The sequence below is a fragment of the Caretta caretta genome, chromosome 5 (genome assembly GCF_965140235.1).
Source record: "Caretta caretta isolate rCarCar2 chromosome 5, rCarCar1.hap1, whole genome shotgun sequence".
Lineage (NCBI taxonomy): Eukaryota > Metazoa > Chordata > Testudines > Cheloniidae > Caretta > Caretta caretta.
The window spans coordinates 63,370,856-63,515,034 of record NC_134210.1 but is presented as its reverse complement, the minus strand read 5'-3'; the positions used below and the strand labels follow the sequence as shown (position 1 = coordinate 63,515,034).

At 40.5% G+C, this 144,179-nt stretch overlaps 2 long non-coding RNA genes across 3 annotated transcripts in view; one reads left to right on the top strand and one right to left on the bottom strand.

Moving 5' to 3' along the window:
* LOC142072147 (uncharacterized) overlaps positions 1-9,017 on the bottom strand; it is a 15,945-nt gene extending 6,928 nt beyond the window's left edge. The window contains exons 1-2 of the long non-coding RNA XR_012668479.1: positions 8,954-9,017; positions 3,421-3,940 (exon numbers count right to left, since the gene is read on the bottom strand). This is a non-coding gene — a long non-coding RNA (uncharacterized LOC142072147). The remainder of the gene's footprint in view (positions 1-3,420; positions 3,941-8,953) is intronic.
* Positions 9,018-44,566: 35,549 nt separating this feature from the next.
* Positions 44,567-131,893, top strand: LOC142072011 (uncharacterized). 2 transcript variants are annotated; one of them, XR_012668294.1, is made up of 4 exons: positions 44,567-44,773; positions 45,624-45,750; positions 114,799-114,903; positions 131,296-131,893. It is a non-coding gene; the product is annotated as an uncharacterized LOC142072011 (long non-coding RNA). The 2 variants fall into 2 exon arrangements; XR_012668295.1 differs by lacking the exon at positions 45,624-45,750.
* The last annotated feature ends 12,286 nt before the right edge of the window (positions 131,894-144,179 follow it).

The window sequence follows — 144,179 nt, the reverse complement described above, 5'->3', positions numbered from 1 at the left end:
GACACTCACACTGGAGGTTCAATGTTCCCTGCTCTAGAGCAGGGATGCAAACTTGGGTCTTCCACGTGCCAGGTGAGTGCTCTAACCACTAGACTAAAAGTTATAAGGAGGGGCACCATCTCTTCCTCCTCTTCTGTGAATGTAGCCCTTCATTTCCTTTGCTTTTTTTAACAAAAATTCTTCAATTCACCAAACATTCCAGACACTTCCAGTTTCAGTTCAGCCCAAACTGATTCCCCCCTCACCCCCAATTTTTGGAAGTGCCAGAGAACCAAAAAATCAGTTAATTACCATATCATGCCACTTCTCTCTCAAAATGTTCTCTCTCTCAGGAGTGAGCCTAGACACAGACTCCGTTGCAAGAGTGAGCGACTTTTAATTACAGATGTTACCTTCATATATTTCCCATTTTGTACATGGTGATCTACATCTTACCACATGAACTTACTTTACTGCTGGGCTGCACAAAATGGGCAAGTCATCATCTTCATAAAAGAGGAAAACCATATAACCGCAATACAATATGACAGGAAATAGGAACCCATATATATATCAGTCCTAATCAGATTCCACCATGGAAAGAAATACTTCTTCTACAGGCTACTAAGGTGCTCTGAGGGCTTCAGTAGCCTCTAAAGGTGATGCATTCCCCATGGTCCTGATCCAAAGCCCATTGATTTCATGGAAGGACTCCATTGACTTCAATGGCATTTGTATAAACTCCAAGTAAAGGTTCCAGTTCCTTCACTAGTCTTCCAAAGCTCCTTTACAACTTCTTCTCCTCCATCCTCATACTCTTTGTATTGAGGCACAGGGATTCTTCATGGAGCACAGCTGCATGGCACACAGAATATATGGTCCCTATGCATGGATTCCCAGCACCCCATCCCTTACTATAATGTTACTACCCTGGCTCCCCCTAGACTTTATATGGCCATATGGCAGAAGGCAAGATCTGCCCATTGTGCCTGACATGCTCTGCTGATTTGCAAAGAGGTAGGAATATATATTCCTATTTTGAAGTTTATAATCTAAACAAGACCAATACAATGCAGCAATTACTGATCAGGTGTTAGAATGGTAAGAGAGAGTGCTAGGGCAGACTAGTGAAGGAAAGCAAAATGAGAGAGATGAGTTTTCAGGAGGGATTTAAAGGATGTATAAGGCTATGCATAAACATATATGTTATGCAGATATTTTAATCCATACGATTTGCACACAAAAAAACCTACCACAACTAAGACACCAATTATGTACTGGAGTTTATAATGAACCTATCTCTATGAATCTATGCATTGTATGATTTACAGCAATAAAATAAAAAAAATCTAAAATATTTACATGCTCTGCTGACTGTGCAGAAATAGCTAACTAACAAATACTCATTGTCACAGCAGTTCACTTTCCTGCTGACATCACAATGACAGCTGTAGAGACAAGGAAGTAAACAACACAAAATCATGTTGGCTTTTGCTACAGATGAAGAGTAAATGTATCTATGATTGCTGGATGGAAAAGAACAACATAGTAGAGAAACTGCCCCTCCCCCAGCCACAGCTTCTAAATAAGTATTTACAAATAATGGAATACATAAAAGTCATTCGTAGATAATAGGAGAATCATATAATCACTAGTTACCTTCACTAGCACATACAGATATTTGCTGATCCAAGAGTCCTCGGTCCTCATTATTTCTTTATTAGCACTCGAGCCCCACCATACAAACACTTATGCACATCAATAACTTTACACTCATAGTTCCATTGGCTTCAAATTTCCGAAGTGTTAGTGGGAGAAGGGCTTTGGTTATTATGAAAAAACATATTTATCCAAGTTTGACATATTGTATTCAGTTTCATATTTTTCCCAAACAACAAAAGGGAGAGTTCACTTCCCCTAATAGATCATAGCATCATGCATTAACAGAAGCAAACTGAAAATAACAGGTCAGCATTTCAGGGCACAACATTTAAGCATTATCTGTATCCAGCAGAATAGAAGCAAGTTTCCTTCGACAAATACATTAGTAATTGTAGAAAGGAGAAATGAAAAAGTGTGACATGATATTAATTTTCAGCAGCCAACTCACTTAAAAAGATACTTTCCCAGAGAAATCCTGAAAAGCTTAACCTTGAACCCCACTGAGGATGGGTATAATAATGTAGTTCAGTGCATAAAACAAATCAAGCTAAATGGTTCTTCTGTCTTGGAGAGGTATTCTACAAGGTCACTGAAATGCATTGAGAATGCCTTGGAATTCTACACAGCAATGCGTTGGGACTACACAGTAGTACCGCGAACAGCCACCAAGGCAGAGTTTATGCTTTCCTTTCAGGCATATTTCCTAACTTTATGCAAAGGGAAAATTAAAATGTGTCACATGTAAACTAGGGAACACACATTTTAAAAATAAAGTTCCCCGCACAAATCTGTTAAAGAAAAAGAACTCATGCATTTCATGACAAATTTATTCAGCAGTTCAATCCCTGATTTTTGCGGTTATAAAACCCTAGTGTTTATTAAAGGGCCCCAGGTTAATGAAGGAAAGGAAGAATTTACGGTGAGATCTGATACTTCTGTCCAACTGAGAGTCACTGCAGAGGAATGTAGGTATGTAATGCATTTTGTCATGAGTGATGCATGTTATCCATGATATGAGTGTCATGTGTGCAGAATAATCATCATGCTTCTTCCCTCTTGTTTAAGAGACAGTCTTCTGAGAAAAAAACTTAATTGCCATGTAATGCTCAAATGCACCAATTTATTATTTTGATGGTGCTGTGAAGGATAAATGTTATAAATAAGAGGCCTGGTTCTTCTTTTTACACCAGTTTTATGCCAACATGACTTCAAAATGGTGCAGAAGCAGAATCAAAGTATGAAAATGTGTGTGTGGTGGGGGGAAGTCAGCATTTGTGTGTGTGAGATATATATATAAATAACCTCTTAAGCGGCAAGGCCTTGTAAAACACACATACAATATAAAACCTTACTGTATATTTAAATAACAAACATCTAGATGTTGAGACTCATGTGTGGGTTTAGCCATATGTGTGAATCCTAAATGTACAACAGCAAAGATGTGAGTTAAATCAAAACTCCACCTTTAACTAACCACCTGGTGCCTGGTTTTATAATAGCACCCCTGGTCCCTAAGGCCCAATCCAGCAATCTGATACACACTGGTGGTGTGACAGATTTCTGTTACCAATCTGCCTGAGGCGTCAGGTGATCAGGCTGAGGCCACAGGATTGTTTGGGGAGGAGATGATGGAGCACACAAAGTAACTGAGTTTTAAAGCTTTATTGATAAAATAAAAAAATAACAGCAGAGAGAGTGCTGGGGATTCCTTTCCCCACATCACTCAAAGGAAGGAAGAAAGCGTTAGTGCCTCAAGCCCTAACCCACTTTCATACTCACCCTTACACTACCCAAGGCTGGCCAAGCCTGGGTGTAATGAAAGAAGAAGAGGGGGTGGGGTGGACGGGAGTTCTTGTCCCATGCACGGGTCATCCAGGGTCTGCTGTTGATCTCCAATTTGCCTCAGCTCCCGGGAGGGTTTTAAGTCCCTGGGGTCTCTTGGGAGCATCTTCTTCGGGGATCTTTGTTCCCCAGGCTCTGTGTATCAGTTCCCCGTGGCTTCCTCAGCTTTCCCAAAACACACCAGCTTTAGAGATGCAAGACTTTGTTTTCCCCCTCGTTGGCCTTCGCTGTCTCCTAGTTTTTGCAATCTCTGCAGTCCTGCCCGGCTTCTTTCTTTTTTCTCACGGATAGCTGGGGTTGGGTGAGATACGGACGCAGCAGCAGGCTACTTGGCTGCAGAGAGTTTGTTCCAGCGCAGTGACCTTGGACTGGTGCCAGCGTCTTATCTTTAGGCTGAGCTGAACTGTTGAGTTAACCCATTCTCTTCTCTCCTCCTCCCTCTTCGGCCTTCTACAACCTGCAAAGGAACCTTTCACTTACACTCACACCTTTAACCCTTCCCAGAATACTCTGCAATGCCTGTGACAGTGTTAGCAACATACAATGCTGATCTATCTCCCCAGGGGACCCCCTGAGGGAGGGGGCCATTGGGTTGTGACAGTGGGCTCTTATGCCATCATGGAGTCCTACTGAAATCAACATGGCTCAGCTTGAACAGAACAGATTGCCGAACAAGGGCAATGCATTGTATTTGCCTGTTGTTATTAATATTGTGGTTGCACCCAAAAGCTCCAAATCACATGCAAAGCTTTCAGTAGTCTCATGAGTTCAATGGGATTATTCACATGTGTAAATGGATGCAGGATTGGGGCCAAAAGCATCAGGAAGCACCAATTCTCTATATTCATCTAAAAAAAAATCAATGTAAAAAATGTACCCCTATAGTTTTTCTTATTCCATAAACAAACACGAAATCTTTTATTAGCACTATGCTTTTTCTATCTTTATTTTATTTAAATCATATATTCAGGCATATGTGGACAGCACCTATCACACTGGGGAAACAATCATATACAACCATAGTAATGATAATCCACCTTGTTTTGAGATCTGTTCACTATCTGAGGCCACGTGCAAGTTTACGATGTATGACTGTCATTTTTCATGCTCTTCTGAGTTTTTCAGACTCTTAACAGCATTTAAATGCTTTTTGAGTCATTTAAATTCAGTTAGGGCTATATTTAAACACACTAAAAAAGCCTTTAAAGGGACCTGACAAAAAAATCCCCACAACATAGGACTTATCATTTTTTATCAGGTATATACAGGTACCTTCCCTAAATACATATTTAGATGATTTTTCAAACTGCATTATTTACCTGATTGGAAGGACATCTTTTGAGGAATCGGACAACCGGCCAAATGTGCTACTCCTTTATACCACTAAAACTAAATGAGTTATGCTGGTCTAAAACTGGTGTAACGGCATGGTGAATCAGGCCTAGTATATGCTGATTCATTTAATATTTGTATGTGTTTTATTTTGCCAAGTTTCAGACTAAACTGAACTCTTATTGCTAAGCTATTAGCAGAAAAACAAGCTTTTGAAACCTCCAGTAGATCCTTCACTAAAGCAGCTCTAACAGCTGCTGCTATAATTCCTTGAGATGAGCTCACAAGGAAGCTGACCTCATTAAATAACAAGTACCGTAAATAGTGGGTCAGTTGTGCCTGTCTCAAATCAACTATATCTGTTCAGGGAGAAAACACGCTAGGCTAGATCCTGTGTTGTATTTCTTGGGAGGCTCAGCACAGAGCGTACAGCTCGACAGAGGCACCCACCTTTGCACCTCGTGGATTTTGAGCTACTGTAGGGGCCAGCATCATCCCTCAAGATTGCTCTAATTTAAGCAGCTCTAATTTACGCAGCCATAAATCCAGACTATCTATTAGGCTGCTCTTGCAGCAGTGAATCCTTGCAATGCTAAGCAATACAAGCACATCCCTTCCTAAACTTGGCCATGTCCCATACGCTTACATTGGCCCTGTGCTGCTTCTGACTTATTGCCACTCCTCATAGCCCCTATATGCTGCCCATGAAGAATATAGGGGTAGCATGGGGGCCAAAATCTGGTCCATAGAAACCAATTCTGATCTCACAGTGGTTTTATAGCAACATAGCTCTATTCACTTGAATAGAATTTCTCCTAATTTACATCAAAGTAAGTAAGAGAAGAATGATACATATTATACTTATGTAACTGTCATCATAGGAACATAAGAATGGCCATACTGGGTCAGACTAAAGGTCCATCAAGCCCAGTATCAAGAGTTGTTGTTGTTACCTTTGTGACAAAGAAGACACTGACAACTGTATTACATCTTGTGAGTGTGAACGAGCTAAAACGGCCAATGCATGAGTGGCGGTCCTTTCCGCTTTGAATATATAGCTCGACGCCTGATTACAGTCAGAGCCTGCTGAATATGCTGCTGTTTATGATTCAGCCTCTGTACCTCAAGATCCATATGGTGATTCTTCTTAAATAGAATAACCCCCTTGACTGCTACTTGTAGGTGTGATTTCTCTCTCAGTGATGCCTCCTAGCTGTCAACATCAATGCTGCACTGCTTCAAGTTATGCTTCAGTGTGTCCTTAAAGCATCCTTCTGGCTGCCTCGTGTGTGAACTTTCAGTTCAGGTACAGCAGCTGCTTTGGCATTCTGGTGTCATCAAGAGCTAAACATAGTTAGAAATTTATTTCTAAAAATATAAGTGGCTGGCCCAGTGGTTGAGTGGCAGTGCAATATACTCGCTAGCTGGGGGTTCTGAGTTCCGATTCTGATTTTAGTTCCTTTCTGTTCAGGTAATTAGGGGATAGGAATCATGAGTCTAGGGAATAGGGACAGCTTTGCATCACTCTATAGAGACCACCTGTAGCTACAAGAGTGTGGCACAAATCTCTCTGGAGAGAGCTAATCCAGTCCATCTCAATGCACAAACGGTCACAGTGACCAGATTCTTAGAAGGTGGAGGAGAGTCAAAGGAAATAATGACATCCAGGAGCACCTTCACACAGCTACTAAAAATGGAATTCAATGTGTGACAAACATTTTTTGTGAAAAACTGTGATATTAAAGAAGTCCTTCTGTTCACAAATGGTTCCCAACATAGTTCACATAGGGTATGTCTACACTGCAATTAGACACCTGTGGCTGGTCCATGTCAGCTGATTCAGGCTTGAGGGCTTGGGCTAAGGATCTGTTTAATTGCTGTGTATGGGACCCTTGCAGGGTCCTAGAGCCTGGGCTCCAACCCAAGCCTGAACAGCTGCACTGCAATTAAACAGCCCCTTAGCCCAGGTCCTGTGAGCCCAAGTCATCTGGCATGAGCAAGCTATGGGTTTTTAACTGCAGATTAGACATATCCACAGAGGCATCTCAGACCATGCTTTAAAAATCAGACCCGGCTCCCAGCCTCCTGTCGATATTTCCACTCTTCATCTCTCTTGCTCGTTCCTCTCCTAGAGGCTCTTCTCACAGGATACCATTTCCCTTTGCCATTTTATAAGGGATACAAAAAAACCTTCCCTTCTTCTCAGAACTTCCATATAAATCTCAGAAATGCAGCATCTCCAAGACCACTGCTAGATGGAATTTTGGGTGAATTAAGTTTGATGAAAACTGAAAAAGAACCCTTAACCCCCATAACAGACAAATAGATCTTCCAGGTTTCACATAAATGTTGCACAAACATTCTCCCTTCCTTTTTCCCCCTACCCCCATACAAAGTCACAGAAATATGATCATATAATGAAGTTAGCAGAATATTATTAATTAGATTTGTTTGTATTAAACATTTATGTTAAAATAAACCACATATTTGCAAGGAACTTTAGTTCTACACAGAGTTTTAAAACACAATCCTTTTAGGAAGGATTTTTAATGCATGTAAAAAATAAAGAATTTCGGCCAATTACTTTGGTCTTTAAATATGAACCTAAAAAAGGAAAAATATATTCATATCCTAAAAGCCAAGGAGCCGGCCATCTTTTTAAAGTAGGCAAAATGTCACCTTGCTGAGTGTGGGTACAGGTTGAGAGGGAATAATTTTAGCTCTTTGGCTTTGATTACTCTCACAATATCTCCTAATAGGGTGTCTGACAAACAGCTTCCTGATAAAGCCTCCATATTAAAGCATGCATGAGCATGACAAGGGAAGCACTCTTTATATGGCTTTACAACAAGATGCCGAAGCAAATTGCTGTTGGTAATGCATGCACACACACACAAGGCTGAAACAGAGAAATTGAAAAAAGACTGAAAAGAATCTCCATACAGACAAACCCCACAAATTATGCTGTCTTTCCTGAAATTTTCTGAGAGTAGCTGGGGGAGTGAGAGAAGGGGTTCGAGGGTGGCTAAGAATGCAGTGAAACACTGTAATACTCTTCCAGTCTCAAGTACAAAAAATTAAATGTAGGATTTTTGTCTATTTCTCTTCTCTTTTGTATTGCTTTTTTTAACCTACTCAGATACAGTATGATCTTTAAATACAATTTTAAAAATAAACCCACTATATAATCTCTGAAGTCTTTTGTGTTTGCTTTCCATAATCATATACCTACGTCTGTGCTGTTTTGGATCATTTTTGTGCCTCAAGGACTGTACAATCCCAACTGGAATTCTGCTGTGTTACCACTGAAAGGGTTTGACCGTATCATCATAGAGGTACAGGTTGCACATATATAGGCACAATGTAAAAAGCAATGAGCAGGACAGGGACCAAGAGGAACTCAGTGCAGAATTAATGAAAGCTTTGCAATGTGGTCACCAAGTTACTCCTGGCAAATAGCTAGCATAAGGCCTATGTGGAAGAGTAGCTAAGTTCCCTTTTTACCAGGCTGGGGGCTGCACTTATGGCCATTTGTCCTCCATAGTTCCAGTCTCTGCCCATTTCCCAACCCTCTTATATACTCCTGAGATAAAGTAATGGGGAGGACATGCAAAGAATATGAGACTTACTTCTACTCAGTGTGGAGAACAATACATAGCACTAATCCTTTGTTCACACAAACTTTTCCTTCACTAACTCTTACATTGGAACTAGAGTTGGTCAAAAACTTTTCACAAAAAACATTTTTTAACAGAATTTGGTTTTTCAGCAAGATGCACATATTTTGAAACAAAAATATGTTAATTTTCATCAAAAAATTCTGATTTTTGTTAGAAAATTGAAAATCTGCTAACACCAGCCATTTTTAGTTTAGAGGCAGAGGCGGTGCTGTATGGGCTCTTTGGGGAGGGCAGGTTGTTTATTTTTAAGTCTGAAAAGTTTTGGTTAAGCCATTAGCAAAAATAATTTTCACCAACATTTTTCACAGAAAAAATATTGTTTCCAGACAGTTCTTTCTGAAACAGAACAGCCTTGTGAATTCTACTGTGCTTGTTGCAGTGTGCTAGGGATGGGGAGAAGCACTACTAGAAGATCTAGTCTGGTTGCTAGGCTATTGTGCAGATCTTCTGGGTCTCACCATCCCAAAATAGGTGTGTCAAGGCCACAACAGAGTACTGCTTCTCCTGTTCTTCCTGTAGGTCTGTAACAGAGCACAGCGAGACGACATATTTGAACAGGTGTTGAATTTACCAGACTCAGACAAGAACACTTCTACCTCAAAAAGCTTTTGCCAAAGAATGAAAACTACAGGAGTTCCTTCCTAATACTTCCACTGCAAAGCCATCATCTAGTTTTCCCATATGTTTTTTTCTGCTAGTACACACATTTTTGCTTCTACATCCTCTGCTGATTTTCTTTTCATAAACGCTGTGGCTACAAATAGAATTTACTGCAATCCATGGGAAAGCATTTGTCTCACAAAGGAAACATTCATTAATGCAGATAGTCACAAGTACTCCAGTCTCTTGTAAGAGTCAGAAGAAATGACACTGAATCCTGCAAAGACACCTTTGAGAAGATGGGTCCTATCATTACTTCTTGAGCTACTGTAAGAATGATAACATCCACATTCAACTTGAGAGATTTTCAGAAACTGGTGGGGAGTGGGTTCATCATATAAAGAGATAGTATTTTGGTTCAGGCCCTTGTCTGGAAATCAGAAAGCTATGCAGCAGATTTCTTATGTGACCGTAGGTAAGTCACTTAACCTCTGTCACACCATTTTTCTATTTGTAAAAGGAATTTAACAATATTGCTTCTGCAAAGGGATTTTGAGAATGTGCCATCTATTCCACCATAAGAAAAGAAAAACATAATGGGATAAGAAAACTTACCATCTTGCTGGGAAGAAATAGCAAACACACATCTCTTACAAAATGGCCACTTTAGAGCTGCAGCAGCTTCTCTCTGCCAAATTTAAAGGGAAAGTCACCAGAAAGGCATGCTGGGAGAAAAAAAATCAATTAAATGCCTTGTGTGTGAAGCTTATTAGTTCCTCCAAATTTAAAGGTATCAGTGGGTCAAATATTGGCTCTAAGGCCCAGATCCTCAAAGATATTTAGGTACCTAACTCTCATTGAAATCAATGAAAGGTAGTTGCTTAAATACCTTTAAGGATCTGGCCCTACATGCTTTGATTATGAGTTGTCTGAGGAGGGAGGGAAAGCTCTTTAAATACACAGAATTAATTGTTCACAGTAGTGGAAAAATACAGATTTCAAAGAACAAGGCTTTTGAATGTTTGTAAGGAAAAGAAATTAAACATTTGATTTACAGATCAAGTAAAAGAATGAAGTTTTAATGTGTTAGTAACAATTTAAATATGCAAGTCACAATCATAATGAAATTGGAAATATTTAATGTATTTAATACAGTTTAATGGAAAGTAAACTATTTCTTCAAAATACCATTTAAAGTTGAACAGTTTTAACAAATGAGAGGAAATTCAATTATTTGTCTCAAAATTTGTCAGATACTAAGTAGATACCTTACCCATAGTTCCAAGTATCATTCCCACAGGAACCCTAAGCATATCCCCAAGTACCATACCCATATGAACTGTAACCCTAGCTCCATGTACCCTATCCATAGGAACCCTAGTCCTAGCTCAAAGTACCCAGCCCATAAGAACCCTAATCCTAGGTCAGGGGGCCCTACACATAGGAACCCGACTATAGCTCCAAGTACGCTACCCATAGGAACACTAATCTAGGGTAGAGTAAGCTACCCATAGGAAACCCTAACCCTAGGTCCAACTACCCTAACCACCGGAACCCTAACCCTAGTTCCAAGTACCCTACCTACAGGAACCCTATGGTGGGGAACCCTAACCCGGAACACTAAATGTAGCTCCTGGTACCCTACTCATCGGAACCCTAACCCTAGCTCCTAGTCCTCTAATCATAGGAACCCACATTTTAGGGCTAGGAGCCCTAGCCTTAGGAATGCAAACTCTGTCTCCAAGTACCCTACCCAAGTACACATAGAAACCTGAATCCTGGGGCATGGAGCCTTACCCATAGGAACCCTAACTGTTCTCCAAGTACCCTATCCATAGGAACCCTAACCCTAGTTTCAAGAGCCATGCCCATAGGAATCCTAACTTTTTGCAATTAAATATTAAATAAAATTGTTAAATGCATCAGTTATTAATGTAAAACTATTCAAACAAGTAGTTTTTAGATTATTGCATTTTATAGCTAATGTAGTAGATTTCAAGAGTTTCATAATTTATTATTATTATTTGCATCATCTCATCACACAGCATTATTCTTTTCAAAATTCAAAGCCCATGAATAATCTTTACTACTCAGAATACTGGAGAAAGAACTTGTGCTTACTTTGATATAGAATCCTATTTTAAAATACCATCCTTTAGATGTCCTCCCCTTCTACCATGTGCATGCACACAGTCATATACTGCTATCACCAAAATGAACGTAGGAGCCTATAGTAAATTGATGCACCCCTCTACTTATTCAAATAGCTTCATATGCATTATGGATTTCATATGGGTCCCTGATTTGTCCCAGTATATATAATTTTACTCTAGAACTTCTAGATCAGAAAGCTCATTTCATATTAGTGCAATTTCTTCTCTTGATTACTGATTCTTGGGAGTCACTTTGTCTATGTGTATATGTGGTTGATTTTGTGATTAAAGTACAGAGCGGGCAGTCTGCAGATATGGTTTCTACTCCCAGCTCTTTTACTGGCTTTTTGTGGGTTTTTGCCGGTGGGTGGGTAAGTCTCTTAATTTCTCCATGCCTAACTTTTCCTAGCTACAAAAATCAAGTTATTCATATTCACCTACCCCCAGGGGCACTGATGGTGTTGCAAGGCTTAATACATTAGCAATATCAATAGCTGTGTGGTTAATAATATCAGTGTGCTATGTGGTGATAGATATTGAACCAAAAGAAGGACAGAAGAATTAGGAGCAGAGTATGAAAAACAGCATTCTTCGGAATTCATTGCTTCCTCCCCTCTTTCTGGCAGAGTCCCTGCACCTCCCTGTATTTCCACATATCCAGTACGATCTGCTTAGTTATAGCCATCCAAAAGAATGTTCCAGCTATTTTAGTTGAGCAACTATCTCATACTGAAGTAAAAAACCAGGAGGCAACCTTGTCCTAGAAGATTTAATTGGCACCATCCACACATTGTAAGGACATTTACAGACATCTGGCCAAATCAATGGAGGAATAAAACCTCAACTCAAAGATTCTGAAGAGAGTAGAAAACATAGTGGAAGAAATTATTCTTGGACATGCTAGCTAAATCTGACTCACAACTCACTCTGACCTTGTTCAGACCCCTTTTTTGTTCATTTTTCCTTGAACATTCATGCAACCAGTATTTGCTTGCACAAATGTTTGGCTAAATATTTTTATTAATTCATATACAGGCACTCATGCACGTAGAAATCTATTCATGTGTGGACAAGCATATTCACACAAGAAGTACTTGACCTGCCACCTTGTAGGCAGAATAGAGTCACAATTAATTAGTTGGAAAGTGACAAAGAGAAGAAAAATCTGCTGGTCAGCCAATAAATGTGCCATATAGCTATCTCTCTTAGTCAGGAAGGAACACAGCTATTTTAAAATCTATAGTCTGTGTATGTAGACAGATATACTGTATATATATTCTTGTTTAAAGGACAGGAAAAGATTTTCATGTCCTCTAGCATTTCCTAGTTAGATTTCTGTAATGTATTCTGCATGCCATTAGGTTAAACAGAGACCATTCAGAAACAGACGCTAGTGCAGAATGCACCCATCTAGTTAACAGTGTGCCACACAGATATCACATGACACCAGTTGCCATATTCTCCATTGGGTGGTGATAAATTTCTAAGTGAAGTGCAAGATGTTGATTTTAACCCATAAAGCCTTAGTGAGTCAGACATGCTCACATGAGAAACTGCCTCTTTCTCCATGCCACGTTACCTCGGTTGTAATCAGTGTCAGCTCTTGAACTCAGTTTAAATTGCTAATCTTCTGGGTCTGCTGCAAGGTCCACATGGAAAAAGCATGCATAGACCCACATGGGAAAAGCCTCTGTAATTGAATCCTGGTCAAGAAAATATGTGGCTGGAAAGGAAGGCCTTGCAACATTCTCAGAAGTTCAACAAAGCAGAGGTATCTCCTCTGTAGTGGAGAAGGTAATTCACTTTCCATTCTCAGTAGCGACTGTGACACACTGGAGGGGCAACATGGGAAAACTTACATTACTGCTGCCCTTACTGTTCCTGCCTAGTGGGTAAATAAAGGGATTTGGTTTCTGACCTGGAACCACTGACAAGTACTAAATTTGCACCCACTGATTGATGTTATATAACTCATCCCTAAAAATCTGTCCAGTAACTAACTAGTTAGCAATCCTACACTACATCTGATTCAGCCCTATCTGATACAAATAAGGAAAGATTCCATCCCTGGGTCTACATAGTTCTATCATGAACGCATAGGCAAGCCTTCCTTTAGAGTTGCACCAATCAAACAAGTTTGTAGGCTCTTCAATTCACTTTTACAAATGTACAGAAAGCTGAGATATTTCCATATGACTAATCCACATGGTAACCTACTTCTGATGGTTTGCAGCCCCACCCGATTTGTCCCATAAGATCTACTTTTGTGTCACTCACTAAAGTGGTAAATAATTTGTTTAATATCAATATATAGTGAATCTGATATTATTATTGGAGAATCAACAATGTATTATAGGACCTTATTTACTGAAATATTGAGATCCTGTAAGTGTGTGAGACAAAAAGATCAATCACGGCTTCTGTTATCTAGGTTGGAAACCATACGAAATGAAGTCAATAGTTAGAGTTTAAAGTGAAAATCAATATGTGGATTCTAAACATCAGCTTTATTTCTTCAGTATAATTATCTGCATTGAATTAAATGATAAAAAAATGTGTTGGATGCCCTATTTTAAACGTGATATCTCATTCATTCTGAAAAAAAATATGACAAGTAGGTCCACCTTCCACTACTATTTTTTTAAAATAGGGATTCATATTATTCCTTTTAGATAATGTTTTTCTAGAATTACTGTGCCTATAATACAATACAAAGATCAGTTGTTATCACATTGCTCCAGAACCACTCAGCATTTCTAGTTGTTTTTCTTCATTGCTTTACTTTCCTTCATGATCTTAGTTATTATGGGCCTGATCTGGAGCCCACATTATGATGAAGCAAGGAGCTTATAAGCATTTTACATTTCCAGTTCCATGAAAGTCTCACTACTCCTGGCCACAGCTAACCCATTGCACAATGGACTGGTGGAAGGGATTTGAACTTCCTCTCATAGAGTGAGGGGAAGAGCTGCTGAGGACAGAACTTGTGCTAATCAACCTTAAGAAATCCTCCATGGATCCAAATCTCTCTTTATCCTTTTCTGTGCTGCAGATGTCACTCCTCCCTTATACTGCACTAGCCATCACTCTACTGTCATGGCAGTAGAGAGAGGACAAAGGGAATGGAACTGAATCTCCAGCCCATTAAGTCTCCCCAGGTGTTAATCAGCCAAATAGGATCCCATGAATCACATGGAGTCAGGGAGGCACTAAACATATTCTGGTCCACCAGTCCACTGAGAGATGAGTAATTCTTTCTACCCATGCCAGGCTTGGAACTGAGGCATTATGTGGCTGACCCAAAGGGTGGGTGGGTTGTTGTATTCTTAGTATTAATGTAAGCCTACATGTCTATGGAATTTGACTTGTTCTGCATCATGGATGTGTTTGGCTGTACATAAATTTCACAGATGAAAAATTCTTTTCAGGTTTATGTAAAAAGATGTGGGTTCATGTATACAATGAAGTGTGTTAAATGTGACTTCATGAGAGTTAACATACTTCACTGTGGATTATCGATGTGTTCACCATGAAAACTTAAAGGCAAATAAATGCATCATGTACAATGTTATGAGAGAGGGCAATGTTCTTCATACTGTTCAATAGACCACATTGGAATGAGCACTAGCAAAAAGTAATTTTCACCAAAATATCATGAAAATTAAACCAAGCATTACAAAAAAAAAAAAAGACAACATGAAGAAAAAGCCCAGAGTTCAGCCATACTTCAGAGATAGATACTTGTTCTGCCATGAGTGCAGGGGACTGGACTAGATGACCTCTCAAGATCCCTTCCAGTTCTGTGATACTATGATTCTATGATAATGTACTGTGGCAGCAGTTCTGGTGCTTTGACAGGCCAGCATTTTCAAACCAACATTCCTACACCTAGCCACCTAAATCCATAGAGCCTGGATCTCTCCTTTACATCAGTGAGACCTGAGGGTAGTGAGCATCTCTGAAAATCAGGCCATTTCTTTACATGCCTAAATATGTACTTGGGTGCCTAAATTTAGGTACCAAATATGTACATTGTGAATTTCCTGTTGAATATTAATTTTCACTAGAATTTTGGACCCCAAAATGTACTTAGATCCAAAAAGTTCAGATAAGCATTCAAAATCTGGAGGAACCAGACCTCGAAGCTTCTTGAAGTTCACTTTTCACTAGTACAAATGTAGTAATATAATAAATTATGCTAAATAGAGCAGCTGAAACCCTGTGCAGCGGCAGTCAAAAAAGCAAACGGGATGTTAGGAATCATTAAAAAAGGGATAGAGAATAAGATGGAGAATATCTTATTGCCCTTATATAAATCCATGGTATGCCCACATCTTGAATACCGCACACAGATGTGGTCCCCTCATCTCAAAAAAGATATACTGGCATTAGAAAAGGTTCAGAAAAGGGCAACTAAAATGATTAGGGGTTTGGAACGGGTCCCATATGAGGAGAGATTAAAGAGGCTAGGACTTTTCAGCTTGGAAAAGAGGAGACTAAGGGGGGATATGATGGAGGTATATAAAATCATGAGTGGTGTGGAGAAAGTGAATAAGGAAACGTTATTTACTTGTTCCGATAATATAAGAACTAGGAGCCACCAAATGAAATCAATGGGTAGCAGGTTTAAAACAAATAAAAGGAAGTTCTTCACTCAGCTTACAGTCAACCTGTGGAATTCCTTGCCTGAGGAGGTTGTGAAGGCTAAGCCTATAACACAGTTTAAAAGAGAACTGGATAAATTCATAGAGGTTAAGTCCATTAATGGCTATTAGCCAGGATGGGTAAGGAATGGCGTCCCTAGCCTCTGTTTGTCAGAGGGTGGAGATGGATGGCAGGAGAGAGATCACTTGATCATTGCCTGTTGGGTTCACTCTCTCTGGGGCACCTGGCGTTGGCTGCTGTTGGTAGACAGGATGCTGGGCTGGATGGACCTTTGGTCTGACCCAGTATGGCCATTCTTATGTTATTATGAGCTATCGCTGTACAAGAGAAGTCATTGGGGTTATTCTTTATGGTTTGTGGTGTGGGAATAACAGGACAAATTATTTTATTTGATCCTCCATTTGCAATTATTTTTAGTAATTTTACAACAGTAGAGATGAGAGTTTTGCCATCACACAGTTTTGATGGAATTTTGGTGTAAGATAAATTAACGCAGTAGGAAGTATAGAATGAGAATGTAAGTTATTTATCTTTCCTTCTGAGTGAGCATGAGAACCTGATAATTTAGGGTTATCAAAGAGAAAGAGAAGACGAGAGACAAAGAGAGAACAGCACAGAGACTGCAAATGCACCTGCCAATATATATATATAGGTAAAATATGAGTGTGACATCATGGTTTTTAATTAGAGGTCAGAGTTAATGGCAAGGCCCTAAAACATGAAATGAAATTAAAGGAAATTTAGACACAACAGATCCACATTTTAAGTAAAGATTAATTTGGCATCAGCGGCACTGCCTCATCACCACGTTAGATCTGTTTTTACAGCAAGCAGAATTGATGTCAGAATTGAAAATATGAACTAAACTCTTTAACAGCTGAGTAAGATAGGATCTGAGCTGGGCTCCTCCAATGCATGATTCATGGAGACAGGAATGTAATTGGTAAAAACAAAACAAACAACAAAATAGCCTACATGAGATACATACACATGGCTCTACTGGATTTAAATTCTATTATGTATGAACATTAACCCTTTCACTACTGGTCTTGGGAGCAGTTTTCAACAAATTATTTATTTCAAATAAACACCTGAGAACTTATCACAGTGTTGCAGTTGGAAGTTATTTCCAAGCTACTGACATGACATAATTACTGTGACTATAATGAGTAGAATGATCAATCTTCATCAGTTTTCCCAGGAATCTTCATGTTTTTTCCTTATTTCGTTATTTTAGTCAATATGGCCCCAATCCAGTGCTGTAGACCTGGTAGTTCAAAATGTTGTTTAAATTGGGGGTTTCATATTTCATAAGGACTGCTTAGTTTAAATAAGGGCAAAGTCAGAACAAGAGCACTAAGGATCAAATCCTGAAAACACTTAGGCATATGAGTTGTCCCATTACTTCAGTGGGACATAAATGGATTGTAAAGTTAAACATATGCAAAAAGGTTTGCAGGATTAGAGTCTCAGGCTATGCAAACAGGCCAATATTCACATATTGTGGGTAACATTTAAATAAATAATTAAAAATGAAATTGTCCAGGAGTAAAATTTCATCCAAGAGCTTTTTGCCCAACAGAAGACCTAAGTTTGATTTCGGCACACAGGGGGAGGCTTTCAGGAAGTTGGTTTCAACACCCTAGTTCTTAGCTGCTTGGCTGTGGCATAAAATTAAAGCTGCAGGGAAGCTGCTTCCACATATGTCACTAAAGGAAAATCACTCAGGGACCCTACAACAGTGGAGAATTGGGCATGTTGGAGCTTCTTTCCCCTATTTACCCACTCTTCCCCTCTTCCACCACTGTACCCCAACTGTTGATACCCCCTCCTCTTCTCCTTATATACTGGAGTGGTGAGGGAAGGAGCTGGCATAAGCTTAAGCAGCACAAAGTGAACTTGGTGGATCAGAGAATCCAGTCCTTATACCCAGGCCTAGGAGGCCTTGTCCTGTATGCTTAACAGGCCAAGACCTTCCCAAAATTAGAAATGAATTCCAAGGAAGAACAGTGTTAATGACTGATGGTAGAAATTTTGGGGCGATGATTGGTGAAGCAACACATCAGGACCTGAGGACCTTCCCACATCACTAGGATACTTTAGAATTTTGATTTCCATTCATCTCATAATCATATTTTATTTGTGTTTGTATCTGAATGTGAATTGAACTTAATTTTCTCTCTTCACCTCCTCCAGGAATTTAAGGAACAATCTTCCAAAACTGGGTTCACAAGTGACACTCATAAATATTAACTAGTTCATGAGCTCAGTCTACATAAGAATATTATGTTATGTGCATCAGGTGAACCTGGGGCTCATTTCTTAAGAGGTGGAAAGACAAATGCACTAATTCACGGCATCACCTAATCCCCTCTCATCCTGAATTGTTTTTCAAAACAAAACAAAAGAACTTCTCAGAAGCCATAGTTCCCAAACTCCTCCACTACTACTGTTAAATCACACTTAAGAACTCTACAAAGCAGATGTTATTCACAGCAGCATTAGGCAATATTAAAAGTAAATACTTATCTGTGATAAACATGTTTCCCTAGGTAATGGCCAATGCAATATGTCTCCTTTTTCAGAGCCAGCAACATTTATGCTCTGTGTTGATGACAATCTTTGCTTCTGCTTCAAAACCAAATGGCTGGCAACTTAAAAGTGAGAGAAAATGAAAAAATAGCCACCTGTGGAGAAAGGAAATGGTTTTGTTTTATGTCTGAGGCCAGTACAGTAGTGTAAAACAGTTTTTTTATTGAGCTGCTTAGAAGGCCATAAAGTGACACTCCAAATAAAAGTTAAATTACATATACAGAAACAATTAAATTGAAGTTACATTTCTAAATTAGTCTGATAGGAAGGCATAGCAGTTTGCCATCTGGATGCCCTCCAGTCTCAGCATCAGAGAGCATTCCCCTGTACCTCCTTACCAATACATGCTATTAGATGAAAATTTAAGTTCATGCAGCATTAAGAATGTGCATTGAAACACCTGACAATCAGGAAACACCACAATTAACGTTGAAAGGGCAGCATTAACTTTGCCCCTTGTAAGTATGCAATACAATACAGTCTAATATTGGTTACATACTATTTTTCATATAATACTTTTTTTCTACAAGTATAGGTTGCATCTTGTACTTAATTCACTCTTGAATACTAACATTAATTTAATTGCCTTAATGATATATATTATTATATGGTATATATTATTTATAAAAGTTTATGTCAATAAAGATTCTTCTCTCTGAAATATGTATTGTAATATTCTTTCACCATCAAATGTCTACACATTCAATAATGTTTGTCTTCCTTTGGAGACAAATATACATCTGCACAATAAATTATTACTATGGTATCCCAAACAGAAGAATGTATATTTTTAGGATTTCTTGTTTGAGTATGTATCTAATATATACTTAATTTGCATTTTCCATGTGATCTATCCTCAAACTATCTTAATAAAGTTCACATATTACTGTCTCTGAAGCTTGGATATAATTTCCTTGACATATCAAGTGTTACACAATATTTAAGTTATAGAAGATATTGGCTGATACATTGAGAGGTAGGAAACGATGGTGTAATCAGACTATATTGATATTACGGAGTGTATTAAGGGGCCGTAGAAGAAGCTTTCATGTCTCAGGCCCTGTTAGAGTCTTACGAATCTGCACATTCTGCTGCACACCATGTCACTAACCATTTCAAACCAATATTAGTCAAACCTTCAATTGGAAATAGTGTCACAAATATGGGCCCTTTTCAAGGCTGGCACTGATGGTCATCTCTGCAAACAGTGAAGGACTCACAGGAGTCAAACAGGATATCCTCACCAGGATTTGCACCAACTATAAATGTCATATGCTCTGTCTCCAGGAGACACACAGAGGGCCAAATAACAATAGGCCGTGGATTCCTGGGATGAGATTAGCAATCGAAAGGCAGCATGAGAAATATGGTAGCGCTATCTTTGTGAAACTAGAGCTCACTGTCAGCACATCTATGACAGAGCAAATGACATTGAAGTCTTGTCCATTAACAAGCTTCAAGAAGAGAGGTGACAGAAATGGAAAGAACTGATTGAAGGAACAGACATGATCCATACTAGTAGGAAAGCATGTTTGACCTTTCACAAGTTGAATAATGACCCATACGCTCTGACTTTCTAATGTACCAGGGAGTGCTCCCCTGCGGCTCCGCCCGAGGCCCTTCTCCCTCTCCACCCCTTCCCCCAAGGCCTCACTCCTTCCCTGCCTCTTCCTTCCCCCATTCCACCCCCACCCCACCTCTTCCCACCCCACACCCCACCCTCACTACTCTCTCCTGTGCCTCCTGCACGCCACAGAAGAAGCTGACCTGCAGTGGGCAGGAGGCACTGGGAGGGAGGGGGAGGTGCTCATCAGTGGGACCGACAGCTGGTGGGAAGTGCTGGGGTGAGGGAGGAGGAGGAGGTGCTGATAGGAGGGGTTGCCAGTGGGTGCTCAGCACCCACAATGTTTTTTTCCATGAGTGCTCCAGCCCTGGAACCCCCACAGAGTCAGCGCTTATGTAATGACCCAAAGAAAGTAGAGCAACACCACAATATCACAGCCAACCAGGTGGCACTCCAGCTTCTGCTCAACAGGAAAGCTCTGAACAAGCAGCCTAAAATACTACTTAGATGGCAACTGATCTGGAAAAAAATCATTTCAGCATGCCATACACAATAGATGAAGTCAATGCCAGAATAAGTCACTTGACATTCTGCAAAGCAGCTGGACTTAACGACATATGCATGGAGCAAATAAAGCACTTTGGTCTTGCAACCAAGTTATGGGTATTATGCCTTTTTAACAATTGTTCATCAACCCTTAGCATAGCTATGGCGACAACCCTGTGTAATAACTCTACAGAAGCCAGGGAAGGATGCCTCTGACCCAAAGAACTTCAGGCCAATATCATTCCTACGTCACCTTTATAAACTTTACGAACATCTCATTCTCAATCACGTCTCACCTGATATTGAACAGCATCTAATACTGGAGCAAGCCAGATTTAGACCAGAAAAGTCCCTCATTGGCCAAATACTAAATATCCCCTGCATATAGAAGATGGATTCAAGAGTGGGATGATAACAGGCACTGTGTTCATAGACCTATCAGTGCATACAATACAGTCAGCCACCAAAACCTTCTTGCCAAAGTCTACGATATGATGCATGACTACCCCCTAGTGCAGCTCATCCAATCACTTCTGGAGAACAGATATTTTTACATAGAACTGTGCAAGAAATGGAGCCACTGGAGATGACAATGAAAGGACCTCTCATAGGGCAGTGTGCTAGCACCAATCCTCTTCAACATATATACCAATGACCAGCTCATACAGAGCAATATGAGGAGCTTCATATACACTGATGATCTACGCATCATGTCACAGGAGAAGGACTTTACCATTATCAAGAACAGACTGACATGGGCATTGAGCAACCTCTCAGCTTATTACAGTAAGAACCAGCTTTGTGCCAACCCCATCAAGACACAGGTGACAGCCTTTCACCTACGCCATCTAAAAGCCAAGCAGAAAATAAATGGAATCCCATGAGCTAATCACCTGAACCCTGTCTACCTGGATGTGACTTTGGGCCAAACACTTTTTCAAAGCAGATGTGGAGAAGACGAAAGGGAAAGTTAGCGCCAGCAACAACATCCTATGAAAGTTGGTCACCTCAAAGTGGGGAGCTAATCCAACTACTTTTCAAACCTATTGCTATTGCTGTGTGCTACTCTACAGCAGAGTATGCATGTCCAATGATTTGTCTATGTTAAGAAACTAGACCCCATAAATGTTCTAAATGTCAGTTGTCGTGGAACAACAGGATGTCTAAAGCCAACACTAAAAGATAGCGTGCACTTACTGGCTGGCACCGCACCATCTTATACCAGAGGAAGGCAGCAAGCCAAAGAGGAAGATCATGGCAGATGGAAGACCCAAAGCGTCCATTATATGGTCACAGAGAAATAATCAAATGCTTTAAATCGCATACAGAAAAAGATGACTATTCATTTATCTTGTTTCGCTGAATCAGCAGTAAGACTTTTACAGTATTGATGAAGTTCTTGAGATACTTATTTTGGAGGTCATCCAAGTGGAAATAGGTTTCAAAATTAGTACTGACAAACCTACCAACTGCTATTTGATTTCAACATGCTAAGTTTGCAAGCCTATTTCTAAGGCAATTGTAAGATTTCTCTGTTGTACCTTATGGACTCTTCATTACCCATTCTTTGGCAGATTAGAGTGGCATGTCCTTTATCTCTGGGAGAATTGTTTCTTTGTGTATTCCCAAAGTAAAATCCTGGACCCATCAATGTTAACAGCAACATTCTCTTTGACTTCAACAGGTTAGGATTTTATCCTCCGTATTATTTTAAATACTGCAGCTGCTTCCCAGAACAGGTAGACAGACATGTGCAATCTTTTCTTGAGCTAGCATGCTAAAAATAGCATTGTAGCCAGGGTAGCACAGATGATGGCTTGAGATAGCCACCTAAGTTCAAACCCACCTACCTCCCTGAGGAAGTATTCAGGCAGCTAGCCCAAGCCACCTCTCATGCTACCCCATGTCCCTCCCAGGTTGCTATTTTTAGTGAGAGCTAACCCATGTCTATCTACACATGCTGGGAAGCATGATCCCAGCTGCAGTGTAGACATGCTCATAGACTCATTTGCCTCTTTTTTTAATGTTCCATGATTGCCTTTTATTGTACTTCACCTTGATAGCACTTTACTCCTATCTTCCCACTCGAGGAACCATACAGGAAGCAGCACATCATCATTAATGTATTTTCAGCTCAGTCTCTTTACAATGGATGCTGTAAACACAATAAGACTCTGGCTGATGTATGAAGCATATATTTGTATTACATTGGCGTGCTGCAAACTGCTGAAATGACTCAGCAGAAAAAAACCCCACAGTTGCAATCTGCACGGTCTCTTCCCCAAGAGGTAGGGTTTACAATGAGAAATAAAATAAGTTAACATATATCGAGATTAAACAGAAAAGTTCAAACAAATCCAGATTTCATCTTTAACCCAGTGGTAGAATTCTACTTTCTTTCATTGTCTTCCCAACAACTTCTTTTATAGCCCTTTCTCTGGGGAAGATTAATTGAAGTCAACCCCTTGTTCACGAGGGGCTAGCTAATGTCATTACACTCTGTCAAAGAGTCTACAGAATCTTCTTTCTCTGTTTCATTCTCTCCAAAAAACAAGGAAGAACAATGATAAAAAATGTTACATTTGTCCTTTTCATGCTGTATGTATTATGTTCACATTATACTATGCTTAAGCCCCAATAAAACTTTTAAGTAAGAATTAGAAATGGGTGAACCTGCATAGATTAAAAAAAACAATCCTTATCACTGACCAGAACTCATGCCCAACCCAACCTCAAGATTTAGAATAATTTAGTAAACCTTGTCTTCTATATGTTTCTCCACTAACTGGTTCTGGTACCAAAATTCCAAAAGGAATTTGTAATGTATTTCCAACCAGATCAGAAGCACAAAGTACTGAAAAACACATGAGATTTCCACATCAGTTTTGCAGAATCAAGCAATTTGGATAAAAATGGGGGTCAACTTCTGAGTCATTACTCAATCTTTACTGGGTCCTTCATCAGGAAAATACCCATTGATATTCACCCACTAATGGTAAAAATATCTGCACTAAGGATATACCATGCCAGTTTAGCGATTAGAATTTGCTGAATTGTGTTTCACACAATAGATATGTGTTGTACTCCAAAAGAACTCCTTGGGTTTGGCAGAATGGAAATGATGTTATGTATCATGCAGTCAGCAAGTTGCACACTATGCAATCCATTGCAAGCTGTTTGCTAATGTAAGTCTTTTGTCACATTGCTGAAATGCTGACTTTGAGCAAGACTGGGCTCAATGCCATTTAGTTCTACTTTAACTACATCTTCATAAAAACTGCCTCTCTTCCCTAGAAACAAAAGCCTTTGCTAATGTGCAACTGAGGTCTGGAAACCCATCACAGAAATTTAGTTCCTACTAATGTGACCTGACTAGTGACACTAATCATTGAAGTCTTACTGGTGAAATGTTAGTCACTGATGCACAGCCTTTAAACAACTAGGGCATCATCTTGGGACATTATTCTGAGTACTCACCAGTTCTCAAATATTTTCAAGGACTGACCACTCTGAATGTTTTTCCTAGAGCTCTTTTACTGAAAGTCTGTTCTTAAATGATAATTTTGGGTTGCCCCTCCTATTCTCACCATCAGGACACACTTGCTAAAGCTGTCACAGGCATATACAGTAAAAAGCAACACAAACGCCTATATTTAATTATGTGTATATATCCTTGGTTTCTCCAGTATGCCATTTTAGAAAGAGAGAGGGTGAATCTATGTGTTCCAAAAGTTCTGAGCAACTGAAATGATAAGTTTATGTTGTAGCAACCGGGCAAGGTACTAACAAACTTCAACAGGACTTTATTTTTAAAGTGGAAACCTCTTTACCAAGCTGCTGCTGCACCCTCGGTAGCTCTCACGCAGCCTCCTCAACTCCTCCCCCGTTGCTGTTTCCTGTCCTTTCAGACTCCCAACAGCTAGTGCTCCCAGTTCTAATAATTACAAGCAGCATCTAAACACCACAGATTATAACAAAAGTGCCTTTGCAAACTTTTGTGTTTGCTAGAATGAACAAGACAGTAACATGTGACCTAAAATAGTTTTACCTCATTGACTAGCTGGCAAGAGCTTAAACAGGAGCATGTGTTATCTTACTATGGGCTAAGTCATGACTAGTGGTACATGCCCACTCAGTGGAATAAGGGAATGTAAAGTGCTCCCTTACGCAATTGTGCTGACTACCTGCACTGTGATCACTGTTCAGGGGAAAACAGCCTCTGCAGGGCATCTATCCTTCCCTTCCCGCACATGTGGGCAGGCAGGAGGGGTCTTGACTGTATGCTTCCCACCTCCACACAGCATGCCAGCAAGTGCAGCTGAGCTGCATGGAGAGGAAAGTAAACTACACTGTGTAACAGACTGATAGCAGCTTACTTCCCTCCAGAACAAAGGAGAACCAGAGGCTGAATTATGACTCTCTCAGTTTGGTCCCTAGTGTGCCCATTACTTAGAGCCTGTGGTAACTCCACAATGTAGCCTTAAATATGCTATGTCATTGTGGACCCATTTTCTGAGCTGGACTCTGTGCACCTCCCATTTCAGTTACCCTCTCACTGCCTTCCTTCATGTTATTGCTTTATGTATATTTCCTAGCATGGGGCCAAGCCCAGCGACTGCTCCTTCCAAACTGCAAGGCACTCCAAAGGAGGCAGGGAACAGAAAAGTTATCTGGCTCAGCAAAGGAGAGAATAGCCTCCAGCATCTTAAACGATAGAGATAGTAAGTCTGCTTCACTGTGTGGAAGGGAGCACCGTAAAGGACTGTGCTACTTGAGGTGCAATCCCTCCTAGAGCTCTCCTGGGGGAAGTATGTCTCTGTACCATCTCTCACTCAAAACTGTGTCTTAATGGGACAACTGAGAGCATGGAGCCTTCACTGTTGCCCTGCAGCTTGTCTGATCATTTACACCCAGGTAAAGAGAGTGCAAATTGCTACCAAATCAGAATGGTGACATTTTGCACTGCTCCTCATGACTATTCAGGGTGCAGGACAACAGTGAATTTGGCCTATGGTACCCAAATCAATTTTCCATTAAGCTATATTGCACTTCAGTTATAAACAAACATTAATAGCAATGCACCAATGTCATTGGATAACATGAGGATCCTTTCTCCCTGCTACCACGGTGCTTTCAAAGCCTCTCCAATCTGCTTTCTTAAAATTGAAGCAAGTACCAGATTTGCACAATATAAACCAAAGTCATTTGGCATCAATCTCATTGCATGCATGTACCTAAGAGCAGAATTTGAACCCATACTCCAAATTTAGTCGCAAAATTGCTTATTATCATGCCAAAATGACTTAGTGATATATATGCCAGTCTCCTCTGCACACATCCCAAGATATTGTTTGCCATTTTTACTACTGCCAAACATTATCCAGATGGTTTTAGTGATAACAATCCGCCTAACAATCTCCCATGATGATCCCCAATTGCAAATGTGAGAAATGTGCTGGCCATCTCGTTGATCAAATTACTGAATTAGCTCACTTAACATAACATTCGTTCATACCCAAAATCTATGTAGACACGAAACAAGTTAATTCTAATTGCCAAATTAGATAGCACATCCAAACAAAGAGGGAAAATAAAAATAAAGAATAACATTGAGTTTGTTGGCACATTTAAAATGCACGTACAAAGTATGGCAAGTTATATTTCCTGATTTGATGAGAGTTGTCTATCAGTCTTCTTGTACTATCTGAGGGGTGGCGGTTGTGTGTGTGTGTGTGTGTGTGTGAAGGACAGAGTCAATGTTTCCTTTAGTGAAGAACATTTAGCTGTGTTTTTGGCAGTTACCAGGCATGCTTTTAGTTCATCTGACAGAGAATCCTTCAGGAGGATGATCTTATCCTTCTCCCCTTCATTTTCATCTCAGCACACAACACATTTATTGTGGATAACCACATTCTTTTCTTCAAAGCATAAATGTGCAAAAGTATCCTCCTCCTTAACCCCACAGTTCTGCAATAGATTTGTACTCTATGCTTGAGATATAATCACAATTCTGTTGTTGAACTGCAGCTCTCTCCTGAACATCATGATGTGATTCATTTGTTGAGCTCCTCCAAGTTCAAGTTGCTCCGAGCAGACGTTATTGCTGGCAATGGCAAAAAGTCAGACAAGTACACACTACCATTGCTCATTTAATTAGTCAAAATAAATTATCTTCAAATTAAAAGTGTTTTTTTTTTAATGCTACATTTCTGGTTAGCTGTTGTGATTAAATGTTGAGGCCACGGTTTAGGATTTTAATTCCTGCTTAAAACCATTTAAAAGATTGTTTTCAAACATATTAAAGGGGAATTAATTTAATTTAAGCCAATATTTGTGGGGTAAGTTAGATATTATTTCAGAAAAACACTGCACACAGAGATAGAGTGTTGAGAATACATTACTGAATTGTAGGGAACTGGAGTATTTGCAAGTGTTTCATTTCCAGCTGGACAAATTGCTATGCATACTGTCTCCTTGCACATACACTGTCCTTCCACATATGGTGGGGGAATCTCAGAAATCCCAGTACCCATTAGCTCTTCTTCCCCGCAGCTATCATGAGGCTAAGGCTACACTACATAGCTTACAGCAGCACAGCTGTATCAAAGGCTGGGTAAGGCTTTGCATCCTTGTGAGCATCTGCTGAATTCTCACTCTACTGACTATTGTTATAGGCATCTGCGTGATACAGTATTTCCTTTGAAAATCTGACTAATGTAGCATTTTGATATATGAATCCCAGTTTGAGACTGGACTCAAGTACTCATTCACAAGACTGTTAGGGGGAGGTTTTACAGTGTACCAAACAGAGGAGACAATCCAAAGCGACACCTGGTAAAAGTCTAGGTAGATATTAAAAACAAAACAGAGACGATATTCAAATTTAGTTTCAGTATGACGGCATGTAAGAAAGACAAAACTTAAGGCCAGAAAAACTTGCAGCAGGTGGGAAGCTTTGCTTCCAAGGTATTCCTAAGAGGACTATTAGCAAACAAAAAGTAATTTGAAAGGTTTTTCCTCTAAATCCATGCTATTAGGCATTTCTAAAAAAGCTGTATAGTTCTACATAAGTGATCTATATTCCAGTTCTTCAACATGCCATGGGTGGAGGCAGTGAACTTCCTTGGAGGTTTGATTAGGTTGGTACAAGTTCAGGAATCTGAAATCTATGTGCATGCTAGTAAAAAGAGATGCTATAGTCCCTCAGAGAACAAATGCTAGACCCTCAGAAAGTGTTGGTCAGGATTCCAGTTCACTGCTGATCAATGCATAGCACAACTGACTTCTGGGTTCTTTTAAGTCCCTGGTGTGAACTATAACTAGAAAAGCTGAAGGAAAAAAATTAAGGCTACAGTTATTTTGTTAAACAAAATGAGAAGAACGAAATGCCTGAGTTGCATGGAACTAGAGAATATTGAATTATGAATTATTTTTGTCTAGAGGATTTCTGAAGTTCTTTCATAGTGGATAAAAATGTTATGCTACTGATGCAGAAGTACTTTTTAACTGGCATTCTGTTCCCTCAGCTTGACAGTTATAAACTGGCACCTTCTGCCCACTTCATCCCTGTGCCTTCTACACAGACTCTAATCAATCGAAAATGCTTCTTTATTGTTGGACAAATGGTCTAACTGTCATGCTACATTTCACAAATTGCAATATTATATCCACGTTAGTGCATGTTAGTTTTAATTATGCTTTTGTAAATATTTATTTCTTTATAGGAATTTCTACAGTACTCAACACTGCAGTATAGTTACACTACAGATACATTTCCAAGATTATTTTTCAAAGATTGTAAGGCCCCAATAGCATAATCTAAAACATACACTGGCTCTACTTTCACAAACATGTGAAGATTCACTGTGAGTAACGGCAGTGTTTTATAATGTCCAGAGTTGGTAAGGTCAGCTCCCAGGTCTACACTACACTCTGCTAAGGGAGACCCTCTTGGAGGTCCTTATGGATTGAAAATCACTGAGGGTGGAGATAATGTAGAAGAAGAAAATGGCCACAACTTCATCTTCAGCCGGGTTGCAGCCTGCAAAGCAAGCATCAGAAAGAGGCATCACCAGGGCAGCTGGGCAATGTGTTGATTAAGCAAAGCAGATCATTGAGAAGGCTCTGCTGTCAGGGCTTCTATGGAGCTCCAAGTATAATTTACGGCACAATGTCCTCAAGGGAGGGCAGGTGGCAACACTGCCTTTCTTCCTTTGGGGTGAATTGCCTGCCCCCCCAGGTACAAAGGTCAGGGCTGGTGAAGGGAACTCAGTATGTTTAGTTCAAAGGTTACTCCCTTACACACTATCCCTTTATTTTCCTTCGTGTAAGGAAGTCATTGGCTTTTACAGGGTCCTGGAGATTATTGCTAAGAGCGTAATTTAAAACAGTTCAAAATATGAAAAGTCTTGGACTAGTCAAAGAAAAAGGGCCTACATTATATACATTCACATTAATTTTTATTGACAAAAATGGAATATCAGATTGTTTTCTTTGATGTACCAACTTAAATCAGCTGATGGTTGTCATGATGGCATTTCTCATCACAACCACTGGATTGAGACTGGTGGAATGGAGGACAGAATCTCATCACCAGTATGCTCAACCTGAGCAAATGGAAGGGAGATGGGGAAAAGCCTGTCATTCTTAATTCCCACCACAGGCTGGGGCTTCTAGATGCTCTGAGATTAAATTCAAGCAGTTTCTTGGCATCTGTTAGCATTTTATTAGAACACCAGCCCTGACTCTAGGCTCTGCTGTGACTCACGTATGTCACTTCTGGCAGTGTACAGGACCATAACGTTGGTGAAACATGCCACTTGGGAATCTGCTGACCCTCTGCAGACCCTAGTGTAGGGCTGTGCCAGGGCATAGCTTGGAGAGGGAGAAGGCATGGTTAGAGAATGCTGTAGATAGTCTAGGCCAGGGGCGGGCAAACTTTTTGGCCTGAGGGCCATATCAGGTTTCCAAAATTGTATGGAGGGTCGGTTAGGGGAGGCTGTGTCTCCCCAAACAGCCAGGTGTGGCCCAGCCCCCGCCTCCTATCCGACCCCCCCCCCAACTTCTTGCCCCCTGATGGCTCCCCCGGGACTCCTGCCCCATCCACCTCCCCCTGCTCCCTAACCACCCCTGGACCCTCCACCCCTGACTGCCCCCTGCTGCCCCATTTAACCCCCCCCTTCATTCCTGGCTGCCCTCCCCAGGACCTCTGCCCCATCCAACCCCCCTGTTCCCCGCCCTCTCTCTGCCCCAACCCCTGACCACACCCCCAAACTCCCCTGCCCTCTATCCAACCCCCCCTGCCCCCTCACCGCGCTGCCAGGAGCACGGGTGGCTGGTGGCGCTACAGCCGCGCCGCCCAGAGCACCGGCTCAGGCCATGGCTCTGCAACGGCGCTGCCCGGCCGCCCAGAGCGTTGCCCCAGCGACGCAGGGCGCTGAGGCTGCGGGGGAGGGGGAACAGCAGGGGAGGGGCCGAGGACTATCCTCCCAGGCCAGGAGCTCAGGGGCCGGGCAGGAGGGTCCCGAAGGCTGTAGTTTGCCCACCTCTGGTCTAGGCTATTGCAAAGGACAATAGAGAGCAGTTGCAGTAGAATGTAAATTACAGCAGCCCTTGGGACTTCTCTGTTCCCTAGCTAGCCCCAGAATCCAGGGGTGCAAAGGTGGCCTCCTCCCCCTGCCCGCTATTCTGCACAGAGTTTAGCTTAGTCGGAACAGAGAATCAGGGCCACACTATTTTAAACTAGAAAAGTAGCTGGGATGGGGGTGGTGGAAACCCAATTCAAATGAAATGGCTGAAATGCCCTTGTACTGACTCTGCCTGTAATGGTGGGAAGTAGCAGTAAATTGTGCTTTTAGTATATTGCTCTCTCCTATGGAGTGTTTTTCTAAGGGAATTATGTGTAGAAAAGCTCAAAGTATTTTCTGTCCTCAAAAAGATAAACCCCAAGAAGGTCATAGCCTTTTAAAGAGATTTGCTGCAGTGAAAGACACTTCTGGATTGGAATGAACTCAGATTGTCTTTCCAATATATTAAAAACCCATTTACCAAAGAAATCTCTTTCTTTTCAGACAGATTGGTAAACTCCTATTAATAACATTACAGTATGTCTACGTAAATGTAAATCTTAGTAAATTATAGTGCAATAGCTGCATCTGAATGACCAGTGTTCAGAATCACAGAACACACTTTTTCCACCTTCTCTTTTTTTGTTACCTGTTTGTGCTTGGGAAAGTTGCTGGATTTCCTGCCCCGAACACTGAACCCCTTTGCTTATCCAGCAAAACAGGTAATATACAACATGGACTGATGCTGGAGTCTCACATAGCAGCAACCACAAGTAATGCTTCCTACCATCTCCTGCTGGCTAGCAGACTCCATCTCATCCTAGAAAAAGAATACCCCGACCCCAGTTATTCACGCCTTCATTACTTCATGGCTGGACTACAGCATTGTGATATACCTGGGCATGAAACCTTCAGCATTTAAGAAACTCTAGCTAGTGCAGAATGCTGCAGCATCTCTCCTCAGCAGTTAGGATACTATGAGCATATCAAACCTGTACTCCGCTCTCAATAGTGGTGTCCCATAGAATATCAAATCAAGGTCTCAGTCACTATCTTCAAAGCACTCCATTCCATGGCCTGAGCCCCAAGATATCTAACAGACCATCTATGTTCGACTGGTCTGCCCCTCTGGCACAATGGAACCCTCAACAATAAGAGTAAGGCTCGTCGATGCAGGAGATGGGACTTTCTCGGGACTTGGTCTGAGACAATGAAATGAACTTCTCCAGGAACTAACAACAGTCACAATACTTACCACTTTCCAATGCGCACATATTCCTTTGACCTTGCCTTCTCTAACAACCGCAACAAAACCACACCAAAAACCCTAGCAAAGAAGACACTCTACTGTACGTTTCTCCCTCTGGGAGAGGTTGAGAGAATAAACAACACATGACATATGTGTAATCATCTTGGTTAATGCACTACTGGAAGGTGCTCAGATTCTACACTGATGAGCGTGGTATAAAAACCTACATAGTACAGAATATGCAGCAGAGGTGCAAGCTTCCTCATGCTGCCCTACCAAATCACCTAAAGCTTTACACATAATCATTTTAGAAAATTAACCAAGGTACACACTGCACCCTCTTTACAAATCCATTGTTTATGAAGAGCTTTTTCCAAAGAAAATATAGGACAATTGGTGCTTGGATTCCAAAAATGTCAAATCCAATGAACCGACCTCATAGTCACAGATTCTAAAGCCAGAAGGGTCTCTGTGATCATCTAGTCTGAGATCATCCCGTATAACACAGGCCATAGAAGCTCCCCAAAATATTTCCTAGAGCATTTCTTTCAGTCATTCAGGGAGAATCCACCATGACCCATGGTCAATTGTTCCAATGGTTAATTATGCCTTATTTCTGGTCTGAATTTGTCTACCTTCAACTTCCAGCCATTGGATTGTGTTATACCTTTCTCTACTAGACTGAAGAGCACATTATTAAGCATTTGTTCCACTTATCCACTTATAAACTGTAACCAATTAAGCTAAATAGATTGAGCTCCTTAAGTCTATCACCATAACGCCTGTTTTCTATTCCTTTTATCATCCTTGTGGCTCTTCTCTGAACCCTCTCCAATTTATCAACATCTTTCTTTAATTGTGAACACCAGAACTGCACACAGTATTCCAGCAGCAGTCACACTAGTGCCATACAGAGGTAAAATAACATCTCTACTCCTACTCAAAATTCCCCTGTTTTTGCATCCAAGGATCTCATTAACCCTTTTTGCCACAGCATTGAACTGTCAGCTCATGTTCAGCTGATTATCTACTACAACCCCCAAATCTTTTTCAGAGTCCCTGTTTCCCAGGATAGAGTCACCCATCCTATAAGTATGGCCTACATTCTTTGTTCCTAGATGTATACATTTACATTTAGTCATATTACAGAGGCTCTCCAGAACGTTCATAACTGCCTTCCAATGCTGTCACCATATTAAAGATGAAAACGCCCTATTCTAGAAGTCAGGCCAGATCATATTAAGAGGACTTTCTCTATTTAAAACCAATTTCACAGGCAGTTAGCCCATTATACTCTTTGGGCCATACTATGCCAGATAGACAGAGGCCTACATTAGAGGTGATGCAAACCCTTTGGTCTTAAGGAGATCTTATGAAATGATTTGTGCTTGAAAAGTTTAAGCATGTAAAAGCAATGTGCACGCTTCACCATCCCTTTGCAGTTGGCCAGCTCCATGGGCCAATCCTTCCTTCATCACATTTATGGCGCTGAGGACAAATGGTAGGAGCAGTCCCCACACTCCCCAGCAGAGACTGGCATTGTGCCTGGTTCTTTTGTGCATCCATGCTAGGGCCAGGCACAGTATAGCCCATTTTGAAGCAAACTACTTTGGATATGTGTACACTTTGCGATGTGGGGTGTGGTTACTAGCTCGAGAAGACATATTCACATGAGCTCTCATTAAGCTAGCATGCTAAAACTAGAAGGCAGCTGTGGCAGAGCAAGTGACAGGAGGAGTTAGCCACCCTGAGTACAAGCCCATCAGAGAGCCTACAGATGTACTCTGGGTGGCAAGCTCCACTGGTCACACTGACACAGCTACCTTCTGTTTTTAACAAGCTAGCATGATGACAGCTAGCATGGATACATCTCCCCAAACTGGGAATCACACCCCCAGTTCCAAGTATAGACAGACCCCTAGAGTGTAAGCTCCTTGGGACAGGGTATCTTCATTATATGTTTGTACAGCACCTAGCCCAATGAGATCTTGGTCTATGATTGGAATCCCTAGGTGCTCCTGTGATACAAATAGCAGTGTTATTGAATGAGGAGAACAGTGTTTTAAGAGTACAAATTATACTTACATATTATATACACTTACAAATTACACATGCATAAATATATAAATGTATAATAAAAACTTGAATTTTACCTGAAAGAATTTATAGGCATTCCAGTGCTATCTCCTCTAGATGAATCTCTCTTAAGTATGCAAATACTGATTATCAATATTATATATTATGCAAATTATCCAGAGAATAATTTCTCTGCTCTAATAAAAGGCAAAGGCTCACAGAGCTCTTCCTTTGACCAGTGTGCAACAGCTGGCTGTTGGCTGAAACAGTACTTCAACCCCGGCAGCACCTCAAGCAGTTCATAAATCATTGCCTGACATGAGGCCTCTGTGGCAGCTAATAGGAAGAGCCATTTTTCAAGGAAAGCTGCAAGAGAGATAAGTGTACTCGAGTGGCTAATGGGCCTCAATTTGTAGTGTGCTGTGAGGCACAGAGATGAGATCTGCAAATCACACCCTTTCTTCCTTGACACAAACTCTACTTTGGTAATAAAATCTGCCCTACGATTAGCCAAGTGATGTAGACCTTATGGGAACCGAGTGTATGTGTACACGGGTTCAGAGAGGAGGAAGAGGAGGAGTGTCGGGTTTGTTTTTGTTTATCTGAGCTGGTTTGCTGCTCGTTTTCATGCACCTCTAGTTGCACTGACCGAGCATGATCTGTCATGTCAAACATAATTTAGCAAGGCCACACAAATTATAATTACAGGTTATGTCCTTATCTTGGAAGAATTATGCCATTGAGAAAGAAGCGAAACTGCCTGCATTCCAAATGTGGCCTATCAAGTAGGCAATATGACACAAAGACACAGAAGTCCTTGATCATATGGTATTTAGGTGCTTCAATTTATAGAAGGAAGAATAAAGATATGAGCCTTTTTCTTTCATCTCTATTGACTTTCTTGCTTTTGTGTAAGGCATGGCAGGTGGACAGTAAACACCCCTAAGCTGGATTTCTGTTTATTGGGTTCTGCTTAACTGAGGCAAGGGATACATTTGAGGGTAAAAAAAAGATAAGGTTCTTTATTTAAATAGAGCTAGTTTTTAACAAAAAAACCTCACAGGTAAATGGAGTGGCTTGGTCATCTATTCCTTTTCTCTTTTTGTGGCTTGGGAGTAAATAGTTTGCAAAGAACACCCACGTATAGCCCCACCAATCACGGTGAGTGGATTCTTTCTTGGGTTCCTTACTGGGTTGAGAGGATACTGCATTAAAATTAACTGTCCTGAAGCCTCAATGCTTGTCATCAAGCCACAGAAATGTCTTGTACTTTCTCCTTGACTTTTGATTACCCTTTTTCTCCTCCTTTATAGTTTAGATACCACATTCCAATGGACAGAAAAGTTAGCCACAAGGCCGGAGCTAGAGGGAAACTAATGAAATCCTAGTGAAACTTGGAATTCCCTGCTCCTTCCTCCTGTCTTTTAGTTAAGCCAAGGAAGAAGTATGCTCAGAGGGAAGAAAGGTAAGATACATGATATTTGAGGTCTTTGCTAGAATCTGAATTAACCCAAACCAAATAACTTGCAAACATTAAAAAAAAACAACTAATGCCACAGAAGTCCTTTTTACAATAGTGCTACTTATTGGCAATTGCCTGCCAAGAAAGTAACTCATTGAATACTAACTATGGGGAAAGAATGGGAGCAGCCAGAAGTAGCTAAATAAGGCAGCAGTCAGTAGCAGTCACAAATCATAAAGCACAAAGAGAAGACCACATTCATTAGCTAACTTTTAGTTCTATTATTGCTTTTGGAAGGGGATCTTCCATAGCTGATAAGCACCTAGGTAAAAGCTCAGTGCTCGGAAGCCAGCACAGTCCATAAACATTACTTATAAACAATGCAGTACATTAATTTTTTCTGCTTCCTTTTGTGTTTTCAATACATTTTTTCCAGTCTTATTATTTTATGTTCCTTTAGGGAGAAGATTTTCTATGCGCTATGTTGCTACCTCCCCCGCTCCATGCATCTTCCTACTAGTGTTGCCTGTCTGACAGCCAATAGTGAAATTAGCCAACATTATGAACCAGCAATTACCAAGCACTTCTCAAGCCTGGCAGGGGCTGTCAGAGTGCCTTCCTGCTTTTGACAGAGATTTTTAATTAATCTGAGCAGTGTGGATGGCTTGAGTGGGAACACTTCCTGGATTTACTGAATCACATAGAAGAGGACTGACTATCAGATTTCCTTTTGCTGTTTGCAAACTGGTGACCTCTCTAATTTGCAGACAAACTGAAGCGCTTACATGATAAAATAATGTGGCATATCCCTACTTGTTATAAATATCTACTCATGGACTGATTGTGTGTCATGAGGCTGGAAGATGTAAAAGCTCCCTCTTGGCCCTATTCGAAGCACCTTTTATGTTCCTGTCATTAATTTATTTTAATTATGACTGCTCACAGTTTTTCCAGCTAAAGTGTTTTTCTACAGAAAGACGAAACATTTTTTCTCCTTCTGCAGAGGTGCTTGGGAGTCACAGCCCTTATCTAGCTCCCCCTGCTGAACACTCACAGGTTTCTGTGTTTGGGTCTCACATGCTTTTAAGCTTTCCTGAGTTTGACAAGAGTCCAGGTACTTCCTCTGGATTTCTGGGCACACTCTTTGGACACAGATTTTCTCCCTAGCACCCTCTTCTGAGCTGAGGCCCCAGAGTCCAACTTTCTAGGCCCTCAGACTAATGCTAGCTCCCCAGTAGCTTTCCAATTTTGTGGGCCCTCTGGTTTCCAGTTCACCTCTTCAGGGACATGTGAGAGTTGAAGCAAAGACTCACTTTCCTTGCCACTGTTGAGCATTCTTTGGGATCTGACCAGAGTCTTCTAGCGCATCCAGGATGCCCTTGTCCTGCACATGGCTTTTCCAGCAGCCAGCTGCCTTCAGCCTTGGCTGGTTTAACAGTCAAAAAGGTCCCTTCTGCTACAAAAGCAAGCCCCTTTGTTCCTTTCTCCTGCCCCAAACTTATCTTTGTTTCTCTGAGTCCCTCTGAGTTTTTAAATGGTTTCTTTGTTTCACCTTCTGCTGAAATTCCACTGCTGTGAACCCTTGCTCTCTGCACAGAAGTTGGAGAAAACTGATTCAATCTAGGATGCAGTTACTCCTTTGGTCTGCCCAGGCAAGATCTATTCAGCTACTGATAATCTTTAAGGACTGACCTGTTCTTAGGCAGACATGCCAGCACATACTCATCTCCTCAGGTCAAGAAGTGTGTGTCAAGAATACAGTACAGACAATAAGGGTTTAAACACAGTGAGTTCATAATTTCAAACAGAACACAAATTGTAAGTAGACAGATTCCCTAAATCATCATAGGGAATCATGAGGAATCTGAACTACAACGTTTATGACCCACTATAGCAGCATTTCCAAATCAGGGATTTTTCCATTTGTTTTTTGGCCAGAAATTTTTGGTATTTAAATTTGTGTTCAAAAATCAAAATTTCCTATCAACCACTACCACCATTTTTGACCAGCTCTAATTTTACTAATATAAACTCTGGACAGTGCAATGCCGACTTATGCTGGTGCCCTTAGGATCAGGCAGACCAGCTACTCAGGGTCATGGTTTCAACTACTTTATTGAAGAGGAGATGAGCGTTAGCCAAGCTCCTTAATGAACAGACTTCTATGTTTCGGCCCAGCATTCTGAACCCTATCACCCTATAACTTTCACATATAGCAACATAACAAAAGAATAAAAAAAGATTCACATTCTGTCTTCTACTTTTCTTTGAAATGAAGGCTACTACAGAGATGATTTTATTTAGCACATAGCTGAATTTTATAGTGTTTGGGATATGCATTATATTTTAGTTCAAGAGCCAAATTGTATCCAAGTGGAATTGAATGGATTCTTGACGATTTAGTTCTTCGTGTGCAAACAAAAGGCAAACTCTTTTCAATTAACAGTTTATTCTACAAACAGGCTTAGATTTTTATGAATGTGTTAATTATTCAAAATTATGTTATGGATTTTTTTAAATGAGAGCAAGTGTCAGCCTCAGAGACTATTCAGTCTATTTCTTTGATTATTTGCTATTCATAAGCTACAGTTTTCACTATGTGACTGATCGCTTAAGTCACATGAGGTTGTTTCTGTTCCCTAATTGACCACTGAAAGTTTTATAAGCAGAACAAAGGTGGTTGTGGCGCATACATTCACGTGGCTACATTTGCACAAGTATGCATTGTGTTAATGCATACATGAATATTTGTGAAAGTTTCGCTTTCCAAGAACATTCCTTAAAACAAAAAGTCAAAGAAGAGTGAATTACAGGCAATTCAAACACATTTTAGCAAACATATGGGTTTAATTCAACTGAACGTTTGTGAATACTCTATATAGTACCTACCCAACTCTAATCAGTAATATGTATCACTATTCCTGTGAGCTACGAGGAGACTGAAATTAATGAGAAGGCCACCATGTCTTTAGTCCATAAATAAGGTCATTTTTATCAGAGACTAAAAGTATCAGGAATGAAAAGAAGTTCTTAAAAATAAGAGCCAGCTTCCTGTCCCACTGGATACAATCAGATCAGGTAGAAGATTTCCCAGAGATCTGGGGGTACATTGTGTGGGGCATGTCTATTTAAGTTTAGTTATACTAAATGCAAGCTGTTCACAACTGTTTTCTTTGTTGCCGTGTTGTTTTGGGTTTGTTTGGTTTTTTTTGCTGCGCATCATCATTGTTAATGGCCACATGTTTGCAGGGAAGAGACTCCATATTTTTCCTATTGTTCATATTCCTATGACAGCTGCTATGAGGGAGGCACAACATATGAATAACATCCGAAAAACTGAGTCTGTTGCCAACTTTTTCTTTTTTTCAGTTGCTTCCTCTCTCTGATTTCAAAAAAGACTACACACACCCCTTTTTTAAGCCCACTCTCTCCAAAAGAGGCTTTAAGTTCCTCTGTGATGCTTTCTGAGGCAGAGAGAGAAGTCCATAAAATGTGCTGAAACTTTTCAGACTGGTGCAGATAGTGCAGCTTTCATTGGACCAAATAATTCTACCTCATGTTGTTCCATTCATCAAAACTAACATATGCTTTTTATATAATGTATTGTCTTAAATAATGCAATACATATGGGTAAGGCTAACATTAGTAAAATATCAGGTGCCAGAACTGGCTAAAGGTGAGGGAGGGGGTCCATCTCTAACAGTGCCACAAATATGTTTCCATTGGGGACTGTAAGAACATGGGAACGCTAAAATATCACCAAATAAAATAAAAACACTTTCTTTAATAGTAAAAAGAATTATATACATTCTGGGTGTAATTTGTCTCTTTGAAGACAGACAGCAAAAAGTCACTTCATTCCTTGGGTCAGGGTGAATTTCATATTGTATGAAGACCATGCCTGTGAGTTGTTAAGGTCAGATGTTCCCGTCAGGACAGACAGGACTGGTTAGTGTTGAAAAGACCTAAGTAAGCTTGCCTTGTGTCTCTAAAAAAAGGATTAGCAATGGCAAACATACTGGTGTGCCCAGCTGGTACGCAGTTGTTTGATTTTATGTTTGCAGGTTTTTTTTAGAATAGGCCAGATTTTTATTTGGTGGCCGTGGGAGATAGCCATTGTTTTGGTACAGAGAGAACAAGATAAAGGCAGTGGGAGCACTGTTTGCTAGCACTCATTTTTTCTCTCTCCCTCCTGACCCAGGTTTTAAGGCTGCACAGTTCTGTGCCTTACACTGCAATATCCCAAAGAGACCAGTCTATGTAAAGGTCAGTCAGTGCCTGTGCTTTGCTTTCTCTCCAAGGGCTATGAACAAAGTAATGCCAGCAGTTACAAGTTACCATGCAGCTCTTTCTAAGCAAGCACATTTTTCTTAAGGCAAAAGTGTTACAGAGAAAAACAATAGTTCTTATATGCATGCTAAAAGCTTACCAGAAGTCACCCATCAGTCTTATGGGTCCCTTGTAGGCCAAGTCTTTCCAACACTTCTGTAGGGCACAATCATACATACAATCACTGGCCAAAGTGAATAAACTTAATATAATATGTTCCCACAAAGATACTGCATGTGGTTACAGTATCTGTCACAGCAACTACCTCACCAGAACTGAAGATTACAAATCCCATGAGGCACCACAGTAGCATTTTCAAATTGAAATATTTTGGTTTTCAGATGAATTATTTCAGTGTCTGATTTTTCAATGAAAATCAAACTTGTCGATGAAAAATGTTGACAAAAATTTTCATTTTCACTGAAATTTTCTACAGAAAATAAGTACATTTTCCAACCAGCTTTAATAATAACACTCTTGCAGACTCAAGCTCTGCAAAGTAAAGATATTGTTTGTATTACTAATACTGCAGTTTTCTAATGACCCAACCAATCATGTTTTTCCTACAAACATCTGGCACCTTCATCACCTTTGTGTTAGCATAGATGGTCTGCAAATTCTGATAGGTGCATCTGGGCAATAGTATATTCTCATTAAGGTTTGTCCTGGAAAGCCAAATTCAGCTGACCTATGCATCTGAGTAATTCCATCCACCCCAGTGAGTCTTCTTATATGGAAAATGAAAACAGAATTGTAGGAATTGATATTAGCAGCTGACTGCTGTGAGTTCTCTGTTTTAATGTAATGAAGTAAAAAGTAGCTGGCTCTCAAAGTCTGTGCACTACTTAAGTCCCACTTAAATCCTCAAAATAGAGTTTAAAATGGGACCAGCTATGCATTACATGGGTCTTCTGCAAAGGGTTGAATTTCACCCTTAAAGAATAAACAGGGAATAATTCATTTCTTAGATTGTTTAGTTTCTCTTGTACTATTAATACTTTTTGTTCACGTTACTATAACGAAAACAAGAAATGACATACATTTCTTTCCCTTTTTTCCTTTAAATGCATCTTTCCACTATAGTCATCCCTCCAATCTGCCTGTCTGCCTATGAGTTTGGAGAACATGGGTGTTGTAATTTTTAATAACCTGACTACTCACCAAAGAACAGGCAGGCAATGAATGCACATGTAATTGTTATTCACAATAACAAACAAAGTCTGAGCTCTCTGGTGATGGGTTGTCCAGTGGAAAAATTGTGATTTCAAATATGTCACAGCCCTAGTTCTGGAAAACTTGTTGGATTCTGCAGGATTTGGGATAGGTTTTGGTTTTTTAAAAAATATTGTGTTCTGGTTCAATTTTGGACATGTTAAGCCTGGAAAGCTGAATATCTGCTTGTTAAAATTCTAAATAAAGTAGTTAAATGCTGAAGATTAGCAGTTCCATCCTTATAGTGCTGTCTTGAAAACTTTTTTTGGTTCTTGCTGTCTGCATGAATATTTATGAAATTCTGCCTCTACTTAGAATGGGGCCAGCAGTGTAAATTCCTCCCCCCCCCCCCCCGCGACCCCTCTTCCAGCAAGCAAAAGACTGGTCTGTGCATGTGGCCAGTTTTGAGGCCACAAGATTGTGGAAAATTCAGATCCTTACATATACTGCAATAGTTAGAGCTGGGGGGAAAACTTGAGTCATGAATATTCTCCCAAATAAAAGCACTGAGGAGTTTGGGTCACTTCAATTCCTGGGGTACATTCTTTTTGAGTATTGAGATGTAACCCTTCTCCAGGACGTGTGTGGGTTGCAGAGATAATGGTATCCATGGCGAAAGATTTTGATGAAACAGAAGAAAGTTATTTCAGTTCAGAAATACTACATGAGATCACTCTCTTTCCTTTCATTTATACTTCTGACATACAGCTGCATCTTCCTGATCCTGGGCCTGCTTCTATGCTGCCCTCATCTAGATATGCTCTAATCTATACTAGTTGGCTATGGCTCCCATGTACCAGATGGAGATTGGTGGAGCACAACATGTTCTAACCATGCCTCTCGCTCTAACCATGCCTCTCTACCCAGCCTCCCATGCCCTCTAAAGTGAGGCCCACATGAGATTAGCATAGGAGTCAATTATGCAACCCCTACACCAAATGGCAACTTCTCAGAATGGCAAAAAGCAGATGGAGCAAGCCAGTGATTCTGGCCCAAAGTGTCAGTTGTCAGTGATAAATTCATGTGTTTTTTCTTAGGACATGAGGGTCTGATTCTGCCACCCTAGTGCCTGCTGAGTTGTATTTAATGCCTCTAGCAATCCTATTGATTTCAAATGTAATCAACTAAATGCCATACTGGTCTTAACTCTAGGAGCAGATCACTGAAATCGCTAGCACTATTTGTGACGTTAAGTGATTCTCTATGTGAATAAGGGTGGCAGAATCAAGTTCTTAGAAAAGAGCACGTTTCATTTAAAATATATTTTGCCCTTCTGTATATATTCCAGTTCTTCACATATGTTAATTTTAACATTTTTCACATAGTGCAGTAGATGGAAAAAACCTCTAGTTGTCTTGATCAAAAAATAAAACTGCAAGGGGGGAATGGAGATACGGAATGCTATAAAAACCCTTTAAATCTGAATGAGCTTTCATCTCTTTGGTTAGCCTTTATTTTAACCATCCGCACACACAAACTATGTTCCAAGCTTACGAGCCAGGAGCCTAGTAGAGTTCCATCAAGTTTATAAAATATGCCAGTTTGGATGCTCTGGGATAGTATTTACCACTGTTTGGCATCACTTACCTTAAACAAGAACATCTTTGCACATCTAGAATGCCTTGATAAGAGCTATACCTGCTTCCTAGAGGAGTGATTTGCACTCATAAAAAAGTCACATGTGAAAAACATCTTGGAATAAGTGATCAGTAAAAAAAAAAAAAAAAAATCCAGTAATTCCATTCTAGTCCATCCAGTAATTCCACCTTTCATCTCTGAAATGGCCTGCTTCCTGGCCAGACTATATCTCCCATAATGCATCCAGAATTATGTGACTTCCACAATGCACCACCACACAGCTGAGTCAGAAGGAAATCAACACATTGCGTACGGGAGATGTAGTCCTCCAGGGACCCTGACCCATAAGGGGGCCAGAACTAAAATTCCTGCATGGCTATGTGCCACAAAAGGGAAATGAAGTTTAATGTTTTCTGGATCTGATTCAAAAGGAAACATTTCAGGTCAATTAAAAAAATGCAATATGGGTCAAACCAACCCAAAACGAATTACTTCATTTCAATTTTCCCAGTAGAAAATGAAAATTATTCCAATAGAAAATTCCTCGTCAGCTCACGGCTGGGGAGATTTTGGTTTTAATGGGCATTTGCCTTTTAGCCATCTTTTTCACCTAAAATGTTGGCATTTTCCTGGCTGGTAGCCATATAAATCTTTAGGAGGACACGTCTTTGTGTACATGCTTGCAATATCCAAAGGGCGAGGGAAAGAGCTTCCTGAAACCTCCAGTGAAACACTTCACTAAAGGTTGCACTATACTCAGTGATGTAATGTAACCCTGTAGATGAGGAATTGTGGAATGCTCTCCACATGCCAGTGGTTACAGCAGTCTTCTCTTCGCTGAGTCTGTGAGAACAATTCTCACTACCAGAAAAAAATTTACATTTTCACAATTCCATGAAATCTGCAAATATTCCTCCCCCATGTACACATAAAAAAGAAACACATCTGTGTCTCGCCACAAGTGAAAAATTTCACTGTGGAAAAAACCCAGTATTTTTTTAAAAGGCAAAATTTCATCCTGAGGGGAAAAATTGGCGGGGGGCGGGGGAGGGGATTCTTTTGACACCCTGTGAAATCTGGCCATGTTTGAAGTGAGCAAAATGGCAAATTTTTATCCTGGATCAAATTTCTAAATTTCTCTCCTAGAATATGTTCATTACCACATAACTTGGAAAGTAGTCTCTATTCAGACAGCTGCAGCCATGGTCCTGCATAGCTGAATAGATACAAAGCTTACTTCCCTGCCATTCTGCAGAATACCATTTTATCTCTTCAGCTATATTTTGTGAGCTTTGTTGGCCAGGTGAAGACAAAAATGTTTCCACCCTAAATATTAACACTGAATGTCTACTTCCTAAGTTTGGGGGAATGTCATGTGAACTCCTCCACAGGTGTTCCACTATCCATTAGCTACAGGGGATTTAAAATGGGGCCTTATTTGGAGGAAAGGCTGAAAGAATGAATTGGGGTTTTGTCGGAATGTTCTGCAATCTGAACTTTGGAAAAAGAACATAAAAATAATTTGCTCTAGACCTAAAATTATTTAACAAATGAAATGACTGCATCACCCAAACATTTAGCATTCCCAAACACCTCATCACCTGGTGCAGTTAGGAACCTTTGCTGTGTCTGGTTAGCAGTAATTTCTGTCAATGTGTGTTAGCCACAGCGCTGAGGTATTTTTTTTATTAAAGCTATTGAAACTGGAATCAATTCCTCTCAGAGTTATGCCTCTCAGCTGTTTCTCATTCCATGGCTAATTTTACAGCCAGCCAAATTTACCTGTACCACCCACAGAGCTTGTTTTCTGAGAGGAAAATTATGGGGGTGCATTAGTATGAAATAAGGCCTCCTTGTCTCGACTATCATCATTCAGAGCAGGAAAGTGGTGCAGGAACAGAGACGTGTGATTGGGACTACAGGCCACCCTCAGTCTCTGCTTTGAGACACAGGTATTAGTTGAACACATGCCGCTCACTCTTTCCTAGCATACTCTCTCCAACGCTGCATGTTGTGGAGAAGGCTTCATAGTTTTAATAGAAATTATGTTTGTTCTCCATGTCAGTGGAAGAAAGAGGAACCAGTTTATTTTTCCGCAGGGATGTATTCCTGCAGAATTTGTTGAGCGTTGGGTTGCATAGTGTACTTTAGGGCAGTGGTCTCCAAAGTGGGGTGCGCAAGACGATCGATGGGGGGGCGCAGCAGGAGGAGCGCCCCCGGAGCAAAAGGGCGGCGCGGCAGGACCAGCACCGCCGCAGGGGCCGAGGGCGGGGGAAAGGGCGGCCCTGAGCCCTCCGGCCCGTGGAGGAGCAGAGGCAGCAGCGCAGGCAGCGGCGGGAGAGAAGCGGCACTTTCCCCTTCAAAGCCGGCCGGAGAGAAGCGGCGCTTTGAAGGGGAAAGCGCGGCTTCTCTCCGGCCGCTGGCTGCGCGGCTGCCCCTGCTCCTGCTCCTGCTGAGTCCCCCGGCCGGTGCTCGCAGGGCCGCGTTCCGAAAGGGGCTTTAGAGCAGCAGGCCAGGGCCCCGGGGCCCCCTTAGCCCAGGGCCCTGAAGCCCCTAAAGCCCCTGCCTGCCGGGGGTGGGGGAGCAGCTCCCAGAATCGCGGCCCCCAGAATCGTGGCCATGGGGGTGGTGCTGCGCTGCGCAGAGCCACCTGCACACCCCCTGCACCAAACAGGAGCTGCCCCAGGTAAGTGCTCTGCACCGCCTGCCTGCCCCAGCCCTGAGCCTCCTCCCGCACCCCCACCCTGAGCGCCCTCCTGCACCCTAACTCCCTCCCAGACCCCGCACCCCCACCCTGAGCGCCCGCTGTATCACAAAGTGTGAAACCAAGATTTTCAAAAATAATAAAGCATATTCCATCACATTGCTCTCACTAAAAATATTAATAATAATAATTTTTGTAGTGAGAGCAAAAAGGTTTTTTGTACCATTAATACATAAAATAATTTTTTTTAAATATTGTTTATTTCATCTTTATCTCATTGTTTTTTAATTTCTATTTTTTGTGTATGTTTTATAATTTACACAATATAGTAGTACCATAGTACATGTGTATAATTTATACATAAATAAATATACATATATTGGGGGTGCGTGCTCAAAAATTTTTTACTAATAGGGGTGCGCAATCAAAAAAGTTTGGAGGCCACTGCTTTCGGTAACACATTAAATGTTTTGAATAGTATATTATGCTTGTATTCACCTTATTAAGTCAGCCATCACACAGCACAGTTCCACTCTTCCAGCCATTTCCCTATATTTTAGTCATTTGTTTTCCCACAACTAGTAGGCAGCTGAAAATATCAGTCTGATTTTCCTGGTGAGACAAGCTTAGGGCCTCATCCTACAAAACTTTACTTAGATGAGTGATCTCTGCACATTTGAGCAACTATATCTACTCCAATTCAATACTTGTGGAACTAATCATGTGAATACAGACTATTCATATGAATAAGTGTTGACAGGGTTGGGCCCCTACAGTTTGGAAAGCTGAGTTTTTCCATAAAGAAATGTGATTTTTTTTCATATTTCTGCAGGTTGCACATCTGCCCCTAGTCAATCATTACAGTCCCAGCTTCAGCAGACAAAGAATAATTTTCCATACATTTATTATATCTAAACATACTGCATGTATATGAAAACTAAATGAGACAATAACACATGGTGAGTATTACGATTTTTGTAATGTCTAATATAATTTGTCTTAAAGATAAAACAAGACATTTGACCGAACTCATTTCATTCCATATATTCCCATGGAAAATATTAATATGCACCTTATATCTATACACAAACACACAAATCAGGGAATCTATCTCCTTGCAAATCTTTCAGACAGCCCCACAAAAAGCCCATTTAGTTGGGCTTTGTGGTGAGGTGGATGAAAAATTCTTCTATTCTGAACGCTTTGGTGAGTTTTAGGGCATCTTACAACCTAAGATGCATTGTCAACTGTTGTAATATGTATGATTTAATACATGATGTCCCCTTTATGTGTACACAGAATGTTTGCTACAAAATTATACAGAATCTATTATTGTCAAAATAAAACCAGTTCTGTGTTTTTACAGCACCTCGCCTAATGGGGCCGTGGTCCATGACCACAACTCCTAGGCTCCATGGTAATACAAACAGTGCATACTAAATAATAAATAATAATATATCCATAGTCAGTGACAAGTTGCTCACTCTGGACACAGTTCAACAAAGCACACAAACACACAATTAAGTCCATCCTCATTCAAAAAAAGCACTTCAGCATATTTCCAGAGTTAGGCATCTGCTTAAGAGCTTTGCTAATCGTGACCATTATTGAAAACTCTAGAGGTTCCCCACGTTTTGTTTCATCCACAGTGACCAAGTATAATGTGACAATTCTTTTGCTGAACTCCTTTTGTATGTTGGTGCACTTACCAGGTATTTGTGATACTTAGTTGTTTGTTTTGTTTTAAGTGATGCAGTTGTTACAGAGTCTGCCTGACTAAAAATAAGGTTGTACAGTTACACGAGGATGAAAATCAGGAGACATGGAGTAGATGCTGAAGGTAAATAACAAACTCTGGCCCCTGCATAAGTTTTCATAGAATATCAGGGTTGGAAGGGACCTCAGGAGGTCATCTAGTCCAACACCCTGCTCAAAGCAGGACTAATCCTCCACTAAACGATCCCAGCCAGGGCTTTGTCAAGCCTGACCTTAAAAACTTCTAAGGAAGGGGATTCCACCACCTCCCTAGGTAATGCATTCCATTGTTTCACCACCCTCCTAGTGAAAAAGTTTTTCCTAATATCCAACCTAAATCTCCCCCACTGCAACTTGAGACCATTACTCCTTGTCCTGTCATCTGCTATCACTGAGAATAGTCTAGATCCATCCTCTTCGGACCCCCTTTCAGGTAGTTGAAAGCAGCTATCAAATCCCCCCTCATTCTTCTCTTCTGCAGACTAAATAATCCCAGTTCCCTCAGCCTCTCCTCATAAGTCATGTGCTCCAGACCCCTAATCATTTTTGATGCCCTCCGCTGGACTCTTTCCAATTTTTCCACATCCTTCTTGTAGTGTGGGGCCCAAAACTGGACACAGTACTCCAGATAAGGCCTCACCAATGCCTAATAGAGGGGAATGATCATGTCCCTCGATCCGCTGGCAGTGCTCCTACTTTAACAGCATTTTGGGCTGTGTATCTTCTTGACAACAAGGGCACACTGACTCATATCCAGCTTCTCGTCCACTGAATTCCCTAGGTCCTTTTTTGCAGAACTGCTGCCTAGCTGCTTGGTCCCTTGTCTGTAGCAGTGCATGGGATTCTTCTGTCCTAAGTGCAGGACTCTGCACTTGTCCTTGTTGAACCTCATCAGATTTCTTTTGGCTCAATCCTCTAATTTGTCTAGGGCCCTCTGTATCCTATCCCTACCCTCCAGTTTAGTGTCATTTGCAAACTTGCTGAGGGTACAATCCACACAATCCTCCAGATAATTAATGAAGATCTTGAACAAAACTGGCTGTAGGACCGACCCTTGGGTCACTCCTCTTGGTACCGGGTGCCAACTAGATGTGGAGCCATTGATCACTACCCGTTGAGCCCGATGATCTAGCCAGCTTTTTATCCACCTTATAGTCCATTCATCCAGCCCATACTTCTTTAACTTGCTGGCAAGAATACTGCGGGAGACCGTATCAAAAGCTTTGCTAAAGTCAAGAAATAACATGTCCACTGCATTCCCCTCATCCACAGAGCCTGTTATCTCATCATAGAAGGCAATTAGGATAGTCAGGCATGTTTTCTGAACTTGTAACTGAATATATTTAATCTTTTTTTTTTTTTGGCGCTTTTTTTGGCAGCAGTTATATTGGGGGTAGGGGCTGTGTTGGGTAAATAATACATTTAAAACAAAAGTTGAGATTTTTTAAACTTGCTCTCTCGATCATTTCATTAGACTGCATTGTGCAAATGTTGTTGAGTTACACATTAAAGTTAGCAAAAATAAATAAATCATAAAGCAAGAAAAAGTAGAGTGCAATCCCCCGCCCCCCCCTCAACACACACACACAATAAATTATCGAAGGAAGACAAAAGAGGTTCATTAAAAGGTAGGTAGTCAAAACCTGTAAGCTTATTTCTGATTTCTTGGTAGGAACAAGGTGCTTCTTAGCACTGGAAAAAGAGAGACTCCCACTGTCATAAATATAAAGGGAAGGGTAACCACCTTTCTGTATACAGTGCTATAAAATCCCTCCTGGCCAGAAGCAACATTGTGTTACCTGTAAAGGGTTAAGAAGCTCAGCTTACCTGGCTGGCACTGACCAAAAGGACCAATAAGGGAACAAGATACTTTCAAATCTTGTGGGGGGGGAGGGGGGAAGGCTTTTGTTTGTGCTCTTTGTTTATGGGGTTGTTCTCACTTGGGACTGAGAGAGGCCAGACAGAAATCCATTTTCTCCAACCCATCCGAATCCATGTCTCCAATACTGCAACCAGTATAGGTAAGCCAGGCAAGGCAGATTAGTTTATCTTTTGTTTTATGTGAATTTTCCCTGTGTTAAGAGAGAGGTTTATTCCTGTTTTCTGTAACTTTACGGTTTTGCCCAGAGGGGGATCCTCTGTGTTTTGAATCTGAATACCCTGTAAAGTATTTTCCATCCTGATTTTACAGAGGTGATTCTTTTACCTTTTCTTTAATTAAAATTCTTCTTTTAAGAACCTGATTGATTTTTTCCTTGTTCTTAAGATCCAAGGGTTTGGGTCTGTGTTCACCTGTACAAATTGGTGAGGATTATTATCAAGCCTTCCCCAGGAAAAGAGGTGTAGGGCTTGGGGGGGATATTTTGGGGAAAGACATCTCCAAGTGGTCTCTTTCCATGTTCTTTGTTTAAAACGCTTGGTGGTGGCAGCATACTGTTCAAGGCCAAGGCAAAGTTGGTATGTTGGGGAAGTTTTTAACCTAAGCTGGTAAGAATAAGCTTAGGGGGTCTTTCATCTGTACCCTAGAGTTCAGAGTGGAGAAGGAACCCTGACCCCCCCCCCACACACACACACAACACAATTCATTGGTTTGAAAAGGTTGGGGTTACACTTATACAAAAGTTCACTGAAAATACAGAAATACACCCTGTGATTGCTATACAATTTAGTTTCCTTTCTTAGAATATGGGTAAAATCATCCTTCAAAAATAACTAAGAGTCAGGATACATTGGATTGCTTTTTTTTTATAATACAGGTAGCGGTTTCTTTTAATGTACTAGCAGACTGCATAGTTGTCTTTATAGGTACAATCCTACAATTGCTCACTTCTCTGGCTCTATTAAAATTAAACTCGTAGTCAAGTGTTTAGCTGGACTGGAGCCACAGTGCTCTGCACTTTGCATGATCCAAGCCTAAATTCCTAACATCTCACCCTCTCTGCTACACCCATTACACTTCTCGTAATTTGTGGTTGCTCTGTAACGTCACCCAACATGTTTTCTCTGCTTCTGTTACTTCCCAAAAGATGTGTATATATAGCTTTTAAAAATGCAGGTACCCCCAAGAAATAGAAGATTACACTAAAAGGCCCTTGGACAAGAAAGATGCTTTTATGCCCATTGTCCCTTGATCAGAAGTGACTGTGATGTTTAACTTTTATCCCCTGAAGTACTGCCACTGAAAGCAATACTTCTGCAAATGACATTTCTCCCTTGGAAAGGATGATTGGACAAAGTTTCAGTATAGCTATTCAAAGTTCTTATAGGGATAGTCTTGAGCAAGAATTGCTGGTGCAATTGTTGCATCTTCCATTCTAACCCGTGCCTAGAAAATATTTGGAGCCCTCCACATTTTTATTGTAAAGACTACTTAAAAGAATTACAACTGGGTTTTTAAAGGAGACAAGTAGGTCTTAAGGCATAACATAATAAGCCCAGGAAGTCTTTATGGGGAATATTAAATTCATATCCTTTGATGAAGTAAATAGGAAGGAAAGACCTGTCAGTTCAGACATGAAAAACTGCTTTATGACACAATGACCTTTCTATAGTTTTGCTGCAAACGCTCACAAAGGAAGCATCTCCCTTCTCCTCAAGCATTAATCACAGGAGCTCCACTGTGTCACCTGTCTTAATTTAAACAAGAAAAATACAGACTCCAAGACCCTTTTGATAATGCTAGTCTGCAGTGCAGACTATCAAATTGAACAAAAATGCTCAGTACAGGTCAGGAAAGAAAAAAAAAAGATAAAATAAATCTTATTTTGCTATTGGCAAGGGCAGAGATTTAGACAAAAAAATAGAAAATTGAATAATTGAACTTATCTTTCACAGAATGCGATAGTATTTCTCTATTGCACTGACCCCCCCAAAGATGTTATTCGTGTTCATTCTAAAAAATTAGGGGAAGCAGGCTTGCTGTGCCAGAAAACTCTCCAAGGACACTAAATAAATAATGTGGGGAAAGAAGCATTATAAAACCAATTAAAGTAGTAGAAGAAATATTAAGCTTCCCTCAGACTCTTCCTTTGAAATTAAGTTATTCTCTACAGTTTTCCAGTAGGCAGGTTTCCCAAGCACAGATACTTAAAGAGATTCCTCCCCTTTCATACCACTCTCACCTGCTTTAATTTACATTACATCTCCTTTCTTGTGTAGCAGCAAGAAGCATCTCGGCTTGTGCTGAACATTTTTGGTTGGCCAGAATGGCCATTAACTTACCATACTGAAAATATGCTGAGAATTATTCTTAAAAGATTGAGGTACTGTGAAAGATCAAAATGGTATATACAAAGCTGGCAGTGATAATCAATCTGCTTCTCCAAACACAATGCAGTGTAATCATCTTTCTTATAAAAGCTTGAGTTCTTCTTTCAACACAGTAAATTACACAAAATGCTGGGGATTAGAAATACTTTCTCACCATTGGTTGAATCCCATGCAGCTGACTCACTGGGGATTCAGCAGCCACTAGAGGGGAGACAGTCCCTAGTCAAGAGTACTGAGACAGCTGACTGGAGCTAATAAGTCACATATCTAGGGTCCAATTTACTACTCTGCACCTGTGCACAATGTATTTCATAAGCAAACCACAAAGTTCACAGTTGTCCTAGTTATTTAAGTTCTACATCAGTGATATGTGGGGAAAACTGTGTGTATTACTCAGCCTTTTAATTACCAACCCCAAGATGCTGGTAGTGTGTTTTTAATTTCTCAAAGCTTTTCCCTTTAAGAAACATTTGCTTCCTGATAGCACAAAATCAGATGCAAATGATGGAAATCTGTTTGAAAGGAAAGCTCTTCAGAATGAATGTGACAGCAAATGAGAAAATAAAGAGCATGACGAATCAGTCGTCTTGGCTTTGGTCAGAGATGAACAGACTATTATTTTAAAAAATAACTGCCTAACTTCTGAGGATTGCACACATCTTTAAAGCATCAAAATTCAATGCTATTTCCAGCCTAAATACAAATGTTTGAAAGCACCAATTAGTACTGCAGTTTCTGGCAAATGACAGTACAGTAAATCTTATCTTTACAACAAAGACAGTAATATATGTTGTACATCACTGGGATAAATAAAACAAGGAGCAAGATTCTTGTACCCACTGTGGCTGATTTATCTGTAATGCCAGTTTAGCTGGCTACCTGGGCATTCACACTGAACTGACAAATCATCGTGCTTCAAATACCCACCATAGCTGTGTACACCACCCATCCCCAAAACCAGAGGCTGCTCTAAGTTACCCTGGGGACTGCACTGGTCCATGGCATGTCCTAGAATTGTGGATGGTATAAGGATAATTCAAAGCCACCTTTGCCCACCTGAGAAAATCCTGCCACAGAGGTTTACTGGAGGCTTCTTACTGAAAGATTTAAAAAAATACTTTTTGGATTTGTTTACTTTGTGTATTGAACCACATTTTGTGTCTAGTCAGTTTTACAAAATGGGCAGGAGAGAGGAGTTGTGGAACAGGATCTGCCCCTCCCCCCAACTCTCCCTATCTCTAGCTCCCCTTCCCTTTTGTTCTCCCGTACTCTCTTTTTCCCCAGTCTCTTTCTTCACTCATCTTTTACTTTCCTACTCACTGCACCCATAGAATGCCCCCTTTAGACTTGCCAGAGTTTCCTCCTCCCAGATTCCCCCAGTTTTAGCCATCATTAGGTTCAGGCCTCCCTAAAAATTATTCCCATCTCCATTCACCTTCCCGCAATATCCAGTGTCCCACCAGACTCATGTATAGTTCCCAAATTTCCCTTTACATATGTCCTCCAATTTGCTACCTCCCACCACCTGGATTCTTGGCTATTTACAATCTATATGGCTTTATAGTAGGATTCATCTTGTTACCTCACTGCTTGGTAAACTTATTCTCCAAGTGGGCATTCACAGTGAATGAGAGTGTTCGTTACATTTTAATGATAGATATGACACAAGCTAAGTTAGTAATTATTGTAACATTAATTTTTTTTCAGTTGAACTACTTAAGTTTACTGTACATATGAAAATTCAGTCCAAGTTTTACCATATAAATCACAGCTGCAAAGCTCATAAAAGATTAATAATTTTGCCAGGAACCTCTCTCAGGCTTGATACAGTTCACTTCCTTCTCCTACCTCCTCCATTTTCTTGGTCTTGTTGGTGGATTTGTTTTACAGACATTAGAAAACTGATGTAGTGCCACAGGGACAAACCTATACAAATTGCTTATGTATGTACGTGCACACACACGCACACACACACACGAGTAACCCAGCCCAAGAAGCCAAAATAGAAATGCAAAAGGGATTATATCAACCTTCTGTTTGAAAGAGTGAAGTTGTGGCAATTGTTTCAGTTAATGTGACCTTCTGCAGATTACTGGAACCATCCCAATCACCCCCATGGTCTTTATCAGCCTAATTCAGTAAATAGCATTGGGAAGTTTCTTGAATTTCATGGTAAAATCCTATGAGGCAATGGGGTAAAATGGGAAGAAAAAAACAACTGATCCTCAGTGTTAATTTTATAGTATATTAACTGTGGAATCATGTTGAAACTATTTCAGAGACAAGTTGTGTCATGATTCTGTTCTTTTCCGTTCTATATAGGATCTTATACCCCTTCATCACCCTAGTATCTGAGTTTATTTTAATAGTGGTTTCTCATGACTTACATCTATCATGTCTATCACATGTGGTTCATTCTCTCTCAGCAACATGAAAATTGTGTGTGGTGTGCAGTGTTTTGTTTTGGTAGTGTTTTGGGGGTTTTTTTAAATGTGTTCATAGTGAAGACGAGCTTGAAGAAATGTGCCGTGCACTTGGAGTGGAAGATGGTGAGATTTGTGGGGGTCCTTATAGTTCCTGTGTAGGCCCCATAATTGTTACAAAAATCTCTCTCTTTTTTTGTCCACAACAAAAAACAGCAAAGGTTTTTGTAAAATGAAAATGAAACTTGGTTAATGGAAGCAACACTTGAAATGATAGAAATGAAGGAGTGCTGTGTCTGGGATAAGTGAAAACATTTTTGAGGATAGGTTTCAGAGTAGCAGCCGTGTTAGTCTGTATTCGCAAAAAGAAAAGGAGTACTTGTGGCACCTTAGAGACGAACAAATTTATTTGAGCATAAGCTTTCGTGAGCTACAGCTCACTTCATCAGATGCATTCAGTGGAAAATACAGTGGGGAGATTTATATACATAGAGAACATGAAACAATGGGTGTTACCATACACACTGTAACAAGAGTGATCACTTAAGGTGAGCTATTACCAGCAGGAGAGCGGGGGTGGGGGTGGGAGGAACCTTTTGTAGTGATAATCAAGACGGGCCATTTCCAGCAGTTAACAAGAAAGTCTGAGGAATAGTGGGGGGTGGGAGGAATAAACATGGGGAAATAGTTTTACTTTGTGTAATGATCCGTCCACTCCCAGTCCTTATTCAAGCCTAAGTTAATTGTATCCAGTTTGCAAATTAATTCCAATTCAGCAGTCTCTCGTTGGAGTCTGTTTTTGAAGTATTTTTGTTGAAGAATTGCCACTTCTAGGTTTGTAATTGAGTGACCAAAGAGACTGAAGTGTTCTCCGACTGGTTTATGAATGTTATAATTCTTGACATCTGATTTGTGTCCATTTATTCTTTTACGTAGAGACTATCCAGTTTGTACATGGCAGAGGGGCATTGCTGGCACATGGTGGCATATATCACATTGGTGGATGTGCAGGTGAACGAGCCTCTGATAGTGTGGCTGATGTGATTAGGCCCTATGATGGTGTCCCCTGAATAGATATGTGGACACAGTTGGCAATGGGCTTTGTTGCAAGGATAGGTTCCTGGGTTAGGGTTCTGTTGTGTGGTATGTGGTTGCTGGTGGGTATTTGCTTCAGGTTGGGGGACTGTCTGTAAGCAAGGACTGGCCTGTCTCCCAAGATCTGTGAGAGTGATGGGTCGTCCTTCAGGATAGGTTGTAAATCCTTCATGATGCGTTGGAGAGGTTTTAGTTGGGGGCTGAAGGTGATGGCTAGTGGCATTCTGTTATTTTCTTTGTTGAGCCTGTCCTGTAGTAGGTGACTTCTGGGTACTCTTCTGGCTCTGTCAATCTGTTTCTTCACTTCCGCAGGTGGGTATTGTAGTTGTAAGAATGCTTGATAGAGATCTTGCAGGTGTTTGTCTCTGTCTGAGGGGTTGGAGCAAATGTGGTTGTACCGTAGAGCTTGGCTGTAGACAATGGATCGTGTGGTGTGGTCTGGATGAAAGCTGGAGGCATGTAGGTAGGAATAGCGGTCAGTAGGTTTCCGGTATAGGGTGGTAACCATGCACTACCATGCTTTCTGAAGTACATGATGTCATCTGTTTAGAAGCAACTGCAAAAAGGAAAGATTCTGCACTTCCCAATGGGATCCACCACTCACATGCAACTGTGGGGCTTTGGAATCATGACATTTTTAGGTACAGAAAGACTATTTTAGGTAATTCTTTAGAGGTGTTTCAGCGTTATCAGACTCAGACTGACGCTTTACAGGAATAGGGTTACAAAAATAGTCTCCGTTAGATTTTTTAAAAAATGATTTAAAAACATTTCTAAAATAGTTTTTCAGTAACATAAGAGATGTACAGCAGTGGTTTTCAAACTGCAGGTCGCGGCCCAGTACTGGGTTGCAGAATATAAGGCACTGGGTTGCGGTGGCTCTGGTTAGCACCCCCAACCGGGCCGTTAAAAGTCCCATCAGCAGTGCTGAGGCAGGCTAGTCCCTACCTGTTCTGACGCCGTGGTGCTGACACTGGCCAATGGGAGCTAGCTGGCGGGGTGGTGCCTGCGGGCGAGAGCTGCGCGGAGCCACTTGTGCACCTCCGCCTAGGAGCCGGACCTGCTGCTGGCTGCTTCCGGGGCACAGCGCGGGACGCAGTGCCAGGGCAGGCAGGAAGCCTGCCTTAGCACCCCCACTGCGCCACTGACCAGGAGCCGCCCAAGGTAAGTCCGTGCCCGAACCCCGCGCCCCAATCCCCTGCCCCAGCCCTGAGCCCCCCCAATCCCGGAGCCCCCTCCTGCACCCCAAACCCCTCATCCCCACCCCAGAGCCTGCACCCCCAGGCCAGAGCCCTGACCCCCACCTGTACCCCAACCCCTTGCCCCAGCCCTGAGCCCCCCAAATCAAGCCCCCTCCTGCACCCCAAACCCCTCATCCCTGGGCCTGCCCGGCAGCTCTCATCCCCGCACTCCAACCCTCTGCCCCATCCCTGAGCCCCTCCCACAGACCAAAACCTTCATCCCCAGCTCCGTTGGGTCACGGGCATCAACAATTTTCTTCAACTGGGTCTCCAGAAAAAAAGTTTGAAAACCACTGATATAGAGAGTTAATGATGATATGATGTGGCATAAAGGTTAACCAGCATTCCTTTGGGATTCTCTCTTACCTGACAGTATAACACCTTGTCTAAACATAGAGGTGTTAAAATCATGGCTCCCCACTGCTTCCTGGAGCTTTGGGTAGACTAGATACTTTAGATAGACTGACAAAAGCCACGTCAGTGTCACTTTCAGTTTGCATTAAGGTAAAGAAGTGGAATGCAAGTCACTTGCAAAGAAAATCTGGAAACAAATTAATTTCTTCCTTAGGAAAGTCAAATAAACCAAGCCTGATAGAAAAGACAAGCCCTGTCTCCTGTAGGAAAACAGAGAGGCAAGGTGGGTGAGGTAATATCTTTTATTGGACCAACTTCTGTTGGTAAAAGAGACAAGCTTTTGAGGCACACAGAGCTCTTCTTCAGGTCTGGGAGAGGTAAGAAATGCAGCAGTGTGCACCATATCAGTTGTTTTAATTACTAGTTACTCTAGCTGCAGTGGGTCCCAGAGGCACACAGGGGGCTTTCAGAGCCACAGGAGGCTCTTTGTTTTTAAACCTTCTTAATAAATAATGCCATGTAAGTTGCAAAGTCAAGGCAGTGCTACTTATATGGTGATCTCATGCAGTTTTGACTTACAGTGCTGCTTGTTCATTTCTGTTCCACCCTTTCTTTCACTTATTTTCTCTCCCACCTTATTTCACTTTTCTTTTATTTTTAATTTCTCCTTAAGCTTCCCCAGTAACCCTGTTAATTTGTTGATTTTTGTTGATTTCTTACTTACTCTCTCTCTCTCTGTACAAGGCTTCCATTTTTCTACTTCTTGTCCACTGGACATTTAGTTGGGACAGAAACTCAACTAGTGTAAATCGGCATAGAGTTCTTTACTTCAACAGAGAGAAGCCAATTTACTCTAGCTGCTGATTTGACTCAATAGACTCTTAATGAATCACTAGCAAGGAAAAGGAAAGATTTACTACTGAGATTATATATGCTGTAAGAGTTAAATAACCACAAAAAAGAGACCCCCTAGAACTTATTTTGGAGGTCTTCAGAATATTGATTTTATCCCTAATCTGAACCTAGATCTGAATTCAACATTTGCAATTTTATGACAGGCTACACTAAAACCCTGAACACCTGATTTGTGTGAGGTTGAGATCCAGATCCAGATTTCATCAGCTTCAGTCCATCAGTTAATATGCAAACCACACTGATAGAAACAAGGGCCAAGAAATGTGGTAATAATAGAAATAGTGAAATATTATAATGCCTGTATCTCTGACCTTATCTTCTGTCAAGTCTCCTTGTCATCTGTTTTCCACAAATGGTGAAAAACTTTCTCTTCTTTGTTCCTTTCTTTCACTCGCCATATTTTCTTCCAAATTGCCCCTGATGAACACCCTCCTTTATTACTGAGCCGCTAACCTTGACTCATTCAAATCCATCCTAAAAACTCACTTCTGCCATCTCACTGACAGGAAAGGAGGACTGAAAACCTAGTGTTAACAGATGTATGCATGCCTTACAGAGTAATAAAGTGATCTTATTATTGGTCCCTTGTCCCTCCTTTCATACCATCTTTGTTGTCCCCCCCCCCCCACTTTTTGACTATTCACAACCCTCATTTGTTGTATTATGTCATATTTAGATTACAAGCTTTTTAGGGCAGAGGCAATGTCTTTACTGTGGGGTTTTTTTGAGGTCATAACACATGAATTAATAACAATTATTAAAAATTGGAAGCTGTGGTAGTTAAACTGTGCATTTTCATTCTTGTTTTCATTCATCTCTGGCGACAGTTTCCTGAATGAAGGATCTTTGATTCTGGAAATTACCCCCACCCAAAGAGGTTGGGATGGATGTGTATCTGTGGCCCCATACCACCTCTGCACTGGCTGGTCACACAAAATGGAGAATCCTACACTATACTATGCTCCCATTTCTACCTTGTGCCAAGGAGCTGGGGAAGGAATTGTGCTTCTGGAGGCCCAGTTCTTCCTTGTGCTATCCCTGGGGCATAGGGCAGAAAGCCAAAGCCCCACGGCCTGGGTCTGAAGCCTGAGCAACATGGCTTCGCAGGGTCCCCTTTGGCATGGTGCCCCAGGTAATTGCCCTGCTTGCTACCCCTTAACGCTGGCCCTGGCTTTTATATGCAGAAAAACAGTTCTTGCTTCACAGGTGGGCCATGGAGTTTTTATAGCATGTGCGGGGGGGTGCAGGGGGGGCTCAGAAGGAAAAAGGTTGCGAACCCGTGTGCTATGCTATCACATATGGGATATATCCAGCTCCTCCTGAAGTCAATGAAAAGGCTTCCATTAACTTCAGCTGAGCTGGTTTGAGTGCTTTGTCTTATACCTTTTGGATCATAAAATGTATCAACATTTAACCTTAATATAACATTTGTGGGAAAAGAAATGAAAAAACTGAAGGGCAAGATACCTGAAAAGGGGAATTCAGATACCATGTGGTAAGAGGTAGTCGATTGGTAGTTTAAAACAGGAATTATTGCAGAATTTTCTGGGTGAAGTTCTAAGTCCCATGTTATGCAAGATGTCACACTAAATGATGACAATGGTCCTTGCCGGCCTTGAAGTCTATGAACAATATATTGTATGGTATGGGTCTGATTCTCCATTTTACTTCTGCAATTTGATGCTAGTGGAACTCTGTTGAATCCACTAGGACAACACCAATGAAAAACAGGTGAATCAAGCCCCGCTCTCACGTTGTGGTGGTAATCACATGGACAAGGACATGAATATCTCTGTGCATGAGTTTTCTACACTCCCTCAGTGGAGTGATAGCCTTATAAGGAATAGTGTACTCCAGTGCTGCATAATATTATCCTTTTTCTTCTCTCCATCTGTCTCTGTCATACACATGTGTGCTTTCCTCATTTCTAACATTTCACATTTGCCTACATTACAATCTTCACTTATCTAAAGTGTGTCAGGGACTATGCAAAGACCCATTTTATTCCCCAACCCATCTCACTTCACTCTTTTCCCATCATTTTATGATGTAGAGTTTTTTTTATTTTTTGCCAGGAAGCTGCCTGCGTTATGAGGGGGAGGGAAACCTGCTGTAGAGGGTTTTACTGAACATAGATTATCATACTATTAAAATAATAAAAAATCAAGTCACATTAAACATTCACACTCATATGGTGAAGAAATGTCCAGTGCTTTTTAAAAAAATCCGGTAAGCCAGCCATGCTCAGCCAAGGCTGCCTGACTCTATTGTGTGAAGCCTGCTGGCTTTCTGCCAATACTCACCTTACTGTGACACCAGCCAGCAGGGACCTTTGTGCATCCAGGCTGAAATTAATTCCACATTACAGTGAACACAAAAGAACAAAAACCTTATTATATTAATCCCTTTTTGGAAGATGAAGCTAATCCTCAGTCCCTAAATATTAAACATAACACTGATATTACAGCAGAGAGATAATACCCTTGCCTTTATCTTGGCCAGCCCTTGTCATCTTAATGAGGCAACAAATGCAATAGGCTGGGTGCTCATGAATGAAAGGGGCCTCCAACTAGATGAGGAGTCAGGTTCCAGTATCAAAGCGTGCCTTGTGTTCCCACACAACACCGTGCTGCTAATCTCCCATAGAAAACATCCCTCTATATAACCTAAGGTTTCATGCTACACAAGGCATTATGTGGCAAAAATTATGTTTGAGTTCTTAAATAATCCTATTTTACTCAAAACATATTTGTTACTGACTGCACTGTTAAGGCAGGAACACCTAAGTTTGGAATCAACACATTAGGATGGGCATTCATTGGTGCCAGGCAGTGCCATGTTATTCCTATTAGAGACATTTTTCTATCGATGCAAGGGAATGATTGTAATGCAGTGATGGTGGAGTGTAGTTATATGTTCATTCTCTCACCAAATCTTCTTTCTTGTTGTGTTAGAGTGTCATATCCTATAAGCAGTTTGGGTGAGAAGGCCATGAAGCAGCATTCAGCAAACTGAAACAATCTCATACAGAAGAAGAGACAGGCTCTGTGAAAAGGTGGTTCTGTTTCAACAACAAGAAAAAGATATACCACTCTAGGTTTTCCACCACCTGTATGAGAGACTGGGCCAGACTGTTATGTATACAATGGCCTTCACTGGCGCACTGCAAAGTCACCTCTACCCTTGGTGGAGTTCCAGAGGGATTGGGTCTCCAATGGCAAAGAAACCCTTTCTTTGTGCCAGAAACCTGAACTTCGGTGATCATGCCTAGTGGCTGGAGCGGGAATCATACCTACTGGCCAGAGCACAAGTCAGTAGCCAGGAATAGGAGCCCAAAGTCAGAGGCCAGATCTGAGGGGTCAGAACCAAAGTCAGGAATCAGAACCATGGGTCAAAGCCAGGTTACCTGGAGTGAGGGAAGGCAGGAGGAGGGCTGGGACCAAGGCAGAGGCAGACACTATTGCAGCTGTGGGTATACGCTTTGAGTAGCCACCAAAGTGCTGCTCCTGCTGAGCTTAAGACCTGGCCTACTAACCAGGGACAGAGTAAGGTGTTGCGCTCCTGGGGCCTGGGAGTGGGGGCTTGCTCCACCCACCCGGAGTTCCTGGCAGGAAGTGGGTCAGGGTACAGGGGCTTGCCCTGCTCCACCCACCCCCAAAGCATGGCAGGTGGGTGGAGCAGGGCAAGCCCCCGCAGCCCAACCCCACTCCCTGGCGGGAGTATGGGGATGCTCATTTTTCAAGGGTCCCACAATTGGTCGGGGCCCCAGCCATGGATCCCATTGGCCCAGTGGCTAATCTGTCACTGCTGCTGACTCTTCCCATTAGTCAGCCAGCATAGCCAATCAGGCAGCCTACTACAGGCCAGCTGTGCTAACCAGAGACTGGCTCTATTACAGGCCCTGTTTCCTGACAGTGTGTGCCCACATTCAAGAAATAGACATGTGCTGCACCATCCATTTGGACAATGCAGAATGCTGCCCCTACAGCATAACCAGCTAGCTCTTCAGGCCAGTGAGAAGGGATGGAACTGTGAGCCTGGCCCTCCAGTCCTCCCTGTAGAGTTATTTGTGTTCCCCAGGGATGCTAGGAAGAATCCATTCCTGGGCTCCCTAAATGCAGGGACTACAGTTGTCCTTGGGTATTGCACAGGAGGTTCAAGGCACAGGCAGAAAGGCTCCTTGCTTCTTTTCCCCTTTGTACCTGCACTCGGGCCAGACACAAGTTGGCTCAGAGAACGAGACAACTCAGTGTAATAGGTGTGATCCATCCTGTAGCTGTTTTAACTGTGAAAGTGCCAGTAAAGTCCATAGGAATTTTGAGTTCGGAAGATGGGCTACCAGATAGAAGTCTTTAAAAAGAATAAAATTACTTTAGAAAAATAATTTAAAAATAAGAGTCAGATTTAGATGTATTATGGACTTATTTATTAATATTGTAACTTATATTGAGAAGAGACTGCAGTTGCTCAGCAAAGCCTGCCCCCACAGTGCAAAGGGATGGAAGGGGTGTGGTAAAGGTGGCTGAGGAACACAGTGAATCCTCATCCCTGGAGAAAGCCCTGAGAGGTCACTATATGCCTCTCTCCCTCTTATAAGTCCTTAGTGGGGTACCACAAACCTGACTGCCACAGAGAAATGAAATTTACATGTTTGTAAGCCAGGAGAGGCAGGCTTTGGTTGGTTTGGTGTTTTGTTTTTGTTTTTATTTGCAATGTGTATTTGGATTATTAAGATGATAAAAATTCATCAACTAATTATATCTCAGTATGGGGGTCAAAAGCTGAACTCGAGAGAGAGAGTGTGAGCAGCTACTTTAAGGGCAGCAGCTAGCAAAAACTGTGTTTGTGATATAAAGCCTAAAAGGGGGTAAATCAATGGTGTATATTTTTTTCCTCAAAGCCATTAGCATAATTCATTCCCATTCTGATTGGGAGAAGATCCAGCATAGAACTTTTTCCTTAAAACCTTTACTCGTTGTATTCCTTTTATATGGAATCACAAAGCAGCAGGAATTAACAGAAGCAAGCTGATTCTGCTGCTAGACAACAGGGGAATCAACGATTTCAATTATAAATTCAATGCCAGTACTGTGTATCTAAAATGAAAATGCTCCCTCATTATTTTAGAGTTCACCCAGACCCCATGGTAAGGGACAAATCAAGTACATTTGAACCTCCTTCAGGACAAGTCTAAAAGTAATTTGAGCAAATTCCAGAAGAAAACACTTCTCACCATTTCCCCCAAACTTCCTGAAAATAACAGTGAGCAGGAACTTGAATGTATGAAGACAAGATTTCAAAGAGCTGTGCAAGAGCCTAAATTGTACATATAGCTAGTGAACCCACAAAAATTGAGATGAAGGAAAGTGGGTTAGGGCACTAGCCTAGGACTTGGGAAATCCAGGTTAAATTCCCCGCTCCATCATGGACTTCCTGTGTGACTTTGGGCAGGTCACGTTGCCCCCCTATACCCTACCTCCCCATCTGTAAAATGGGGATAACAGTACCTCGCACAGATCTTGTGACAATACATAAAAGATTGTGAGGTGCTCCGTAATGAGGGCCATATCAGTATCTTAGATGGAAGCCCTGTATTTATGCCTGCAAACTTTTGTTAGCATGGGCAAACTGAGTACCTGCACAAACAGCTAAATATTTGCTCACCCAAACATGGGATATCACAGGCGCAGAAGTTGCACATGCATTTTGCATGCTCACTCTTCTTATGTGCCTTTGAAAATGTGACAAGTAGTAAAGAGAGCAGAAGTTAAACAAAATTTTTTTTACACAGTCTAAGATTTGGAGTATTTAGATTATCCTGGTTGTTTCCAAATAGATTTTTAAAAGTGAGGGGGACCCTGGGTATACAAGTCCAATAATGTATACCAGGAGGATGTATTATTAAGCCTACATGATCAATTTTAAGAGAAGTTATCATGTGGAAAAATCAAACGTAGCTACAAGGTACTGGCAGGAAAGTCCAAACCTTTGAAAACTGAAAATAAAATAGATGGAAAAATCCCTGATTTAAAGACAGGATTTGTACATATCTAATATCAAAGGCATATAAATCTTATGTTACAAATGAAAATGGTAACTCTTCCTCCAGAGTACTTTGGGAAAGGAAGACAAAATTGCAAATCTCACAGAAAACAATGAGTAAAGTACTCTGACTCGCACAAGCTCCATCACAATTACATCGGACTTTGATGGGGTCTGTTGTTTTTAAAATGTACAATTTAAAATTCTAACACACACCTTATAAAATTGAGAGATGGGGGCTAATACCTATGGACAAGAGGTGGCATTAAAATGTCGGAATGCCAAGAAGGGAGGACCTTTCATTTGGAATGTCAGAAATATATTGCTTATGGGAAAAGCATCCCAGTGTCTGAGTGAAATGTTTCAGAAATGGATACTCACTGAATGTGTCCTGAGCATTCTGGAAATCTCAGTACATTAGATAGCCACATTTTATGTGATGGGAAATATGCCATTGCTGTTTAGAAATAGAAAACCCTAGCACACTGAGATGGAAAAGGTTATTTAGTCTATCTCCTAGATATTTGTACAGGATTTTTCCCTGCTATATATTCTCCAATGCTTCATCTAGGCCACTTTATCACAACGCAATGATGGGACTTCCACCATTTCTCCTAGCATGCAAAGAAAGAAAAACACCATGAAAGAGAAACTAAAACCAAATACTTCAGTGCTGGATAAGTGGCTGGAGGAGAAAGCACAGAAAAACTGAAACACTCATTTTGTTAGGTGTCAGAGTAGCAGCCGTGTTAGTCTGTATCCGCAAAAAGAAAAGGAGTACTTGTGGCACCTTAGAGACTAACCAATTTATTTGAGCATAAGCTTTCGTGGGCTACAGCTCACTTCATCGGATGCATTCAGTGGAATGCTGTAGCTCACAAAAGCATATGCTCAAATAAATTGGTTAGTCTCTAAGGTGCCACAAGTCCTCCTTTTCTTTTTACTCGTTTTGTTATTGAGTATTCATTACAGCAAATCAGGGATGGGCTCGAGTGAGAAAGAGTCACAAAGCAGACACAATACACCACTGAACAGCTCCATCAAGGAAAGAGCATAAAAGAGGCCTGTTTTTATCAGATTCCCTTTTATTGCTACAGTAATCGGAACATTAGTAAAAAAAGCAGAAAGCAACTGTGCGTGATCTGAGGCAGCACAGTTTTGCAGTAATATATACGGTGTCTTTAATTGACATTAATCTTCATCACGTAAAAATCTTGTAAGCATCCTTGGGGGAAAAAATCCAATTAAAAAAAATCCAAGGACCATCTTTCAATTTAGCCACAGAAATTAGAGATGGAAAAGACATATTGGGCTATCACATCTGTTCCCTTGGGGCCAGTACAGGATAGTTCCCGACTGCATCTCCTCCAATACTTTATCTAGTCCACATTGAAATTAATCCAAAGATTACAGGGGCTTCTATATGCAGTTTAATATTTCATTTTTTAAATATTCCCCCCAAGTATTGCCTTAATTTTTATCTTAATGGCTCTATATTACAATTATGCTCCATCCTGTAAGGGAAAGCAAGATTTAGCTCTCTCCAGAGCACTTCAGTACTGCTTTGTGCATCAGTCAGTCACTAGAGCTCAGTGCAAGGAATGGTCTTCCCCACACTTCTTGCCCCTGTAGCACTTATATCTCCTGGCAGCCTGGAAATGAGCAGCATAGGGAGGAGGAGGGAAGGTTCAATGGTTAGGGTATTAGCCTAGGACTTGGGAGACCTGGGTTTAATTCCCAGATCTGCTATAAACTTCCTTGGGAAAATCATGTAGTCTCTTAGTGATCCAGTTCTCATCTGTAAACTGTGCGTAGTAGGACTTTCCTCCCTCCAGGGCTATGTGCAGATTAGCAGATTGTGCGGCACCATCGTACTGTGCTATACAAGTGTCCTTGAAAATCATCACTGACCAATTTTACATCCATTAATTTATTTATTTATTTTTTTTACTATGAAGCAGTAAATATGGAGGATGAGGGATGGGACAAAAGGGTATTTCACAGTAATAGAATAATTGAACATTGCTATGGAATTGAGGGACTGTTGCCATGGAATTTGGTCCTATTATCTCACGGAGCACACACACCTGGTTATACCCAAGCATACAAACACCACCTCATAACATGCCAAGAGGGGATTCTGCCACAAATGCATCTCGGCTCCTTTTCTGTACATGTGTGGGATATCAATGTATAGAGTCCTCTCCACACACAGGTCATAGAAGTGATCAGGATCTGTTACATAGTAATCAGACCTTAGAATCCAAAACTGATGTCACATAAAAAAAACCCCAATGCATGCTGTTTACTTTTTCTTCCCCCCGGATAATGAAAAAAGAACAGACAAGGTTGATGAGGTAATATCTTTTCTTGGACCAACTTCTGTTGGTGAAAGAGCTCTGTGTAACTCAAAAGTCTGTCTCTTTCACCAGCAGAAGTTGGTCCAAGATATGATATTACCTCACCAACCTTGTCTCTCTAATATCCCAGGACCAATGCTGCTAAAACAACAATGGAAATAGAACAGTAAGTTCCATTTCTGTTTGTAACAAGCCTTGAATCACTTTTGCATTCCTGCTCTTTTATGCTAACACAGTTCGGTAATGCTTAGAGGGCATGTACTGTAAGGGTACGCTTAAAGACAAAATACTTTTGAGTGAAAAATTAATGAAAAAACACATCTATACATATTGGGCAAAATCATGAAGTTCTTATTCAGCTTTCACTCATCCCTTATCCAGGCAACCTCCCCTCCTGCCCCATGTCTGTTTGCCTGAGTGACATTCTCTTGCTTTCTCCTGTAAGATATTTATGAATCCTTTATTTTATTTATTTATTACAAAACCTAATACATTATAGGAGATGACATTCCTCTTGAGGAATGCACGGGTTCATATAAATATAATTCAAATAAATTATAAAAGTATAAAAGTGTAAACTATTTTAAAAATAAGATTGTACTTGCATTTTAGTCACTCTTGGAAGGAGGGAAAGAAGGAATTTGTGATTTCATTTCATTGTTCTAGAGAGCATGGAACAATATTAAAGACCTCAGGTCTGCCTGACAAATGCTTAATTAAGCCTAATGAAACCAGCTAGAGTTTAATTAATCTAACATTTAATTAATCAGCTCTCCAGACAAAACATTTTAATAGAAATGGGCTCATATTCCTTGAAACCAATAGATTCTCATTTAAGTCACTGGAACCTACATATCCTGCCTTTAACCCCAGGCATAGTTTGAGGGGGGCACTGAGAAAGTGTGCACAAAGATGTTAAAACTGAGTGGGAATCTTGTACTGAGGAGGAGCAGGCTCCTAAGTGAGTAGCAGTTGGAGTAAAGTAGAGAAAATCCTAACAATCAACTAAAACAATAAAATATGCCTGGTACCACATTATATGCCAATGTGAGAACTTTTAAAACACAAAAACAGGTGAACTAGAACTCCTGGCAATGGGAGAAGATCTTGACATAAAAGGCTTTGCTGAAACATAGCAAAATAGCAATTAATATGACATTATAATACCTTGCTACAAAATATACAGAAAGGGAAGATTAGATAAGAGAGATCAAACAGTATCTTGATATTCAAAAAAGAGTATATAAAATCTAAGATAAAATTACGGAGTGAAGTGGACAATAAGCAGAATCTGTATGAATATAAAATCCAAGTTGCAATTGTACAAGTATACCAATAAGTTTACTGCACTAGCTTCCTGATCAGGCAAAGGATATTGAGTGCACACTGTCGAATAAAATAGTAACAGTGGGTGACTTCAACTATCCACATAAAATCTGGTGAAATGTTACTACAGAACAAGGTTAAGCTAAGTAATTTCTCAATACTTTAGATGGTTGCTTTTTGGTAGACCTAAACAACATTAGAATGGGGACTATTTGTGCTTATTTGTTCTCCTTCCCCCCAGTAAATACTTACCTACTTGCTTAACTTTCAGTATGTGACTAGTCCCACTGAAGTCAAGCCTGTGTGTTTGTGTTTGCAGGATTGGGTCAGTAATCCTAAGTAACACAGAGGAGTTGGTTCAATAACTATAGTGGAACCACTAAGCATCTACAATATAATTAAGTCGAATAGCCCTCAGTGGAATAATAATATCAAAAACTAGCACTCAGAGCAAATAATTTTTAATCCCCCAAATTTCTCTACACATAAACACAAATAAAGATTGTGAGCGCTCCATATCATGTGACATGAGCTCATGAAATATTTTTAATGATTTTAGCAACACAAAATACATAAGTAAATAAAAACTGAGTAGCCATTCCCAGAATGTTCAATCTTGTAGAGATCTGATTTTTATTTTATAGAAACAAAACAAGTCAATATGATATATTTAAGTAATTTCTCCTAGACGGTGGAGTATTCTATATCTGCAGGTTGTTTGTTATTTTAAACCGAATACCATGCATTTGTGTAAGGAGAAGTTAAATAACTTCCTCAAAGTCATTTACCTACAGATCTAATCCAACTTTCTCAGTTCTTTAAGGTTCAGTTGTCTGCTTTTTTTCCATTATTTTCCATTTTTTTCTGTGGCCTCTTTATTTCTATGTTATGACTGAGATCATGGGTGAAATCCTGGACCTGTTGAAGTCAAGGTAAAATCCCCAGTGACTTCAATTCATCTTATCAGATACAGATCTTGCCAAGTGAATTTGCAGCAGCCTTCTCAGCAAAGTGCAGAGCCCTCAGACCACCATCAAATCTAAGCAGAGGGCAGTCAACAGTGATGTGAGACATTGTCTGTCTTTGGCCACAGCCGTATGTGGGATCCTCTCATTGGCCCAGGTGTTAAGGATGGCTGCCCATTGACCCTGGCCCCTTCTAAATCTGTTCAGGAGCACCCAGGAGCAGCATCAATGCTGGGTACAAACATGGTCAGGTCAGTTATAAGAGATTGGTTTCTGACATCAGCTGCAGACCATTCTTCCTGCCACATAGACATCCCAGAGAAATCTGGGCACGGCAAGTGGGCCCACAATAGGTGCCTTGACGACAAGCACACTCTTGGGTGGTTGAAGATGTCTCTGTATACTGTTAGGTCAGATTTGCCCTGGTCTTCTCAACCTTTCTGGCTGTAGCATCCTCGACAAATGCGTGGAGGAGTGATGCTGCTTAACACTGGAGCTATGGTACTGGTGTATGTCAAATCATCCCAGTTACAATGCGAATAGTTTAATATAGTTGTGTGTCAACCAACTGGATGTGAGACGAAGGGAGTCAGATCAGAGCACAGTATTCTGTTGCGGAGTAACTGAGGGCTAAACTTGATGTTCAGAGAGTGTGAGCATTTTGCTCCCCATTAAGTGCTGGCCAGTTTCCTCAGAAGGTTGTTACATGACCTCACCTTAGCTGCAGTTTTCCTAGAGGGGATATGATATGGAAGAGATCTATCTATCTACTTCAATGAAGCAATGATTACACACCAGAAGCAAAAGTGCCAAAATATAATGAGTAAGACTACAGTATTTCTGCTGTGACCAGAAACACAAAGGATCATAAATCTTCTGGAAAAGTATGTTCTTCAGATATTTCCAAATAATTCTACAGACTTAAGAGGTGAGGATAGCTCAGTACTGGGCCTGTGGATGCTTCTCAAAACCAAAATAGAATGCCAGTCCTCATGAGTTTCACATCTCACTCTTTTTTAGGGACAGAATTTCAGTAAGAATTTTTTTTTCCTCTGGCTCCAGTAATCTATCTATGCTACACATACCCTAATTCACGAGTGTGGTTTGTAAAAGTTACTTTTAGGTCATAGAGTAGCAGCCGTGTTAGTCTGAATGCATCCGATGAAGTGAGCTGTAGCTCACAAAAGCTTATGCTCAAATAAATGTGTTAGTCTCTAAGGTGCCACAAGTCCTCCTTTTCTTTTAGGTCATAGTATCCCAAAGTATTAATTTTTTTCCACTTGAAATACCTGGTGAAGTCAATGGCTAAACCACACTGATTTCAAACAGACAGGATCTCACCCCAGTGTTTTTACCCTTTTTTTGGAGTGGTCATTCTGAAGCACAGCTACAAAATGTTTATTGTTCATGTCAAAAAAGACAGAAATTGACCAAGAAGGGTACATTATTAGTGCTCATGTTTAAATCTCCCTCAGCAAAATGTCTCTATTACTGTTAAAGGACATGACATTACCATAGCAAAAAAAAAAAAAAATCTGACTCGATATTTATCTAACTCATTTTTTATTTGTAAAATGAAGCCAATTACACATGACAAAGCTGGCATCCATAATATCAGAAAGACTAACAATTATATAAAGAATAACCACAAGGCCTAAAGCCAACACCAACCCACCCGTTAGTAACTGTCAAAGATTTAAGAGAAATAAAAGCAATGATAAGTAGAAAATATTTTAAGTGTTTTTTCTGTCAAGAACCAAAAATGTTTATTGTGTCTATTATTCCTTACAGTGATGATTTATAATCTATGGCCCCAGTATGATGAGAATTGCTTCAATGAGAGTTTTCTCCAATAGGAGTTTGCCTGATTAAGCCCTCAGAAAACTGAACAAGGACCTTAGGATATGACTCTCACAGTAGTAGATGTCTGTAGTAGTAGAAAATAATAGTCAAAAGGTAGTTGACACTAGTTGAAATATTGGTGTTGAAGTTAAAATAATGGACCTTACAATGAGAGAGAAGGGCAAGAAGTTGGAGGCAAATGAACCATGGAAAGAATCAACAACTATCTCAATGAAATAAATAGAAGAGAGCAGCCCAGACATCATATGTGCTGATGGACTGGAACTCACAGAAAGGCTGAGTGATAACGCAAGAGAGCAATGGCTGATGGGTGATGCTGAAAGAGGCCAGATGATGATCAGAAAGGATGATGATCACAAAGATCAGAGAGAGTGAGCGAGTAGTGCCTGGTGAAGATGAAGTCAAGTGAAAAGCCCTTTTGATGAGTGGGTGAGTTGAACTAGGGCTGTAAGTCAAATGAAGAGGTGAGGGTGAGAAAATGTCCAGCTAAGGCATCAGATAGGTTATCAACATGGAAGCTGAAGGCACCCAACAATGAATGTGGGAGAATGTGAAGAGAGAGTGAGAGAGAAAGAGAGAACCAGGAGTCAAAGTCAAAAGAGGGGAGTTGGGGGGACAATAGATGACAGAAATATGGAAGAGGAGTGTCATGATGTGTATGTATCGAACGCTAGCCCAGCAACTGGCCACTGCGGATTGGCAGTCTTATTTAGCTTAAGGGCCCTGAGCTGGAACCCCGTGTAGTGAGCAGCCTGGGTTCCTCTACTGACCGCCTGATGGATTTGGAAGTGAAAAAAGGGTTTTCAAGACTCCTGAACACCAGGTATAGACAGACAGCCCCACTAGGCTATGTGAACCCAGGCACTGTGTGCCACACTTAGCCAGAGAGGACGCTGTTGTGCTGAGGTACTACCTCACAGGGAGAGAGAAGAATAAGGATGCAGTGCTGTTCAAAATAGGTGAAAGAGTGGGAAGGGGGAGGAGGGAGGCAGGGTTGGAAGTGGTAGGAATGTGAGAGAAGTCCAACAGCCCCACCATGGTCTCATGCAGGGTCTGGGGGTGTAAGAAAAGGAGAGGCCTGTGAAAGAGAAGGCACTTGCAGAGGTTTTTGTGACAGCCAAGAGCTGGAGGGAGCGATATATGAAGATGGTGTATGGCATTTTAGAGATGGAGTAGGAGTTCCATAGATGGCAAGAGAAGGGGAGAGGGGTGGGGGGATATAAGTGAAATTAGGAATGGAGGCACCAGAAGGGCTGAGGTGGTGGCAGGGATGGATTGGATGACATATGTGGGGAGGATGGGTGTGACTGGAATCCCAGGGGAGCTAGCTGAGGTCACTCAGTTAGGGTGAACTGCAAAGAATGGGCCAGGCAATCCCCAAAGCTGGTGGATATTCCAATACTTAGATTTACCAGGACAGCACAAAGCAGCTTCTATTATACCTCACTGATTACTCAGAAGTCAGCAACCCAGTTCCCTTAAAGTAACCCAGTCACAGACCTCCATCTAGACACCAAAGTCAGGTCTGATGAGGATTTCTGAAAATCTTATTCATCATATCAAAAAGTTTCTACCAATCGCAAAGGACCCTCCCAAGTTAATGAATATACCAGACCTTTCCCCAATACATGCTTACAGCCAATTCTTATTAACTAAACTAACATTTATTTAAAATGAAAAGGTAGACTGTGTTGGTTAAAAGATCAGGATACATACAGACATGAATACAATTCTTGAGATTCATATCAGAGATGCCAAGTATCAGAGGGGTAGCCACGTTAGTCTGTTACAGACTAACGTGGCTACCCCTCTGATACTTGGCACCATGCAAGGCACTGAATTTAGCCATATGAAGTGGAAATCCATCAACTTCATGAAAAAAACTATCACAGATACAGACAGACATCATCTTCCTCTCCAAGTGCAAACAGATGGATATCATACCAAATGGACTGAAGTTAAAAAATCCATTTCAATCAACATACTACAGTGACTATGGTGGGAAATTGTGCCACATACTCTCAAAGAAATTGAGGAACCACCTGATCAGCATCCTGTACAGCAAACAGGAGAAGATCAAGAATGAGCTCTCAAAACTGGAGACGCTCACACAAAACCAACCTTCCACACAAACTTCCACATGGCTGGACTTTACAAAAATGAGACAAGCCATTTACAACACACACTTTACTTCTCTACAGAGGAAAAAGGACAGTAAACTATCTAAACTCCTACATGCCACAGGGGGCTACAACAGTGGTACCCTTAACTCACCCAACAATATTGCTAATCTATCCAACCACACACTTAGCCCAGCAGAAGAGTCTGTCCTATCTCGGGGACTCCCTTTTTGCCCCACCACCCCCATGCACATGGTACAGTTCTGCGGTGATCTGGAAGCCTACTTTCGCCATCTCCGACTCAAGGAATATTTTCAACACACCACTGAACAGTGTACTGACCCACAGGAACCCTCCTACCAACATTACAAGAAGAATTCTGCATGGACTCCTCCTTATGGTTGAAATGACAGACTGGACTTCTACATAGAGTGCTTCCGCAGACGTGCACAGGCTGAAATTGTGAACAAACAGCATCACTTGCCCCATAATCTCAGACGTACAGAACACAATGCCATCCACAGCCTCATAAACAACTCTGACATTATAATCAAAGGGCCTGACAAAGGAGGTGCTGTAGTCATCATGAACACGTCGGATTATGAAAAGGAAGCTGCCAGGCAATTCTCCAACACCACATTCTACAGGCCACTATCCTCCAATCCCACTGAGGAGTACCAAAAGAAACTACACCATCTGCTCAATAAACTCCCTGCTATAGCACAGGAACAAATCTACACATACATAACCCTAGACCCCTGACCAGAGTTATTCTATCTGCTACCCAAGATCCATAACCCTGGAAATCCTGGACGTCCCATCATCTCAGGCATTGGCCTTCTTACAGCAGGATTATCTGGCTATTTGGACTCTCTCCTCAGACCCTACACTACCAGCACTCCTAGCTATCTTTGAGACACCACCGACTTCCTGAGGAAACTACAATGAATTGGTGATCTTCCTGAAAACACCATCCTGGCCACCATGGATGTAGAAGCTCTTTACACCAATATTCCACATGAGGATGGACTACAAGATGTCAGGAACAGTATCCCTGGTGAGGTATCACCTGGTGGATGAACTTTGTGGCATTGTCCTCACCCACAGCCATTTCAGATTTGGGGACAACTTATACCTTCAAGTCAATGGCACCTCTATGGGTACCTGAATGGTCCCATAGTATGCCAACATTTTTATGGCTGACTTAGAACAACGCTTCCTCAGCTCTCATCCCCTAGTGCCTCTCCTCTACTTGTGCTACATTGATGACATCTTCATCATATGAACCCTCAGGAAGGAGGCCCTTGAAGAATTCCACCTGGATTTCAACAATTTCCACCCCACCATCAACCTCAGCCTGGACCAGTCCACACGAGCGATCCACTTCCTGGACACTATAGTGCAAATAAGTGATGGTCACATAACCACCACCCTATACCGGAAACCTACTGACCTCTATACTTACCTACATGCCTCCAGCTTCCATCCAGGACACATCACACGATCCATTGTCTACAGCCAAGCCCTAAGATACAACAGCATTTCCTCCAATCCCTCAGACAAACACCTACAAAATCTTTATCAAGCATTTTTAAAACTACAGTACCCATGTGGGGAAATAAGCCATTTTTATACTCATAGAGTAGAGTTTTGGGCCTTCTGGTGACAGGTTGGAGTCCCTCAGGGAACAGACACTCATTTCCTGATCATCACCAGTAATTATCCACACAGACTAACATTCACAGGTGATTTGCTATACATTTCAAAGAGAGATGAATACAGTAATATCCTATGTTTACAGTTCATTTAAATGTTAAGATAGTCTTTAAATCTCTGAATTAACAGAATACAGCACTCCTAACACGAGACTGGTGTGGAAGGGAGCTATTAGAGCTCCTGGATACACCTCAAGGATCTCCCAACCTCGACAAGACATCAGCCACAAGATTCTCTTTTCCTTTGATAGGAATTATGTCCATATCAAACTCTTGCAAGGTCAAACTCCAATGGAATAACCTAGAATTGGTTCCTTTTGTAACCACATCAAGGGAGCATGATCACTGAACACGGTAAACTTCTTGTTATACAAATAGGGTTTGAGTTGCTTTACTGCCCATACAATTGCATAGCATTCTTCCTCTATAATAGCACAGTGTTGTTCAGTAGGTGTCAATTTTTTGCTTAGATATGCAATTGGGTGTCTTTTACCTCCTTCCCCATCCTGCATCACCACAGATCTCAACCCCACATTAGAAGCATCTGTGCACAGCAAGAACCTCTGCTTGAGGTTTCATGCAAGGAAAGCCTAAGCCATAAGGACTGAGATCACAGTTCTGACTGGACCTTCCTGAATACAAACACTGGACTATAACCTATGGACTCAATTCTAAAAGAACTCTTCGCATCTACAAAGCTCACCATCTCTTCTATGAATCTGAATCTCAAGACTGACTCATGTCTGTATGTATACTGTTCTTTTAACCAATCCTCTCTCCCTTTTCTTTCTTTCTTTTTATGAATAAACCTTTAGATTTTAGATACTAAAGGATTGGCATCAGCATGATTTTGGGGTAACATAAGTTATATATTGACCGGGGTGTGTGGCTGGTCCTTTGGGATTAGAAGAATCTTTTATTTGAAGAGATTAGTTTTAGAGAGCCACTCATCTCTAAATCCAGTGGTTTTGGTGGTGATATAAGAACTGGAATGCCTAAGGAAACTGCTTTTATGACTTCTTGTTAGCCAGTGTGGTGAAACAGAAGTTTACTTTTGTTGCTCGTTTGGTATATCTTATGGAAGAATAACCAACAGTTTGGGGTTGTGTTTGCCCTATTTCTCAGCAGTTTGTCCTGAATTTGGCACCCTCAGTGGTGACCGACTGAGGCACAGTTACAGTGGGAATGAAGGGAAAGCCAGGGTTGGGGCAAATGTCACCAAATGTGAGAAGTAATCCATTTATTATTATTTTCCCCCATAATGTGCTGGTCTCTTCCCAACTATAAAAAGAACACATGATCCCTGCCACAAGACTAGTCTACACAACAAATACACACATGCATCTGACGAAGTGGGTATTCACCCATGAAAGATTATGCTCCAGTACGTCTGTTAGTCTATAAGGTGCCACAGGGCTCTTTGCCGCTACAACAAATGTAGTGATTTTACCCAAACCTAAACAATATAGTTATTCTGGTCTTGACTATGCCTCAAAAATGCTGACAGTCTGAAAGACAAACTGACAAAAGGTAGGAGAAAGGTCTCCAGTTTATAAATGAAGTGGTCAATTGGTCATTTAATGGCAATACATACATCCATGCTTTCTTTATTGCTTTAGTTTGTTCATCACTTGAAAATTGCCATATTGAGTTTTGAGAAAATATTGCTTGGTGCATAAACTCTGTGGAAGCTTTTAGGGCCACTTAGTGACAGTCTGAAACATTCTGAAATAGCTTTCACAGCCAATGAATTTACTAACCTAACCTCCAGCAGAAGGGCTACAACTCAGTGGGACTCCACTTCTGCATGCTTGAGTGGTTCTACAAGCAACAGAAAACTGTCCAAGTATGCTATAAAAGCATTGTTCCAGTGACATTTTATTACTGTCAGTTACCATTCAACGGCCATCTCAAGTGACTTACCAGAGCAGACTTTTCAAAAGGTAGGGACTCAGGTAAATATGAAAAAGCACTCTTGTATTTGCATGAGTAAATAGGGTTTGTATGCAGGTACAAAGAAGTCTAACTTTAGCCATTTCTGTATGCATTTACATGATTTGTGCATACAGTTATGGTAATAGCAAATGGAATGCAAAGGCAGTTGGCTCTCAGGCTTCCGCTGTGTCATCATAAGTGTACAGAAATGAATTAGACAATTTATTACAAACATATTTCTGATTATTCGTAAGTATTTGTCCTAAATAAGAAGAAATGCAACAGTAAGAGTTTAGGCAATTGGGAAGACAGAGGCAACTGGTGCATGGATCTGCTCAATTTTCCATGCCCACTGCCAAAAGGATACCCTAAAATCTCTACACTAAGCTGACACAAGTGTATATTTGTATTTGTGAAAATATCACGAAAGGAAGTGTAATACTTTATTTTAATTTATACTATTTCAAAGTTAAACGAAACGAGTTACTGAATATAGTAAAATACATATGTAATACAGGAAGTAAGAGCAGTTGAAATTTCTTCAATTTGGTCCAAAATATTCCACAAATAAAATGATCAAATTATCAGCAATGAGGAGAGGAGGAAGTGAGTTTACTGTTGTATTCAAGTCCATGGGGCCGGACAAGTTGCATCCGAGAGCGCTAAAGGAATTGGCGGCTGTGATTGCAGATCCATTGGCCATTATCTTTGAAAACTCATGGCGAACGGGGGAAGTCCCGGATGACTGGAAAAAGGCTAATGTAGTGCCAATCTCTAAAAAAGGGAAGAAGGAGGATCCTGGGAACTACAGGCCAGTCAGCCTCACCTCAGTCCCCAGAAAAATATTGGAGCAGGTCCTCAAAGAATCAATCCTGAAGCACTTACATGAGAGGAAAGCGATCAGGAACAGTGAGCATGGATTCACCAAGGGAAGGTCATGCCTGACTAATCTAATCGCCTTCTATGATGAGATTACTGGTTCTGTGGATGAAGGGAAAGCAGTGGATGTATTGTTTCTTGAGTTTAGCAAAGCTTTTGACACGGTCTCCCACAGTATTCTTGTCAGCAAGTTAAAGAAGTATGGGCTGGATGAATGCACTACAAGGTGGGTAGAAAGTTGGCTAGATTGTCGGGCTCAACGGGTAGTGATCAATGGCTCCATGTCTAGTTGGCAGCCAGTGTCAAGTGGAGTGCCCCAGGGGTCGGTCCTGGGGCCGGTTTTGTTCAATATCTTCATAAATGATCTGGAGGGTGGTGTGGATTGCACTCTCAGCAAATTTGCGGAAGATACTAAACTGGGAGGAGTGGTAGATACAGTGGCAGGTAGGGATAGGATACAGAGGGACCTAGACAAATTGGAGGATTGGGCCAAAAGAAATCTGATGAGGTTCAATAAGGATAAGTGCAGGGTCCTGCACTTAGGACGGACGAACCCAATGCACCACTACAGACTAGGGACCGAATGGCTAGGCAGCAGTTCTGCGGAAAAGGACCTAGGGGTAACAGTGGATGAGAAGCTAGATATGAGTCAGCAGTGTGCCCTTGTTGCCAAGAAGGCCAATGGCATTTTGGGATGTATAAGTAGGGGCATAGCGAGCAGATCGAGGGACATGATCGTCCCCCTCTATTCGACATTGGTGAGGCCTCATCTGGAGTACTGTGTCCAGTTTTGGGCCCCACACTTCAAGAAGGATGTGGATAAATTGGAAAGAGTCCAGCGAAGGGCAACAAAAATGATTAGGGGTCTGGAACACATGACTTATGAGGAGAGGCTGAGGGAACTGGGATTGTTTAGTCTGCAGAAGAGAAGAATGAGGGGGGATTTGATAGCTGCTTTCAACTACCTGAGAGGTGGTTCCAGAGAGGATGGTTTTAGACTATTCTCAGTGGTAGAAGAGGACAGGACAAGGAGTAATGGTCTCAAGTTGCAGTGGGGGAGGTTTAGGTTGGATATTAGGAAAAACTTTTTCACTAGGAGAGTGGTGAAACACTGGAATGCGTTACCTAGGGAGGTGGTAGAATCTCCTTCCTTAGAAGTTTTTAAGGTCAGGCTTGACAGAGCTCTGGCTGGGATGATTTAATTGGGGATTGGTTCTGCTTTGAGCAGGGAGTTGGACTAGATGACCTCCTGAGGTCCTTTCCAACCCTGATATTCTATGATTCTATGATAATCTGACCATCACCAATTATGTTGTGTATATAACAGAAACTGTCAGTGAGGTGGTATCATCTCTACCTTTCCTCTTTTAACAGTAACAATCAGCTGACATTTTTTACCAAGACAATAATCTATAAAGCAGGAAGATAATTTGAAAGAGTATTGTTAGATTAAATAAAAGGTAGTATATCAAGGAAATGAAATGTTTCTTTTCATAGGATGTTTTTAATACTACATAATATTACACTGTACTCTGGCCTAAATGTCTCAATGCTTATATCTGGCAGGAAACACACCATGTAAAATTAATGACTTTGGCTGCTGGACTTTACACCTATGTTGTTAACCTTGTTAACATTTTAATAGCCCTTCATTGCCAAGTTGCTATTGATAATGACTTTTGATTATATGTCAGTTCAATTTCTAAAAGTGCCAGTCTTGTTGTCTCGTGTGATTTCTCTCCCCTTCCTCCTCTCCCACAGGTCCTTCAATAGATTTTACTTGCCATGATTGGAAAAACCCTGTCTAGGCCAAATAAAACCAAGTTATAACTTTTCCAAGCAGGACAGAGAATTTGGAACACACTAAGTGAAGCCAACTGAATGAAGTTTAGAACCACCATATACATTTAAAACCGGTATTGATGGCAAACTGAATCTCAGGTGGAAGTAACAGAACACAGGCATATTGTGCCATCTTTAAAAAAAATTGGTCCAGATTTTCAAAATTAGGTGCAGACAAGCACTTGTGCACATCTGACTCATTCTCCTGTGTACCAGATGTGTTCGAGTGAATAAATATTTGCATGCATAAACATGACAAGTTAATTCCATAACTGGTTAAGTCCATGCACAAATACCTGATTGGCATATGTGCATTTAGTATTTGAATCCAGAAGTTAGACATACACACAAATATCTGCATATTCCTAGCTCTGAAAATCTGGCCCATAGAGTTGCTAATATTAATTAACCTATATTTATCCACTCTCATCTCTGAAATCTTCTTAAGGTTACAAAGTTAGTAGGTGATCAGATGGGATTACAATGATAAAAACTCAAACTGGAACAAAGTGTAAAGTCCTCAGACGTAAAGGATATGTCAGAAACCAGTCTACCTAAACTTGCCCTCTGTTCAACACTTCTCTTGGGAGGCACTAAATGCTTCCTCAGCTGTTACAAGTGAATAATTCATCCCCTGTATTTCCTCCCATGGCTAAACATGAAAGAGTACAGGGTCTTTGAAAGTTCACTGGTTAGTGAATAATGAAACTGCTTACAAATGGGATGAACTGCAATGATTATTAAATATGTAATGATGGTGACATGAATCTAATTTTATTTTAGCCTGAGTTGTTTGTTGAAGGCTGTTGCCTTGATTCATAAAGCAAGTCAGATTTTGATTATGGAACTTTCGTGATGACTTCACAAGAAGGAAATGTAAAGCACTATTAAAAGCATGATAAAATTTTTGCTGTGGATTAAATGACAATATTACAAGTGGTTACCATTAAAATAAATGGCAACACTTACTGAATTTCATAGATCTTAAGGCTGGAAGGGACCATTTTGATAATCTATTCTGACCTCCTGTATAAAACACAGTTTTCCCCCAGGTTTTTTTTTCCTGTTTGAACTACAACATATCTTTCAGAAGAAAGGTATAAAAATTGCCAGTGATGGAGAATCTACCAAAACCCTTGTTAAATTGTTCCAGTGGTTAATTACCTTCACTTTTACAAATTTACTCCTTATCTCTAGTCTGAAAAGTTACCACAGCACAATCTGAAATTAGCACAATACACTGTACCTTGGAATAAAACTGACAGCCTTTAAAACTACAGTTAGTTCAAAATGTAGCAGGCTGATTACTCAGCAACACTGGCTACTGACATCACAACACACTGGGGGTTAAGAGCTGCGTAGGGCTGTGTAGGGATACTGGCTACTCAATGATATGAGCTTCTAGTGCCTCTGAGTAGTGACAGGTCTCTTAACCACTAAGCAGGCTCACAGTTCTTCCATCATCCTCCCCAACCAGCCCAACTATTACTCATTATTGAGGACATGGGGCAATAAGGGCTAACATGTCCTTTGCTGCTGTGTAAAACACTGTTTTGCATTCATTACAATAATTTTTTGACTGTCCTCATAAACTAAAAGTTTTTTACTGTTGAATTTTGCCATTTTGCTGAGTTCAGGAGAATGTCAGCAGGTGAGTGTGTGCACTATATAAAGCTGTACAAATGCAACCATACTTTACATCAATGTAATGCAAGGCACTTCACAAATTAAATAAAACCAGCTTATCTCAAATCAACAGGAACAGGCATAGCAAACAGATCATCTTTACTCTTGATTTAAGAAGTCAGTGGCTCAATCCATGGATGTCAAGAGGGATAAAGTTCTCAAGGTGTGATGCATGACAGGCAAGCATTTCACAGGAAAATCTTTGGACTAAGAATAAGTCAGAGGATGAAGATTTGAAAGATCATTTATTTTTCTGTAGAGAGTGAATAGAAGTCATTAATATAAGAAATAGGTCTATGTTCCACATTCAGTGCTGAATCAAACAAGATCCTGAAAAGTCCCTGAGTGTTAAAGGAAACTAATAGCAAACACAGTTCCATTTTTATCCAATTAAAGATCATATCAAAATACAAGCCAGACAGACTACTTTTCAATAAACTGTCTTTTCAACTCAACTAAAACACTATTTGATGAGTGGAAATTATAAAAAATTTCAGATTTGGGCTACACATGGAAAATGTGCTCTCGCACATGCAAAACATGTAACTGTGCACATAAACAGATGATTGTATATGCAGTTATTTTGCAGATGCATAACCCTAGGCCAGCTGCTCATTGTCTATTTTCTCTGTGATGCTCCATATTTTGCACACCTAACTTAATGGTTTTTTGTTTTTGTTTTTTAAAGATTTGACCCCCTATTATTTAAAGGTTAAAATTAAACTTTCAAGTGCTAAATTTTTAACTAACAATCTAAATTGCCATCATGAAAAGTGTGCTCTTATAAGCTGTGTCCTCAGAATCTATATTTGTATTCACAAACTGGGTAACGGTGTATGTACATGAGCACGTGTAATTAGCTGATTTCCATGCACAAATGAGGGTTTCTCAAGCACTTTTCTTGTACCACGACACAAAGGCTCAATCCTGTGGGTTGTGGACCTCTGCATTCCCTGAGCTCTATTATATTAAATGAGATTCTGTGCATGCCTAAGGGTGCCCAAGAATTTGTTCAATTTGAAGTATTGGGACATATTTTGCTCCCACAACTTTAACTATATTGTACAATAATTTAGCCTTTAGAAGTCAATGTAGGAAGCCAGTCAGGTATCATGTACTGTGATTTTTTCGAAAGATACAGCTACTTAGCTGTTTACTTTCTATTCCCTTTGGGGATGATCTATTGATTTATATAATGGCCATGTTTGTTTTACTTTGTACTCATATGGTACTGTCTAATCATGGATAATGTCTATTTTTCTATAGAAAAAAAATAAAAATTCAATTTTTTAAAAAATGCAGACCTGCTGCAACTTTATAAACAAATTAGGTCACTTTTTTCCCTGGGTTAAACAGAAGCAACTCCCAATAAAGTCTGTATTTCACCAGCTTCTGTGTTAGTATATTATTTTATTAGTGTATCGTAACGAATAAATAGTATCTTAACAACAAGGAGGAAAGCGCTCACACCAGAATAGGGAAAGAACAGGTTAATGAATACGTGGATATGATAGATGTATTCAAGACATCAGGGCCTCACAAAATGTACCCTAGAGTACTTAAGGAAATAGCTGAAGCAATATCCAAGCCATTAACAGATATTTTTGAGAACTCATGGATGAGTAAGGCCCCAGAGGACTGGAAAAGGGAAAAAAGCATAGTACCTTTCTTCAAAAAGGGAATAAAAGGAGCACCTGGAAAATTATAGACCAGTTAGCATAACTTCAATACCTGGAAAGATACTGGAACAAATTATTAAACAATCAGTTTGTTCAATCCTAGAGGATAAGGTAATAAGTCATAACCAGCATGGATTTGTCAAGAACAAATCATGCCAGACTAATCTCATTTTCTTTTTGACAAGGTAACAGGACTAGTGGATAAGGGGGACGAAAAAGATGTGATATCTCTGGACTTTAGTAAGGCTTTTCGTACAGTCTTATATGACATTCTGATAAACTAGGGAAATATGGTCTAGATGAAATTACTTTTTATGTTCATGGCATATACACAGATAAAAACATAAAATACTCTTTGCTGAAAGGTCGCAATGTAACACTACTTTATTTCTTAGAATTCAGAACTCTAACAGACAAGAACCCAAAAAACAGAGAGAGAGAGAGAGCACATTGACTGCAGACTGCTGCTAGACCCAGATCACATGCTTTCCTATAGAGCCCCTATCCCGCAAGCAGGACTGGGAAACCCCTGAGCATTAAAATAATAGTTCATAATTTTACTGCAGTTTGCAATACAGTACATTGCTTTAAGGTGGATGCTGTAACCTTTGCTTTATGTGTTCCCAACTAGTAATTTAAAAATAAGAAATACAATCCAACAGAATTCTTTAATGTTCAAGCCTCCAGGGAGGTTGCAGATAATTTAATTTAGTGGAGGACTATGAATGACACGAGTGATAAAATTAAAGGCTTTATTTAATATAAAATAGTTAGCTAAGCAAACAGGCTTTAAAATATGACCATATATTGCATTTATACTCAATTCTCAGATTAAATTATGCATTTTGGGGTGATCAGTCCCTAGATGAGGAGAATGGATATAATCTTTCCTCTAAAGGCACCTTGATGGTGGACAGGTGAGCCTAAGCTAAAATTAGTGTATTATCATTTTTATAATCAATTATAACAATGCACCTTAATTAATTAATATTAAATCCACCTCTTTTACGACACATATTTTCTCATTTCTTATTGGCTAGTTAACATTAAGCATCATCTTACTTAACATGCACAAATGCCATACCAATCACTATCAATATAGATAGCATTTTCCAAAACGTTAACATTTTATTTCAAACATTTGTAAAAACTAGTTAGGACCAAAACATGTCTACAACATGTCCTAGGGTTACGTCCTAACTTTTCTTCAACTTGCCTCTGAATTGTTTTACTTTATTTTACTCATATTTTACCAAGTCTCACTTGATTCCAGTCAAGCCTATTTTTTATAAATAGATTTTTGGGCCTACTTACGTTTCAACATTTCTATACAAACATAAGCAAGTATCATGGCTATAGGCTACAATTCACAACTGTTTTAAACACCCTTTTCAGTGGGTCCCTGTCAAAGTGGAAGGACATATAAAATGGGGTCTCTCATGGGCCTGTCCTGGGTCTAGTACCATTCAATATTTTCATTAATTATTTGGATGATGAGGTAGAGAGTATGCTTATACATTTTTCAGGTGAAACCAAGCTAGGAGGGGTTGCTAGCCCTATAGAGGACAGGATTAAAATTCAAAATGACCTTGATAGTGACCATAGCAAAATTCAAAAAATATAAGTGCAAAATATTACATTCAGGAAAGAAAAATCAAATCCACAAAATGGGGAATAACTTATTTGGCAGCAGTACCACAGAAGAGGATCTGGGGGTTATAGTGGATCACAAATGGAATGGGCCAGTGTGATTTAGCTGCAAAAAAGGGAAATGTCATTCTGGGGTGTATTAACAGGAATATCATATGTAAGACATAGGAGGTAATTGGTCTGCTCCACTGGGCACCTGTGAGGCCTCAGCTGGAGTACAGTGTTCAATCTGGGCATCACACTTTAAGAAATATCCAAACTAATTGGAGAGAAGCCAGAGGACAGCAACAACAATAAGGGGGTTTAGAAAACATGACCTAAAAATTAAACAAATTTAGCATGTTTAGTTTAGAGAAGAGACCTGATAACAAATATGTAAAAAAAATTACATAAAGAGGACTGGTTTCAAAGTAGCAGCCATGTTAGTCTGCAGCCGCAAAGAAAAACAAACCCAAAAAAACAGGAGTACTTGTGGCACCTTAGAGACTAACAAATTTATTTGAGCATAAGCTTTCATGGGCTACAGCTCACTTCATCGGATGCATAGAATGGAACATAAAGAGGACTGTGATGAATTGTCCTACCCGTGGTGGACATGGAGAACAAGTAGTAATTGGCTTAGTTTTCAGCAAGGGAGATTCAGGTTAGCTATTAGGGAAAATCTTTCTAACTCTAAGGATAGTTCAGCACTGGAACAGGCAACCTAGGGAGGTTGTAGAATGCCCATCATTGAAGCATTTAATGAACACAGATGAACACCTGTGAGGCTAGGTATATTTAATCCTGCCTCAGCATGTGGCAATGGATTAGATGGACCTTTCTGTGGTTCTATACCAGAAGTGTAATTTATTGTTGTTTGTCAGTTAGGAAGTCTGGATCAAAAGTGTGGGCCAGATCTTCAGAAGATAGTTCCAGCATAGTTCCATTCGCTTCAAAGGAGCTATGCTGATTTACTGCAGCTACGGCTCTCACCTTGGATGTTTAAGTTGTTGGAGAAATAATCAAATAATCATGGGCAAGAGGTGATGCCTCCCTTTCCTCTCCCCACCATGTGGGCTTGAGAGAAAATTGCAGAGAGGAGCCAGTCAGATACTCCAGCTGGTAGGGGCAGAAGCAGCCAAACGAGGGACCTTTGCTCCCTGGGAGATTCAGAGAATTTTTATAGTTATGACTGGACTTTCTCTACCCTGTATTGACTGGCTTTTCATTCCAACACTCTTGCTCCCCATCCCTCACAGTTCACAGAAGCTTCACCTCAGCTTCACTCCATGCATGCCCTTTTATCCAGTTCTCCCTTGCCCTGTCCCCTAACTTCCCTTCCCCTTCCTAACTAAATCCACACACACAAATAAATCGTGGAACTAACATACCATTTGCTGCCATCACATTTTTCACATTGCTTGTGCATTCAACCCCCTTCCCTATCCTGTATCTGTCTTGTCTATTCAGATTGCAAACTCTTTGGGGCAGGGACCATCTACTGTTGTGTTTTTACTGTGTTTAGCACCATGGGAACCCAGTCTTGGCTGGCCCTAAGGCACTGCCATAATAAACATGTTCAATAATAATGTGGTAAAGAAACCCTTAATATTCTAGTCTAGTTCAACATCCATTAAAAAGCATTCTGAGTCATCAAATCTTGCAACTGCACCAGGCATTTTAAACAAAATAACAAAAAAACAAAAAATATGAAGTGTAGGCTTCTGGAGAGAGGTAACTTGGAGAGCTGAATATCAGCATCAGAGCAATGGTACGCAATAATGAAAAATAAAGATAACAGCCAGCACATAAACTGAGAAGATTAACAACCTACTTTTGAGCTCTGAAGGACATTTTAGCAAGTTGAACATAGCAGGAACCAAAAGCCATATGAAAGACAGTTTTGCCACAGGCATCCAAGTACCCAGGAACAGGGTGAATTTGATTTAAATCACTAGTCAGGAAGACTAGATTTAATCATGGATTTCTACATAAAATTCATTCTTGTTGGTTGTTATAACCTTAATACATATCCTTTGCAACTCAGAGATAGATGTAGGTTTCATTTTTAGAAGGTACACACTATACATTTTTAAAGTGATTTATTTTGAAAACTTTTCAGATTAGTTTTACAGCTATATCAGAAAATGAATGATTGTTTGGTTATTTCATTTACCAGATTGAAGTAGATATTTATGAAGTCATTGGGAGGTGAACTATCTCCAATTCAACAGGGTAATCATTAATATTTGGAGGATTTTCTTGCCATGCTGTATTAGGAGGAGAACATCACCACAGAGACATTTAAATTGTTTTATTTAACTAAAACAACAATGTTATGTATTCTGGATTTTTTTCTTCAGCAGTGAACATATAATATTTTAACAAAACAAGCATATGAATTTTTGAATGTAGTTAAATGTTCAAGTTTTTTAAAATCACGTTTGTTTTTGTTAAAATTTATTTTATCTAAAATAGTTAAATGAAATATTTTAAAAAACAAAACAAAAATTAAATCTACTACATCAGCCAGGTCAACATGAGAAACTTAAAATATTGGCTTCTGCAGCTACCACAGTCGTCTTCACCTTCATTTTCCTGTTTGTTCATAATCTGAAAACGAAAAACAAGCTTTCCTGCTTCTTCAGGTCCCAAACGATTTCTCAGTTTGGAATGAATTAGTCCAAAGGAAGAAAATATTCTTTCTACACTAGCAGAACAAGCTACTGCTGTTAAAAGTGAGATTATCACTTCAACAGTCTCTGAATCCAAGTGCTTACGTGACTTCCACCAGTTCACTGGTGTGTCTTTCTTTAAAACATCATCAGCAAACATATTTCTTCAGTGGTTCACTCTTAGCTCTGAAGTTTATTATAGTTCACATTATGGAGGGATGATAGCTGGATGTCCATGTCATAGCCAGCTCCTCTTCTTCAGCAGTTAAGGTTTGACCCTGGTACCGAATATTGAGAATATTTGCAAGAAAATGAGCTGGAGATAGTGCTTGTCCCATTCGTTTTTATAATGCTTGTAATTTAACTCGGTCATTGCAAATGTCTCTTTTTAAGATCTCATTCAGTTCCTTCCAAATTTCAACAGTGTCAGCAATAAAACAGCTATTTCCCTGCATTGTGTTCAAGGCTACAGAAATAGGCTTCAGGGTACTCAGCATGTGTTCAACATTTCTCTGAAGCCCAATGTTGAGAACATTGGCTGTGACAGTACCATCTATTTTTTCACGATTTTGTTCACAAACTGTCATCAGATTAGGCCAGTTCTTGATATAGTGCTCAAAACAGTCCACTCCTGAGTTCCATTCCATGTCTTGTGGGAGAGTTAGCTTGGTTCCTCCCACTTTTTTCAGAGCAGCTGCTGAAAAGTGGTTGTTACGGAAGTATTTTGCAATTTCAACAACATTAGCCTTTATTTCTGGAACACTGGAGTCTTTGGCTAGGAGGTGCATCAAATGAGCACTGCAACTGTATGTTATTAGCTTGGGACTCTCTTAGCTCTATTCTAAATAATTTCTTCTCATCTTGGATAGATTTGCAGCATTGTCTGTGACCAAACTGCATACTAGACATTTGAATTTTTTTTCACAGTTTGTTGTAGCTTTTACTGTTACTTCTTGTAAGTATTCTGCTGTGTTTGCATTTCCTGATGTATCAATTGTTTCTGTAAGGAAGACATTCCCTTCTTCTGTTGTCACACAAGCACATACAACAGGATCATTGTGGACATCGCTCCATCCATCAAGACTCAGGTTAACAATTTTACAATCTAGACCTTTTGCACACTGCTCAATTTCTCTTTCATACACTTTATCCAGCAATTTGCCTGCGACATCTGCTCTATTGGGTGGATTGTCTCCTGGTCTTAATGACTGAACCATGTTAAGTGTGAGTTTTCAATCATATGGAAAGGAGAGTTTGTTGCATAAACAATAATTTTTTCATCAATTACCTTTTTTTATAATCTGCTGGTTCTTATCACAAACTTATCTATGGTTGTTTCTGGATGATGGAGATTTTTTTTTCCTTTTTGCTACAGGTAAATATACTGTGGCTATGTGACTGAAACACTATCATTGGCAGATAACTCTGAAGCTATAGAAAATGATGGTGATCTTGAAGGTGGATAGTCTTCAGAATCCTGTATGTTGAGGATGGATTCTCCTAAACAAAATAAGTCAATGCAGTTATTTAATTATTATTACCTTACTGCTTATTTACTATTACTCATTGCATTCACTGACACTCAGTACTATTTTAAAGATGAAATTGTAATAGGAAGATCTGCCTATTTCAGCTATTTCTTTTTTATTACAACTGCATCTAAAATGATAGTACCATAGAGTAACAACTATATTTTTTGCTCAAACATGAGAATTCAAGAATAGTCCAGAAGGAAGACAGGCAGTCCTTAAGAAAGAAGTATGAAATAAAAAAGTTTACCAACCTGAAGATCCTGCATGTTCAGACATGTTCCTTTCGTCATCTTCAACACAGCTTCTCATGATGTTATTTCATTTGGGCAACCAGGCCTTGCATTTCTTTGTTGCTCTGTTTGTATTTTGCACACATGCCTGTCTTACCCACAGGTAGAAGAACTTCATTAAAATATTCCCAAACTAGGTCTCTTTTACGGCCTGCTGCCATTATAGGTTTTCCCTTCTAGTGAGAGAATGGCATGGTAGATCTCAAATTAATGAAGGCTACACTCAGAAAGACCTCAAGACTTCTGGAATATGCTGCTCAAACAGTTTCACTTTTGTTTCTACTGCCTGTCCCTCCCTTCTCACATTTATCTCCAGACTTCTTCTCCTTGTCAGATCTATTCCGCCCCCAACAATCTTCTATTCATTGAACCTGTTGAAACTTTGCACTTTTAGAGAGAGGTAAGGGATTGACTCTGTGTAAACAAATTTGCAGAGGGACAATAGGGTTGAGGTCTGTTATTTCTCACCTCTAGATATTTATTTATTTAAAACATTTTTGCTGTTAACAAGCATATTATCTCTGGAGAGACACATCCACAGTTTGAGAACTGCAAAACTAAGCATCTCTGATGGTATCTTCTAGCCTGAGCACTGAGTCCCACTGGGTAGATCGAAAGATTAACCTAAAAAAATCTATAGAGAAGTCCCTGGAACCCCCTAAGATTAGGTCCCTAATCTATGAACTATTGGAACTCATTTACAAAACTCATCTTAAACATTACATGAATATATTGTCTCATACTATAGAATTAGAATTTATAATCCCTGTTCCATGATAAGATATCTTTGAGCTATAATGTCTCTTAATTAAAACTATATTTAGATAGGTTTTTTCCTCAAAAGGCATTTTATCAAAAAAATCCGATTTAAATAAAAAAAATCTATTTTTTTTTATTTTTAAATAATTGATTTTTATCCACCCTGCCCAGGAATTCACAAAGACGTCTAAACATTAGAAAACATCACAGATATTCAAGTTGTTCCACTGGGACTTCATAATCCAGGGTCTCAAAACCAGTTGGGAGATCCAAAAGTGCCAACATGGACTCTGCTCCACTATTAGCCAAATGAACGACATTACTTTATACTTGAGTTCAGGCACGGCAGTTTTGATTGTGCTCCCCAAATGAAAGTCTGATTAAACTTTACTGTATATCCTATTTGCATATCACTGAGCCAAAACCCCTTAGTACCTTCCCTGGTATCTTTCTTAACAGCAGCAAGTTAGAAATTGAATGAAAGTGAACAGGATCATCAGCCAAAAAAGGAGGCTTTTCAAAAACAAATAAATAACTGTTTCTTAATAGATGTTGGGGCTATACCAGAACAAACAACCTCATGATTGCATAAATGATTGCTCTAATAAAATTAGTACACTCTTAAAAGTCATTTAGGGCATGGGTCCAAAGAACAGATGGTTGAATGCATCTGCTGAAACACTATGACAAACTTAGATAAAGAGATAATAAAGCCTATTAGGATAATTTACTTGCGCGTCAGACAATGTCTGCATTTTCACAGCTGGGGGAATAGTCAACAAAATGCCTATGGAGCCCACTTTATTTGAACATAATTATTAAATTGCTGAGATTCAGCTACTGAGTGATGCCAGCATGGACAGATGAAAGATTTGGATTTAAAACAGTTACTATAATGGTAAAGAGTTACAGGTTACATTTCCCTGCAGCCAGTCTCTTTCCTACTACATCTCTGTCTCACACACTCACACACACTTTGGTATGGGCTGGTATTGCTATTCTAGACATCTTCTAGACATCAGAGGCAGGAAAAGATGAGGTGTCGTATTTTTAGATGCCTACTACCTCTGGTTTATTTGTATCTGCTTCATGTGGTTTCGATTCTCTGTCCCTATGCCATCTTGTATAGGAATACTGTTCCTCGTATAGGTTACTTCACTTCAGCAGGGAGGGAGGCCAAAAGTTGTGTAGGCTGTGGCCGCACTAGGAGCACTTTGCCAGTATAGAATACCAGTACGGCCATACTGTCAAAGCTTTCCAAGTGTAGACCTGGCCTTACGAAACAAACATTTAATGCACACACAAGCATTATAAATACTATTTAGAAAACTTAATTACTTTTAAACAAAACTATTAGGTAGCAGATCTACTGGTCCTTCTCCCTATACAGACTTACCCACTTTGTGGCTGTTGCATATATTTAAATGTATATTTTTAGTGCATACATATTAACATGTTCCACTTGGTTCTTCTTTCAGAGATGATTTCTCCATTTCTATAGCATGTCCATAATATGTAGTGTGTGTTCCCTGGAATTTTCAGAGCTTGAGAAGAATGGCAGCATCTCTATTGTTTTCTAAACACGGAGCCTAATCAGCAAGCAGAAATCCGCAGATCCTTACAGCTAACAGCATTCCAGCCCTTGGCTTAATAGTTAACTGGTCTTCTCAATTTCTGGTGAGATAGGAAATCTGTAGCCTATATCCAGTATAGTACAGGTACAGGGACCTAGCTGTGCAGTGGACACATCTTTTGGTCCTGCGTTGATCAGCTACTGTGTCCACAGGGCTGTCTTTAACTTTTATTTTAAGGCCTTTCTCCCCCAGTCCTCCAAGCTCTAATTATCTCAGATGTTTAATGTGTGGAACCCGCAGGACTGTTTTCCCTCATTGAAAACTTATAACAAGTTCAGAAACAGCTACTGTGGCAGTGTCTCAATGGGAGCTTGCTAGCTGAAGCACCTTGCTAGCTCTGGTTGAGCCTAGTTCAATCTCTCAAACTAAAACACTGACCCAGCAATGACATATTTCAATTAACTAAATAAAATGGATTGCTTTAGGGTGGATATCTTTCCCCACCATCAAGAAATGTAATTGAAGATCATTAGAGATGATCAACAGTCTAACTCACCCACAAAAACATTAACTTGATAATTGGAATTTCTTAATAGATGACCATTTCCTAATGCAAATAGTGTTGCAGCCAGCATGGGGGAATTCTATATTAGACCTTGTCCTACCAGATAAAGAAGAACTGATCACAGAATTGGGTACAAGTGATCATGACTTGATCAAATTTCTTCTGTACAAGCAGAATAAAGTCCAGAACAGTAATATATATATACTTGGTGTTTTAATAGGGCCAATTTCACAAAGCTGAAAACAATTATGAGCCAAGTCAGCTGGGAGGAAGAATTAAATCAGAAAAATGTGAATGATAGTTGTGAATTATTTAAGAAAACCTTACCAGATACCCCCAAACCCACAATCCCATGATTGAGGAAGGTGGATGTGCTGGTTAAAAAACTGTTTAAAAAGTGAAGATAGCTGTAAAAAATAAATAATATGTAACAAATGGAAGAAAGGGAAAGTTGATAGTAATGAAGTAAAGCAAAAGTTAGGAACTGTTGAAAAATGATAAGGGAAGCCAAGGGACACAAGGAGAAATCTATGGCCAGCAGAGTTAAGGACAATGAGAAGGAGTTGTTTAAATATAATAGGAACAAAAAAAATCCTGACATATGGAAATAGTAGAAAAGGCAGAAGTGTTCAGTAGATATTTCTGTTCTGCATTTGGGAAAAAAAGATAGTATAGTCTCATTATGTGGTGACAGTACACTCTTTCCAGTCCACTAAGAATGTAAACAGAAGCTACTAAAGTTAAACATTTTAAAATCAGCAGGTCCAGATAACTTGGATCCAAGAGTTTTAAAAGAGCTAGAACAAGGGCTTGCTGGATCATTAATGCTGATTTTTAATAAGTCTTGGAACACTGGGGGAGTTCCAGAAGACTGGAAGAAAGATAATGTTGGGCCAATTTTTTTTAAAAGGGTAAACATTATGACCTGCGTAATTTGAGGCCTGTCATCCTGACATTAATCCTGGACAAGATAATGGAGTGGCTGATACAGAACTCGATCAAATCAAGACAGGATGTTTTTCTAAAACATAAGCTTTAGAAATTTCTTTATGGAAGTTATATGGCCTGTGTTATACAGGAGATCAGACTAGATGATCATAATGGTCCCTTCTGACCTTAGAATCTATTAATGGACCTCAAACAATTTAAGGATACTTCAAAGTCAGAGAAAAACAAGTGCTTGTCCATAACAGGAGAAATGAATGAAAGAACTTCTCCATATTTGTGTAGCAACTAAGGGTCTAAAATTATGAGTTATTACTATTTAAAAATTGCTCAGAGATCAAGGCCTTTTTAGAAAAGCTAGAACGGAGGGCTAAAAGAATAAAAGCCCAAGGTCTAATGGCTAGATTTCTTCAAAAGTCTGAGGAAACTAGAGTTGCTGCTTTTTGCAAGAGTGTACAGCTGGTGCGGCTAAAAAAAAGATTTCCCATTTTTCCCCTTAATCTTATTAAATTAATATCAAATTGATATTGTATGATGTGTCAGGTACAGTAATAAAATTGGGAACTTGGACTCTAATGTTATAATTAAAATGAGTGTAAAAGGGAAGTTAGCTATAAATGATAGATTTGCGCAAAATATTATAAATTTTAATGACAAGGTTTACCTCATGGGCACCCCTATAAGGAAAGAAAAGGATTCATATTGATTCATATTGATTTCTTTTAGTTTAAGTGATAAAGTGAAGAAATAAAGCTAATGTTTCCAACTGAGCTTGCTTATGCTATCAAGTTAACAAAATACACCTGTGCTAAAAAAGGCAGGAAAAAGGAACTGAAACCAAATACCATGTTTATAAGGACACTTGACCACAGAGTGGAATAATAAGAAAAGTAACAGTTTGATTAATAATGCAGAGACTCAGTTCAGGCATACCCACCAAAGTCCCACCATTGTTGTTAAAACAAGGAAAACAGAAATGGAAGATTTATACAGCTGTTCTGGACTGCCAGACTGTAGAATGGATTGTTAAAACAAGTTTAAAGAAATATGGACTGACTTCATATAAATTATGTGAACTTTAACTAGACATTTCAGCAGTTAGCAGAATGTTGTTGGAGAAACTAAAACTTGCGCAAGTTTAATGGAAAAGTTGGCCAAGGGATACACTACAAGGGGCCCGTGGAAAGCGACTTACAGAGAGGTAAGTTACTAACTAGAGCAACCCAATTGGTATTCAAGCTATGCACCAAGATGGCTGTACCAACAGTTCGGACCTAATTTGTCTTACACCAGCTGGCGTGACAACATGTGTTGCACAAAGAAACTGGAAACTTCCAGTCCCAGTTGCATGAACTCAGAATCATAGAATCATAGAATATCAGGGTTGGAAGGGACCTCAGGAGGTCATCTAGTCCAACCCCCTGCTCAAAGCAGGACCAATCCCCAATTAAATCATGACCTTAAAAACTTCTAAGGAAGGAGATTCTACCACCTCCCTAGGTAACGCATTCCAGTGTTTCACCACTGGAAAAGTTTTTCCTAATATCCAACCTAAACCTCCCCCACTGCAACTTGAGACCATTACTCCTTGTCCTGTCCTCTTCTACCACTGAGAATAGTCTAGAACCATCCTCTCTGGAACCACCTCTCAGGTAGTTGAAAGCAGCTATCAAATCCCCCCTCATTCTTCTCTTCTGCAGACTAAACAATCCCAGTTCCCTCAGCCTCTCCTCATAAGTCATGTGTTCCAGACCCCTAATCATTTTTGTTGCCCTTCGCTGGACTCTCTCCAATTTATCCACATCCTTCTTGTAGCGTCGGGCCCAAAACTGGACACAGTACTCCAGATGAGGCTTCATCAATGTCGAATAGAGGGGGACGATCACGTCCCTCGATCTGCTCGCTATGCCCCTACTTATACATCCCAAAATGCCATTGGCCTTCTTGGCAACAAGGGCACACTGCTGACTCATATCCAGCTTCTCGTCCACTGTCACCCCTTGGTCCTTTTCTGCAGAACTGCTGCCTAGCCATTCGGTCCCTAGTCTGTAGCTGTGCATTGGGTTCTTCCGTCCTAAGTGCAGGACCCTGCACTTATCCTTATTGAACCTCATCAGATTTCTTTTGGCCCAATCCTCCAATTTGTCTAGGTCCCTCTGTATCCTATCCCTGCCCTCCAGCGTATCTACCACTCCTCCTAGTTTAGTATCATCCGCAAATTTGCTGAGAGTGCAATCCACGCCATTCTCCAGATCATTTATGAAAATATTGAACAAAACCGGCCCCAGGACTGACTCCACTTGACACCGGCTGCCAACTAGACATGGAGCCATTGATCACTACCCGTTGAGCCCAACAATCTAGCCAACTTTCTACCCACCTTATAGTGCATTCATCCAGCCCATACTTCTTTAACTTGCTGACAAGAATACTGTGGGAGACCGTGTCAAAAGCTTTGCTAAACTCAAGAAACAATACATCCACTGCTTTCCCTTCATCCACAAAACCAGTAATCTCATCACAGAAGGTGATTAGATTAGTCAGGCATGACCTTCCCTTGGTGAATCCATGCTGACTGTTCCTGATCGCTTTCCTCTCATGTAAGTGCTTCAGGATTGATTCTTTGAGGACCTGCTCCAATATTTTTCTGGGGACTGAGGTGAGGCTGACTGGCCTGTAGTTCCCAGGATCCTCCTTCTTCCCTTTTTTAAAGATTGGCACTACATTAGCCTTTTTCCAGTCACCTGGGACTTCCCCCATCCGCCACGAGTTTTCAAAGATAATGGCCAATGGCTCTGCAATCACAGCCGCCAATTCCTGTAGCACTCTCGGATGCAACTCGTCCGGCCCCATGGATTTGTGCACATCCAGCTTTTCTAAATAGTCCCTAACCACTTCTTTCTCCACAGAGGGCTGGCCATCTACTCCCCATGTTGTGATGCCCAGCGCAGCAGTCTGGGAGCTGACCTTGTTAGTGAAGAGAGAGGCAAAAAAAGCATTGAGTACATTAGCTTTTTCCACATCCTCTGTCACTAGGTTGCCTCCCTCATTCAGTAAGGGGCCCACACTTTCCTTGGCTTTCTTCTTGTTGCCAACATACCTGAAGAAACCCTTCTTGTTACTCTTGACATCTCTTGCTGGCTGCAGCTCCAGGTGCGATTTGGCCCTCTGATTTCATTCCTACGTGCCCGATAAAATCTGATATCTCATTCCCTGATTGGAGCCATTTCAGATCCCCATGCACCTGCATTTGAGTACACAATTAACTGTTCAGTAAAAAGTCCATTCACTTATTTTGTCTTATAAGAACTATTTCCCTGCAATGACACGAAGCCCTATAGCAAAATATAGTTTTCTACAGTATAGCATTTGTAAATGATTATCTACTTTAGACCTCTGTTTGGTAACTGTTGATATATATTGATACCTTGTGTGCCAAGGTAAAATAGCTTTTGATCAAAGTATTCTAGAGAGGGCAGAGTAAATATATCAGACATTTACAGAAATATGGGCTTCAGCTGATGCAATGTAGAGTAAAGTTAAAAAGGTTAAAATCTGAATAGTTTCTGTTAAAACAACTTGCTCCTAGTTATAAGCTAGAGTGTTCTTTCCAAAATATCCCTTTGTTCTGAATCTACCAGATTAAATAATACCTCCATTGCCATGTTCTCGTTATGTTTCAATTAGACATGACATGCTTTCTTGGAATACTTTCATTCTCACTCATAACTTACAGCTACCTACATTCCATTTTGTTGGCAAAACCTTAAGAACAGCTGAGGAAGCAAGCCCAGCTGAGGTTTTCAAGCCCAGATACCAAAACAAAAGGAAAAAACTTTCTCTTTATCCATTACACCCTGTTAAAATGCAGGTGAAAATCTATCATCACACCATATACCTGACTTCCTGTATCTCAAAAATATATACATAATAAATCTTCACAGTCAAAGCTAACGGACCCCAACCAAATTAGTAGCATTTTAACTTTTTGACTGCTGCAGCAATAGATGAACTAAGCTAATTCGCAATGATTATGAAGCTTGCTTCTCTCACCAACAGACTCTGACCCAATAAGAGATATTACCTCCCCCACCCTGTTTCTATAATAATCTGGGACCAACATGGTTACAACAACACTGTGAATGCAGAATTACTCAGGTATTTATAAACACAAGAAACTCATGTCACCACCAGGGAAGGAGCAGCTAATTGGAAAGAATTTAGATCTTGTTCCTATCCATAGCTTCTAAGGCCATAAGGGACAACTGTGATCATCTAATCTGATTTCCTGCATCAGTGGTTCTCAACCAGGGGTATGTGTACCCCTGGGGGAACACAGAGGTCTTCCGGGGGTACATCAACTCATCTAGATATTTGCCTAGTTTTACAACAGGCTACATAAAAAGCACTAGCAAAGTCAGTACAAACTAAAATTTCATGCAAAAAATGACTTGTTTATACTTCTCTATATACTATACACTGAAATGTAAGTACAATATTTATATTCCAGCTGATTTATTTTATAATTATAGGGTAAAAATGAAAAAGTAAGCAAATTTCCAGTAATAGTGTGCTGTGACACTTTTGTATTTTTATGTCTGATTTTGTAAGCAAGCAGTTTTTTAAATGAGGTAAAAAGAAAAGGAGTACTTGTGGCACCTTAGAGACTAACCAATTTATCTGAGCATAAGCTTTCGTGAGCTACAGCTCACTTCATCGGATGAAGTGAGCTGTAGCTCACAAAAGCTTATGCTTCATCCGATGAAGTGAGCTGTAGCTCACGAAAGCTCATGCTCAAATAAATTGGTTAGCCTCTAAGGTGCCACAAGTCCTCCTTTTCTTTTTGCGAATACAGACTAACACGGCTGCTACTCTGAAACCTTTAAATGAGGTGAAACTTGCAGGTACACAAGACAAATCAGACTCCTGAAAGGGGTACAGTAGTCTGGAGAGGTTGAGAGCCACTGTCCTGGATGACTTGCCATTGAACTTCCCGGAATTAATTCCTGTTTGAACTACAGCATCTCTTTGAAGCTATGTCTACCCTAGTGACTGTACATGCCTACGTGTGTTATTGTGCCAGAACCCCTCTATTGTCCACACCTGAACCGCTAAAGCCCATGCATGAAGCTAGCATGCATGAGGGGTGTGGGTATGTACACGCCTCTGCTGTGCCATGGTCAGATATCCATGGCATGGTATGGTGTGTATGGGGGCAAGGGCCACATATCGGATCACAAATTTCAGAGTGACTCAGTCCCATTTCCACAATTCATAGAATCCTTTCCTGCCTGACCCTCACCCAATGCATAAAGGTCCCTGGCCTCCAATTGTCAGAGAGAGAAAAAACAAAACACTCCCTTCCCCAAACTTCCTGTAAAAACTCCCCTATTTGCTGTCTTTTGTTCACCTGCTCCCAAAGTCGCTTTTCAGCTGCTTACATAGCCAGCCTACCTGAGTTGGCACCAACCCAGTTGCTAACGGGAGGGGGTCACATGGCCAGAGAGAACACATACAGGGCCCGATCGAAGGTCTGATCAGACCAGAGAGCTCCGCCACATGGCCCTTGCCATAAACAGTAAGACACCAACCACATAACCTTCACAGACAGACACCAGCCACAGACACACATGCCATAGTCACGTCCCTTCCTCCAAGCGTAGGATCCACAGTGGTTCTTCCAAAAAGTCCTGTTTGCCTCCTCCTTTCCTAGATAGACTGCAGCCTAATTAAAACATGTTGTATCAGACAAAGCTGTTAACACAATAAAGCAACAAAGGATTGTGCTTAAACTATAGCCACATTTTCCATTTTTAGATGTCCTAATTTATACACCCCTCCAGTAAGACCTGTTTTCAGAAATGATGATCATCTACGACTCCTGCTGAAAACCAGCTCTTGGGTTTCTGAAGTACTGAACAGTCAGCTAGAGAGCAATCTTGAAAATTTGCTTGAGCAGTTGCTCCAGGCACTTCTCTTAGAATGGCCTTTAATTATTTTCTGAATAACGGGAATGCTGAAACTATATGAAGAGCAATAACAAGGCCAGATCTTCAACTGATGTAACTGCCGTATCTCCACTAGCTTCAGGAAGTAGGCTGATTTACACCAGATGGGGATCTGGCTCACATATATAGTTCGCTGGAAATAAGTTTCTCCTAGACAAAGAGCAACAAGTATGTAATAGTCTGTCTTCCTCCTCTACTTCCACGGATCACTTAGGATGTGATGCTGCAAGTTTCTGGGCACCCTCAATTCCACACTGACTTCAATGAGAATCAAGGTTGCTTAGTGCCTTACAGGAGGTGTTTAGCCCATTGCTAGATAAAGCCCTTAGGAAATGCGTATTTGATTTTATCTTACTCCCCACCGTATGGCTCATCCTCTAAACAGCTCAGATTTTTCCCCCCTTCAAGCAATGACAGTGCTACGGCATACTGGATGGTCAGCAGACCCAGTCTTGTTTTGTGAAAAAATTGCTCTGCATATGAAAAACCCAACTTGCACATCTTCGATTCTAGGTGCGTCACTTTGGTTACTGGGTAGGGAAATTTATTCTGGCCCACTGTATTCTTTACATTCCATTAGTTTACGGTTTGTTATTCAGTCTCTGTTAAAAGTGAAGCATGAGGGTCATATCCACAGTCCTTTTCAATCCCAGTGATCTTCTATCATACCAAAGGTTACAGTCACTAAGTACCTATAATTGAAGTGGAAATCAAATTACATATACTGGCAATCTGCATAGGAAATATTGATGGGGTCCCATCAAACCAAATGTATTGCCTTGTGGAAAACTACCTTCCTGTGTCTTACACTAGGGAGATGACCCCAGCTGACAAAGAGATGCCTGGCACGGAATAGAGTCAGAAAGCATCACGTCTAAGGTCATTAATCTTTACAGATTCTGCAGAGAAGACTGAAATCTGAAAGTACACTTGAAAATGAGAAGGCAGGCTCTTCATATCTAAAAAGGTCAATGTGACACTGCCGCGTCACCTATTTTCTTACTGTTTCCCATTGTCCATGTCAATGCCACATGTACACCAAATAGTCTGAAGCCAACAAAATGATCTCAAGCAATTTCAGCAACTTAATAGTCAGTCCCAGGTCATTTTTAAAAGAGAATTCTGAAATAACATGCACATGCAAAAGGTCCTGCTTCAGGTAATTCATTTTTCTAACTGTTCAATGTTTTTAAGGATGCAGCCATGCCAAACACATTAGATTATGGAATCAGTGAACTTTTGCAGTAAATTATACCGTCTCTGAATAAAAAGCCATTCTGATATTGGAATGACTAACATAACTTTCCACCCTATTTGTGAGCTAATGTGAAAAAAATCTACATTTAAATAGATATGCTTTCTAAAGACTGGAACATAAACCTGTACCCTGCAGATTTTTCTTTTACTGGAAGGTGACTGTACATTACATCTCCCTCATGTTACCATATGATTCTAAACACTGCAGCATACTAGAATGTTACTGAAGTATTTGGTGCGATTGCTATACAATCATTTAGTCATTTTAAAAAAATTAAGAGCTGGTGGAGCCAACAAATCAATTAATCTTTTCAAACTACTTGGGCACATGAAAAGTGGCCTTATTCATTAGTTTGTTACAGTGTCATTAAAAGGTATTCATCTACTGCATCACTTTCATAGATATGGCCTGCTCTCATTTTTCTTGCATCAGCTAATTTAGATATAATTAATTCCGTTGAAAAACTTCATAAAGTATCTTCTAAGCTGATTAATTATATTTACTATAACGATGGGCAAGGCACAAATACCCAGACAGTATAAAATGTAACTAATTTTTATATACTAGGGCTTTATCTACATGAGGAGTTATTCTGGAATATTCCTGGTTAGTTCCATGTGTGGATCTTCTTATTTTGGAATAAGAGCATCACTAGATAGAGCAGAACAGCTATTCCTGATTAGCTCTAAATTCACATCCTACATTATTCCAGATTAACTTCCATATGGAGACAAGTTGAGTGTGAGATCATAGAATCCTGGAAAAGATACAGATCTGAACTCAGCCTGTTTGCTTTTTTCCTTTTATTAGGAGGACAGCATGCTGTATTATTGTAATTTATATGGGATGCAAGTGAAAATGTTTCTAATCTTTTAGGGGAATTACAAATGCAATTGTATATAGAGATGAGCAGAACTAGACAAATTTAATTTAAGTAGTCAACAAACAAGCAGATGCAGCAAACAGCTCACTGCCTGCTCAGTTTCCACTTGCCATTTTCATTTCAAATACCATATGTCAGCTGCTTTCTGGATCGATAACAGGTTTCTGAACCAAACGAACATACAGAGCACCTGAGTAATATTGCAGTGTGTTGAATTACACAAACCAAAATAACAAAAACAAACAAAAAAAATCCTTGAAATGAGCAAAGTTGAAAATGAGCATTTTGAATTTTCCCTGGGCAGCTGATCCAATGTCATTCTGTTCACTCCAATTTATGGCAGGTATCATCCATAAAAGTGGGGAAATAAAATTAAAGAGTACATTTTTCCTACCTGCCCAGGAAGTGCTGTATTACTGGCTTTGTGAGAATCAAATAGAAAGAATTTTAAAATATAGCTTCTTTTAATAGGTTTCAGAGTAACAGCCGTGTTAGTCTGTATTCACAAAAAGAAAAGGAGTACTTGTGGCACCTTAGAGACTAACCAATTTATTTGAGCATGAGCTTTTCGTGAGCTTTCGAAAGCTCATGCTCAAATAAATTGGTTAGTCTCTAAGGTGCCACAAGTACTCCTTTTCTTCTTTTAATATGTATCCTTTCCCCTATTAAACTCTGATTGTCTTGCTAGCATTGCTCGACAGCTTCACTGTCCTACAAAAATGCGGAAATATGATGACCCCATGCATGCACATCAATGATCCACTGAAATGAACAGCTTCACATTAATAGCTTGAGACAATCAAATTCTGCTAGTTTCTGTTTTGTGGATGCTTGCACAAGGTCCACAAATTGATTTCTAAACAATTTCACATCACCAAAGCCAGACAGAGTTTTTATCACTGACTCTGGCACTAAAATTGTCCAAATACACTATTGCCCTGGCCCTCACTGTATAAGGGTCTGTTAGATAAGTTGGTTGAGTAGAACTCTCAACACACAATAACTTATTCAATTTACAAGCAGGTTCCTGTGCCACTCATTTAAGAGGCTTTCTTCATTATCAACTAAACAAAAGGGAAAGCCAATGTATTGATATAAAAGGATTCTATTCACATTTACTCATATGGTTGGAGGGTTTCCCTATATCAGGTCAAATTCAAGGAGTTCTAGAGTTACAGAAGTGAAGAATTTGGTCCATTAGGCCAGATTCTATCTTAGGGAGATATCATGCGTTTGAGGCATGAATGGAAGGTCCCCTTCCATATGCTGATCTCACCATTTCCTATACAGAAGTGGAGGGGGGGAAAAGAGTCATATCCTTGGCAGCATTCCCATAAGCCATGTGGAAGGCTCTTCATGGGTTCAGGGATTGATGGTTTAGGGGTAGGGCTGTGGAGGATGCCTAATGTTAATCCACTGACCCTGCAGATTTGCCCATGTAAAGAAAACCATATTACCGTATTACCATACTGACACTCCCTGCTTCAGAACCTCATTTAAGGGTGGCCCTGGATCAGACATTGGTCAAAGAGGTCCCAACCAGGATTCCAAATGGATTTGCAGGTCTAGGCTTATAACTGGTGTGGCAGCACAAGGCCTGTACATAAATTGTACTGCAGATCACAGTGGATTTATAGCATTTGGGGGACCAAACCTTAATTTTCTTCTATGGAGAAGCCAAATCCAGATCACCCAGCAGAATGCAAAGGAAACGCCTTGTGTAGTTTCTTTACTCCTTCACATGTTAACAAATGGACACACACTACAGTTATATCAAGGTAAATCTGCAGTGACTCTGACTTTGGTGGAGCTCATTTAGATTTTCCCTGTTGAAAATGAGATCTGACTCTGGTTCACTGTATCTAAAGCAGTATATGTTGTAATTGTTCTCTGTCTCTCTCTCTAACATAGAATTGTATTGTATTTACATATCTCTTTCTGGTTTTGCTTGATTGTCCATATGGTCATTTAATTAATAACACCTATTTTTTTTTTTTTTACTTCTTTATCAATGACATGGTTTTACATTGATACAGGAAGGTTATAACAGTGAGCACTCTGGGACAAATTTTGGCCTACTCTTCCTACAGCACATGGATCAGAAAACCTGCAGTAAGAAATGCCATTGCTATAGTGCAGAACAGAAGATATCCACACTAGGCAAGGCTTTCTTAACACTCAAGAACCTTCAGTCCTAGAGTTCTCAGGGGACATAATGAGGCCTGGTCAAGGGCTCTGGGGCCATGCTCCAAAATTAAATATTCAGTGGACTTAGGATCATAGAAATGTAGGATTGTTAGGTCATCCAGTCCCATCTCCTGCACGGAGGCAGGACTAAGTATTACCTAGATCATCCATAACAGCTTGTGCAGGGAAAGCCCCTGCAGGGCCGGGCCGGTTTGTTTACCTGCCATATCCACAGGTTCTGCCGATCGCAGCTCCCAGTGGCTGTGGTTTGCTGATCCAGGCCAATGGGAACTGCCAGAAGCAGCGGCCAGTACGTCCCTCGGCCCGCACCGCTTCCAGCAGCGCCTATTGGCCTGGAGCAGCGAACCGCGGCCACTGGGAGCCGCGATCAGCCGAACCTGCGGACGCGGCAGGTAAACAAACTGGCCTGGCCCGCCAGGGGCTTTCCCTGCACAAGTGGCGGAACAAGTTTGGGAACCACTGGTCTAACCTGTTCTTAAAAACCTCTTGTGACAGAGATTCCACAATCTCCCTAGGTAATTTGTTCCAGTGCTTAACTACCCTTAGTTTTTCCTAATGTCTAACCTAAATCTTCCTTGATGCAATTTAAACCCATTGCTTCTTGTCCTGTCTGTGGTGGTTAAGGAGAACAATTTGTCACCTTCCTCTTTATATCAACCTTTTACATACTTGGAGAAAGTTTGTGATCCTGTCTAGCAAGTTGCCAGCTCAAATCAGAGCCATAGGCCAATTCACTTGTGTTAGTTTAGTTCAAAGGGAATGTAAATGGCATTGTATTCATTTATCTATAAATCTGTTGCTTGCTATCACATTACAGTAAGCACGTTCCTGTAATTAAATAACCCTAGATCAAAGTATGTGCATATTCAGGTGTTAGAATTTCTAATGAATACTAATGAATGATATTTGTATTGTTTCACTTGTCTATCCCTATTATAATATAATGGCAGGCAATTGCATTACAGATATCACTGTAACTAAATTATTTGTGAATGCCAGGAAATAGAATGCTAACTTCAAATCAAGGGTTGTTGTGTGCAACAATGGAAATTCACAGAGTCAATCTGCGGCTGCTACTCATCAAAACCCATGTGGGTGATGACACTATTCAGATTGTTTTTTGTAAGCAGGGTCTACAAATGCTGGTTTAAGGGAATAATCCTGCATCTCTGGACTGATGGATTCTGACATGGTGGAATACTAAAGTGATTGGACAGAGATCCCTAGAGGTATTCCAGGTAACCCCCAGTGATTTATGAAAGGCTAGCAGATTACTACATCTGTACTATCATATTGGACTCACATACTTGGACTAACCTGTTAATCTATTTTACCTGCTTTAATCTCTCAATAAATCTCATTTCGTTTTCTTGACTAATAAACTTTTAGTTAGTTTACTAGAGAAATTGGCTGCCAGAGTTGTCTTTGGTAAGAGATCCAGAGTATCCACTGAAATCTCCCCACTGTATTTTCCACTGAATGCATCTGATGAAGTGAGCTGTAGCTCACGAAAGCTTATGCTCAAATAAATTTGTTAGTCTCTAAGGTGCCACAAGTACTCCTCTTCTTTTTGACCTGGGTAAGTGACCAACCCTTTGGGGTTGGAAGTAACCTAATGTGATGTGGTATTTGGTATAGTGACCAACATCATAAAGTCTGAATGGCAAGATTCCCTAAGACAGCCTAAGGGGACTGTGTGACTAGTAAGGCTAGTATAGTGATCCAAGAGTACACATTTGATACTGGCTTGGTGAAATCTAATTTATAGAATATGCCACTAGTTTGGGGTTTCTGCTCTGTTTTCTGACAGTCTGACCTGAGTTTGGTCCTCTCAGCGATGAGCCACTTCAGACACTGTGACATTGTTATCATGTCCCCGCTCAGTCTCTTCAGACTAAACAAACCCAATTTTTTTCAATATTTAATCTTAAATCATGTTTTCTAGACCTTTAATCATTTTTGTTTCTCTCCTTTGGACTTAGTCCAATTTGTCCATATCTTTCCCAAATTGTGGTGCACAGCTCTGGACACAATACTCCAGTTGAGGCTTTAGCAGTGCTGAGTAGAGTGGAAAAATTACTTCTTGTGTCTTGCTTACAACACTCCTGCTAATACATCCCAGAATGGCGTTAGGTATTTTGCAACAGTATTACATAGTGGTTCACAAACTAGATATGAATCAACAATAACCACAAGATCCTTTTCTGCAGTACTCCTCCCTAGGCAGTCATTTCCCATATTGTTTCTGTGCAATTGATTATTCCTTCCTAAGTGGAGTACTTTGCATTTGTCCCTATTGAATTTCATCCTATTTATTTCCAACCATTCCTCCAGTTTGCCAAGATCATTTTGAATTCTATTCTTGTTCTCCAAAGCACTTGCAACCCCTCCAAATTTGTAAACCTTGCAGATGATACTAAGTGTACTCTCTATGACAGTGGTGGGCAACCTGCGACCCGTCAGGGTAATCTGCCGGTGGGCCATGAGACAGTTTGTTTACATTGTCACGGCCTCTTGCAGCTCCCAGTGGCCGCAGTTCGTTATTCCTAGCCAATGGGAGCTGCAGGAAGTGGCGCAGGGACGTGCTGGCTGCTGCTTCCCAAGCTCCCACCTTATAGTACATTCGTATGGGCTATAATTCCCTAGTTTGTTTATGAAAAGGTAATGTGAGACAGTATCAAAAGCCTTACTAAAATCAAGCTAAATCACATCTACTGCTTCCCCCATATCTACAAGGCTTGTTACCCTGCCAAAGAAGGATAGTAGGATAACCTATTTCTGATGCCCATGTACGGTTCCCTCCTTTCTCACACAATGCCCTGCCCTCAATTTATTCCTACTTCTAAGGAGGAGAGATTTTGAAGTTGGGAGTGGGGGAGTTTCCCTGTTTGGGTGGACAAGAGGAGAAGATGACACGAGGAGCCTTAAGCCCCTACTTATGATGCCACTGGGTATGTACCACTCACAGCCTTGCATTCCCTTGAGCATATGGAGTCTTTGAACCTAGTGTTACCCTTGGCTGTAGACTCCCCAAAGGGGTTGGTGAGAGAAGGAGAAGACCCTCCTCTGCCTGTATCAGGCAACAGAGGCAAAGGGGGATATTGCATCCTTTCAAAGGGGGTAGCAGCAACCACACCACACCAGAACTCTTGGAGACATTATAGCTTGCCTTTAGAAACCGCCACTACGGCAGCACGTCTCTGCGCTGTCCCCAACTTGTCCAGTGGCAGAATAGCCTCAAACTGAGCCTGCAGCTGAAGAGCTAAAACTTTATTTCATACCATCACTACATAAAGATGTGTTTACAGACCACAATGGGATTTAGCAGGAATGAAATGGGTCAGAGGTCAAATGAAATATTATTCCAACCAAACAGATGATGTCTTGTTTGTACAAATGAATTTCTGGAGGTAACAAGCATTTTTCCCTGAAGAAAAGATCAGAATGCACAATGGAGATTAGGCAGGCAAACCAATCATGTTGTTTACAAAAACCAAATGGGAAAAAATAGTTGAAAAAGGATTATGGAAAATTATTTGAGCAGGAAATGGTAATATACATATATATATATATATATATATATATATATATATATATATATATATTATACACACATACATACACTTTCCCAAATGAATTCAATCATGTGGAAAACATAATCTTGCCAGTTTGAAACTATTGCCAAGTGAGTTAATAATCTTTAAGAAAAAGTACTGTAGCAAACATATTTGCTTAAACTGAAAAACAATTGGGGGGGAAATTTTCATATTCCACCTTGCCTGAAGTGTGGATGGGAAGGCAACTTTCCTGGTTTGGTTTTTAATTTTAGAATACTGATGACGATGACAATGCCTGAAGTCTGGGATCAGATTAGTTCATTTATACAAATAAATCAAGAGGATATATGTTTTCCGAGCATATTAAAAATGGGCTATGGATGTAATTTCCTGTCTTCTTCAAATCTGTTTAATTTATCTGTGTCAACAGATGTACCTACTACCAAGACAATATCTGTTACCAGTGATAAATATATGTGTATATATAAAGATGGTTTCACTTTTAAAGAACTCATTTCCAGTCCATGAATATGGGTTCTTTTTAAATCAGTTTCTATCATTCAGTTTTCCCTACCATTACACATCATCATAAATCCACGGGTAGTTAATTAAGCAGCATTTTTCAGAGTGCATAACTGAACATAATATTTTGTCAGAGCCAATCTGGTTGTAATTCTGGATTTAATACATAAAAAGACCCTAATGACTGAATTTAAAAGTCACTTTTGATCCACTTTAGTCACAACAAAATCTGCATCTTGGCAGGGTGGTAGACTTAGTTGACTCTTGTGGTCCCTTTATAACCCTGTGTTTAGGGCCCTATCAAATTCATGGCCATGAAAAACGTGTCACAGACAGTGAAATCAGACCTCCCCTGTGAATTCTATCTATTGGAGTGGAGGGGAGGGGAAGGGCATGCAGGGTAGGGATGGGGCCCCTACTGAGCCCCCGGCTCCAGCTGCTAGTCCCCTTGGGGCTGAGGTGGGATGGGATTTACTCCTCCCCTGCACAACCACTCACGGGGTGGAGCGGGGGATTGAAAATCAGACCCACCTCCAGGTATGTACCCCAGCTGCAGAAAGCTCCAGGAATGGGCAGCAGCCCCAGAGCTTCTTGTGGCCACAAGAGGTTGCCAGAAGTGGAGGTGGGTCTGATCTCCCCCCAAGAATGGCCATGCAGGGGAAGAGGAAATCCTGGCCCTCTCCAACCTGGCCAGCACTAGCAGCTAGGAGCCCCTGGCTGGGGGACTCGCAGTAGCAAGGAGATCAGACCCACCTCCAGCTCCAGCAATCTCCTGCAGCTGCAAAAAGCTCTGGAGCTGTTGCCCAGTTCCAGAGCTTCCTGCAGCCATGGGAGGTACCCTGAGGTGGGTCTGATTTTCACCCCAAGAGCAGCCATGCAGGGGAAGAGCAAGTCCTGTCCCTCTCCAGTCCAGCTGGGACTAGCAGCTAGAAGCCCCTGACTGGGGTGTTCCCAGCAGCACAGGGGAGATCAGACCCACCTCCACCTTTGGGAACCTCTTCTGTCACAGTAAGGTCCAGCGGTGCTACCTTCAGAGCCCAGCTGTGAAGGCAGCACAGAAGTGAGAATGGCAATCCTGTGACCCCCTCCTACAACAGTTTTGCAGCAGCCTTCCTCCCCCCCTTTTGAGTCGGGACCCCCACAGTTATAACACATTGAAATTTGAGATGTAAACATCTGAAAATGCATAATTGACTAGTTTTCAAATCCTATGGCCATGAAATTGACCAGAATGGGGACTGCGGATTTGGTAGGGCCTTTCTTATGATTCTCTCTTTGTGGAATTGTGAAAACTTTAGCTATTTTTGATCACAAGCTACACACAAAAAAATAAAGGAGCTTCATATTTGGGATCTGCCCTTTCCTAGATTGCCCTGAGTTTTCTCACTACTTTTGCAGTTTGTGCAGGAAATGGCCCACCTTGATTATCATGCACATTGTGTAGAGAGTTGTCACTTTGGATGGGCTATTACCAGCAGGAGAGTGAGTTGCGGGGGGGAGGGTGAGAAAACCTGGATTTGTGCTGGAAATGGCCCAACTTGATGATCACTTTAGATAAGCTATTACCAGCAGGACAGTGGGGTGGGAGGAAGTATTGTTTTATGGTCTCTGTGTGTATATAATGTCTTCTGCAGTTTCCACGGTATGCATCTGATGAAGTGAGCTGTAGCTCACGAAAGCTCATGCTCAAATAAATTGGTTAGTCTCTAAGGTGCCACAAGTGCTCCTTTTCTTTTTGCAGTTAAATTCACCTTGTTTTTAAGCTGTGCTTTTTATACCTGAACATCATGAACACAATAATTGTTAGAGATATAACAAAAACACCTATCATAATTTAGGTTTCCAAAGATGGAAACACCTACCCACAGGAAAGACAAATCTGCCACATTTGAAATATCTAGAATAGTTGGAGAGGAAAAAAATAGGGATCTGACTTATAACTCCATGGAAAGAGACTGGACACCGAGCTTTTTGGATAGACTAAGTGAGAAAACAATCAATCAGTGTGCCTCAGCAGGAACAGTTGACTAGTCTGAGAACATGTAAAAAAACCAACCCATACAAAGGTGCAGCACAGGGGCTATTAGCCCTGTTTAATTAACTAAATTAAATTTCACTCAGTGGTTTCCCTGTCATTTACCCAACCAAAGAAAGGAGTTTGATACCTACATTTAATATGAGCAACTACAAGAAAAGGCAGGAGGTCAGGGAGCAGAACAGAGAAACTGCCCACTAGTTGCTGCTCTCCAATATCTCTAATGAAATGCTCACCCAGAAAGGAAAAAGGGCGACATATTATTTGGGTTTCACTTTTTGTAGATTGACATCATTGCTACAACCTGCTTTTAACAAATTAAGAACCAACCAACCAAACAAGCAAGCAAACAAACTTTTTGTATCCACTGTTATAGAAAACCACTTTCAAGAAAACATGCTGCCCTTCCCTCAAAGCTTACTGTCCCATCGAAGTACTCATATGCTTCAAGTCAAGCATGTGCTTACGTGCTTTGCTGCTTCATTTGGCTTCAGTGCCCAGCACCTTGCAGGATCATGCTAGTAATTCATAACCTAGTGCCACACAATTTCCTAATGGGCTAATGGTTCCCCCTGCCACACACACCTGCATCCAATGGCCACAACTAGTACAGTCTTTTTCTGCTTCTGTCCAATACAGATAATACAGCTTCAGGCTTTAACTGAGTGCTGAAGCCTCAGTTGTTGTCTCACACAAAATATACACTAATATTTGGATTTCAAAGCTAAATCTGGTGTAAGGTTCAAGTTAAGAGTCACAGCACTGAAATCTCTCAAGATGCTACAGTGAGAATTTGGCTCAAAACAATGAAAAAAATTGGGTAAAATCGAATGTTCTCACAAGATTCCATATGCAACTGAACAGAAATTCAAGAGAGAAAATAACTTCTAGCTTTGAATCACATACAGAACTAAAACTGGAGGGATGAGTTTGCATGCAGGCATTTGTACCTCTATCAGTCTTCAAATCCCCACCAAATACTAAAAAATCAAAATTATTTACCTGGCAAGCAGTCACATGTGAAAACTGCTATTTTCAGTGACATTCTCTGATTTGATTTAGGATGAGGATTATAAACAGGTCAATATTTTCCATATTGATGGAGAAAAACGGCAGTTAACACAGTGAAAATGCCTGTAATAAAATAATAATAATACAGAATACATTTAACGTTAAGTTTATATGGCACCAGTGTTACCCAAATTAATTAAGACTGGGGCAACAATGTATGTCTACTTTATTATGAAAAATAGCTGGCACGAATGAAGAAAATTTTGATGAAGCTTTAACTATTAAGTTGTTAGCTGATGAATACAACACTGTTAAAACTTTGTTGTTGTTTTGTACTTTATAACATATCCTTCCCCTTTGGGGATAGAAGTAGGAAGGGCAAGGACTAAAAAGAAAGTATCACAGCACATGTATTGTTTACCTAGGAGACTAGAGCAGCATCATTGGAACTACTCTCGTCCATTGGACAAATACATAGTTATACATTTTCTTTAAAAAATACTTACTATTTACCCAATAGACTGGAAACAAAGGAGTCACTCAGCTCTGCCAGTATTTTAAACATCTTAGAAAATACACAATATTTATTCAGTAGAACTTAAGAAAAGGGAGTGTACCATGCAATCCCATGCTGAGTATTGCCTTGTTCAGCCCTGATCAGTCATTTTGATACCACAGAGGAGAGTACCATGAATATTCTATACATGCAAAAAAACCCAATCTTTTAGATTATAATCCATTTTCCACCTTAAATAAGAGGTGTAGAAAATTAGCATAAAAGATAAAACATGCGAGCATGTTTTGAAGCAAAGGCTTTGTAAAATCTCTCTTACAAATATTATTTAAGATCCCATATCCTCTAGTGCCTGTTTCTGCTCCCAATGAAAGAAATGAAAGGTTTTGCAGTGATTTCACTGGAAGCAAGATCAGGTCCTTGCAGACTATGTTACAATTGTAATTATTTATTTCAAAGTATTTGAAAAGCAGCTTCTCTCACACCTACAGCAGAACTTGGAATTCAGGCTGTGGCAGGTGCAGTTTCAGGGAAAACACAAATGACATAACGAATAGTGATGGGCAATCTTCAAAAGGTTGGGCTGGTCCATATGGCTCTGATAAGGTGTGGGTGTTTATCAAAAGTTCACTCAAACTTGTTCAGGCTCCTTCTGCACTATAACCTCACTGGTATGTTCCTAGAATCCCCCGACCTCCTTCCACTTCAGTGATACTTTCATCTGTCCTTGCTGGTAATCTGTACATGTAATCACAAAGTTCTAAAAGCATGTGGCTAAAGTATCCTGCATGGTTGTGACACCACAGGAAAGGTATAGAGATTGGACTCATCTTCCCATTTTTGGTGCTGTCCAATTGAGATGAGCATTTTAAAGTAAACATTCTTCATGGATTCAGAGTAGCAGCCGTGTTAGTCTGTATTCGCAAAAAGAAAAGGAGGACTTGTGGCACCTTAGCGACTAACCAATTTATTTGAGCATGAGCTTTCGTGAGTCTCTAAGGTGCCACAAGTCCTCCTTTTCTTCATTCTTCATGGAATGTTCATGGATACGGAAAGACCAAATCACTTTCCTCCTCTTCCTTCCAGTGATTCCAAGGAACCCCACTCTCAAGACAGTGGTACTGCTGCTGCACAGAGGGGTAGGATACACGTCAATGATTCTGTGTAGGGGGCTCTCTCTCCAATGGCACACAAAGGCTCTTTTGGGGAAAAGAAGGGATCAGGGCTAGAGGCTATGCTGTGAAGTAGAGCCTCTGTTCCTCCTCCACATTGTGTGGGTGGTACGTAGAGCTTTGGAGGCTGTTCTCCATTTCAGGTAGGGTGGAGAATTCCTCCCACCATGGGGTTCCCCAGCACCTGACCAACTTGCTCCAGATGAGCACTTGGGGCCAAAGAGCTAGATCTTTTCACATTGACTTTACCCTAACATTTACCCACTCAGCTCTGACATGTGGGGTCTTCAGCATGAAGAGGGTTCATCAAACTTAATTATAATATATGGATGTCATCAGGGAGTGGGCAGGTTGCCCAAGTTTCTGAGTAAGTTCTTTTAATATACTTCCTCCCCCACACTGCCATCCCCCAGACATCCATATCTTTGCAGTAAGAAAAGACACTTGGAGGAACATATGAAGGTGCTATGGTTGATCAGCAACCATATCCTCTTTTTTAGTATCTTCTCTTTTCTGAAGAGCTTGTTCCATGATTCAGTATCATTTGATATCCATCATTCCAGGCCTTTTACCTATCAGTCTAAATGTCAGAAATAACATCTGTTCCAAATTAGTTTTTCTTTCATTTTGATTAATATCACTTTGTCACAGCATGTATATTTTTGATATGTTGTAAAAGGGTAACTCCGGTTTGGAAGGTTGTTTTCTGTAGAAGTTACCATTTTACATATTTAGTGAAATCCTCTTTTAGCTATCAGTTATTGGACCAGATGGAGGATTTCTAGCCTCCCTTCAGGGCTTTTTAGTGCTCTAATTAGTATCCATCTGCCATGTATATTTCCATATATTTGTATGCATGTATTTATATGTATATTTATATACATTTATATGTATATTTCCATATACTTTTGATTTTAGAAAAGCAATATCAAGAGTAGCATAGAAAGAAGAATGAAGTCACTCCCAGACCCCAGTTCAGCAAAGTACTTTAAACCCATGATTAACTTTAAGCACATTCTTGAGTTCTATTGATTACATTTGAAATTTAACCATGTACCTAAGTGCTTTGCTGAATAAAAACAGATTCAAAGTTGTTAATCAGTGCCTAAAATAAACTTTTTTTAGGGTTTCTCAGTTGTTCATTGTACATTTACAGTATATTCTCCTTAGCACAGGAACCCATTCTCCATATCTTGCACCACTTCAAGTGTGCTGTCTCATCTTAAGAAATTTGATTAATAAAATAATAGTACAAGAATGATATTGTCAAGCAATTTTAGGCACACTTTATGGTAACCAATCTAAGCTGCCATCAATCTAAAATAAGACCTTTTTTGTGACATGTGAAATAAACATACAAAGTTGCAGGCTAACCTACAGCAGATGTCACCTATGAAAGGTATGTTTTCCTGAGTTCTTATCCAATATAAGAATCCCAATGTTCCCCAAAGGTAGGGCAGAATCAACTACCATAAAAGTAAAACCAGAGACAATTTCCTCCATTTTCATGGTAAAAACATATACATCTTTGATATTTAATAAATAATTTAAAAGGCTATAAAAATAATTAGTTCTGAGTGGAAAAATCTGTGCCTATTAATGCCAAATTTTAAACAAATTAGCTTTGGCCAAATTTTTGTCCCATGAGTATTCTCTTCATGCACTTGAGTTTTAATGACAAGTTTTCACAGAAAGTACATTTCAAAGTAGCTAACATGCTATTCTAGTATTCTCAGAAATCAAGAATTTGATTCATGTGTGCTGCTATACATAAAAGAAGTTGTGAGCTCATCCAATTAGGGTAAAGTAGTAACAGCATGTAACCTACCTGACTAATCAGCTCTTACCAAAGGAACTTCAATAGTGAATAGAGATTAACTATTACAAGAGTACTGTTCATGATCAATCCATAGAGTTAACAAAATTCACACAACACTTGTAAAATATATACAAATAATGAATGAATTAAGGGAAATCATGGTCTGCTTGCAGATATCCAGTAAGCAGAAATTCATCTGATGAATTTTTCACCACATATTATTTGCTAATCTCTATGAAAAACCAAGAAACAACTTGTTTAAGCACAGTTGGCACATTCAGTGGAGGAAATTATTTTGAGTCTGATTCTGTACCATTAAAATGAATGGGAGTTTTCCTGTTGACTTCAAGGGAGCTTGGATTAGGTCCTAAAAGGCACAAAGCACTTGAAATGGTTTTCAAACTGTGTCTGTCTAAGGCAAGTGAAATTTGCCAGGTTGTCCCCACTTTCCATCCTGAAGTTCCATCTGAATTAGTTGAATGGCAGGGGCCTCTCACTTCAGGGACATCTCTGGAACTCTTGTCCTAAGACTTTTCACTAGAATGCTTCTTGAGTGTTTTCAAGGCTCTTTGCAGGGCCTTTTTGTCCAGGTTAGTACATCTCTGGGTCATTTAGGTCTCCATTGTTCAACATCTCTTCATTTTTAAATCATCATTTTCCCCTAGGTTTGTTGTGAGAGTGGCTGTTTTCTCTTGACATTGGAACCAATATAGGTTTTATTTTTATTTAATTCTTGACTGTATGCTCTAGAAAATCAAATTCTGATAAAAAATTAAAAGATTTAAGTACAGTACATCTTTGGAATCATCTTGCAAAGCAGTACTAATCAAGCAAACCGACACAGATAACCTTATGTCAGCAATCCTAACAAACAAAAAGTCAGCCAAGTCCTACAAAGTGTGCCGAAAAGATACATTCACCACATTGCATATTAGCATAAATGTAACGCTATACTGTAAAAGCATTATTCAGAAAAAGAAATAGATGTTGTCACTATTTCTAAAATATTTACAGTCAGCCAGTGCTCAACAATGATCTAGTAATTAGAGATAAAGGAGAAATTCTAGAGAAAAATATGAAGTGCTAATTAAACTCATTCAGAAGCTCCTAGGTTTGTTTGTGAATCCATTCAGACTTCCACATTGGCAATTATTGGGATTATCACCAACTATTGTTAATTTATATACATGATTATGGGAGGATAATGAAATATTGAAGAGTACACAGTCTCAGTTTCATCAATATCTAATGAGCTGGAGAAGGTTAATACTGGTTTATGATGGTTCTTTGGACAAAAACAAAGAAGGAATTTCCAGATTTTCAGACCCTTAAATAATTGTGGTCAGATCATCAACTGGTATAAATTGACATAGATCCATTAGAGCTACACTGATTTATACAAGCTGAGGACTTAGCCCCTTAAATGTACAATACAGTGTCTTCCCTTGACTCGATAGTAGCATTAGGAATAATAAATTCTATATTACCCTGTACAGAAGAGATTTAGCCTGAAATATGCTGCAGTGGATAGATGCTTTTCACTATGGCCATCTGCTAAGGTCAGCTAGTTATCACATGGGGCATCTCTTGTCCATTTGAGCAGATGCTCAAGATGAAGAAACACTGTTTCAGAGTGCACAACATGATAAACAAATGAATATAATGAAACAGGGCTAGAATAGCATGCCCAGCGGGGAAACAGTAATTTCGCAGACTATCAGTAGAACTGGGCCAAGTTCTGCTGTCATTTACATTTATGCAACTCCAACCGACTGCAGAGGGCATGCTCATGTATAGTTGAAAGCAAAATTAGGACCATTTGTGTACCAATAAACCACAGAGAGATATAGAGGGAATTGACTGATTAGCTCTTGTATACATTTACTGAATTTCCAGCAAAGCAACCAAGATCATATACAAACACTGTATAATACAAAACAAACCTTAAATGTCAAAGACTATATGTAATAGATTCAGATCCTCCTATAAACAGTCCCCTAATATATAAATCATTGTCATTGTATCTGATTTTAACCAACATTTTATTAGAGAGTAAAGATCTTGCAATTAAAGCACAGAACTAGGAGTCAGAAAAAAACAGGTTGTGTTCATAGCCTATTAACTTCACTGAGGCTCTGCACAGAGAAGGGTGCATCTGTGCATAGTCAGTAGCTAGACTGGGGCCTTAGCCTCTTATCAAAAATGGCATGTAGTACCGGAGGTGTTATTTCACTCCTGCAATCAAGCATAAAATTGGCATCTTTGATTCTTTGGGAAAAGTGCTTTAAAACACTGTTTTAATTATTTATGTTTTAAATATTCATGCATATGTACAGTTTTTATCTGTAATTTTATTTGTAATTAATAATTGAATGGGCATATGGCTGGGTCTTGCTTCCACAGCCTCAGGATTTGTGGGAAATAAGAGATGAATGCTGATGAGTTCATTCCTGAGGAAAACAGTAAAGAAGTAAATTGAACTGAACTGAATTGAAGCTAAATACTAAAACCAAAACTTGGAACAGGGTCTTACTGTATGTTTTTTTTTAAAAAAAATACAACAGTGATTATGATTTGTCTCTTTCAGATCAGCTCTTCCAAGAAGTAAAAGAATGAAAGTGTTACCACAGTTCTGCTATTTTGCTTTTAACAAGGCTCTGTGAAATAAACCAAGGCTCATAAGGTCATGAAGGCAAGTACTATCGTACATGGCTCTGGCTGTTTTGTAATAGGAGTTGATCTCTAATTCAAGTAATAAAATAACTGTTATTGCAACACCTTGGTTGAGAATTTAAGTATATAGCAATCAGATGATTCAAGTGGTTCCTTCAGTAACAATATCTTGGTGTTTTTGCACATATGTAGTATTTTGTATTGCTGTACAATATATATCTATCTAATCTAGGTAAGATTTTCAGAAGCTCTCAGCAGTGGCCTAATTCTGTTTCCATTAAGCAGAACTGTAAAACTCCCTAGTAAGTTGTTTCGGGAATCTATCGTCACAGTATCTGTTAACAGTGTATCAAGATTAATTGTTCACATGTACAATGTGGGTGGAGTTATAGTTGCAATGAAGTTATAGGATAGGACAACGGTTCTCAAACTTTAGCAACCTGACGACCCCCATTATGATTTTAAAATTTTCAGGGACCCCTAAACCCCCTCGCTCAGCCCCAGGCTCCACCCCCACTCCCACTCCACCCCTTCCCCCACTTACACCCCACTTCTTCCCACCCCCCACTCATGCCATACCACTTCCCTCCGTCACTCGCTTTTCCACACCCTCACTTATTTTCACCAGGCTGGGGCAGGGAGTTGGGTTGCAGGAGAGGGTGAGGGATGCAGGCTCTGGGAGGGAGTTTGGGTGCAGGAGGGGGTTTGAAGTGTGGGCTCTGGGCTGGGGTGCAGGAAAGAATGAGGGGTGTGGGGACACTTACCTTGGGCGGCTCCTGAAAGCAACTGGTACATCTCTCTGGCAGTGGCTCCTAGACGGGGGGAAGGGGTGGGGGAATCTCCACATGCACCCCTGCCCACAGGAACTGCCCCTGCAGCTCCCATTGGCTGCAGTTCCCAGCCAATGGGAGCTGCAGAGTTGGTGTTTGAGGCAGGAACAGTGCACAGAGACCCCCTGGCATACCCAAAGGGATGTGCCGGCCACTTCTGGGAGTGGCACGGAGCCAAGGCAGGTAAGCCTGCCTTAGCTCCACTGAGCCACCAGACTCTCAGTGCCTAAAATCTCCTGCTTTGGCTTCAGTAGCCTCTGAGAGACACAGGAAGGGGAAGGAGTTGATCAGCGGGGCGCACAGACCACCTGGAGTACCCTTGGGACCCCCGGGGTCCATGGACTCCCCTTTGAGAAATGCTGGTATAGGAAGAATAGGGCTTAATTTTGTGCAGAAAGTTCCTCTATAAAGTTCAAGTTCATTGAACTTCCAACCACCAGCAAACATAAATGGCTTGGTTCACTGGCAATTCTTGGGAACGGAGCCAGATAGTGTGCACATTCCTCTGTTCTCTATTGAAGGCTCTACTTTGCCATTGCCTTCTGTTGTAAAGCTGAAATTTACATAGGTGGCTCTTACCTTGGGGATTGAAGAAGTAATAAGGTCCACCAGTGCAAATCCCATCATTCCAAGCATTCCTATTCTACCCGTGGGGTTTGCATTGGTATGGCTATATCAAGGACCAAACATTAATTGCTACTATTGGGGCAAATTCTCAGTGCAAAGAGGCCTAAATAAAAAGCCTCTCTCTTTTTGATTGTGTGCCTATCAGTTAGAAAGGCAAGTCATACTTCTTCCCCATTGTACTTATCTTTTCACCAAGTTATTTCTGTGTCTGTCTTAAATACCTCTCTTAAAGCCTTGATCTGCAGTGGAGAGCAGTGATGTGTGAATGACACTGTAATTATTAGATAACCCAAGACCATTAATTTAACATGTTGAAATCTCACCTCAGGACCAAAACCTACTGTTTCCTTTCCTGCAATTTCTCAAGGTTACTGCATCCCACTGTGAGGTCTTGACAGAATTAGCATGTGATCTGTGGCTCAGTCTTTATAAAATATCTAGCACAATCAGATTCCTGCGTGCAGCACAGTGTATTATGCTCTTGCCTCCCTGTAATATCATTTTCATTTGCCCTTCCTAGGATTCTCAGGGTTATGATGTTAAAGCTTAATGAAGCATTTATTCTCAATCATCAAGAAGCTATTTAAGAATGCCATCATTCAAATGAGCTTTGCAGATCACTTAATATTATTCAATCTTCTCCTTGAGGAAGATTTCCTAGGAAAAATGGTCAAGTGTCTGATGGCTTGAACATTGCATGATCAAGATTCAATATGAAATCAGAATCTGAAAGCAAACATTTTACAATTCTGTGACACTCTGCACCCCATAGTCACCATGGTGATATAATTATATGTTTTCTACAAAGTATGCCTTGTGAGGTATCATTCTAAAAGTCTTAATCTCTTAAACATTAATATCCTGTTAAGTTGATTGTGCTATCATTGTATATGAAGTTTTGCTGTGTATGTGCCACTGAAACATGTTGTGAGGTTGGGAACACCCACAAGCAGCCTTTCAGGTACAACAATAAAAAGGCCAAATAATGTTGATGGCTCACTGAGGAGAATACACAAACTCACAAGGATTACCCCAGGAACTGCAAACAATAGAAACTTCTCAGAGATAGCACAAGGATTAGCCCAAGAACTATGTACAATGGAAACCTCTCAGAGATAGTGCTTATCCAAGGAAGATTGTTTGACACAAGTCAAAGCAAAAGATCTTTCCAGCAAGTTGGAAAAAGATATACATGGGGGGAGTGACATCATGACTGGGCCTCACTCCCCACACAAGAGACCACCTGGAAATACCTGAGGAACAAAGACTGAACTGGGGGAAGTGCTGTTCCCATACAGGAAAGAAGAAAGCTTGTGTAGTTATGAATCTTTGGTGGACTGCTTATACTATCTAACAGGGTGAGACACTGCTTGGTTCAAATCCTATTTAGTATATTAGGCTTAGATTGTGTTTTTGTTTATTTGCTAGGTAATCTACTTTGGTCTGTTTGCTATCACTTATAATAATTTAAATTCTATCTTTCTGTAGTTAATAAGTCTATTTTATATTTTTTACCTAAAACAGTGTGGGGTTTAAGTGAAGTACTTGGGAAAAAAAAATCTCAGCTCAGGAACAAGAGTTGGTGCACGTCCACTTTCCTTTGTAGAAGTGGTGGACTGGGTAATAACTCATATGGTCAGGTTTTTGAGCAGGGCAGGGCAGGAAAGGACAGCTCCAGGGTCCTGAGCTGGGGGTATGTTGGCTGGAGCCTCTCTGTGACTGGTTCGTGCAGTGGCTGACAGAGCATTCATATATACAGCTGGATGTGCCCCCTGCCTGTGGATGTTTGTGTGAGGGCAAGCTTGGAGGGCTTTGCAGCTTGTCACAATGTCACAGTGTGAGAGGGAACTGAGATTGGTAAGACAAAAAGTTCAACAGTACCCCAGTTCCAGGTTGTACCCGGGGGGTACCTGTCACAAAGTCAGTATGGCATTCTTGAGGGAATTACTGTACACAAAGCTCTAAATAATAAACCACTGTTTAGCTACAGGTATGAACACATATCTATGTGGTTTGCATGGGATTTTCAAAAGCACTCTGCATAGGCCTAACTCTATCTCCTTTTATTGGAGACAGGAAAGCTGGGCACAGACTAAGTTCCTGTGAAAATCTAACCTCTAGAGTGTAAAGTCTTTGGGGAAGGTCACTTCTCTTTGCACATGCCAGTAAATTTCCATGCACAGTATTCAGTAGTTCATCTGAGGATCTTATAGTGTTTTGCAAAGATTAAGCCTCAACACTCTTCTGACGCCAAGATGAATTTAACCCTTTGTCCTGGACTGACTAAAATACATCTTCATGTCCAATATGCTGTGACAAAGTTCCTGCTCTACCTTGGTGGGTCTTGCACTTATTGGCGGATTTGCTTGCCTTGGAGCTTCACGGCAGCCCTCAGCTTGGCCGTTTTTCTGAATTCACAGTCCAGGCCAACTCCTCCTGTATCTGACCAGGAGTTGGAAGGAATTGGGGGGAACCCGGGCCCGCCCTCTACTCTGGGTTTCAGCCCAGTGCCCTGTGGAATGCAGCTGTCTAGAGTGCCTCCTGGAACAGCTGTACGACAGCTACAAGGCCCTGGGCTACTTCCCCATGGCCTCCTCCCAACACCTTCTTTATCCTCACCATAGGACCTTCCTCCTGGTGTCTGATAATGCTTGTACACCTCAGTCCTCCAACAGTCCACGTTCTCACTCTCAGCTCCTAGTGCCTCTTGCTCCCAGCTCCTCACACACACACACAGCACAAACTGAAGTGAGCTCCTTTTTAAAACCCAGGTGCCCTGATTAGCCTGCCTTAATTGATTCTAGCAGCTTCTTGATTGGCTGCAGGTGTTCTAATCAGCCTGTCTTAATTGTCTCCAGAAGGTTCCTGATTGTTCTGGAACCTTCCCTGTAACCTTACCCAGGGAAAAGGGACCTACTGAGCCTGGGGCTAATATATCTGCCTTCTATTACTCTCCTATAGCCATCTGCCCAACCCCGTCACAATACTCAGAAGCAAATAGTACAAATATTGGTATTAACTCACAGCAGGCTGCCTAGATATTACAGCCACATTTAGTAAGCAAGTGACAGAGGTTTGTGTCCATGTGGGAATGTGTTGAACACTATGCAGTACTTGAACTGCAAGAGGAGTTGATAGTATCCATCAAATAATATTGGTACAGGTTTGGGTTGACTTCTTCAGCCTTTTTCTCCCCCCTAACAGCAGTGATGGCTATGGGAACAACAGGCTGACTCCTACAGACAAGCTTAGAATAATCTATATAATCTATTGGGAAAACAACCATTACCCCATTCATTCTCATGTGTTGTTATATTCCTTTCATTGCTGTACCCCTTTCACATCTCTCCAGTTGTAGATCTTTAGATTTTGAAATGCCTAGCACAAATGCTACTGGAAAGAATCATCAATAAGGACACTGTTTAATTGATCAAAAGGCTGTGCAGGGAGACATAGCAAAGCACACAACAAAGTCAAATAAAAAGGGGAACCACTTATGAAAAACCTAGAGAGAGAATGAAGTTTTCCTCCAACTACTGGATATTGGCATTTGTATACTGTTGTGTATCTAGACTATAGATAAATATGACAGCAGTGTGAATTAGACAAATTCTGTACATTTTACAAATGGATTAGCTGAGGAACACAATTGTTAAGGACACACAAAGGAGTAGTACTAGGTACAGAAACCAGGATTTTTTATTTCTAATCCACTGATCTAACTCCTTAACAGATAGTCCTTTAAAACAAAAGTGAGGAAGTATTGTCATGTTACTTCTATCTTCCTGGACAGGTCTGTCTTTTATACATACACACATATTTGAGACTTCTTTTGAGCCCATATAATTCATGCAATACATTGATAGAGATCAAATGTTTTAGATGATTCCTCCTATGCTTTTTTATTTACATATCCTTTTGGAACACTTGGGAGTTAATACATTATTACTGTGTTTGTTCCATAATTGACGAAGTAACAAAACACAGATGTTACTGGTATTGCTGCCATTTTGGCTAGTCTGAAAGTTCATGGAAAATCTGCTTAAGGAAAATATAGAGCTTTGTTTGTTTTTACGGAAACCAGTCTCCACGCTTGTGCTGTTATCTGTAATTTTAAGTTAACTTATTTCAAAGTTTTTCTGCAGTTACAAAGCCAAGGCATCAGCTGTTGTAAGTCAACATAGCTCCATTAACTCCAGAGGAGCCAGAGCTGTTTATACCAACTGAGGATCTGGTTCATTAAGTATGTAACTATAGAGGCATTAATATGTACAGTATGTAGAATAAGTGTTATAAAGATGAATCAAAATTGTGGAAAATGCACCTCCACTTTTAAGTTTTAATTCAGATCCAAGTTTTGCAACTTCTCTACTTCTATTCTGGATTGAACCAAAAACCTAGTTCCACTCCTGAATAGATTTCTCTCTGTTATAAATATTTCAGTTTCTGAAATGACATCTTAAGCCAAATTCTGTCCTCAAGTCACTGGGAGCTCCACATGTAAATTTAAGGGCCTGTAACATCCAGAATTTATAGAAAATTGCATTTGAATGTTTTATCTTGAACATTTTACTGGTACATTCCAACTATTTTTAGCAATATGGAAACATTGTTTATTCCCATGAATCATTGGGAATAAACCATCATGAAGTCCTGGTAAATCTTACCTACAAACACTATTTACTAGTCTTCTTACCTGGAAACAGAAATTTGTTGTGAAGTATTAATGTAATATACTCTTCTTGTGAGCCCTGCCTATATACTCGAGGTTTCCTACTCTACCTGATCAAACTATTGAAGATTATCAAAACGATTGCTTTAAAACTGACTAACAAATGTGAAAAAAGAAACTGCAAGTGTGTTAGGGTTGTAAATCCCATGTTATGTCCCAGCCTGGAGCCTGAGAGTCACCACCCCTCCCCAAGAATAAGAGATGACATTTTGCTAGTTTTAGACATTTACCTTATTTCAGAAACCAATAGATCATTCTTTTAATAATAGGAGAGAAGTGTAATTTGGGGCCAGAGATAAACAGCAATCTCTCCTCATATGTAACAATGGACTGGTTTTCCACCACTGCAAAGATTGAGAATAAAATAAAAAACACTACACACTAAATCGAATGGCAAACTTAAAAAATAATGCCAACCAAATTCCACATTTGTCAAATAGATGACTAAAGACCACATCAGGAAATTGGCAGGAATTGGAAAACTTTTTTTTTTAAATAAAATAATCCTTTGCTTCAAATAGGAGAGTGCATCATTTAAAATGAGTCTTTGCCTTCAGACACACACTATCAAGAAGTGGCCACAGTTATTGGCTAATGGATACGTTGACAGAATCCATTCTTTGACAGTTGCTACTGTGAACTGTTGCTGAATCTTATTCAAACATTAGAAAAAAAAATCATTGTGCTTATTGTGCCCTTTGACTCTGGTAAGTAGAACTCACTATGAGATGATGGTGAATGTGTGGATATTTTCATTTTATTTTAATTGGACAACCAGTTTCCACAATATATTGTACAATGCAGCTACTGTCAGTTTCATTTCACTTCCCCTTAGCTTACATGACCTAGGGGAGGAGTAGCACTTTATTCTATATGTTTGCTTGCATTATCCCACATCTCAGATGATAGACAAACAAAAGTTTTCTATTGACCTATGGGTAAGGTTATTTTTCCCCTAAAGATTATACTGACCTCCCTCTTCCATTTGAAGAATCCAAGAATCTTTGTTGCATAGATATACTTAGACATAACTGTCCAATTGCATCCATTTAATACGTGCAATCTGCCAACAAACATGAGCAAAACATCCTTATAACCACTAATAAAACAACCTTTCCATTTAGGTTAGTTTATGCAACTTCACATTTCAACAAAAGTAAATGAAGAGTTACTTGTGTGAAATATATTTAAAAACATTCAGCTTGTCATTTAGTTGCTCTCTTTTTTTAAAAAGAAAAGGAATACTTGTGGCACCTTAGAGACTAACCAATTTATTTGAGCATCCGATGAAGTGAGCTGTAGCTCATGAAAGCTTATGCTCAAATAAATTGGTTAGTCTCTAAGGTGCCACAAGTACTCCTTTTCTTTTTGCAAATACAGACTAAAGCAGCTGTTACTCTGAAACCTCTCTTTTTTTAATTTCAGTTTACAATACAAACTACAAACAATGATGGTAATGTAAGATGACAGCATTTCCTTTGAGGAGTTGCTTCTGAGATTATTCTTTAGCTATTCAGTGTAACATCGATCACACTGAATGTATTTTGTATTAATGTGGCATTTGCATTTTATTTCGATGGTTGCTCTATTGTTAAGCTTTAGTAAATTAAATCTTAAAGCGTGACCATAACATAATTTGCAGTCCTTCTGCATTAACTCAAAAGTCAGAGTAATAAATTAGTGCAGTACAAAAGAAATTCATGGAAGTAACAAAAGATCTACTGACAATCTACCTTAGATAAAAGATACTGAAAGCAAAGGGCCCAACTCTGAGGAAATATCAACACTCCCATTCAAAACACTTAAGCAGGCTTAAATTGAATTAGCAGTTCACATCCCAGTCTCCTGAAATCTTCTTTATAGATTATCATTTTAGTTTGTATTGTAGTTTGGAATTACACTGCAATGGGACTTAAATACCTGCTTAAATAGATGCTTAATAAATAACATCCAGCTTTTATACAGCTCAAGTGATTTCCTGGAGAGCGATGAACTTAAGCATGTGCCTAAGGAGGACCACAGAGCTGGGCCATAGCCTTGATAGAAAAATCTTTCTAGTAATCAAACAACCTTCCTTCCCCCACCCCTTCCTCTCACCTTCTCATCGTTCATATCAGGAAAGCACTCTTCAAATTGTGACATTACACAAGATTGAGAGCTTTGGGGGTCTGTTTAGATTACATCACATGTATGCATGTTTGTGTGATATCGTGAGGGTCGTTAGGGAAACTATTCACATAGAATTTTCCCTTTTAGTTTAGCAAAATCATCATGTATTCATCTATCTTGTAGATGTAAACACATTTAGATAAAGCTGTCCTCCCAAATTAATACTAAAATATATTTTAAAAAAGCAACTCACTATACATAGTCACACTCCTCTCCCCAGAAGAGCAAACAGAAACCTGGCCTTTTGCTCTAGCTGCTTTGCAGTGATTAAATACCAGTGAAAGCCATGTTAAGTCTTAAGTGCTGATACTGCTAAGACTTTTAGCACATGCCATATTATTGTTTAAAATAAAAACAAAAAACGCAACGTTGCAGGGCATGGTTTGACCTTTAATTGTCTACTTTAATTTTTTTAAAGTCAGCCTAATTAAGAGGCCATGCATTTCAAATAAAAAAATTCTGAGTGATCAAACTGAATGAAGTCCTCTTACCCTGTTGATTCACTCCCTGGGGTTCCACACTGTTGACAAAATAAAAGTTGTCATGAATATTTTTTTTAAATCATACTGATATGTTGAGGACTACTATGTAACCCACTTATAATGACATCAGGATACAAAGAAACTCCATTTGGAAGAGAAGTAGAATGAAAGCCCTGAATTATTTCCGAACAATGCAGCATGCCAGCTGCAGTTCTAATTATAATGTACCTCTGCTTTGAGGGAAGTTGTTCTCTGAAAAAGAAAAAAAGTGAGTGAGGATTCTATTGAATGTAAAAAAATTATATAGTAGAGTTACATCATCTTTTCATGGGTATTTTATTGTTTCCATATATTTCATTGGCGAGACAAGTTTAGAATGACATTTGTCATATGTCTAATAGAGTGTTTTAATTTTTATGTCTCCATGTTACATTTAAGTCTCCTAGTGTAATTCCAGTTGCTTCAATGGAATTACAACACAGATGAACTTGGCTGTCTGTGTGCGAGGTTCTCTCTTGGTGACTGAATGAACTCAAACAGTAATTTAGGTGACAGAGCCAATTCAAGTGTATGTTATGTAAGTGCCAGACAATCTCCACATCCCCGTAGGCAGATACCTGGGGGTTATATGAACACTGGGGAGGGGAAGGAAGAGATATGAATACATACAGTAAAAGAAGTTACATTTAAGTTGTTTTAGGCACAAAAAAAGGGTATTTAGTCAAATACTGAAGCAATTTTAACAATCTGAAGAGGCCATATGGGCTATAGCTCCCATACCAAGAGCAAATAAAAGACTTAGCTGCATTAAATTCAACTAAGAATAACACAGGGGTTGAATTGGTAAAGAATAAAGTAGTAGTACCTACAAGACAAGACTTGGCCACTTGAGACACTAAAACGACATATCAATCACAATACATTGGGCAGATGTTAAAAATATAATCATGCATGCTTTACTGGTATTCTCAGGCTTGGCAGTCATTCAGTGGCCATTAAACTAACAGCAAAAGGGGAGGATAAAAAGAGCACTCATTTAGCATAAAATTGAGATGCTGAGAAGAAAGTTAAATCAAGGAATCAAAGGACATGAAGAGAAGTAATTCTTAAATTGCCTAGATACCAGTGCTAGGGGTCTGGGTAACAGATTGGAATTGCTCAAGCTAGCTGGTATTACTGAAAACCAAATAGATGATACACATGACTGGAATGTTAAAAGTCAGCATTTATAATCTATTTAGGGTGGGCAAAAGGGGAGGGAGAGCAACATTATGTCAAAAGTGGCATTACCTCTTTCCAAGTCATTGACAATGCAGAAGAAAATGGTCTTGAATGCTTATGGATCAATGTTCTAACACATAAAGCAAAAATGGAGTACTAGTTGGAGTCTGCTACAGAGCACCAGTCACTCTGTCTACCACCAGTTGACCACCAGTCAACTAGGAACAGAATGACCAGCTCCTTACGCCAATATCTACAACGCGTGAGGGAGAAAAGCTGCTTTTTCATGCGGGGTTCTATTTGAGTTATATATGCTGGCAGTCTCATTCTGCCAGTAACAAAGCATCCTTGGAATTTCTTAACATTAGAGATGACTTTTCTAACTCAAATAGTATTTTATCCAACACAGGGGAATTCTATATTAGACCTCTCTTGACAGAGGAACTGTTCACAGAACTAAAAAATAATGGTAACTTTGGTACAAGTGATTATGACTTGATCACATTGCACATTATCAAACATAATAAAGTTCAGACCAGTGATATATATACTTAGTACTTGAATAGAGCCAAGCATATAAACTCAGAGGAAGAATTTAACCAGAAAAATGTGAATGATAATTGGGAATTGTTTAAGAACACTTTACTAGATGTCCAAAAAGCCACAATCCAAAAAACCCACTTACCAAGGAAGAAAGCCATATTGGTTAAAAAAACAAAAAGGGAGAGCTGAGTTAGCAGGGAAGTGAATGCAGCTAAAAACAATATATAATTAAGTGAAAGAAAGGGGAAGTCAATAATAATTAATATAAATCAGAAGCTAGGAACAAAAAGAATCTTAATAATGATATTGTTCCTTTATTAGATGAAAATGGTAGAAATGTCACTAATGCAGAAAACTGTTCAATAGGTATTTCCGTTCTGCATTTGGGGAAAAAACAGATTATGTAGTCATATCATACTATAACACTCCTACTCCACTAGTATCTCAGGAGGATGTTAAACAGCAGCTACTAAAGTTAGATATTTTTAAAATCAGGAGGTCTGGATAGCATGCATCCAAGAATTTTAAGAGAGCTGGCTAAGGAGTTTGGTGGACCATTAATATGGATTTTCAATAAGTCCTGGAACACTGTGGAAGTTCCAGAAGAATGGAAGAAAGCTAAAGTTGTGCCAATATTTAAAAAGGGTAAACAGGATTGCCCAAGTAATTATAGGACTTTCAGTCTAACATCAATCCCAGGCAAGGTAATGGAGCATCTGATACAAGACTTGATTAATCAAGCATTAAAGGGGGATAAGATAACATCAATCAACATGGATTTATGGAAGGTAGATCCTGTCAGAGTTACTTGATTTTTTTAAAAATAAGACTACAAGTTTGATTGATAAAAGGTAATAGTGTTGATATAACATACTTGGACTTCAGTAAGGCATTTGACTTGGTACCACACAGCATTTTGATTTAAAAAACTAGAACAATAACATTGTTGTATTCAGTGTTGTAGCCACGTTGGTCCCAGGATATTTGTGAGACAAGGTGGGTGAGGTAATATATTTTATTGGACCAACCTCTGCTGGTAACAGAGAGACAAGCTTTTGAGCTTACACAAAACTCTCCTTGTGTGTTGTGGCCTGAAGAAGAGCTCTCTGTAAATGTGAAAGTCTGACTCTCTCACACAGAGTTCTTCTTCAGGTCTGGGCTAGAACCCTCAGACCACAACACACAAGAAGAGTGCTGTATAAGTTCAGAAGCTTATCTCTCTCAACTACAGTAGTTAGTCCAATAAAAGATATTACCTCACCTACCTTGTATTTCTAATATTAACATGGCATACATTGAATGGACTAAAAGCTGGCTAACCAATAGGTCTGAAAATGTAATTGTAAACAGAGAAATCATCTAACAGGTGTTTCTAAGGGACTGGTTCTTGGACCTAGGCTGTTTAACACTTATCAAGAACCTGGAAGAAAACATAAAATCATCACTGATAAAGTCTGGAGACGACACAAAAATTGGATGGATGGTAAATAATGATGGATGGTAAATAAGAGAAAGGGGCCTGAGATCTGAATCACTGGGTAAGCTGAACATAAGCAAACAAGATGCATTTTAATACAGATAAATGTAAACATATACATCTAAGAACAAAGAATCAAGGCTGTACTTACTATGCTGGGAAGGCAGTGACTCTGAAAAATAATCAGCTGAATATGAACTTTGAGTGTGATGCTGCTATCAAAAGAGCTCATGTGATCCACGGATCCCTAAAAGGGGTAGGTGTGATTGCTACTAGAATGCTAGTAGAAATGCTACTAGAATTGCTACTAGAATCTAGTCCACAGTTCAAGAAGGATGTTGAAATTGAAGAGGGTTCAGAGAAGAGCCATGAGAATGATTAAAGGGTGAGAAAACAAGTCTTATAGACTCAAAGAGCTCAATCTATTTAGCTTAACAAAGAAAAGGTTAAGGAGATGACCTGATGACAGTCTATAAGTACTTACATGGGGCACAAATATTTGATAATAGGTCCTTCAGTCTAGCAGAAAAAAGTATAATATGATCCAGTGGCTAGAAGTTGAAATTAGACAAATTCAGACAGGAAATAAGGCATGAATGTTTACAGTGAGAGCATAACTAATCATTGGAACAATTTACCTAAGGTTGTGGTGAATTCTCCTCACTAGCAATTTTTTAATCAAGATTGGATATTTTTCTGTATGATCCGCCATGGAAATTATTTTGGGGAAGTTCCATGGCGTCTGTTTTTACAGGAGATCAGACTAGATGGTCCCTTCTGGTGTTGGAATATATGAATGTGGGTCAGATGTATTGTGGGTCAGATCAGAATAAAGGCACAGACCTGCATCTAGGGCCCCATTGCCCAGACTCTTGCAAGGGCATCAAAATCTAAGCTTTCATTTTGAACAAAAAATATATTTCTAGCCCTTTTGGTCACAAAGAAAAGCTTGAAAATGTGAATTGAGTGTAACCATTGCAGTAGCATATGGCTGAGTCTACAAACAGCCCCCAGCAAGAAGAGCAGCTGCATCCAAAAGAACCAGAGAAGAAGCTGACCCTGCTCCCTCCACTGCACTGCAGTAGGTCAGGCCCCCACTGCTTGGCAGATGGAGAGAACTTGAGTCAGTGAGTGGGTTAGGCTGGTTGCAGCTGGGCTTGGACGTTCCACTGGACTCCACAGGATTGGCTCCCCTTTCATAGGGCATAGATGATCTCTGGCCTCCACACCTCCCTTCTGGCCTTTTGACTCCAAAATTCAAATTGGGAAGAAAAAAAATTGTGGCACTCTCCCATTGCACCAAAGTGAGATACTATTCACAGTAGATTATGCAGATTCTCCTCCTGAACATGCTTTGCTCAGCAGTGAAAGAGAAAGCAACGTAGACCTTTAAGCAATGATTGGCCAACTAAGTTAGCACCCCAACGAGATGAATGGGACAAAGAACTCCTCTCAGAACTGTTGTTTCAGGCTGTCTACATACAGAGGGAGACATCACCAAAAGTCAGTTCACATCTCAGTTTTTTTCTCAACTGAGAAGGACAGAAACTGATATTTTTAAAATGAACACTGACATTTTCAAGAACAAGATAGCAGCCTTCAGAACACTGCCAGGTCACTGATCCACTGAATCTCCACATAATTCTAGCCCTGAATTGTATAGACTCCAGACACCTCTATGAATTACAAAATGTCCTTAAAATAAGTGCCTATTTGTGTTTTTCTTATGCATTGCAACCAGCTAACGGACATACCCTATAAAGGGCCAATGATCGTTAAAGCTTAATAATTGCTTTCCAAGCACTTGCAAGAGTCTCCGGCCCCGTCCACACAACAGACCTATATCAATATAACTATGTTACCCAGGAGTGCGAAAAATCCACACCCCAGAGTGACACAGTTATACGAATCCAACCCTCATGTAGACAGTGCTATGATTGACTTAACTACCGTCTGTTGGGGAGGTGGATTCATTACACCAATAGGAGAAGCTTTCTGGTCGATGGAGGAGCATCTTCACTGACGCACTACAGCAGTGCAGCTGTGCCAATACAGCGTTAAGTGTAGACTTGCCAAAAGAAAACTAAAAGATACTCTCAAAACACATTTACATTCAGACCACCACTACCGTTCAAATAATTAAAGAAATGAGTATGACATTTTAGAAGAGCTGAATATGATTCAGAAGAGGATGGAAGAAGTCATATTTACACTGGCAATGCCTTTATGTATTAGTATAAATTTGTCACACACGTACAATGCAATGAGCCAAAGATAGTGCTATCTCCAAGAAGCCATCCAAGTTTCAGAATCTGGATTGCATGAGTTCACTTGATATATTTTTTAGCATAATCAGCCAAATTCAACATGTTAGCATGTGGTTCTGCAAGTAAATGGGTGATGCTGATACCGTTTAGAACAAACAGATTTTGCTGGAATTCCACAACTGGACACCATATGTCTCTACTAGAGCTGACTCATGATAAATATCAACTCATTTCATGCCCTTCTCTGCATGGAGGATCCCAGCCATCCTTACAGAATGTAAAGCTCATCCGCTCCTCAAAAATGTTTCCTTATTTTCTATACTTATTTATAAAGTGCACTTCTCGCTGGAATATCTCATCATGATACTAGCACATACATGGGAAGCTAGTATAATTTTACATTTTCATAAATAGCAATGCATGTGTTTTGCACCCACAAAACTGCATGCAAACATGTATGCAGAAGTCGCTGAGCAAGATTCTTTAGCTTGAATTCAGCAGATGATCACTGTGGGTCCCTCTGACCTTAAAGTCTAAGCCCTAGTCTATACTAGGACTTTAGGTCGAATTTAGCAGCGTTAAATCGATGTAAACCTGCACCCGTCCACACGATGAAGCCCTTTATTTCGACTTAAAGGGCTCTTAAAATAGATTTCCTTACTCCACCCCTGACAAGTGGATTAGCGCTTAAATTGGCCTTGCCGGCTCAAATTTGGGGTACTGTGGACACAATTCGACGGTATTGGCCTCCGGGAGCTATCTTAGAGTGCTCCATTGTGACTGCTCTGGACAGCACTCTCAACTCAGATGCACTGGCCAGGTAGACAGGAAAAGAACTGCGAACTTTTGAATCTCATTTCCTGTTTGGCCAGCTTGGCAAGCTGCAGGTGACCATGCAGAGCTCATCAGCAGAGGTGACCATGATGGAGTCCCAGAATCTCAAAAGAGCTCTAGCATGGACTGAACGGGAGGTACAGGATCTGATCACTGTATGGGGAGAGGAATCCGTGCTATCAGAACTCCGTTCCAGTTTTTGAAATGCCAAAACCTTTGTCAAAATCTCCCAGGGCATGAAGGACAGAGGCCATAACAGGGACCCGAACCAGTGCCGCGTTAAACTTAAGGAGCTGAGGCAAGCCTACCAGAAAACCAGAGAGGCGAATGGCCGCTCCAGGTCAGAGCCCCAAACATGCCGCTTCTATGATGAGCTGCATGCCATTTTAGGGGGTTCAGCCACCACTACCCCAGCCGTGTTGTTTGACTCCTTCAATGGAGATGGAGGCAACACGGAAGCAGGTTTTGGGGACAAAGAAGATGAGGAGGAGGAGGAGGTTGTAGATAGCTCACAGCAAGCAAGCAGAGAAACCGGTTTTCCCAACAGCCAGGAACTGTTTCTCACCCTGGACCTGGAGCCAGTACCCCCCGAGCCCACCCAAGGCTGCCTCCTGGACCCGGCAGGCGGAGAAGGGACCTCCAGTGAGTGTACCTTTTAAAATACTATACATGGTTTAAAAGCAAGCATGTGAAAGGATTACTTTGCCCTGGCATTTACGGCTCTCCTGGATGTACTCCCAAAGCCTTTGCAAAAGGTTTCCGGGGAGGGCAGCCTTATTGCGTCCTTCATGGTAGGACACTTTACCACTCCAGGCTAGTAACACGTACTCAGGAATCATTGTACAACAAAGCATTGCAGTGTATGTTTGCTGGCGTTCAAACAACATCTGTTCTTTATCTCTCTGTGTTATCCTCAGGAGAGTGAGATATCATTCATGGTCACCTGGTTGAAATAGGGTGTTTTTCTTCAGGGGACACTCAGAGGAGCCCATTCCTGCTGGGCTGTTTGCCTGTGGCTGAACAGAAATATTCCCCGCTGTTAGCCACGGGGAGGGGGTAGGGTTGAGGGGGTAGCCACGCGGTGGGGGAGGCAAAATGCGACCTTGTAGCGAAAGCACATGTGCTATGTATGTAATGTTAACAGCAAGGTTTAACCTGAAAGAATGTAGCCACTGTTTTATAAAATGTGTCTTTTTAAATACCGCTGTCCCTTTTTATTTCTCCACCAGCTGCATGTGTTTCAATGATCACAGGATCTTCTCCTTCCCAGAGGCTAGTGAAGATTAGAAAGAAAAAAAAACGCACTAGTGATGAAATGTTCTCTGAGCTCATGCTGTCCTCCCACATTGACAGAGCACAGACGAATGCATGGAGGCAAATAATGTCAGAGTGCAGGAAAGCACAAAATGACTGGGAGGAGAGGTGGCAGGCTGAAGAGAGTAAGTGGAGGGCTGAAGACAGGGCTGAAGCTCAAATGTGGCGGCAGCGTGATGAGAGGATGCAGGATTCAATGCTGAGGCTGCTGGAGGACCAAACCAGTATTCTCCAGTGTATGGTTGAGCTGCAGCAAAGGCAGCTGGAGCACAGACTGCCACTACAGCCCCTGTGTAACCAACCGCCCTCCTCCCGAAGTTCCATAGCCTCCACACCCAGATGCCCAAGAACGCAGTGGGGGGGCCACCGACCAACCAGCCACTCTGCCACAGAGGATTGCCCAAAAAAAAGAAGGCTGGCAATAAATAAATTTTAAAGTTGTAAACTTTTAAAGTGCTGTGTAGCATTTTCCTTCCCTCCTCCACCACCCTTCCTGGGCTACCTTGGTAGTCATCCCCCTATTTGTGTGATGAATGAATAAAGAATGCATGAATGTGAAGCAACAATGACTTTATTGCCTCTGCAAGCAATGATCGAAGGGAGGAGGGGAGGGTGTTTAGCTTACAGGGAAGTAGAGTGAACCAAGGGGCAGGGGGTTTCATCAAGGAGAAACAAAGAGAACTTTCACACCGTGGCCTGGCCAGTCATGAAACTGGTTTTCAAAGCTTCTCTGATGCGTACCGCGCCCTCCTGTGCTCTTCTAACCGCCCTGGTGTCTGGCTGCGCGTAACCAGCAGCCAGGTGATTTGCCTCAACCTCCCACACTGCCATAAATGTCTCCCCCTTACTCTCACAGATATTGTGGAGCACACAGCAGGCAGTAATAACTGTGGGAATACTGGTTTCGCTGAGGTCTAAGCGAGTCAGTAAACTGCACCAGCGCGCCTTTAAACGTCCAAATGCACATTCTACCACCATTCTGCACTTGCTCAGCCTGTAGTTGAACAGCTCCTGACTACTGTCCAGGCTGCCTGTGTACGGGTTCATGAGCCATGGCATTAAGGGGTAGGCTGGGTCCCCAAGGATACATATAGGCATTTCAACGTCCCCAACGGTTATTTTCTGGTCTGGGAATAAAGTCCCTTCTTGCAGCTTTTGAAACAGACCAGAGTTCCTGAAGGTGCGAGCGTCATGTACCTTTCCCGGCCATCCCACGTTGATGTTGGTGAAACGTCCTTTGTGATCCACCAGAGCTTGCAGCACTATTGAAAAGTACCCCTTGCGGTTTGTGTATTCGCCAGCTTGGTGCTCCGGTGCCAAGATAGGGATATGGGTTCCGTCTATGGCTCCACCACAGTTAGGGAATCCCATTGCAGCAAAGCCATCCACTATGACCTGCACATTTCCCAGGGTCACTACCCTTGATATCAGCAGATCTTTGATTGCGTGGGCTACTTGCATCACAGCAGCCCCCACAGTAGATTTGCCCACTCCAAATTGATTCCCAACTGACCGGTAGCTGTCTGGCGTTGCAAGCTTCCACAGGGCTATCGCCACTCGCTTCTCAACTGCGAGGGCTGCTGTCATCTTGGTATTCATGCGCCTCAGGGCAGGGGAAAGCAAGTCACAAAGTTCCATGAAAGTGCCCTTATGCATGCGAAAGTTTCGCAGCCACTGGGAATCATCCCAGACCTGCAACACTATGCGGTCCCCCCCACTCGCTTGTTTCCCGAGCCCAGAATCGGCGTTTCACAGCATGAACCTGCCCCATTAGCACCATGATGCATGCATTGGCAGGGCCCATGCTTTCAGAGAAATCTGTGTCCATGTCCTGATCACTCACATGACCGCGCTGACGTCGCCTCCTCACCCGGTATCGCTCTGCCAGGTTCTGGTGCTGCATATACTGCTGAAAAATGCGTGTGGTGTTTAATGTGCTCCTAATTGCCAAAGGGAGCTGAGCGGCCTCCATGGCTGCCTTGGTATGGCGTCCGCACAGAAAAAAGGCACGGAACGATTGTCTGCCATTGCTCTGACGGAGGGAGGGGCGACTGACGACACGGCTTATAGGGTTGGCTTACAGGGAGCTAAAATCAACAAAGAGGGTGGCTTTACATCAAGGAGTATTTCAGGCAGGACTTCACGGAGGGTTCCAATAAGAAATGGTGCACCTAAGTTATTGTTCTTATTGGAACAAGGAGGTTAGTCTGGCCTCTGATTGATACATGGCTAGATTTACCTCGCTGCACCTTCTCTGTGGGTGACTGCAGTATGACCTAGAGGAATGAGTCCCCTAGATGGGGGAGAGAGGAGAAACAAATGAGTTCAAAACAAATCTGGTCTATTTCTTGTTTTGATCCACTCCATCTATCTTTTACACCTTTGGCTGGCAGCAGACGGTGCAGAAGGACTGCACGCCATCCACATCTCATGGCTGCTCGGCAGAAGATGGTACAATACAACTGCTAGCCATCCTCATCTCTTGCCTGCCCGGCAGAAGATGGTACAATATGACTGCTAGCAATCCGTATTGCCTGCCTGCTCACCATAAGACGGTTCAATAGGACTGACTGCAGGACTAAAGAGAATGACCTGGTCAAGTCACTCCAAATTTAGTCCCTGCACCCATGTCTGCCCAGGCGCTCCTGGCTGACGTGGCCAGGAGCACCTGGGACATGACGATGACAGCTACCAGTCCTATTGCACCATCTGCTGCCACAAGGCAATGGGTTGCTGCAACTGTGTAGCAATGCAGTACTGCGTCTGCCAGCACCCAGGAGACATACGGTGATGGTTACCTGAGCGGGCTCCATGCTTGCCGTGGTATAGCGTCTGCACAGGTAACTCAGGAAAAAAGGCGCGAAACGATTGTCTGCCCTTGCTTTCACGGAGGGAGGGAGGGAACGGGGACCTGACAATACGTACCCAGAACCACCCGCGACAATGTTTTAGCCCCATCAGGCATTGGGATCTCAACCCAGAATTCCAATGGACAGCGGAGACTGTGGGAACTGTGGGATAGCCACCCACAGTGCAACGCTCTGGAAGTCGACTCTAGCCTCGGTACTGTGGAAGCACTCTGCCGAGTTACTGCACTTAATGCACTTAGAGCATTTTCTGTGGGGACACACACATTCGAATATGTAAAACCAATTTCTAAAAAAAATGACTTCTATAAATTCGACCTAATTCCGTAGTGTAGACATACCCTAAGGATCTAGGAAAAAGATATCACAATAGACAATTCAACTAGATTTCAGTGTATAAATAAATGTGTGTGCAGTTTGTGAGAAGCCAGAACAAAATTTTTCTTAGGAGTGTAGTTGGATTCCCTAACTCCTTTAACTATCCCAGTAGTGTGTATGTATATATACATACTATAAATAATTATCCCTATTATATTTTACTGTTTCACAATTCTAAAACTATAAATGCCATTCAACTCATTGCATTGTTAGAGTCAGAGATATTTTAAAACAGGAGCAGAGAACAGGAAGCAGATTATTATCACAGAACCTAGAAGTCCCAGTCATGGACCCAGGACCTCATTATGCTGGTGCTAAAACTTAGACTGTAACTGTTTGCCATTATAATGGAGATTTAGGACTCTTTACAGCATTTTAAAAATATTTTATAAGACCCAAAACCGTACTTTTCAAGATCCTAAAAACCTAATATTAAATCCTGTAACAATTTGTTGCATTTCCCTCTGCCCATTATATTCAGCCATTCCCATGACAATTGACTTTTGGATTAGAAATCACTCATCTCCAAAAGTATGCATCTCCTCTTTGTAACTATCTATTACTATTCTTCAGGTAGGAAAAGGAAACGAACCAGAACTTTTCAAGCTTTGTAAAACAAAAGGCAAAACAGCTATGAAACACTGCATCCACTCTGACAAATTTGTGCAAGGTGAAAAAACAGATGTTTCTCAAATTTATTTCCTGTTTCCTTGTGACGATGAGGTAACCTTCAATGCTGGAATCATATTTGCAACCCAGATGGCCCATCACCATTGGAATCATGGCCGAGGGCCCACTTCAGACAAAAACATTAAAATATATGGTGGTTTCATTACTTTACTACAGATCTTATTACATGCAAGCCTAATGCCTTGGTTCAGAAAGGTTTTTTTTATTTTTTTTAAAGCCACTACTCACAAAATATGCGGGGTTATGGCCGAAGTTCAGGCGAGAACAGACTGTAGTTAGCTCAGTTATAAACAACAAAAACAGAGGCAGGGGAAAATATGCTTTAAAAAAAAAACAGATCAGCTGATCACATGCTCAGCACTGGCAACTGCATAGTGCCTTATTCAATAAAAAACGTAATAGGCCCTCTATTGCTGCACTCGCACATCAGCAACAAAAGGTCATGTCACACTTTGATTGTCCTTTGCTTTTAGAAATTCCCTTCCACCACAAACAAAGGCAAAGAGGGAAAAACTTTCAACCAAAATGAGACAACATGGTATGAAGCAAAGAACTGGAAAGCCGGGAGTACCTTCAGTTCCAGTCCAAGCCGAGCTACTGACTTACTGTGGAATTTTGATCAAGTAATCATTCTTTGTACCTCTGTTTATTAAGATATAAAACTAGGAAAAAACAGAATCTCATCATTAAACACACACAGAGATGAGGGATCTGGACTGAGGTCTCCCTGCTAGATAAATCACAAGACAAATGTTTAATGGAATCGTGGGAGAGATCTGTTAGCTCACCTATGACTATAGTATCTGTCTCCCCAGTATGGAAGCTCAATTGTGGCTTCACCTTCCTTCTCTGCTGATTTTCCCCATGGTCTCCCCTGCTCCAGTCTCCCCTGGTGGAAGCAGTGATTTCGTGCTTAGCCTTCCTGCAAAATCCAAAAGATTTTCTTTCAAATCCAAAGGAAAAAGCTCCACCTCCAAGCCCTCTCATGGGGATCTCACTCCATAGTCCTTTATGCTCCACGTGGCTGGATCAACTTGACCCTTCCCAGTGGCACAGCCAAGATGTAGGAGAGTCTGATTCCCTCCATCAGTTCTAGGCTCCAGTGTCTCCACAAGGTGAAGCAGAGCATCCCCTTCATTTAAACCTCCATTTCAAGTTTCCCCATCCAAAGTTTTGATTAGGACTAATTCTCATACACCTTTCATTGTACAGAGAATCTAACATAAGTCAGGATTTGAAGTCTTATCTCTACAGAGGCTCAAAAAATTCCCGACAAATTTTTTTTTTGGAGGGGGTCAAAAATGCCAGGATCACAACCAGAAAGAGACACACACACACCCTTCATCCTCCCTCCTTCCTCTTCCTCTCCCCCTCCCCCCCCCCTCCCGAATAACCAATAGCCTAGTCATTGGGAGCCCAGGTTCAAATGCCTGCTCTACCTGATTGAACCTGTCTCCCACATTCCAGGCAAGTGCCCTAACCCCACTGGGCTATTTATTATGTTGGGAGTGGGTCTCTTTCTCTCCGTCAATGAAAGCAGAAACCTTGAAATGTTTGTGAATGGAATTTTTGTTTTCCAGGAAGCCACAATTATCTCAGGCCATTCCACAGCTAGAGTGCTGGGCCCAATTGGGAAGCTAATGATAACTCCTTTCATTTGGTTTAAATCTTGTGCTTCTATCCCTGCAAGGATGCAAAATAGTAGACTTTAAAGCAATGACAGTTCTATACAGAGAAAAGCTGTCACTGGAACAGAACTGAAACTTGACTGTCTTGGGTCTGAGACCAGTGTATTGGAGATTAAAATTTGGGGTATTAAAGAGAAAACATGTCTATGTCAGGCTGATTTTTTAAAAAATAGACTGTTTGGAGCTACTCTGGGGTTTGGAATGATGGAATAAATCATAGGTGTGATGGAATAATAGACAGAAGACAGGCCAGGCAGTCAAAAGTGCATGATAAATAAAATTTGTCTCATGGTTTTCACCTTCACATTTATGATGTATATAAATTAAATCTGTTTATCCATCCCAGGAAAAGATTTGAGATTTCAAAAAGTGTTCTTGGCCTGATGTAGGATAATATCAAAATCTTGAAAGATTTTGCAAAACAGAACCAAAAAGATTCTGTTTGGTCAATCAAAACATTTTGTTTCAATTTTTCAATTACATTTTTTTGCTAATACCAACCCTTTCCCGTGAACAGTTTCAGCTTCAATGACTCTACATTTTTGGCAATGGGACCGGTTTGCTGAAAAATTCCCAAGCAGCTGTAATGTAGGTTAGTCATGGACTCACCATCCTGGAGCATCTCCTCATGGCAAAACCAATTATTGGAGCTCTGCTCTAGACTTCAGCAGTCTGTGCGGTGACTTGACTATCCAGCCAAGTGTATCAGAGTCCCACCCCCAGAGTCCCACCCCTTCCAGAGCCAACAGCCCAACTCAAGAGTTAGCAGAATGAAAATTATTCCACCCTCCCTGGGCTCAGTCCTCTGCAGACACTTCAACCCTCTCATGGGCTTGGGAGAGTTGTTCTCTCTGTTATAGAGGGCTTGCCTCCCAGAGCTTTCTCCACCTCAGCTGCTGTCCCTCAGGCCTTCTTCTCTAAAGTCTCTTCCCCCAGGTCTGTTTGGAGAGTCTCCTTCATCCCAGCTGCCTTCTCCCTTTAGGAGCAGTCCCAGAATACAAGCGTCTTCCTGCAGGCCCCTCTCTAATATCTTTCCCAGAGAGAAAGAACTCTTAACTGCATCCCTCCTGAGACTCCCTGCCTAGCAGTCCTTCCTTTATAGAAACTATCCAACTGGTTCTAATCTTAAATTACCTATCTCCCCTCCAGGTGACAAGGAATGGGCTAATTGTGCTCTGTCTCCACTTAACCCTCTCACTGACAGTGAGGTATACACCCTATCACAAGACACAGACATGTCACAGTAATTACTAGTGATGTTATCTACCTTGTCCATATGAATAAATGTATACTGTCCTTTTTAAAAAAAATCCTCATTGTATTTAGGGCAAAGACCCTCTCCAACTGAATGATCTCGCTAGTACACTATATAACTTCCACTGTGTAAATAATTGTACAAACAGATATGAAAATACATTCCCTACCCCAAAGAATTGCCATCCCAGGGTCTTCCTATGAGGGCTGCTCGCTGTCCAATGTGGGGTCTTGCACTGCAGCTGCCTAAGATGTAGCATACCTGTTTATAAGGTAGAGTCCGTCAGTGTGTGTGGTTTATCAACGTGTTATCTTCCATGAGTATCAACATACACACCATCATAACCCCAGTCCACAATGGAACACAACACAAGACAGTTTCAACCTCACTACCTACAGCTACGTGGAAAACAAGACAAAAAAGAGTCAAGCATTATTTTGCTGTATTAACCAGAATTGTTCTTGACAACCAATTCTGAATACAGTTTTAACTACCACTATTTGATGCTGTAATGTGGACACATCATATCAGCCTGGCAATAGAGGCCATTAAATTCTACAGTGCAGCAATTTGTTAGAAAGGCATAACAATAACTTAGAAGCAAAGAGATCCAAAATTAAAACTGCACCTTTTCCATCCTCCCCCACAACTAGAAACTAGAAGATTCCAATTATGAAATATATTACAGCAGAAACAATAGAGATTTATAATTTGAACCCATAATGATAGGGGAAAGGGCATGTGAAAAATGAAAAGTGAGACAATACAAAACAAATCACCTAAAATATATTTGCTCCCCTGGCATGAACTATGCATCTGAAATATATATGAAATGATTCTGATAGCTATATTTTGATAACCATCTAGTATAATGTTAGCAACTTATTATTGTATTAGCATTTTTCAGTCATAACAAAATGCTACAGTGCATTCTATCATAACACTAATTCAAAAGTGAGAATTTATTTGGAGATCAGTGGAGACTGCAAAATATGCAACCAGCAGGAACCTGTCGATACCCTGTCATTCCCTGGAAGTGTTCCTTACTGGTGGTGAAAGATGTCACTGCAGTGTCTTTATGTCACTTCATGAACATTCTGTATCTGGAAAAGAGGGGATTTATACAGAGGTGAAAGCCCATTGAGCAATATGTATATATTTGTTGATTCAGTAGATTTTGAAATCAGTTGATTAGTATCCATGTAATTCAAAGACAAAATACATTTTAAATAATAGTTGAAATTAATCTTATAGCAGGTGCCATTAGACAAAGAAATCAAGTATTTACTGTAGAATATTACTTTATTGCTATATTTCCTAGACAGTGATTACTATTCACAGGTCAACATTACCACCAGTTTCCACATAATGATATCTAAGGTACAGTTTTTCCATAGGTATAGAAGAGGTAATAACTGTGTTCTCCTGGATATGAAACACTGTAATTTGCTAGATGCTGACATTTGCAATGGTAACCTTTCTACTCAGAACAAAAAATAGAGTGCAAATACTGTACTATGGTGAATTTAATTTTCACAGCCAACAGATGTTGATTTTTTTAAAGGCACCCTGTATAAAGGTAGATAGAAGGAACACTAGACCTCAGTGGCATTGAAAAACACACTTAGAGATACAGGGTTAAATAACCAGTTCCAAACAGAATTAAAGTTTTTGTTTTTATCTCACTTTTCAGTTTCAATTCTGAGGTTAGATGAGTGACTTCTGTATAAAACTACAACCGAAATGAGATTTGTCCCCACTAACTTTTTCTCCCAGAAGATTTCTCTTCCATTACTGCTAGCCGATACATCTAGTGCACTGTCCTGTTGTCACAGCCACAGGCTGTCTCATGCAGCATCTTTTTAAAAATAAAGCTGACCCATGTCCCTTTTCATGACATCTCCTAATATTAGAGAGATTTGATGTTCTTCTTCCCACTCTATATTCAGTTCTGCACACCTTTAGTAGTGCCTCCATTCTCCAGATACATGAGTAGGATTGTTTTGTTTTTATAAAAACAGGATTAACATGGATATTGCCAAATACCACAAGATTTTTCTCTGCTAAAGATTCCCCTCCTCCTTTTGGATTAGGCTTCCAAATTTGTAGAGAAGACCCATTTAATTATAAATCAATGGTAATTACCATTTACTTGAAGCAATAGTTCCTGAAGATTATAACTATGTATTGTATTTTATCATGCACCGTAATGGAACAGACTCTTCCTCAGATACAGAGGTATAGCTTCTAATGAATGACAATGTTATCTTCTAGAACTGGTCACCATCTTGATTTAAACAAAAACCTATCATTAACCTCGGTAGCTGTAGGAGAAAATGAAGGCAGAAGCCCAGCAGCAGAGTGGGGGCTATCCTGTTTATTGCACTCAGTGTAGCATGTATGATTACCTGCCCTGTGTGCATTTGGTGAAAGGAGCTCCTGGCCCTAGGAGACCATAAAATAAAAATTTGGAGGCCAGGGTGGCAGAAATGGAGGAGCTAAGGGAGACATAGAGGTATGTTGATGAGGCTTTCAGGGACACTGTAAATTTGTCCCACCTCTGGTCACACAGCCCCTGCGCTGTTAAGGAGGATGAAAGGCCCAGAGAAGGAAAGCAGTCAAAGGGAACAGAGGGAAACCTTCCCAGGGTTGGAACCCTCCTTCCAGATGATGTTGGGGTATCCTCTTGCACTGAGGTTACCCCTCGGGGGAGGGAACTCCAGTCATTAGGAAAAGGCAGTGTTAGTAATGGGAAATTTGATCATTAGAAACATAGATAGCTGGGTTTGTGATGACCGGGAGAACCGTGTGGTGACTTGCCTGCCTGGTGCGAAGATTGCAGATCTCTTGAGGCATCTAGATAGACTTATGTGTAGTGCTGGGGAGGAGCTGGTGGTCGTGGTACATGTAGTACCAATGACATAGGGAAGGGTAGGAGAGATGTCCTGGAGGCCAAATTTAGGCTGCTAGGAAAGAGATTGAAATCCAGGACCTCTATGGTGGCATTCTCAGAAATGCTTCCAGTTCCATGAGCAGGGCCAGGTAGGCAGGCAGAGCATCAGAGTCGCAGTGCGCGGATGAGATGATGGTGTAGAGAGGAGGGGTTTAGATTTATTAGGAACTGGGGAAACTTTTGGGATAGGGGATCCTATACAGGAAGGATGGGCTCCACCTAAACCAAAGTGGATCCAGACTGCTGGCACTTAACATTAAAAAGGTTGCAGAGCAGTTTTTAAATGAAGTGATGGGGGAAAGCCGATTGCTGCAGAGGCACATGTGGATCAAACAGAGACTTCTCTTAGAGGAGAGTCTATTGATAGAGATTCTCTTGGTTTTAGTCAGGAGGAGAGGATGGAAGAGGATAAAGTATGGGCCAGATCAGACAAGAAACATTCACATAAAGAATCTGACACATCAGAAAAGGGCAGACAAATAAACAGTGACAAGTTTTAAAGTGCTTGTACACAAATGCTAGAAGTCTAAATAATAAGATGGGTGAACTAGAGTGTCTCATGTTAAAGGAGGATATTGATATAATAGGCATCACAGAAACCTGGTGGAGTGAGGACAATCAATGGGACACAATCATTCCGGGGTACAAAATATATCAGAAGGACAGAACAGGTCATGCAGAGGGTGGAGGGGGGAGTGGCACTATATGTGAAAGAAAATGTAGAATCAAATGAAATAAAAATCTTAAATGAATCCACATGTTCCATAGAATCTCTATGGATAGTAATTCCATGCTTGAATAAGAATATAACAGTAAGGATCTATTATCGACCACCTGACCAGAACAGTGACAGTGATAGTGACGATGAAATGCTAAGGGAGATTAGAGAGGCTATCAAAATAAAAAACTCAATAATAGTGGGGGATTTCAATTATCCCCATATTGACTGGATTAGGTCATCTCAGGATGAAATGCAGAGACAAAATTTCTCGATACTTTAAATAACTGCTTCTTGGAGCAGCTGGTACAGGAACCCACAAGGGGAGAGGCAACTCTCGATCTAGTCCTGAGTGGAGCACAGGATCTGGTCCAAACGGTAACTATAACAGGGCCGCTTGGAAATAGTGACCATAATATAACATTTAACATGTAACATTCCTGTGGTGGGAAGAACACCTCAACAGCCCAACACTGTGGCATTTAATTTCAGAAAGGAGAACTATGCAAAAATGACAAGGTTAGTTAAACAGAAATTAAAAGGTACAGTGACTAGAGTGAAATCCCTACAAGCTCCATGGACACTTTTTAAAGACACCATAATAGAGGCTCAAATTAAATGTATACCCCAAATTAAAAAACACAGTAAAAGAACTAAAAAAGAGCCACTGTGGCTTAACAACCATGTAAAATAAATAAATAAATAAATAAATAAGCAGTGAGAGATAAAAAGGCATCTTTTAAAAAGTGGAAGTCAAATCCTAGTGAGGTAAATAGAAAGGAGCATAAACACATAACAATGTAAAAACGTAATAAGAAAAGCCAAAAAGGAGTTTGAAGAACAGCTAGCCAAAAACTCAAAAGGTAATAACAAAATGTTTTTTAAGTACATCAGAAGCAGGAAGCCTGCTAAACAACCAGTGGGGCCCCTGGACGATCGAGATACAAAATTACAGGTTTCAGAGTAACAGCCGTGTTAGTCTGTATCTGTAAAAAGAAAAGGAGTACTTGTGGCACCTTAGAGACTAACCAATTTATTTGAGCATAAGCTTTCGTGAGCTACAGCTCACTTCATCGGATAGCTCACGAAAGCTTATGCTCAAATAAATTGGTTAGTCTCTAAGGTGCCACAAGTCCTCCTTTTCTTTTTGCGAGATACAAAAGGAGAACTTAAAGACAATAAAGTCATCCCAGAGAAACTAAATTAATTCTTTGCTTCAGTCTTCACGGCTGAGGATGTTAGGGAGATTCACAAACCTGAGCATCTTTTGTAGGTGACAAATCTGAGGAATTGTCACAGATTGAAGTGCCACTAGAGGAGGTTTTGGAATTAACTGAGAAACTTAACAGTAACAAGTCACTGGGACAAGATGGCATTCACCCAAGAGTTCTGAAAGAACTCAAATGTGAATTTGCGGAACTGTTAACTACGGTTTGTAACCTGTCCTTTAAATCAGCTACTGTACCCAATGACTGGAAGATAGCTAATGTAACGCCAATATTTAATAAGGGCTCTAGAAGCGATCCTGGCAATTACAGACCGGTAAGTCTAACGTCAGTACCGGGTAAATTAGTTGAAACAATAGTAAAGAATAAAATTGTCAGACCCATAGAAGAACATAAATTGTTGCTCACAAGTCAACATGGTTTCTGTAAAGGGAGATCATGTCTTGCTAATCTGTTAGAGTTCTTTGAGGGGGGCAACGAACATGTGGACAAGGGGGATCCAGTGGACATAGTGTACTTAGATTTCCAGAAAGCCTTTGACAAGGAACCAAAGGCTCTTACATAAATTAAGTTGTCATGGAATAAGAGGGAAGATCCTTTCATGGATTGAGAACTGGTTAAAAGACAGGGAACAAAGGGTAGGAATAAATGGTAAATTTTCAGACTGGACAGGGGTAACTAGTGGTATTCCCCAAGAGTCAGTCCTAGGACCCACCCTTTTCAACTTATTCATAAATGATCTGGAGAAAGGGGTAAACAATGAGGTGGCAAAGTTTGCAGACCATACTAAACTGCTTGAGATAGTTAAGACCAAAGCAGATGGTGAAGAACTTCAAAAAGATCTCACAAAACTAAGTGATTGGGCAACAAAATCGCAAATGAAATTTAATGTGGATAAATGTAAAGTAATGCACATTGGAAAAAATAACCCCAACTATACATACAATATGATGTGGGGGGGGGTGGCTAATTTAGCTACAGCTAATCAGGAGAAATATCTTGGAGTCATCGTGGATAGTTCTCT